Here is a 144,179-nt window from a genome sequence, read left to right as displayed (position 1 = left end):
AAACGAATATAGGGGGGGGGGGGGGGGGGGGGGGGGGGGCACACGACGCTGGGGTGGCCTACACTGGGCTCAGTGGAGGGTCATCATTGGCACTTGTGGCCTCAGACTGGGCGCCCCCGTAGTGGTGCGGAGCACCAGGGGCGACCCTGAACGAAAACGCCCAAAGGGGAAGTGGGGGAGGGGCAACATACACCACAAACACACACGAAACACCTTTATGCTCACCAGCTATATACTCGGCTTCCGCCAGACGACTGGCCCTTCTTCTTTGCTCCTGTAAGAGAACACACAACACAGCCCACGGGACGTGGCGCTGCTTACGCTTTATGACGGAGAGACACTTATACAAAGGTTATAGCACAACACCGTAATACTGTTTCAACCTTGTGGTACTCACCAACGCGTACTTCCGACAGCCTACCTTTCATGGGGGCCTGGCTGTGGGGAAAACTGAGAACTCATCACACATGCGGCGTAGCGCCAACTTGCGCGAACCTGCGGCGTAGCGCCGACTTCAGCAACCTGCGGCCTATCGCCGACTTCAGCAACCTGCGGCCTAGTGCCGACTTCAGCAACCTGCGGCCTTGCGCCGACTTCAGCAACCTGCGGCCTTGCGCCGACTTCAGCAACCTGCGGCCTAGCGCCGACTTCAGCAACCTGCGGCCTAGCGCCGACTTCAGCGGCCTAGCGCCGACTTCAGCAACCTGCGGCCTTGCGCCGACTTCAGCAAACTGCGGCCTAGTGCCGACTTCAGCAACCTGCGGCCTAGCGCCGACTTCAGCTAACTGCGGCCTAGTGCCGACTTCAGCTCAGGCCTAGTGCCTGTTTTTGCCCCACGGGCCTAGTGCCCGCCTACTGGTGCCACAGGCCGGTGGCCTGACTATCCCCTCGGGCCTAGTGCCCGCTCAACCGTGCCACGGGCCAGGAGGGCCCGTCCAGAAATGCCCACGGGCCGGGAGGGCCCGACTTTATGCCCACAGGCCGGAAGGGCCTGACTATGCCCACGGGCCTAATGCCCGATCCCTGGTGGTCTAGGGGAGGGGGGCACCTGCACTTACCCGTCCAAAGGGCCACGGCCGGACCAAGCCTGGTCCGGCCACGCCCACCGCGTTGTCTCCGCCGGAGGCGGGATGGCTCCCACCACCTCCGGGCTTCCTGGAGACTTCACCTGGGCAGCGGTGGCCGGTGCAAGCTCTTTTGCGTTGCACACCGCTGGCCCAGGGCTTCCGAGGACTTCACCCGGCGGGCGGCGGCGTGTAGCAGCTCTTTTGCACGTGCCGCCGCCCTCCAGGACTTCTGGCGCCGTCGTCTCGGTTCCGTCTTCGGGAGCTCTTCGCTGCTCCCTCCCAGCCGACGACTCCGAGCCCTCGCGCCCAGCGCTGGCTAATACAAGCCAGTGCCGGGGGGCGGGGCTATGACGCGGCGAGCCGGGATTGGCTCGCCGCCGCCACTCCCGATTGGCTGCCAGTTCACGAGCCGTGATTGGCTCGCGGCTGGCGCCAAATTCAAAATGCCGGGCGGCGATTGGCGGGGTCTGCGTCCCGGAGGATGCAGGCCCGCCGCCATCACCCGCGTGGAGCGGCGGTGGGTATGCACCGCTGCCCCCACGCCCGCTGCCGAACTCTGCACTCAGCGGGGCAGGTGGAGACCGGACCAGATCCGGTCCCCAGCACCGCCCGAAGCCCGCGCTACCCCCGGCCACATGGGACGGCGCCGGGCCGTCCCAGGTGAGGAGGGACGCGCACGCTAGTAGCAGGGCCAGTGACCGCACGAGTACACTGGCCCTTGCTACATTCCTCCAGGCTTTTTCCTTTGTGGTCCCCACAAAGCTGGCCATCACCCTGGTTCCGGCGTCGGGGCCTCCGTCACCTGTCTTGGCAGTTGGCCCCTGTTCAGGTGCCCCATCCGGTGTATCTGCGCTTGCATCTGTGGAGGGAAAACTCACCTTCCCCCTTTGGCCTGGGGGTGTTATCCCCTCGGGGACCACCGTGGGTGGTAGACCCTCCATGGTGATGGTGGTGGCCTCCTGGAGCTGGTTCCGGCGCTCTAGGACACTGGATTTTTCATCTGGTGACATATCCTCCCACCCGTCGTCGTCATCCGGGTCGTCTGCAGGTTGGTCAGCAACACCGGGTTCCTCATCGGATGACACGGTCTCCCACTCGTCGTTGTTGGATTCTTCAAGGATATCCATAAGCTGGTCGGGGACACTGGATTCTTCATCAGATGACACAGTCTCCCACCCATCGCCGTCGGGGTCTTCCAGGTCAGTCCAGCTGGGGGATAGGTCGTCCCTAGGCCAGGGGCACTCGGGCCGTTCGTGGTCGGGATCGCCGCAGCCCGTACATCTCTCTACCTCCCCTTCGCTCCGGTCGTCGTCCCAGGTGTAGCCCTTGTGGTCGCCGCTGTAGTCGTCACAGGCAGACCAGTTGACCTCCCGCATCCGACGCTCCTCCTGGTGCCTGTCCGACGCTCCCTTCCTCTCGGCTTGCCCTTGGCGCCAATTCCTAATCGCCCGGGCTGAGGCGTGTGGGCAATCCGGCGATTCATGGTCCACTTCTCCACAGAGCGCGCACCAGGGCTCGTCCAAGCTCTGCTGGGTCCAGTGTGGCCCCTCCGATTGGACGGCTTGGTCGCTGCCCTCTCGGGGCCAATCCCTATGTTCCACGGGGATCGTTGATCTTGGGGGCTCGGTTGTGCAGTAACGCCCGCCGCTATGGATCCCTGCGACCAACGGCTGCGTCTCGACATCCACCCTAGCAGCAGGTGGCCGGGGGTCCTCCTCCGTCTGCTGGCCCGTCTGGTAGGGGTCGGTGGTGGCTTGATGACGCTTCTTCTGGCGGCGCTCCTCTCGGTTACGCTTTACGGCTTGCTGCACTGCCCGTAGTAGGTCAGCGGACGTGAGGACGGGCCAGTTACTTCTATCCTCACATGCCAGGGGGTGGATCCGTTCTGGTGGCGTTCTCCACATCGTGTCTGTCGTCCGCGGATCCTGCCGACTACGCCAAATGTAAGAGGCACGGGGGTGGGGCCCTGGAGAACAAAATTCGGTTCGATCACTTACCAGGCCTACGTACCGCACGCCTCCCGTCCTCCACCTTCAGTCCGTCGAGGTAGCTCAGACGATACTGGCACACGTTCAAACACGGAGAAGAACTTCCTGGGTCACCTGAAACGAATATAGGGGGGGGGGGGGGCACACGACGCTGGGGTGGCCTACACTGGGCTCAGTGGAGGGTCATCATTGGCACTTGTGGCCTCAGACTGGGCGCCCCCGTAGTGGTGCGGAGCACCAGGGGCGACCCTGAACGAAAACGCCCAAAGGGGAAGTGGGGGAGGGGCAACATACACCACAAACACACACGAAACACCTTTATGCTCACCAGCTATATACTCGGCTTCCGCCAGACGACTGGCCCTTCTTCTTTGCTCCTGTAAGAGAACACACAACACAGCCCACGGGACGTGGCGCTGCTTACGCTTTATGACGGAGAGACACTTATACAAAGGTTATAGCACAACACCGTAATACTGTTTCAACCTTGTGGTACTCACCAACGCGTACTTCCGACAGCCTACCTTTCATGGGGGCCTGGCTGTGGGGAAAACTGAGAACTCATCACACATGCGGCGTAGCGCCAACTTGCGCGAACCTGCGGCGTAGCGCCGACTTCAGCAACCTGCGGCCTATCGCCGACTTCAGCAACCTGCGGCCTATCGCCGACTTCAGCAACCTGCGGCCTAGTGCCGACTTCAGCAACCTGCGGCCTTGCGCCGACTTCAGCAACCTGCGGCCTTGCGCCGACTTCAGCAACCTGCGGCCTAGCGCCGACTTCAGCAACCTGCGGCCTAGCGCCGACTTCAGCAACCTGCGGCCTAGCGCCGACTTCAGCAACCTGCGGCCTTGCGCCGACTTCAGCAACCTGCGGCCTTGCGCCGACTTCAGCAACCTGCGGCCTTGCGCCGACTTCAGCAAACTGCGGCCTAGTGCCGACTTCAGCAACCTGCGGCCTAGCGCCGACTTCAGCTAACTGCGGCCTAGTGCCGACTTCAGCTCAGGCCTAGTGCCTGTTTTTGCCCCACGGGCCTAGTGCCCGCCTACTGGTGCCACAGGCCGGTGGCCTGACTATCCCCTCGGGCCTAGTGCCCGCTTAACCGTGCCACGGGCCAGGAGGGCCCGTCCAGAAATGCCCACGGGCCGGGAGGGCCCGACTTTATGCCCACAGGCCGGAAGGGCCTGACTATGCCCACGGGCCTAATGCCCGATCCCTGGTGGTCTAGGGGAGGGGGGCACCTGCACTTACCCGTCCAAAGGGCCACGGCCGGACCAAGCCTGGTCCGGCCACGCCCACCGCGTTGTCTTCGCCGGAGGCGGGATGGCTCCCACCACCTCCGGGCTTCCTGGAGACTTCACCTGGGCAGCGGTGGCCGGTGCAAGCTCTTTTGCGTTGCACACCGCTGGCCCAGGGCTTCCGAGGACTTCACCCGGCGGGCGGCGGCGTGTAGCAGCTCTTTTGCACGTGCCGCCGCCCTCCAGGACTTCTGGCGCCGTCGTCTCGGTTCCGTCTTCGGGAGCTCTTCGCTGCTCCCTCCCAGCCGACGACTCCGAGCCCTCGCGCCCAGCGCTGGCTAATACAAGCCAGTGCCGGGGGGCGGGGCTATGACGCGGCGAGCCGGGATTGGCTCGCCGCCGCCACTCCCGATTGGCTGCCAGTTCACGAGCCGTGATTGGCTCGCGGCTGGCGCCAAATTCAAAATGCCGGGCGGCGATTGGCGGGGTCTGCGTCCCGGAGGATGCAGGCCCGCCGCCATCACCCGCGTGGAGCGGCGGTGGGTATGCACCGCCGCCCCCACGCCCGCTGCCGAACTCTGCACTCAGCGGGGCAGGTGGAGACCGGACCAGATCCGGTCCCCAGCACCGCCCGAAGCCCGCGCTACCCCCGGCCACATGGGACGGCGCCGGGCCGTCCCAGGTGAGGAGGGACGCGCACGCTAGTAGCAGGGCCAGTGACCGCACGAGTACACTGGCCCTTGCTACAAACACAGTCCGGGAAACAGAACTGAAAGATACCTTTATGGGAGTATCATCACACCGAGCACTGTGAGTTGGGGTACGCTTGAGTGGACCCATATTTCACTCCTTTCCATACTAAAGATACCTTGATGTGTTTAACACCCACCTTGCGAGTGTGAGTTCTTGGGTACGCTTCATTTATATATTTCTCTGACGTCCTAGTGGATGCTGGGAACTCCGTAAGGACCATGGGGAATAGACGGGCTCCACAGGAGACTGGGCACTCTAAAAGAAACATTAGGTACTATCTGGTGTGCACTGGCTCCTCCCTCTATGCCCCTCCTCCAGACCTCAGTTAGAATCTGTGCCCGGCCAGAGCTGGGTGCTCCTAGTGGGCTCTCCTAAGCTTGCTTGAAAGAAAGTATTTGTTAGGTTTTTTATTTTCAGTGAGATCTGCTGGCAACAGACTCACTGCTACGTGGGACTGAGGGGAGAGAAGCAAACCTACCTGCTTGCAGCTAGCTTGTGCTTCTTAGGCTACTGGATACCATTAGCTCCAGAGGGTTCGAACACAGGGCCTGACCTCGATCGTCCGTTCCCGGAGCCGCGCCGCCGTCCCCCTTGCAGAGCCAGAAGACAGAAGAGAAGCGATGAAATCGGCGGCAGAAGACTCCTGTCTTCATTAAATTAGCGCACAGCACCGCAGCTGTGCGCCATTGCTCCCACAGCACACCACACACTCCGGTCACTGTAGGGTGCAGGGCGCTGGGGGGGGGGGGGCGCCCTGGGCAGCAATAAAAATACCTTTGGCATAAAAATACACATAATACAGTCTGTGACTGTATATGTGTAAAACCCCCACCATTTTTAGTCAGAAACAGGACAGAAGCCCGCCGCTGAGGGGGCGGGGCCTTCTTCCTCAGCACACTAGCGCCATTTTCTCTTCACAGCTCCGCTGGAAGGAAGCTCCCCAGGCTCTCCCCTGCAGTATCCTGGTACACAAAGGGTGAAAAGAGAGGGGGGGGGGCACATAAATTTAGGCGCAAAAATTGTATATACAGCAGCTACTGGGTAAACACTGAGTTGTAGTGTAATCCCTGGGTTATATAGCGCCTGGGTGTGTGCTGGCATACTCTCTGTCTCTCCAAAGGGCCTTGTGGGGGAACTATCCTCAAATAGAGCATCCCCTGTGTGTGTGGTGTGTCGGTACACGTGTGTCGACATGTCTGAGGTAAAAGGCTCCTCTAAGGAGGTGATAGAGCGGATATGTGTGTGACAGGGTGTCTCCGTCGACAACGCCGACACCTGTTTGGATATGTGTAAGTGCTAAGGTGAATTTATTGCACAAATGGTTAGGGAACAGACAGGAAATCTACCCATGTCTGTCCCTATGTCACAGAGACCTTCAGAGTCTCACAATGTTCACTATCCAAAATAACAAACACTGATGTCGACACGGAGTTTAACTCCACTGTCGACTACGATAATGCAAAGTTACAGCCAAGATGGCTAGAAGGTATTCAATATATGATTATTGAAATAAAAGATGATTTGCATATCACTGATGACTCATCTGTCCCTGACACGAGAGTACACATGTTTAAGGGGAAGAATGCTGAGGTAAATTTCCCTCCTCTCTGAGGAAAAAGAGCGGGAATCTCCAGACAAGAGACGGCAGCTTCCCACAAGAGAATTCTCAGGCTGTATCCTTTCCCCACTAGGGCCAGGATATGTTGAGAATCTTCCCCTAGGGTGTCCTGTTAGCACAGACGGTAGCACTTGCTATTCTCAGGGATCCTGCAGATAGTGTGCACATTCTAGTATACTACCCAGACCGGCGATTGTGTCGGCATGGGTTTATAGCGTTGTGGCAGAGTGGACAGGTACCTTATCAGCAGAGATTGAGACCCTAGTAAATATATTAAAGATGCTGTCTTAAGTGATAGATATATAGTTATAAAGCATGCCCAAAGAGACATGAGTATACTGGGTCCTAGAGTCAAAGCTATGTCGATCTCTGCTTGACGTGTCCTGTAGAATATGCATTGGACAGATGATGCCGACTTAAGAGGCATATGGAAGGCTGAGGATTGTGTGGAGAAGGGTTCTCGGGCCTGGTCTCCACAGCTATAGCTGGTAATTCTGCTAGTTTGCCTTATATTCCTGCACAGCCTAAGAAAGCATGACATTATTAAATGCAGCCTTTCGAATAAAGAAACAAGAAAGTCTGAGGTGCGTCCTTTCTTGTCAGAGGCGGGGTCAGAGAAAAGAAGCTGCACAACACAGCTAGTTCCCAGGAACAGAAGTCCTCTCCGGCCTCTACAAAAATCCACCACTGGCGGAGCTAGGCCCGGTGGGGACACGCCTTCGTAAGTTCAGCCACAAGTGGGTTCACTCCCTGTTAGGTCCCTGGGCAATAGATATTGTGTCTCAGGGATAGAAGCTGGACTGTGAGAAGATGCCTCCTCACCGACGGCCCTGCGGGCTTCCCCCCAAGAGAGGGAACCAGTGTTAACTGCAATTCACAAATTGTATCTTTAACAGGTGGTGGTCAAGGGTCCCCTCCTTCAACAAGAGGGTGTTATTATTCGACCATGTTGTAATCCCGAAACCAGACGGTTCGGTCAGACCCATATTGAATTAAAAATCCCTGAACATATACCTGAGAAGGTTCAAGTTCAAGATGGAATCGCTAAGAGCGGTCAGGGCAAGCCTAAAAAGGGGGAGACTTTATCGTGAATCGGGACATAAGGGATGCATACCTTCATGTCCCCATTTATCCACCTCATTAGGCGTACCTCAGAATTGCGGTACGGGATTGTCATAACCAAGGTAATGGCGGATATGATTGTGCTCCTGCGGAAGCAAGGTGTCACTATTATCACATACTTGGACGATATGCTCATAAAAGCGAGATCAAGAGAGCAGTTGCTGAACAGCGTATCACTTTCTCTGGAAGTGTAACGGCAACACGGCTGGATTCTATATATTCCAAAGTCGCAGTTGGTTCCTACAGCTCATCTGCCTCTCCTAGGCACAATCCTAGACAGACCAGAAAAGGGTTTATCTCCCAATAGAGAGAGCTCAGGAGCTCATGACACTGGTCAGGAATCTATTAAAACCAAAACATGTGTCAGTGCATCACTGCACTCGAGTCCTGGGAAGGATAGTGGCATCATACGAGGCCATCCCCTTAGGCAGGTTCCATGCGAGGACCTTCCAATGGGACTTACTGGACAAGTGGTCCGGATCACCTCTTCAGAGGCATCGGTTAATCACCCTATCCCCCAGGGCCAGGGTGTCTCCTGTGGTGGCTGCAGAGTGCTCACCTTCTCGAGGGCCACAGATTCGGCATTCAGGACTGGATCCTGGTGACCACGGATGCAAGTCTCCGAGGGTGGGGGGCAGTTACACAGGGAAGAAATTTCCAAGGTCTGTGGTCAAGTCAACAGACTTGACTTCACATCAATATCCTGGAACTAAGGGCCATATACAACGCCCTAAGTCAAGCGGAGATCCTGCTTCGCGACCTACCGGTTCTGATCCAGTCAGACCGCAGGGGTTCATGTAAACCGCCAAGGCGGCACAAGGAGCAGGGTGGCGAGGGTAGAAGCCACCAGAATTCTTCGCTGGGCGTAGAATCAAGTAAGCGCACTGTCAGCAGTGTTCATTCCGGGAGTGGACAACTGGGAAGCAGACTTCCTCAGCAGGCACGACCTCCACCCGGGAAAGTGGGGACTTCATCAGGAAGTCTTCACGCAGTTTGCAAATTGATGGGAACTGCCTCAGGTGGACTAGATGGCGTCTCACCTCAATAAAAAGCTAAAAAAGGTTTTACGCCGGGTTAAGGGACCCTCAGGTGATAGCTGTGGTCCCACTAGTAACACCGTGGGTGTTTCCAGTCGGTCTATGTATTCCCTCCTCTTCCTCTCATACCCAAGGGCTGAGAATTGTAATAAAAGGAGGAGTGAGAACAATATTCTTTGCTCCGAATTGGCCAAGAAGGACTCGGTACCCGGAGCTGCAAGAAATGCTCTCAGAGGACTCATGGCTTCTGCCTCTCAGACAGGACATGTTGCAACAGGGGCCCTGTCTGTTCCAAGACTTACCGCGGCTGCATTTGACGGCATGGCGGTTGAACGCCGGATCCTAGCGGAAAAGGGTATTCCGGATACAGTTATTCCTACGCTGATAAAGGCTAGGAAAGACGTGACAGCAAGTCTTTTTTACTGTATATAGCGAAAATAGGTTGCTTGGTGTGAGGCCGGGAAGGCCCTACAGAGGAATTCCAGCGGGGTCGATTCCTGCACTTCCTACAGTCAGGAGTGACTATGGGCCTAAAATTAGGATCCATAAAGGTCAAGATTTCGTCCCTATCCATTTTCTCTCAAAAAGAACTGGCTTCACTGCCTGAAGTTCAGACGTGGTTCCGGGGGTGCTGCATATTCAGCCTCCTTTTGTGCCACCGGTGGCACCTTGGGATCTTAATGTTGTGTTGGATTTCCTGAAATCCCACTGGTTTGAGCCACTTAAGACCGTGGAGCTAAAATATCTCACGTGGAAAGTGGTCATGCTATTGGCCTTAGCTTCGGCTAGGCGTGTGTCAGAATTGGCGGTTTTGTCATGTAAAAGCCCTTATCTGATCTTCCATATGGACAGGGCAGAATTGAGGACTCGTCCCCAATTTCTCCCTAGGGTGGTATCATTGTTTCATTTGAACCAGCCTATTGTGGTGCCTGCGGCTACTAGGGACTTGGAGGATTCCAAGTTGCTGGACGTAGTCCGGGCTTTGAAAATTTATGTTTCCAGAACGGCGGGAGTCAGAAAGTCTGACTCGCTGTTTATTCTGTATGCAGCCAACAAGGTTGGCGCTCCTGCTTCAAAGCAGACTATTGCTCGCTGGATCTATAGCACGATTCAGCTGGTTCACTCTGCGGCTGGATTGCCGCATCCAAAATCGGTGAAAGCCCATTCCACAAGGAAGGTGGGCTCTTCTTGGGCGGCTGCCCGAGGGGTCTCGGCTTTACAGCTTTGCCGAGCTGCTACTTGGTCGGGGTCAAACACGTTTCCTAATTCTACAAGTTTGATACCCTGGCTGAGGAGGACCTTGAGTTTGCTCATGCGGTGCTGCAGAGTCATCCGCACTCTCCCGCCCATTTGGGAGCTTTGGTATAATCCCCATGGTCCTTACGGAGTTCCCAGCATCCACTAGGACGTCAGAGAAAATAAGAATTTACTCACCGGTAATTCTATTTCTCGTAGTCCGTAGTGGATGCTGGGCGCCCCTCCCAAGTGCGGACTCTCTGCAATACATGTATATAGTTATTGCTTAACTAAAGGGTTATAGTTATGAGCCATCCGTAAAATGAGGCTCAGTTGTTGTTCATACTGTTAACTGGGTATGGTTATCACAAGTTGTACAGTGTGATTGGTGTGGCTGGTATGAGTCTTACCCTGGATTCCAAATCCTTTCCTTGTTGTGTCAGCTCTTCCGGGCACAGTTTCCCTAACTGAGGTCTGGAGGAGGGGCATAGAGGGAGGAGCCAGTGCACACCAGATAGTACCTAATCTTTCTTTTAGAGTGCCCAGTCTCCTGCGGAGCCCGTCTATTCCCCATGGTCCTTACGGAGTTCCCAGCATCCACTACGGACTACGAGAAATAGAATTACCGGTGAGTAAATTCTTATTATTTCCATCCTAAAACATCACGCCGGGCGTAGTTCAAGTGGGCGAGGCCACGGCATTGGGCAAAGAAACCTTGATGGGCTTACAGCTTCTTAATCAAAGTGTGAGTGGGGTACACTCCTAAGCCACCTCTTTATCATATAAAAAATACACTAAGAACTGTGGATACATAAAAGGAATCTACTACACATTGGTCTTTATTTTTATTCCCTTACATGTTACTATACTCTGGAGAAATTCCATCAGAACATTCGCTTTGAGGACTCCATCACAGGAACCTTCATTAAGGGACGTTATTGTGATTTTTATTTGTCTATAATTTTGTGTTAAAGCGCTGTGGTTATAAACACAGATCTCTGATTTTGTGGTAGAGTTTATTATATACCTTATGTTGGTCCGCCATAATCAGAAAAGATGCCAAATAATTAATGATACTTTGGAAAGATTAATTTGCAGTAGAATGTGCATTATGGAGAGTATTCAATTACGATCGGAAGTTCTGACAAGGCGGAAAGACGACACTTTCTGCCGATAATTGGAACTTTCCAACACTTCAATATTCATTTGAAGGGCTGTTCTTCCGCCTTGTCGTAAATTTCGACAAGTCGAAAAACACATGGATGATCGAAATCCATGTGTTTTCGAACCCGCCGCAGTCGAAAATGGGCCATTTTCAAATGTGCCATAAGAGAGGGTGGAAATGAATGATCGGAATGGGAGGGGAAACGGGCGGAAACGGCCTGCTATTGAATAGTGAAGTGTCGTATCCTCTCTGTCGAAGAGTTTCTGACTTTAATTGAATATACCCCTATGTACAGTATATATGACACCCAATGTTGTCTTATTTGCTGACAATGGTTTACTTGTTTATTTATCTAAATTAGTGAAAATAAAGAAGCTAAAGTGACTTTTTGAAATGAGCCTAGAAATGTGCATCTCTACAAAAGTGCAACATACTGTATATACATCTAATTAGTAGTGGAGTGCAAATGGAGAAGCTCCCTCCTCATGGAAAGGAATGGCTCTTATAATGGAAAGGAATGACAAATATGGCATTTCCACTGCTTCCTCTCTGCAAAATCATATTGCTCTGTAAAATCAGGTGTGATATACAGTATCTGGTCATTGGTCAACATTCATCACATGGTCATAATGTCATGAGTGACCAAGTCAACATTCAGCTTATAAACAAGCAAACATAGAATTTGATGACAGATAAGTCACTACGCCCATCCAGTATTGAGTACCTGGAGGAAACCCATGCAATTACGGGGAGAATATACAAACTCCACACAGTTAGGGCCATGGAATCGTGCTGTGAGGTAGTAATGCTAACCATTACACCATCCGTACTGATGTTATTTTATGTTAACATGGTAGCTTTGTTCTAATTCTTTCCCTAACCCTAATGGCAACCTAACCCCAGCACTGACTCTAACCCTAAGCCTCCTGGAAATGTCACCATTACAGTATGACCATGTTGACATTTCCAATGTCGACATTCTGTTTGGTATGTGTCTACATTAATGAGGTCAACATCTTAACCATGTTGACTTCATTCATTTTGACCTTTTGCTGTCGACATTCTGACCACCAACATCGTGATGGCATACTGTGAAAGTATATTCAGGCATCTTGCTTGAGCAGCTCAGAGGAAATCTTGGAGAAGTGGCAGCATGGGCAGCATGCGGCTCCAAGCCGCTTTCCCACTGTGTATCAGCTCTTTCAAGCTTTGTTGATTACCTCCTATATCTTTTTTTGTGCCAGTGAGACACGGTTTTTCACTCACTACACTTATTCTAGGGCGTAACTTTTTAAATATTTATGTTTTACTTTTTTTAAGTAATTTGTAAATGAGTCTAATAGAAACATGTGAACATAAAAATTTTGAACCGTCTCTTTGAATTAAGTGATGATATGAAGAGTGAGAGTGACTCCCATTATTATATCACATCCCCGGGTGGTATTCATGTGACCGGCGGTCGGGAGACCGACAGTCACATGACCTCCTCCAGCATCCCGACCCCTCACTATCCCGATGGTCGGCATGCCGACCAACAGGGACTATTTCCACTCGTGGGTGTCCACGACACCCATGGAGTGGGAATTGAACCCGTGGCGACCGTAGGTCGCCACAGAGCCCGCAAGGGGCTTGCTGCACTCGCCCCTCCCCGCCGGGATCCCGGCGTCGGTATGCTGCCGGGATCCCGGCGTCGGTAAGCTGACCGGCAGTCTCCTGACCGCCGGTTAGCCATACTACACCCCACATCCCCCAGTCATTATATGTCCCCTTCAATCATGTGCCCTTTAGTTATTATACCCTTCCTCCATATCTTATTATTTGCAACTGTGCAAAGAGTCCCTTTTGTACTATTTGTATCATACTTACCTACTTTCCCAGAATGGCTAGGAGGCTCCTAAAAATCGGGTGGCACTCCTGGTCACCTGGAGTGCCACCCGGAGCCATCCTCTACCAACAGCACCCAATGCAGCCATTGGCACTCCCTGCAGCCATCCACAAAAGTGAGCATTCCAGAGAAGGCCGGTCATGCCTTTTACTCGTGGGCCCACTCTGCACACCCTACACCCATTTTTTCAATACTTACCCTCCAGAGTAGCAGCAGCACTGCAGAAATCACCAGGAAAATGTAGCTGTGGCCATTTTCCTGGCGTTTTGTGCATGCACACTACAGAAATCACTGGAAAAATGCTGCTGCATCATTTTCCCAGAGATCTGTGCATGCGCACTAGACTCTGGGACAGAGCTAGGGTCCTCTAGTGACCGTAGTGCCCAGAGTATACAGTACTGCCAGCAAGAGAGGAGGGGGCCCAGACTAAGTCTGCACACGGTCTCCTCCTCTCTAGATGCGCCTCTGCACTGAGGTTTTATTCATTTTTCCCATTTATTGGGATAACAAAAAAGCAAGACTTCTTTTTCCTGGAGATGACATAAAGCAAAAGTATTTCTGTGCTTGACCTTTCCAGGAAGTTATTTCATTTCAAACAAAACCAGACCCTTCCTTATAAGGGATTTAAAAGAGTTCATACCAGGTTCCTTCTGCCATGCATTTATTATTATACAATAATGCTTACTTGTGATGACCATGATTCTGTTAACTCTACTGCATATGCCAACTTAATGACACTAACTTAGTTAATGTAATAGCTGCCCTTTGTGCCAGATGGAAGAGGGACCAAATAAGGTTAGTGGTGCAGTATGATCACAAAAAAGGCTCCCTCATTTAGCATGATAGAAAGTCAATTAAAATATATTTTTTTCCACTTGTGACTCTGAATTTTCTAATTAACAAGTCAAAGTTATCGATGATAGGTAACACTTCATTGTCTGCATTACAATCTGCTGCCAGGATTCTTGGTGTGTTCATTGATCCTTCAATAAAGTAGCACTACAGAGGCAACATGTTCAATAGCAAAATAGATTTATTTTCTGTTTGCTAACCAATAGCACTGCTCTGTGTTGCATCAGCAGAGCCGTAACAAGGCAATTTAACCCTTTATGACCCATTGCCCATTAAAATTTACATTGTTAAAAATGTTTTATTAATAATCATCATATTATTTAATTTAATCATATTTATAATTTTATAATATTAATGCAATAGTTAAATAATACTTTAATAATTTAATAAAAATGCAAAAAAAATAAAATAAAAACAAAGAGAAAAAGAAAACAAACCATATTTTTTGGGGGGTGACTTAGGAGAACAGACAGGGCAATCTGCTACCAGGACCGTGATCGCCATACATTCTGTTGTCTCCCGGGTGCTCGGGTATGGCACATTGTGGACCAGGTAGAAAGATTGTTGGAAGGGGCCAGGAACGACCCGGCGGTCTTAGTGCACGTTGACACCAACGACAAAGTTAGTGGTAGGTGGGATGTCCTTCAGAAAGATTATAGGGACCTAGGCCAAAAATTAAAGGCAAGGACATCTAAGGTAATATTCTCTGAAATATCACCCGTGCCACGCACTATTCCAGGGAGGCAGAGGGAGATTATGGAGGTAAACGTGTGGCTCAGGGACTGGTGCAGTAAAGAGGGGTTTGTGTTCTTAGAACACTGGCCGGACTTCTCAGTGAGGCGCCATCTTTTTTGTCACAATGGATTGCACCTGAATGAGAAGTTGGAGGAGATTTTAAACTAAGTGCCTGGGGTGAGGGATTAGAAAGAATTAGTGGGACAACTAGAGAGTGAAGAATAAATAAGAATTTACTCACCGGTAATTCTATTTCTCGTAGTCTGTAGTGGATGCTGGAAACTCCGTAAGGACCATGGGGAATAGACGGGCTCCGCAGGAGACTGGGCACTCTAAAAGAAAGATTAGGTACTATCCGGTGTGCACTGGCTCCTCCCTCTATGCCCCTCCTCCAGACCTCAGTTAAGGAAACTGTGCCTGGAAGAGCTGACACAACAAGGAAAGGATTTGGAATCCAGGGTAAGACTCATACCAGCCACACCAATCACACTGTACAACTTGTGATAACCATACCCAGTTAACAGTATGAACAACAACTGAGCCTCAGTAACAGATGGCTCATAACAATAACCCTTTAGTTAAGCAATAACTATATACATGTATTGCAGAGAGTCCGCACTTGGGACGGGCGCCCAGCATCCACTACGGACTACGAGAAATAGAATTACCGGTGAGTAAATTCTTATTTTCTCTGACATCCTAGTGGATGCTGGGAACTCCGTAAGGACCATGGGGATTATACCAAAGCTCCCAAACGGGCGGGAGAGTGCGGACGACTCTGCAGCACCGAATGAGCAAAGGCAAGGTCCTCCTCAGCCAGGGTATCAAACTTGTAGAACTTAGCAAATGTGTTTGAACCCGACCAAGCAGCAGCTCGGCAAAGCTGTAAAGCCGAGACCCCTCGGGCAGCTGTCCAAGAAGAGCCCACCTTCCTTGTGGAATGGGCTTTTACTGATTTAGGATGCGGTAACCCTGCCGCAGAATGAGCTTGCTGAATCGTGTTACAGATCCAGCGCGCAATAGTTTGCTTTGAAGCCGGAGCACCCAGTTTGTTGGGTGCATGCAGGATAAACAGTGAGTCCGTTTTCCTGACTCCAGCCATCCTGGCTACATAGATTTTCAAAGCCCTGACTACGTCCAGCAACTTGGAAGTCTCCAAGTCCCGAGTAGCCGCAGGCACCACAATAGGTTGGTTCAAATGAAACGCTGATACCACCTTTGGGAGAAATTGGGGACGAGTCCTCAATTCTGCCCTGTCCATATGGAAGATCAGATACGGGCTTTTACATGACAAAGCCGCCAATTCTGACACACGCCTAGCTGAAGCCAAGGCCAACAGCATGACCACCTTCCACGTGAGATACTTTAGCTCCACGGTCTTAAGTGGCTCAAACCAGTGTGATTTCAGGAAATCCAACACAACGTTAAGATCCCAAGGTGCCACTGGAGGCACAAAAGGGGGCTGAATATGCAGCACTCCCTTAACAAACGTCTGAACTTCAGGCATTGAAGCCAGTTCTTTTTGAAAGAAAATAGATGGGGCCGAAATCTGGACCTTTATGGATCCTAATTTTAGGCCCATAGTCACTCCTGACTGTAGGAAGTGCAGGAATCGACCCAGCTGGAATTCCTCTGTAGGGGCCTTCCTGGCCTCACACCAAGCAACATATTTTCGCCATATACGGTGATAATGTTTTGCTGTCACGTCTTTCCTAGCCTTTATCAGCGTAGGAATAACTTCATCCGGAATGCCCTTTTCTGCTAGGATCCGGCGTTCAACCGCCATGCCGTCAAACGCAGCCGCGGTAAGTCTTGGAACAGACAGGGCCCCTGCTGTAACAGGTCCTGTCTGAGAGGCAGAGGCCATGGGTCCTCTGAGATCATTTCTTGTAGTTCTGGGTACCAAGTTCTTCTTGGCCAATCCGGAACGATGAGTATAGTTCTTACTCCTCTCTTTCTTACTATCCTCAGTACCTTGGGTATGAGAGGAAGAGGAGGGAACACATAAACCGACTGGTAAACCCACGGTGTCACTAGTGCGTCCACAGCTATCGCCTGAGGGTCCCATGACCTGGCGCAATATTTTTTTAGCTTTTTGTTGAGGCGGGACGCCATCATGTCCACCCGTGGCAGTTCCCAACGATTTACAATCTGTGTGAAGACTTCTTGATGAAGTCCCCACTCTCCCGGGTGGAGGTCGTGCCTGCTGAGGAAGTCTGCTTCCCAGTTGTCCACTCCTGGAATGAACACTGCTGACAGTGCTAGCACGTGATTCTCCGCCCATCGAAGAATCCTTGTGGCTTCTGCCATTGCCATCCTGCTTCTTGTGCCGCCCTGGCGGTTTACATGGGCGACCGCCGTGATGTTGTCTGACTGAATCAGTACAGATTGGTTTTGAAGCAGGGGCTCTGCTTGACTCAGGGCGTTGTAGATGGCCCTTAGTTCCAATATATTTATGTGTAGAGAAGTCTCCAGACTTGACCACTGTCCTTGGAAGTTTCTTCCCTGAGTGACTGCCCCCCATCCTCGGAGGCTCGCATCCGTGGTCACCAGGATCCAGTCCTGTATGCCGAACCTGCGTCCCTCGAGAAGATGAGCACTCTGCAGCCACCACAGCAGAGACACCCTGGCCCTTGGGGACAGGGTGATCAACCGATGCATCTGAAGATGCGATCCGGACCATTTGTCCAACAGATCCCACTGAAAGATCCTTGCATGGAACCTGCCGAAGGGAATTGCTTCGTAAGAAGCCACCATCTTTCCCAGGACTCGCGTGCAGTGATGCACCGACACCTGTTTTGGTTTCAGGAGGTCCCTGACCAGAGATGACAATTCCTGGGCCTTCTCCTCCGGGAGAAACACCTTCTTCTGTTCTGTGTCCAGAATCATTCCCAGGAAAAGCAGACGCGTTGTAGGAATCAGCTGCGACTTTGGGATATTCAGAATCCAGCCGTGCTGTTGCAACACTTCCTGAGAGAGTGCTACGCTGACCAACAACTGCTCTTTGGACCTCGCCTTTATGAGGAGATCGTCCAAGTACGGGATAATTAACTCCCTTTCTTCGAAGGAGTATCATCATTTCGGCCATTACCTTGGTAAATATTCGCGGAGCCGTGGAGAGACCAAACGGCAACGTCTGGAATTGGTAATGACAGTTCTGTACCACAAACCTGAGGTACTCCTGGTGAGGTGGGAAAATGGGGACATGCAAGTAAGCATCCTTGATGTCCAGCGACACCATAAAATCCCCCTCTTCCAGGCTTGCAATAACCGCCCTGAGCGATTCCATTTTGAACTTGAACTTCTTTATTAATAGTGTTCAAGGATTTTAAATTCAGGATGGGTCTCACCGAACCGTCTGGTTTCGGTACCACAAACATTGTGGAATAGTAACCCCTGCCCTGTTGAAGGAGGGGGACCTTGATTATCACCTGCTGGAGGTACAGCTTGTGAATTGCCGCCAGTACTACCTCCCTTTCCCTGGGAGCAGCTGGCAAGGCTGATTTGAGGTAACGGCGAGGGGGAGTCGCCTCGAACTTCAGCTTGTATCCCTGAGATACAATTTGTACAGCCCCTAGATCCACTTGTGAGCGAACCCACTGGTTGCTGAAGTTTCGGAGACGCGCCCCCACCGCACCTGGCTCCACCTGTGGAGCCCCAATGTCATGCGGTGGACTTAGTGGAAGCAGGGGAGGATTTTTGTTCCTGGGAACTGGCTGCCTGGTGCAGCTTCTTTCCTCTACCCTTGCCTCTGGCCAGAAAGGATGCTCCTCTGACCCGCTTGCCTTTCTGAGGCCGAAAGGACTGCATTTGATAATACGGTGCTTTCTTAGGCTGTGAGGGAACCTGAGGTAAAAAAGTCGACTTCCCAGCAGTTGCTGTGGATACGAGGTCCGAGAGACCGTCCCCAAATAATTCCTCACCCTTATAAGGCAAAACCTCCATGTGTTTTTTAGAATCAGCATCACCTGTCCACTGCCGAGTCCATAATATTCTCCTGGCAGAAATGGACATTGCATTAATTCTAGATGCCAGCAGGCAAATGTCCCTCTGTGCATCCCGCATATATAAGACGACGTCTTTTATATGTTCGATGGTTAGCAAAATAGTATCCCTGTCGAGGGAATCAATGTTGTCTGACAGGGTATCAGTCCATGCTGCTGCAGCACTACACATCCAGGCTGAAGCAATAGCAGGTCTCAGTAGAGTACCAGAGTGTGTATACACAGACTTCAGGATAGCTTCCTGCTTTCTATCCGCAGGATCCTTTAGGGCGGCCGTATCCTGAGACGGCAGTGCCACCCTTTTAGATAAGCGTGTTAAAGCCTTGTCCACCCTAGGGGATGTTTCCCAACGTAACCTATCCGTTGGCGGGAAAGGGTACGCCATCAGTAACCTCTTAGAAATCACTAGTTTCTTATCAGGGGAACTCCACGCTTCTTCACACAAATCATTTAATTCATCAGATGGGTGAAAAGTCACTGGCTGCTTTTTCTCCCCAAACATAATACCCCTTTTGGTGGTAACCGGGTTAATATCAGAAATGTGCAATACATCTTTCATTGCAGTAATCATGCATTGGATGGCTTTTGTAGACTGTACATTTGTCTCATCCCCATCTACACTGGAGTCAGACTCCGTGTCGACATCTGTGTCTACCATCAGAGCTAGCGGGCGTTTATGAGCCCTTGATGGCTTCTGAGTCACCTGGGCAGGCGCGGGCTGAGACCCCGGTTGTCCCAAGGCTGCTGCGTCATCGAACCTTTTATGTAAGGAGTTGACACTGTCGGTTAAGACCTTCCACATATCCATCCAATCAGGTGTCGGCCCCGTCGGGGGCGACACCACATGTATCTGCCCCTGCTCTTCCTCCACGTAACCCTCCTCATCAAACATGTCGACACAGCCGTACCGACACACCGCACACACACAGGGAATGCTCAGACTGAGGACAGGACCCCACAAAGTCCTTTGGGGAGACAGAGAGATAGTATGCCAGCACACACCACAGCGCTATATAACACAGGGATTTACACTGCTAATAAGTGATTTTCCCAATAGCTGCTTGTCTGTATCGATTTGCGCCTAAATTTATGTGCCCCCCCTCTCTTTTTAACCCGTCTTGTACCTGGATACTGCAGGGGAGAGCCTGGGGAGCGTGCTTCCAGCGGAGCTGTGAAGGGAAAATGGCGCTGGTGTGCTGAGGAAGAAGGCCCCGCCCCCTCAGCGGCGGGCTTCTGTCCCGCGTTTTCTGTAACTTAATGGCGGGGTTTTTTACACATATACAGTTAACTGACTATTATGTGTATTTTTTGCCAAAAGGTAATATAATTGCTGCCCAGGGCGCCCCACCTCCCCAGCGCCCTGCACCCTACAGTGACCGGAGTGTGTGGTGTGCTGTGGGAGCAATGGCGCACAGCTGCAGTGCTGTGCGCTACCTTAATGAAGACAGGAGTCTTCTGCCGCCGATTTCATCGTTCTTCTGTCTTCTGGCTCTGCAAGGGGGACGGCGGCGCGGCTCCAGGAATGGACGATCGAGGTCAGGCCCTGTGTTCGAACCCTCTGGAGCTAATGGTGTCCAGTAGCCTAAGAAGCACAAGCTAGCTGCAAGCAGGTAGGTTTGCTTCTCTCCCCTCAGTCCCACGTAGCAGTGAGTCTGTTGCCAGCAGATCTCACTGAAAATAAAAAACCTAACAAATACTTTCTTTCTAGCAAGCTCAGGAGAGCCCACTAGGAGCACCCAGCTCTGGCCGGGCACAGATTCTAACTGAGGTCTGGAGGAGGGGCATAGAGGGAGGAGCCAGTGCACACCAGATAGTACCTAATCTTTCTTTTAGAGTGCCCAGTCTCCTGCCGTGCCCGTCTATTCCCCATGGTCCTTATGGAGTTCCCAGCATCCACTAGGACGTCAGAGAAATGGGATGTATAAAGTATAATGAGGATGGAGAGGGGGGAAGGAGAAAAATAGTCAGCGATGGTAATTTAAGGGAAACTCAGGTTCCTAAGGAAACGATATCCACAACAAAACTTACGGATCAGGAAATTACCAAACTTAAGTATATGATTACAAATGCAAGAAGCCTAACAAGTAAAATGGGGGAACTAGAAACAATTGCACTTAATGACCAATGTGATATAATAGGCGTTACAGAGACATGGTGGGACGATTCTCACGACTGGGCGGCAAACATGGAGGGGTACACCCTCTTCAGGAGAGATAGGACTACTAAAAAGGGAGGGGGTGTTTGTCTATATGTTAAACCTTTCATAAAACCATATTTAAAAGAGGTTATTTACGAGTGGACTGGAGATAACGTGGAGTCTTTGTGGGGTGAGATTTCAAGTGGGGGTAAAGATATAAAAAAAAACTTTTAATAGGGACAAGCTATAAACCACCAGATATTAGTGTGTCTGATGAATTACTACTCTTGCAGCAAATCGAAAAAGCTGCAGGTATGGGGGACGTCATTATTGTTGGGGACTTTAATTACCCAGACATAAATTGGAATACCGAAACAGTAAATAAAACTAGAGGTAATAGGTACTTAAACATGATAAAATATCACTACTTGTCCCAGGTAATCGAGGAAACAACTAGGCATAGGGCTATACTGGACCTAGTACTAACTAATAATGAGGAAATAATATCAAATACTAAAGTAGGGGAGACCCTAGGACATAGCAATCACAATAGGATCACATTCGATATCGGCTTCCAAAAACAACAATATAAGGGTCTAACTAAGACTTTTAACTTTAAGAAAGCTAATTTCATATTGCTGAAACAAGCAATGAGGGACATCAATTGGGAAATTGTATTTCATGGTAAGAATACTGCTGAAATGTGGGTTGTTTTCACAACTACGCTCAATAAGTACACTCATTTGTATATTCCCAAAATCAACAAAAACAGGAGTAGTAAATTCAAACTGATGTGGCTTAATAAGAGGGTCAAGGAACAAATGGATAAAAAAAGGCAAGCTTTCAAAGCATTTAAGTCTGATGGAATGGTGGAATCATTCCAGTTCTACAAGGAAAGTAACAAAAAATGCAAAAAAGAAATCAGAGCAGCTAAAATAGAAAACGAAAAACAAATCGCAAAGGAGAGTATAACAAACTCCAAAAAGTTATTTAAGTATATAAACGGTAAAAGGTAAAAAAGGAAGAATATTGGGCCTTTAAAGGGCGAGTTGGATGTCTTGATTAATGATGATAGGGAAAAAGCGGATTTATTTAATAAATTATTTTTATCAGTATTCATGAATGAGAACAGGTTGACCAGAGTAGAGCATAACATAAGCTACGGTAACGATCCCATGCTAAGTACTTGGTTAAAGAAGGAAATAGTCCAGGAGAGACTAAGCAAAATTAAGATAAATAAATCTCCTGTGCTGGATTTGCTCACCCCCATGGTTCGTATGGAACTTAATGTAGAGCTATCGAGACCCCTATATTTGATATTTAGAGAGTCTATTAGATCAGGAATGATAACAAAGGACTGGTGTATAGCAGAGGTAGTCCCAATATTTAAAAACGGTTTTAAAACTCACCCTGGTAACAATAGACCGGTAAGTTTGACATCTATAGTAGGGAAATTACTAGAAGGTATATTAAGGGAAAGCATACCTGAGTACTTGGATACCTCCAAGGTTATAACTAGGAATCCGCATGGTTTTGTGAAGGACAGGTCCTGCCAAACTAACTTAATAAGCTTCTAAGAGAAAGTGAGTGAAAATATTGATCAGGGTCAAGCAGTGGATGTGATCTTTTTGGACATCGCTAAGGCCTTTACATAGTTCCACATAAGAGACTAATTCTCAAATTAAGGGAGCTTGGGGTAGGTACACTATTTGTACTTGGGTGAATAACTGGCTGTTCAATGGGGAACAGCGAGTGGGGATTAATGGGATGTACTCTGAATGGGCTTCAGTGCTCAGTGGAATACCACAGGGTTCAGTACTCGGACCATTGTTGTTTAACATATTCATTAATGACCTAGGAGAGGGACTGGAAAGCACAGTGTCAATTTTCGCAGATGATACTAAGCTATGTAGAGTAATTAATTCATACAAGGATGTTGAGTCTCTACACTTATCTAGACTTGAGGTCTGGGCGGATAAATGGAGAATGAGGTTCAATACAGGCAAATGTACAGTTATGCACTTTGGGACTAAGAACATTCAGGCAGCCTATAAACTAAATGGGGAAAATGTAGGGATAACAGTTGTTGAAAAAGATTTGGGAGTGCTCATCGACAATAAACTTAGTAGCAGTACGCAATGTCAAAATGCAGCAACAAAAGCAAATAAGGTGTTAGCATGCATAAAAAGGGGAATGGAGACAAGGGATGAGAGTGTAATCCTGCCACTGTATAAATCATTGGTGCGGCCACATCTGGGATATTGTGTACAGTTCTGGGCACCTCACTATAAAAAAGATATCTTGGAACGCGAAAAGGTTCAGAGGCGAGCCACTAAACTGGTTAAGGTGTTAGAGGAACTGGATTATGAGAAGAGACTTAAAATGTTAGATTTGTTTACACTGGAAAAGAGGCGACTGAGAGGAGACATTATTAATATTTTTAAATACATTAAGGGACAATACAAGGAGTTATCAAACGATTTGTTTATAAAAAAAAACACTATATAGATCGGACACGAGGACATCCCCTGAGGTTAGAAGAAAAATAATTTCATACACAATGGAGAAAAGGGTTCTTCACAGTAAGAACAGAAAGGATTTGGAATTCTCTGCCAGAGAAGGTAGTAATGGTGGATTCAATCAATAAGTTTAAAAATGGACTAGATAAATTCATAGCGGGAAAAAATATCCAAGGATCAGCATTTAATTAATATTAAAAAAAAATATATATATATATATATATATGTATGTATGTGTATATATATATATATATATATATATATATATAATGTTGAACTTGATGGATATTTGTCTTTTTTCAACCTCAACAACTATGTAACTATAGTGGATCATAAAGGGTTAATGCCCTGCGCATTGGTGCCCCCTCTTATACATTATGCCACACACAGCATTGCCCCTTACACATAAATATGCCACACAGCAGTAGTGAGGAGAGTGTGGCGGCTGTGTCTGTAACATCTTTCAAGCTGACAGGCAGCTGCTAAAGCTGGATAGGATATAGAAGAAGGAGAGCTCTTCCTACCTAACTCGACCTGGCTGTAGCAGGTGCCCATCAGCCTTTTTAAAGTGCTGTAGGTACAGGCGCAACACACCCCTCTCTCACTGGCACTCACTCCTCCCTCAGTGTTGTGTACAGCACAGTGGGCGCCCGTCAAATTAAAATTGCAAAGGGGCTCGTTCCTGCACCGCCCTAGTTTCGACCCTGTGTATCAGAATATCATTTTGGTAATACTTGCCAATGTTTCTCTTTGGGAGGTTCATATGGGCCCCGTCCCCAAGGTACAGTGCTGAGAATTTTGGCTTGCACCATTGTGGAGGAAGGGCGGCAGAAGGAACATGATAAAGCGATTAGCTGTGAATCGCATCATCATAAAGTTGCCAGTATTTGGGAGGCTGGTATACTTTCCCGGGATTCAGGAAAGCTCCTCAAAATTTTGGGAGAGTAGGCAAATATGGCTATGGTCAAATGACTAACTTATAAAGGCTGATCATTTGTAAATAAGAAACAGGACATCCATGTGGCCAGATAAATGCTCTGTTTATGAAGCCACTGATTCCTTTTAGGTAGCTTTAGGAAATTACTCCCATTAATTGCTTTCACCAGAGTGCATCACGAGTCTAGGAAAATTAGAAATAAATGTCATGTATTTCCAGAGAGAAAACAAACTTACAAAGTCTGTTAATATATTAAGTTAACATTTTCAAATCGAGAAGCAAAATAAAATCACATGAAATAATATTTGACCAGTTAACATGTACTAATTTTTTTAAAATTGTTTCAATTACATTTGAGTATCACCTTGTAGTTTTTGAAATTGGCCTTTACTGAAAACACCATTCTAGATGTAAGCAGTACAATGGGGGAGATGTATAATACTTTGGAGAGAGATAAAATGGAGAAATATAGAGGGGGAATCCAATTTGCAGGATTTCTTTTGCAAAACCCCAGGACCGCAGAGTTTTGGTATTCAATTAGAACTCAGAAATTTGGCCGCAGTGATTTCTACATCCTTTTTCTCCAAGGCATGTCCGATTTTTCCTAAAATTGTAAATTTTTTGAAAAATCAGTGGGACTTGCTCTGGGACCCTGGCTTCTTCAACTCCCCCCCCCCCCCCCTCCTCCCCGAGGACTAATTAAGCAATTTGAAGTTTTAAATTAGCTTAATTAGTAAGTAATTACTCACCTTCCGAAGCAGGGTCTACTTCATCCAGTGTTGGAAGCCGCTCCTCTGCAGCAGCGGTGAGTATGTGAGGTGTGTGTGTATGACTGTATGTGTGTGGGACTGTCCCCCAGTGTGTAGGACTCCCTTCCCTGCAGTGTAATCCTTCCTGAAGCAGACTCTTGGGAGAACTACACCTCCCAGCAGCCCTTGCACCTCTTGCAGCCCCAGAGCCTCCCAGCAACCCCTGGGAATCCCAGAAGCCCCCTCCTCAGTCGGAAGATGGAGGGGAGCGCACCGAAAGCCCTGGAGAGCACTGGACAGGAGAGTATGTGTTTTTTTTTTTTACTTTATATTTTTACGCGCCGCAGGGTTTACCACTTTCTTTTTAAATTGGATACTGCGGGTGTCGGGAACGCACATACCTGCAGTAATCCAAAATTGGGTGCGAGGTACGCAAGTTTTTTTTTACCTCATTAAACCTTGCACCCAATTGGATTCCCCCCATAAAGTACCAACCAATCAGCTCCTGTCATTTTTCAAACACAGCCTGTAAAATATCAGTTAGAAACTGATTGGTTGGTATTTTATCTCTCTCCACCTTAGTTCTCTCCAACTTTTGATAAATATCCCCCAAAGGCTGTACATTGTACATCCAGGCCTGAAACATTAAGCGGAATCTTACTTGTTTACATTATATTAGGGGAGGGGTCTTCGGGAACCCATTCCCATTATACTAAGGTCACTTGGGTGCAGTGGCGTAAGTTCGCCCCAGTCGCCCGGAGGCATGATAAGTGTTGGTGCCCCCCCCCTACATACTGTAGACACACACGCCCTTCATATATAGCTATCCGGCACTCATGTTGAACAGTAGTAGCGTGCTCAGGTGCCTTTCCCAATAGTAATATAGATACACATACAAAGTGGACGCACTCCAAGTCAGTCATCACAATAAAATAGACACCAGCATACCTTTATAGCAAATCTACAGTACTCCCTCACCCACTAGCGTGTCACAATGTAGATGCTTTGGCGCAGTGGTGTGCCGATATACAGTATGTATATATCAAAAACACACAAACGCCACTTTCAAGAACAATACAGCAGGGGATTAAGTCCGACTGCCCTGGCTCAGTTAATAACAATCCCCATAATTATAGGGATTGAAGAGGAGGGCTCCATGTGTAGGCTACACAACAGCTCTTCTTCCTATTTTAACACCATAAGTACCTGTGTAGCAGCCTATAAAGTGGGTGACCCCCGCATCAGCAGTGTGTGGATGGGCTCCGCAGCAGAATGACGGAAGACGCAGAAATAACTCTGATATCCCGCTCAGTATAGGGGACACAACGTCCAGTGACTGCTCTCTACACTCTCACTTACAGCAGGCAGGGTGTCATGCAGGGTGGCGGACATGGAGAATTAAGCAGATGTTCATCACAAGGCTTTCTCTCCTAGCGTTAGTCCTGATCACAGTTCAGGGACAAATCATAGGGAAGTGTGGAGGTGGCAGGTCACACTGGAGAAGGAGGAGGTGGATAGCAGCTCCCAGGACTCTAGTCTGCACTCCCTCTCCCCGGCCGGAGGCGAGAACCAGACAGCTGTACTATTGCGAGACCTGTCACATAGAATTTGATGGCAGATAAGAAATACTTGGCCTATTTAGTCTGCCCCTGTACACTCATGCACTAGGGTTAATTTTTGTTGGGAGCCAAATAACCTACCTATCCAGAGTACCTGGTGGAAATCCACGCCAGCAATGGGAGAATATACAAACTCTACACAGTTAGGGCCATGGCGGGAACAAAACCCATGACCTCAGTGCTGTGAGGCAGTAATGCTAACCATTACACCGTCCACACTAAAGGGAGTATGCAAGTCACTTTATTCCATGGACACTAACATACTGCGCACTGATACAGTAAATGATAATACTAATATATATATATATATTCATCTTGTGGTTCAGTACTCACTATTGTATATGCAGTTGCCTGGGTGCCCTTGCTGATAATGATGTATATAAGTGTGGCGTCCTTTCCTTAGATGCTCCCAACACCAGGTGAGAGATACTGCATGGCACTCCAGGACTTATTTAAATCAATAAACTTTTACCGCAATATATCAACGATTCTGGGTTATATATTGCAGTAAAATGTAATTGATTCAAAGACGTCCTGGAGTGCCATGCAGTATCTCTTACCTGGTGTTGGGAGCATCTAGGGATGTCACACTTTGCCTATTTATATATATATATCTATATATATATATATATCTATATATATATATATATATATATATATATTTTATTTTTTTATAGGACTGTGAGCCTGACACTCCTTTGAGGGTACAATGAATTCTTGCTGTGGTGCCCTCCTTAGGTCAAAGCAACGGTCTCATATAGATGTAGAATTCAGTGGCACTCCACAGACTTGTATACAGTTAATACTCCATACTTTATTTAATTCATGGATTAATTATTTATTATTAATATATTCAAGTCTGTGGAGTGCCACTGAATTCCACATCTCTCTCTCTCTCTCTATCTATATATATATATATATATATATACACACATTTACTTATTCTGGTGCCCCCACAAGAAGTTTTAATATATTGCTGGGAGGTTCTGCACTTAGGATCCCTTCAGTAATGACACACACAGCAGCACCTTTATATAATCAATATTTCAATCTGGTACTATAGATTGTCATCAGGTATGGTATCCTGGTGACAATCTATAGTACCAGATTGAAATATTGATTATATAATGGTGCTGCTGTGTGTGTCATTATTGAAGGGATCCTAAGTGCAGCACCTCCCAGCAATGTATACAATAAGCCCCCCCCCCTCCCGCACGCGCGCCCGCCCAATGACAGGCATTCGGCACGCACGATAATGTGACCGTCACAAGGATGGGTAAGTGAGGCTGCCCTGGACCTCCACTTACCCGCAGAGCCGGAGCACACAGCGGCTGGCCGGTGGGATTTTCCCTCAGAACGCTGAGGGTGCGCATGCTGCTACGAGCTCCTCCTCCTCCGGTGACAGGTTCCAGGCTGCGAGTAGCTCCTCCAGTCCTCCTGATCTGCGGGCTCCCCCTGACACTGACACGAAAGCTCCTCTTCAGGAGTCAGGCAGCGGGAGACAGTGTGGAGGAGATGCGCCCCCTTGAGGCCAGGAGCCCGGCGGCAGCCGACTCCACTGCCTCCCAGAGTTCCGCCCCTGCTTGGGTGGCAAAGTAGTCAATCAAGTGTCTAAATATTTCCCAATACCCACATTCTAGAGGTGCAGGAGGAACACCAATGCTTTTCAAAAGAGAGTTGCTCCCAATAGAGGCTTCAGCTGAGTGCTGATCAGGCTGGTGCTGGTTCTCAGTGTGACGGTGGGACCCCACACAAGCAAAATTCCTGCTATAGTATAACTGGTGGGTACAGCTAGGGCTGCCAGCAAGGGGGAGCTATGGGGACTACTGTCCCGGGTCCAACCACTCTGACAGAAAGTGGAGGCCCCGAGCCGCTCTGTCTCATTACGCTGCCACTATTGCCGCCATTGCCTCCCTACCCTGCAGTAAAGTAATGGCGATCCTGTTCTCCCGCTGACGCCATCTACCTCTCAACGCCCGCCGCCCGACTCTCAGTGTTGAGGCAGTGAAAAAGCTGCAGGAAAGAAAGCCCTGTCGTCTGTGCCACTGTACAATAAGGTTTATTGTGCAGAGCGGCATCCTGTGAAGACGAGAGGAACCATCGGCCCTAGGAGCAGCGTGGGAAAAAAGAAAAAGGTGCTGACACTTACAAGAAGTGGGGTAAGTAAGTTTGTAATAGCTGAGAGAGGCAGAAGTGGGCCCGGGGCTGGTTCCATGTGCAGGCTGTAACACCATTGCCTGCTGATTTCCTGTGTGCAGGGCTGTGACTCTCAAATATTGAGTGACTGCCTAAAAAAATAAGATTTACTTACCGGTAAATCTATTTCTCGTAGTCCGTAGTGGATGCTGGGGACTCCGTAAGGACCATGGGGAATAGACGGGCTCCGCAGGAGACATGGGCACTTTAAGAAAGAATTTAGATTCTGGTGTGCTCTGGCTCCTCCCTCTATGTCCCTGCTCCAGACCTCAGTTAGAGAAACTGTGCCCGGAAGAGCTGACAGTACAAGGAAAGGATTTTGGTAACTTGAGATAAACATACCCAGTCAACAGTATGAACAACAACAGAGCAACAGGTCAACCCTGATGCAACCATAACATAACCCTTATTTAAGCAATAACTATAAACAAGCATTGCAGAAGAAGTCCGCACTTGGGACGGGCGCCCAGCATCCACTACGGACTACGAGAAATAGATTTACCGGTAAGTAAAATCTTATTTTCTCTAACGTCCTAGTGGATGCTGGGGACTCCGTAAGGACCATGGGGATGATACCAAAGCTCCCAAATGGGCGGGAGAGTGCAGATGACTCTGCAGCACCGATTGAGCCAGGGTATCAAACTTGTAGAACTTTGCAAAAGTGTTTGAACCTGACCAAGTAGCCGCTCGGCAAAGTTGTAATGCCGAGACCCCTCGGGCAGCCGCCCAAGAAGAGCCCACCTTCCTAGTGGAATGGGCCTTAACTGATTTTGGCAGTGGCAATTCAGCCGCCGAATGAGCCTGCTGAATCGTGTTACAGATCCAGCGAGCAATAGTCTGCTTTGAAGCAGGAGCACCAAGCTGGTTGGAAGCATACAGGATAAACAAAGACTCTGTTTTCCTGACCCTAGCCGTTCTGGCTACATAAACCTTCAAAGCCCTGACTACCTCAAGCAACTCGGAATCCTCCAAGTCCGTAGTAGCCACAGGCACCACAATAGGTTGGTTTATATGAAAGGATGAAACCACTTTTGGCAGAAATTGTGGACGGGTCCGCAACTCTGCTCTATCCGCATGGAAAACCAGATAGGGGCTTTTATGTGACAAAGCCGCCAACTCTGACACACGCCTAGCCGAAGCCAAGGCTAATAGCATGACCACCTTCCACGTGAGATATTTCAACTCCACCGTTTTGAGTGGTTCAAACCAGTGGGATTTCAGGAAACTCAACACCACGTTAAGATCCCAAGGTGCCACTGGAGGCACAAAAGGGGGCTGAATATGCAGCACTCCCTTTACAAACGTCTGAATTTCAGGTAGAGAAGTCAACTCCTTTTGAAAGAAAATGGATAGGGCCGAAATCTGGACCTTAATGGACCCCAATTTTAGGCCCAAATTCACTCCTGACTGTAGGAAGTGAAGGAAACGGCCCAGCTGGAATTCCTCCGTAGGGGCATTCCTGGCCACACACCAAGCAACATATTTTCGCCATATACGGTGATAATGTTGAGCTGTCACGTCCTTCCTAGCCTTTATCAGCGTAGGAATAACCTCTTCCGGAATGCCTTTCTCCGCTAGGATCCGGCGTTCAACCGCCATGCTGTCAAACGCAGCCGCGGTAAGTCTTGGAACAGACAGGGCCCCTGTTGCAACAAGTCCTGTCTTAGAGGAAGAGGCCACGGGTCCTCTGTGAGCATTTCTTGCAGATCTGGATACCAAGTCCTTCGTGGCCAATCTGGAACAATGAGTATCGTTCTCACTCCTCTTTTTCTTATTATTCTCAGCACCTTGGGTATGAGAGGAAGAGGAGGAAATACATAGACTGACTGGAACACCCACGGTGTCACCAGGGCGTCTACAACTATCGCCTGAGGGTCTCTTGACCTGGCGCAATACCTCTGTAGTTTTTTATTGAGGCGGGATGCCATCATGTCCACATGTGGCAGTTCCCACCGACTTGCAGTCTGTGCGAAGACTTCCTGATGAAGTCCCTACTCTCCCGGGTGGAGGTCGTGTCTGCTGAGGAAGTCTGCTTCCCAGTTGTCCACTCCCGGGATGAACACTGCTGATAGTGCGCTTACATGATTTTCCGCCCAGCGAAGAATTCTGGTGGCTTCCGCCATCGCTACCCTGCTCCTTGTGCCGCCTTGTTGGTTTACATGAGCCACTGCGGAGATGGTGTCTGACTGAATCAGAACCGGTTGGTCGCGAAGCAGGGTCTCCGCTTGGCGTTGTATACGGCCCTTAGTTCCAGGATGTTGATGTGAAGGCAAGTCTCCTGACTTGACCACAGACCTTGGAAATTTCTTCCCTGTGTGACTGCTCCCCACCCTCGGAGGCTTGCATCCATGGTCACCAGGACCCAGTCCTGAATGCCGAATCTGCGGCCCTCGAGAAGGTGAGCACTCTGCAGCCACCACAGGAGAGACACCCTTGCTCTGGGGGATAGGGTGATTAACCGATGCATCTGAAGATGTGATCCGGACCACTTGTCCAGTAAGTCCCATTGAAAGGTTCTCGCATGGAACCTGCCGAAGGGAATGGCCTCGTATGATGCCACCATCCTTCCCAGGACTCGAGTGCAGTGATGCACTGACACCTGTTTTGGTTTTAATAGGTTCCTGACCAGTGTCATGAGCTCCTGAGCTCTCTATCGGGAGATAAACCCTTTTCTGGTCTGTGTCTAGAATTATGCCTAGGAAAGGCAGACGAGCCGTAGGAACCAACTGCGACTTTGGAATATTTAGAATCCAGCCGTGCTGCCGTTACACTTCCAGAGAAAGTGCTACGCTGATCAGCAACTGCTCTCTTGATCCCGCTTTTATGAGGAGATCGTCCAAGTATGGGATAATTGCGACCCCTTGCTTCCGCAGGAGTACCATCATTTCCGCCATTACCTTGGTAAATATTCTCGGTGCCGTGGAGAGACCAAACGGCAACGTCTGAAATTGGTAATGACAATCCTGTACCTCAAATCTGAGGTACGCCTGATGAGGTGGATAAATGGGAACATGAAGGTATGCATCCTTTATGTCCAGAGACACCATAAAATCCCCCCCGTCCAGGCTTGCGACGACTGCTCTCAGCGATTCCATCTTGAACTTGAATCTTTTCAGGTATATGTTCAGGGATTTTAAATTCAATATGGGTCTGACCGAACCGTCTGGTTTCGGGACTACAACATGGTCGAATAATAACCCCCTCCTTGTTGAAGGAGGGGAACCTTGACCACCACCTGTTGAAGATACAATTTGTGAATTGCAGTTAACACTATTTCCCTCTCGTGGGGGGAAGCCGGCAGGGCCGTCGGTGAGGGGTCATCTCCTCGAAGTCCAGCTTGTATCCCTGAGACACAATATCTATTGCCCAGGGATCCAACAGGGAGTGTACCCACTTGTGGCTGAAATTTCGAAGACGTGCCCCCACCGGGCCTAGCTCCGCCTGTGGAGCCCCAGCGACATGCGGTGGATTTTGTAGAGGCCGGGAAGGACTTCTGTTCCTGGGAACTAGCTGTGTTGTGCAGCTTCTTTCCTCTGCCCCTGCCTCTGGCAAGAAAGGACGCACCTCGGACTTTCTTGTTTCTTTGTGATCGAAAGGACTGCATTTGATAATGTTGTGCTTTCCTAGGCTGTGCGGGAATATAAGGCAAAAGATCACAATTACCAGCTATAGCTGTGGAGACCAGGTCCGAGATCACTTCTCCACACAATCCTCAGCCTTGTAAGGTAACCCTTCCATATGCCTCTTAAGTCGGCATCACCTGTCCATTGCATGTTCCACAGGACACGTCAAGCAGAAATCGACATAGCAAAAGGACAAGAAAAGAAAATGGAAGGTTTCCTTGCACTGGCGCTATAATCAGCTGCCCTAGGTATCTATCTCCCAAAGATGTCACCAAACACCTAAGAAATACAACATACAATACAAGTGGGGGATATACAACCCTGGGCGCTTTAAAAGTTCATATATATGAAAAATACGTTCCTTTTCTTTGTTACTTGATATCTTTGTGTTTCCCTCTTACTCCACTCTGCACTTGATTCCACTCAAAATGATGCGATATGCGGTCAGAGTTTTTAAATGAGAAGAAAAAGAAAAAGATATATAGTGTAATACAGTCTTATATGCAGACTTCTGTATATATGAAACAGAAGGGGTTTGTTAAACGTGATTTAATAGATGGAGCGTACCACACTCACTATAGACACATGGAGAGTCAAGCTTATAAAGGTATCTTTAACCAAAAGAAGGTAGGCGTACCCCACTCACACTGTCACTGGAGATTATGAAGCACATCAAGGTATCTTTCACGTTTGTCCCCTTGTACCTCCTCCAATTGTCGCAGTTTCAATATTGGACTCATTCATAGGGAAAAGATAAAGAATATCCAATGTGTAGTATCTTCAAACATCTATCATTTCATTGAATAGTGTTTTTTAAAGAAACTATGCGTACTTTAATCAGATTTTAATCCACCACTGTGTGACAGTAGTAGCAAACGTACCCGACTTACTATAAATCGGAAAAGAACAAGCACATCAAGGTATCTTTAAAATTCTTTAAATTATGATCACAATCTGCGTACCCCAACTCAGTGTTGTTTCTGTTATAAGCACATCAAGGTATCTTTTCCCTTAGTGACCTTCACCCGAAAGGTTCCTCCACGATTTTTTCTCCAAGAAAATTTTATATCCACCAATCAAGTGTAAAAATGGCAACATTTTTATTATGCAAAAAGTCCCAAAGTATGGGAGGATCCAACAATTTAAGACACAGGATACAGTCCAAATGACTCAAAAGGTAAAAAAATTACCATTAAAATACACCAAAATTAAAATAAAATTAAAATTAAATTAAAAATTTCCACACACACCCAAGCTGATCTCTGGGATAATTAGAAAGCAAAACTTATTGTCAAAAATTTACCTTCCTTCCAGAGTCAGCAATATATGTTGGGATGGTGTGGAAAAAAACTGGCTGTTCACACTCCTTCTGTCGTCAATGCATTTCGGTCACCAACTGACCTTTATCAAGACATGGGTGGAGTGTGAAACACCCAGTATTTAAACTATGAACAGCCAATCATAATACACAGGAAATGACCTCATATTGTTGCAATTATATAACATTATTTAAGTCTCTTTATTCTTATTCAATTTCAATGAAGCTAACTGAATTAATGTCCATACTAAGTAGTTTTTTATATTACAATCATTATGGAAACATTTTGCTGTAGTTATTGTTGTTAGCAACATTGTAATGGCCCGTTGCCATGGCTACATCCGGCATCAATGATAATTACAAAATCCATAGCGTAGTTCTTAAACTGTGCACATGTATATCCTGTGCCAGAAGTCCCAATGTCTCCCCGGTCCGTAAAAAGAGGGAGAACAACGTGTTCCTACCCCTCATTTCAAACTACCGGGTTGCTATGGTGATTTGAATCCGGAAGTGACGAATCGACCCAATCGGGTTGCTATGGTGACTCGCATCCGGAAGTAAGCTGAGGTAAATTTCCCTCCTCTCATGAGGAAAAAGAGCGGGAAGCTCGACGGAGACACCACTCACACACACATTTGCTCCATCTCCTCCTTAGGGGAGCCTTTTACCTCAGACATGTCGACACACACGTACCGACACACCACACACTCAGGGAATGCTCATCTGAAGACAATTCCCCCCACATGGCCCTTTGGAGAGACAGAGAGAGTATGCCAGCACACACCCCTGCGCTATAAACCCAGGAATAACACAGTAACTTAATGTTAACCCAGTAGCTGCTGTTTATATTGATTTTTGCGCCTAATTATGTGCCCCCCCTCTCTTTTTACCCTCTTCTACCGTGTATCTGCAGGGGAGAGCCTGGGGAGCTTCCTCTCAGCGGAGCTGTGGAGAAAAAATGGCGCAGGTGAGTGCTGGGGAAGTAGCCCCGCCCCCTCGACGGCGGGCTTCTGTCCCGCTTAAATATACATTTTCTTGGCGGGGGCTCATACATATATACAGTGCCCAACTGTATATATGTGTACTTTTGCCAAAAGAGGTCCACATGCTGCCCAGGGCGCCCCCCCCTGCGCCCTGCACCCTTACTTGCCTACTTTTTAAAACTAGTTTGAGGGAGATTTTAGCTGGTAGTAGAATGTGCAGCGCCGATGAGAGGGCGTGTCATGCTCCTCCCAAAGGGCATATGTAGCTCCACCTATGGGCGTATCTAGTGCAACTAAGGGGTGTGTCCTGCAATGACAGGTGAAAACGAAATTACTAAGTGCAGCATGCTGCCTGAGGGGGTTTGTGTATGGGTGTCTTTCCAGACATAAGATTCCACATCAGACATCAGGCCTAATTCAGAGTTGATCGCAGCAGCAAATTTGTTAGCAGTTGGACAAAACCATGCTGCCCTGCAGGTGGGGCAGATGTAACATGTTCAGAGAGAGTTAGATTTGGGTGGGGTGTGTTCAACTTCAAACTGAAATCTAAATTGCAGTGTAAAAGTAAAGCAGCCAGTATTTACCCTGCACAGAAACCATATAACCCGCCCAAATCTATCTCTCTCTGCACATGTTACATCTGCCCCACCTGCAGGGCAGCATGGTTTTGCCCAACTGCTAACAAATTTGCTGCTGCGTTCAACTCTGATTTAAACCCATCAGACAAATTGATGTTTATGAGTTCAGTAACACTCTGGGCCTGATTAAGAGGTGGGCGCTGCTGTGTCGCTCTAGCAGCTGTTGCTTGAACCACAGGAGTGATACATCAGTTATTCATATATATATAATATTTTACACACTGCCTGACATTATTTAATAAATCAAAATAGATAAAACTCAAATGATGTCTGAGAATTCAAACCGGGCACCTATGGTATCACTCCTGCATTGCACATACTGTAGTATATGTTTTACTGTTATGATGGCCACCTCTAAGTCCATGTTCATACGGAGGCACTGCACCTGCTATAGGGCTCACACAGGAGGCTGTATTCAGACAAAGACACTGCACCTGCCATAGGGCTCACACAGGAGTCTGTACTCAGACAAAGGGGTATATGCAATTGCGGGCGAATCGCGGCAAATTATCGCCGTTTTTTTAATTCGACACAATTCGACAGGTGAATTCCGGCAGGTGGCTGCCGGAATTCACCATATTCAATGAAAAACGGATTTGACATTCCCACGGGTGAAAAACGGACGATTTGCCGGATTTTGCCGCGAATTAAAATACGGGAAAAACCCGGAAAAAAATGGCGTGGGGTCCCCCCTCCAAAGCATAACCAGCCTCGGGCTCTTCGAACTGGTCCTGGTTCTAAAAATGCGGGGGAAAAATTGACAGGGGATCCCCCGTATTTTTAAAACCAGCACCGGGCTCTGCACCTGGTGCAAAAAATACGGGGGACAAAAAGAGTAGGGGTCCCCCGTATTTTTTACACCAGCATCGGGCTCCACTAGCTGGACAGATAATGCCACAGCCGGGGGTCACTTTTATACAGTGCCCTGCGGCCGTGGCATTAAATATCCAACTAGTCACCCCTGGCCGGGGTACCCTGGGGGAGTGGGGACCCCTTCAATCAAGGGGCCCCCCCCCCAGCCACCCAAGGGCCAGGGGTGAAGCCCGAGGCTGTCCCCCCCCATCCAAGGGCTGCGGATGGGAGGCTGATAGCCTTGAGAAAAATGTCAGAATATTGTTTTTCCCAGTAGTACTACAAGTCCCAGCAAGCCTCCCCCGCAAGCTGGTACTTGGAGAACCACAAGTACCAGCATGCGGGAGAAAAACGGGCACGCTGGTACCTGTAGTACTACTGGGAAAAAAATACCCACATAAAAACAGGACACACACACCGTGACAAGTACAACTTTATTACATACTGCCGACACACACATACTTACCTATGTTGATACGCCAACTGCCACAGTTTTCGACGATCCGAGGGTACCTGTGAAAAAATTATACTCACCTTCCAACGTCCAGAGATAAATCCACGTCCAGAGTATAATCCAGGTACTTGGCAAAATAACAAAACGCAAAAACCCGTGCCAGCGGACTGAAAGACATGAGACCCCTTTCCCCGAATGCAGAGACCTCTCCGTGACAGCTGTCACTGAAAGGTCTCTTCAGCCAATCAGCGAGTGCAACGTCCTTGCACTCTGCTGATTGGCTCTGCGCGTCTGAGCTCAGACAGCGCATCGCAAAGCCTCTCCATTATATTCAATGGTGGGAACCTTGCGTTTAGCGGTGGGGTCACCCGCCGGTCAGCGGCTGACCGCGGGTAACCCCCCCGCTGACGGCAAAGTTCCCACCATTGGGACCCTCGGATCGTCGGAGACTGTGGCAGTCGGCGTGTCAACATAGGTAAGTATGTGTGTGTCGGCAGTATGTAATAAAGTTGTACTTGTCACGGTGTGTGTGTCCTGTTTTTATTTGGGTATTTTTCCCCCAGTAGTACTACAGGTACCAGCGGGCCCGTTTTTCTCTCACATGCTGGTACTTGTGGTTCTCCAAGTACCAGCTTGCGGGGGAGGCTTGCTGGGACTTGTAGTACTACTGGAAAAAACAATATTTTGACATTTTTCTCAAGGCTATCAGCCTCCCATCCTCAGCCCTTGGATGGGGGGGGACAGCCTCGGGCTTCACCCCTGGCCCTTGGGTGGCTGGGGGGGAGACCCCTTGATTGAAGGGGTCCCCACTCCCCCAGGGTACCCCGGCCAGGGGTGACTAGTTGGATATTTAATGCCACGGCCGCAGGGCACTGTATAAAAGTGACCCCCGGCTGTGGCATTATCTGTCCAGCTAGTGGAGCCCGATGCTGGTGTAAAAAATACGGGGGACCCCTACTCTTTTTGTCCCCCGTATTTTTTGCGCCAGCACCAGGCGCAGAGCCCGGTGCTGGTTTTAAAAATACGGGGGATCCCCTGTCAAATTTTCCCCCGCATTTTTAGAACCAGGACCAGCTCGAAGAGCCCGAGGCTGGTTATGCTTTGGAGGGGGGACCCCACGCCATTTTTTTCCTTGATTTTACCGTTCCAGCTATAAAAAAAAAAAAAAAATTAAAAATATATAAATAATACTTGTGCCTCCAAAAAAGACAAACCAAGTACCTAATCCCTTCTAATATAAATAGATATGCTATTACCAACAAAAAAAAACACCAAAAAAAACATGTTTTAATTTTTTTTTATTGGTTTCACCCTCCAAAGTGTGGCGGATTGAAAATGACGAATTTACTGTCTAAAAGCACTGTTGTCGAATTTCCAAACTTGAATTGAATACACTTTGGTCGAATTGCAGCACTTGTATCATTGCAGAAAAGTCGAATTTGACAAAAGTCGAATTTCAAAAAGTCGAATTTTGAAAGTCAGTTTTTTTGACGGAAAGCACTGAATTGCATTGACGATTTTTTTTTTTTTGGCGAAAAATTCCCGAAATTCGACAATTTCGGGAATTCGACCGCAATTGCATATACCCCAAAGACACTGTACCTGCCATAGGGCCATACTTGCCTACTTTTGAAAAAGCATTTCAGGGAGATTGAGAAAGTAACACCTATCAGCGCGGACGTGTACTGCTACATCTGAGAGGCGCGTCATGAACGTGACTTACATCCAAATGTAAATGAGCCCCAAAGTTAGTAAGATTTACTTGTTGAAGAAAAGACTCTTATATTTTGCAGGATTTGTTTGTGTATTGTGGTTTACAAGAGGTTTCATATACTGTAAGTGGCCACAAGAAACCTTTAAAATGCATGTAGTGATAGAGATCATTGTGCCTTATAACCAATATATGGAAATGGCACAGATGATACCATTTAAATGTATATATCTATGATTTCTTTTTATTACAGGGAGATTGAGGGACTATTCAGGGAGTGAGGGAGATTGCTGCTATTTCAGGGAGTCTCCTGTAGAATGAGGGAGGGTAGGCAACTATGCATAGGGCTCACACAGGAGTCTGTACTCGGACAGACACTGTACCTGCCATAGGGCTCACACAGGAGGCCGTACTCAGACGGAGACTCTGCACCTGCAATAGAGCTCACACAGGAGGCCGTACTCAGACGGAGACTCTGCACCTGTAATAGAGCTCACACAGGAGGCCGTACTCAGACGGAGACTCTGCACCTACAATAGGGCTCACAGAGGAGGCCGTACTCAGACGGAGACTCTGCACCTGCAATAGAGCTCACACAGGAGGCCGTACTCAGATGGAGACTCTGCACCTGCAATAGAGCTCACACAAGAGGCCGTACTCAGACGCAGGCTCACACAGGAGGCCGTACTCAGATGGAGACTCTGCACCTGCGATAGAGCTCACACAGGAGGCCGTACTCAGACAGAGACTCTGCACCTGCAATAGAGCTCACACAGGAGGCTATACTCAGACGGAGACTCTGCACCTGCAATAGAGCTCACACAGGAGGCCATACTCAGATGGAGACTCTGCACCTGCAATAGAGCTCACACAAGAGGCCGTACTCAGACGGAGGCTCACACAGGAGGCCGTACTCAGACGGAGACTTTGCACCTGCAATAGAGCTCACACAGGAGGCCGTACTCAGACGGAGACTCTGCACCTACAATAGGGCTCACAGAGGAGTCCGTACTCAGACGGAGACTCTGCACCTACAATAGGGCTCACAGAGGAGGCCGTACTCAGACGGAGACTCTGCACCTACAATAGGGCTCACACAGGAGGCCGTACTCAGACGGAGACTCTGCACCTACAATAGGGCTCACACAGGAGTCCGTACTCAGACGGAGACTCTGCACCTACAATAGGGCTCACACAGGAGGCCATACTCAGATGGAGACTCTGCACCAGCAATAGAGCTCACACAAGAGGCCGTACTCAGACGGAGGCTCACACAGGAGGCCGTACTCAGATGGAGACTCTGCACCTGCAATAGAGCTCACACAGGAGGCCATACTCAGATGGAGACTCTGCACCTGCAATAGAGCTCAAACAAGAGGCCGTACTCAAACGGAGGCTCACACAGAAGGCCGTACTCAGACGGAGACTCTGCACCTGCAATAGAGCTGACACAGGAGGCCGTACTCAGACGGAGACTCTGCACCTACAATAGGGCTCACAGAGGAGGCCGCACTCAGACGGAGACTCTGCACCTACAATAGGGCTCACAGAGGAGGCCGTACTCAGACGGAGACTCTGCACCTACAATAGGGCTCACACAGGAGTCCGTACTCAGACGGAGACTCTGCACCTACAATAGGGCTCACACAGGAGGCCGTACTCAGATGGAGACTCTGCACCTGCAATAGAGCTCACACAGGAGGCCATACTCAGATGGAGACTCTGCACCTGCAATAGAGCTCACACAAGAGGCCGTACTCAGACGGAGGCTCACACAGGAGGCCGTACTCAGATGGAGACTCTGCACCTGCAATAGAGCTCACACAGGAGGCCATACTCAGATGGAGACTCTGCACCTGCAATAGAGCTCACACAAGAGGCCGTACTCAGACGGAGGCTCACACAGGAGGCCGTACTCAGACGGAGACTCTGCAACTGCAATAGAGCTCACACAGGAGGCCGTACTCAGACGGAGACTCTGCACCTGCAATAGGGCTGGTGCAAGTTTCAATGTTTCAACTGAATGTGGCGTGGCGTCTAAGGAAGCATTAATCAGTATTTCAGCACCTATGGACGATGCAAAGGGCGTCTCAGTCCTTGCAGATTCACATACAGGGATGTGCACCAGGGAAAGGCTATGCAGCAGCATTTACATCATAGATGTGTGACCGGCAAAGAGACGCAGATATGGACCGGTTGTATCTGACTCATAATCAGTCACACACTGTCCAACGCAGGACAAAAAACACACACAATGCCCCCACAGGAGAATAATAACACACATTGGGGTAGATATAAGAACCGGCTAGTAAGGGGAGCCAATAGTGAGAGAGCGTTTATCACCAGACAGATGATTTAACGCTCTCCCACAACGGCAACAGTTGCAATAATACATTCGGGCGGTATTTGGATCCACTTCACCACGATCCAGAGGTGAAGTGGATCCTTGCAAATAACGTCCGCATCCTGCATGTTCATAAATCTACCCCTCTGCACCCAGGGAAATAGGGAAATAATAACACAGATTGCCCCCACATTAGAATGATAACACACACTCATTGCCCCCCCCCCCCCCCCCCAAAAAAAAAGCAACAATAAAAAAACCCCAAAAAACTTACCTGATATGTGGGGGAAGTCAAAGTTCTGTAGCAGCATAACTTGCAGTCAGCACTGAAATCAGAGCTTCTGCACCTTCTCCCTCCCGCTGCTGGTTTATCTCCGCTTAGATGTGTGCGCTGCGGCGCCGGTGGCCGCCCGATCTGGGCAGCAACTTTATCACTGGCAGCCGTCTGAGCCTCCGTAGTTCCGGCTCTCCCTTCCACTTGCAGCCGCAGTTTCAGCTCAGCTGAATGAGCTACGCTGCCGGCTGCCTCTCTCTCCCCCTCCTCCCCCCGCCGATCTCTGCTGCGCTGCTGGTTACCATCTTCGGGAAAGGCCACCGCTACCCATAACTCCGCGGTAGCCGGACCCATGTTCCCTGACATCAGGAAAATGGGGACTGCACATGCGCAATGCTGGGGGCGGACCTATATGGGTGACATCATGGTGGGGGCGTCATGTTATTTAAATGAGGGCAGCGTGATAGGTATGATATCGGCGGCCTGTACTATCCACTTCATGATATTGTCGTGCAGGCCCCGCCCCCTGACAATCCGGATTCACGCATGCGCACATGGCATTTTCAGCGAGTAATTTGAAAAACCGGGAGGACCCGGAGCTTTTGCGGGGCAGTGGGGGGCTTATGTAAAAAACGGGAGCCTCCCGCTAAATGCGGGAGGGTAGGCAACCCTGCCTGCACCCTTACAGTGACCGGAGTATGTGAGGTGTGTGGGAGCAATGACGCACAGCTGCAGTGCTGTGCGTTACCTCAGTGAAGAACGGAGTCTTCTGCCGCCGATTTCGAAGTCTTCTTGCTTCTCATACTCACCCGGATTCTGCCTTCCGGCTCTGCGAGGGGGACGGCGGCGCGGCTCTGGGATCGGACGACGAGGGTGAGATCCTGTGTACGATCCCTCTGGAGCTAATGGTGTCCAGTAGCCTAAGAAGCAGGACCTAGCTTCAGAGAGTAGGGCTGCTTCTCTCCCCTCAGTCCCACGATGCAGGGAGTCTGTTGCCAGCAGAGCTCCCTGAAAATAAAAAACCTAACAAAATACTTTCTCACAGCAAGCTCAGGAGAGCTCACTGAACAGTACCCAGCTCGTCCGGGCACAGTCTCAAACTGAGGTCTGGAGGAGGGACATAGAGGGAGGAGCCAGAGCACACCAGAATCTAAATTCTTTCTTAAAGTGCCCATGTCTCCTGCGGAGCCCGTCTATTCCCCATGGTCCTTACGGAGTCCCCAGCATCCACTAGGACGTTAGAGAAATAAAAAAAAAACACCCCATTGCTGACAGTGTTTCACCCTCACAAAATGAAAAACTGTCATCAGAGGTAATTGGTTAGAGACCAGGATGTCTCATATAAAATTGTTTTGTTTTTGTACAGATAAGGGCCGTTGGGGGCGCGGTTGTGAGCGGGGTGTTCGTTTGGGGTCGGCAGCCCTGCCCATTTTGTCAGTACTGGGCCCCACAATTTCTGATAGTAGCCCTGGGTAAAGCTATCTAGCAAGGTGATTTATTCCACTTACATTAAGCATACTGTTTGTCTCCCTGTTTCTCTAACGTCCTAGTGGATGCTGGGGACTCCGTAAGGACCATGGGGAATAGACGGGCTCCGCAGGAGACTGGGCACTCTAAGAAAGATTTAGTACTACTGGTGTGCACTGGCTCCTCCCTCTATGCCCCTCCTCCAGACCTCAGTTAGAATCTGTGCCCGGCCAGAGCTGGGTGCTTTTAGTGGGCTCTTCTGAGCTTGCTAATAAGAAAGTATTTTAGTTAGGTTTTTTATTTTCAGAGAGCTTCTGCAGGCAACAGACTCTCTGCTACGAGGGACTGAGGGGAGAGAAGCAAACCTACTAACTGCGGCTAGGTTGCGCTTCTTAGGCTACTGGACACCATTAGCTCCAGAGGGTTAGAACACAGGATCTTAACTTTGGTCGTCCGTTCCCGGAGCCGCGCCGCCGTCCCCCTCGCAGAGCCAGAAGACATCGAAATCGGCGGCAGAAGACTCCTGTCTTCACATGAGGTAGCGCACAGCACTGCAGCTGTGCGCCATTGCTCCCGCATTACACCCACACACTCCGGTCACTGTAGGGTGCAGGGCGCAGGGGGGAGCGCCCTGGGCAGCAATTAAGTACCTCCTGGCAAAAGCAGCATATATACAGTTGGACACTGTTATATGCATGAGCCCCCGCCATTAATTTTACACAAAATCGCGGGAGAAGCCCGCCGCTGAGGGGGCGGGGCCTTCTTCCTCAGCACTCACCAGCGCCATTTTCTCACCACAGATCCGCTGAGAGGAAGCTCCCCAGGCTCTCCCCTGCACGATAGAGAGGGTGAAAAAGAGAGGGGGCGCACATAAATTTGGCGTAAAAACAATATATACAGCAGCTACTGGGTTAACACTAAGTTACTGTGTGATTCCTGGGTCATATAGCGCTGGGGTGTGTGCTGGCATACTCTCTCTCTGTCTCTCCAAAGGGCCTTGTGGGGGAACTGTCTTCAAATAGAGCATCCCCTGTGTGTGTGGTGTGTCGGTACGTGTGTGTCGACATGTCTGAGGTAAAAGGCTCCCCTAAGGAGGAGATAGAGCAAATATGTGTGTGAGAGAGTGTCTCCGTCGACAACGCCGACACCTGTTTGGATATGTGTAAGAGCTGAGGTGAATTTATTGCACAAAAGATTAGAGAACAGACAGGAAATCTACCCTTGTCTGTCCCTATGTCACAGAGACCTTCAAAGTCTCACAATGCTCACTATCCAAAATAATAAACACTGATATCGACACAGCGTTTGACTCCAGTGTCGACTACGATAATGCAAAGTTACAGCCAAGATGGCTGAAAGGTATTCAATTTATGATTATTGTAATAAAAGATGATTTGCATATCACTGATGACTCATTTGTCCCTGACACAAGGGTACACATGTTAAGGGGAAGAAAGCTGAGGTAAATTTCCCTCCTCTCATGAGGAAAAAGAGCGGAAAGCTCCAGACAAGAGACTGCAGCTTCCCACAAAAAATTCTCAAGCAGTATCCTTTCCCCACTAGGGCCAGGATGTGATGGGAATCTTCCCCTAGGGTGTCCCGTTTGCACAGAAGGTAGCACTAGCTATTCTCAGGGATCCTGCAGATAGCGTGCACATTCTAGTATACTACTCAGACCGGCGATTGTGTCGGCATGGGTTTATAGCGCTGTGGCAGCGTGGACAGGTACCTTATCAGCAGAGATTGAGACCCTAGTATGCATATATATATATATATATATATATATATATGTGTGTATATATAGAGATATATATATATATTAAAGATGCTGTCTTAAGTGATAGGTGTGTATATGTATATATATATATATATATATATATATATATATATATATATATAAAACATGCCCAAAGAGACATGAGTATACTGGGTCCTAGAGTCATAGCTATGTCGATTTCTGCTTGACGTGTCCTGTAGACTATGGAATGGACAGATGATGCCGACTTGACTTAAGAGACATGTGGAAGGCTAAGGATTGTGTGGAGAAGGGTTCTCGGACCTGGTCTCCACAGCTATAGCTGGTAATTCTGATATTTTGCCATATATTCCTGCACAGCCTAGGAAAGCACGACATTATCAAATGCAGCCTTTCGAATAAAGAAACAAGAAAGTCCGAGGTGCGTCCTTTCTTGCCAGAGGCGGGGGCAGAGGAATGAAGCTGCACAACACAGCTAGTTCCCAGGAACAGAAGTCCTCCCCGACCTCTACAAAAATCCACCGCATGTCGCTGGGGCTCCACAGGCGGAGCTAGGCCCGGTGGGGGCACGCCTTCGTAAGTTCAGCCACAAGTGGGTTCACTCCCTGTTAGTTCCCTGGGCAAAGGATATTGTGTCTCAGGGATACAAGCTGGACTTTGAGAAGATGCCCCCTCACCGACGGCCCTGCCGGCTTCCCCCCACGAGAGGGAAACAGTGTTAACTGCAATTCATAAATTGTATCTTCAACAGGTGGTGGTCAAGGTTCCCCTCCTTCAACAAGGAGGGGGTTATTATTCGACCATGTTGTAGTCCCGAAACCAGACGGTTCGGTCGGACCCATATTGAATTTAAAATCACTGAACATATACCTGAAAGGGTTCAAGTTCAAGATGGAATCGCTAAGAGCGGTTATTGCAAGCCTGAAAGGGGGAGATTTTATGGTGACTCGGGACATAAAGGATGCATACCTTCATGTCCCCATTTATCCACCTCATCAGGCGTACCTCAGAATTGCGGTACGGGATGGTCATTACCAATTTCAGACGTTGCCATTTGGTCTCTCCATGGCCTTGAGAATATTCACCAAGGAAATGGCGGAAATGATGGTGCTCCTGCGGAAGCAAGGTGTCACTATTATCACGTACTTGGACGATCTCCTCATAAAAGCGAGATCAAGAGAGCAGTTGCTGAACAGCGTATCACTTTCTCTGGAAGTGAAACAGCAACACGGCTGGATTCTATATATTCCAAAGTCGTAGTTGGTTCTTACAGCTCATCTGCCTCTCCTAGGCATGATCCTAGACAACACAGACAAGAAAGAGGTTTATCTCCCGATAGAGAGAGCCCAGGAGCTCGTGACACTGGTCAGGAATCTATTAAAACTAAAACAGGTGTCAGTGCATCACTGCACTCGAGTCCTGGGAAGGAGGGTGGCATCATACCAGGCCATTCCCTTTGGCAGGTTCCATACGAGGACCTTCCAATGGGACTTACTGGACAAGTGGTCCGGATCACATCTTCGGATGCATCGGTTAATCACCCTATCCCCCAGAGCAAGGGTGTCTCTCCTGTGGTGACTGCAGAGTGCTCACCTTCTCGAAGGTCGCAGATTCGGCATTCAGGACTGGGTCCTGGTGACCACGGATGCAAGCCTCCGAGGGTGGGGAGCAGTCACACAGGGAAGAAATTTCCAAGGTCTGTGGTCAAGTCAGGAGACTTGCCTTCACATCAACATCCTGGAACTAAGGGCCGTATACAACGCCAAGCGGAGACCCTGCTTCGCGACCAACCAGTTCTGATCCAGTCAGACAATATCACCGCAGTGGCTCATGTAAACCGCCAAGGCGGCACAAGGAGCAGGGTGGCGATGGTAGAAGCAACCTGAATTCTTCGCTGGGCGGAGAATCACGTAAACACACTGTCAGCAGTGTTCATTCCGGGAGTGGACAACTGGGAAGCAGACTTCCTCAGCAGGCATGACCTCCACCCGGGAGAGGGGGGACTTCACCAAGAAGTCTTCACGCAGATTGCAAATCGACGGGAACTGCCACAGGTGGACATGATGGCGTCCCGCCTCAACAAAAAGCTAAAAGGGCATTGCGCCAGGTCAAGGGACCCTCAGGCGATAGCTGTGGACGCACTAGTAACACTGTGGGTGTTCCAGTCGGTCTATGTGTTTCCTCCTCTTTCTCTCATACCAAAGGTGCTGAGAATTGTAAGAAAAAGAGGAGTGAGAACAATACTCATTGTTCCGGATTGGCCAAGAAGGACTTGGTACCCGGAACTGCAAGAAATGCTCACAAAAGACCCATGGCCTCTGCCTCTCAGACAGGACCTGTTGCAACAAGGGCCCTGTCTGTTCCAAGACTTACCGCGGCTGCGTTTGACGGCATGGCGGTTGAACGCCGGATCCTAGCGGAAAAAGGCATTCCGGTTGAAGTTATTCCTACGCTGATAAAGGCTAGGAAGGACGTGACAGCAAAGTATTATCACCGTATATGGCGAAAATATGTTGCTTGGTGTGAGGCCAGGAAGGCCCCTACAGAAGAATTCCAGCTGGGTCGATTCCTGCACTTCCTACAGTCAGGAGTGACTATGGGCCTAAAATTAGGGTCCATAAAGGTCCAGATTTCGGCCCTATCCATTTTCTTTCAAAAAGAACTGGCTTCACTGCCTGAGTTTCAGACGTTTGTTAAGGGAGTGCTGCATATTCAGCCCCCTTTTGTGCCACCAGTGGCACCTTGGGATCTTAACGTGGTGTTGGGTTTCCTGAAATCCCACTGGTTTGAGCCACTTAAGACTGTGGAGCTAAAGTATCTCACGTGGAAAGTGGTCATGCTGTTGGCCTTAGCTTCAGCTAGGCGTGTGTCAGAATTGGCGGCTTTGTCATGTAAAAGCCCCTATCTGGTTTTCCATATGGACAGGGCAGAATTGCGGACTCGTCCGCAATTTCTGCAAAAGGTGGTGTCATCTTTTCATTTGAACCAACCTATTGTGGTCCCTGCGGGTACTTGTGACTTGGAGGATTCCAAGTTGCTTGACGTAGTCCAGGCTTTGAAGATTTATGTAACCAGAACGGCTGGACTCAGGAAGACTGACTCGCTGTTTATCCTGTATGCATCCAACAAGCTGGGTGCTCCTGCTTCAAAGCAAACTATTGCTCGCTGGATCTGCAACACGATTCAGCAGGCTCATTCTGCGGCTGGATAGCCGCATCCAAAATCAGTGAAAGCCCATTCCACAAGGAAGGTGGGCTCTTCTTGGGCGGCTGCCCGAGGGGTCTCTGCATTACAGCTTTGCCGAGCTGCTACTTGGTCGGGTTCGAACACATTTGCAAAATTCTACAAGTTTGATACCCTGGCTGAGGAGGACCTTGTGTTTGCTCATTCGGTGCTGCAGAGTCATCCGCACTCTCCCGCCCGTTTGGGAGCTTTGGTATAATCCCCATGGTCCTTACGGAGTCCCCAGCATCCACTAGGACGTTAGAGAAAATAAGATTTTACTCACCGGTAAATCTATTTCTCGTAGTCCGTAGTGGATGCTGGGCGCCCGTCCCAAGTGTGGACTTCTGCAATACGTGTATATAGCTATTGCTTAATAAAGGGTTATGTTATGTTGGCATCCATTGGTTGATGCTCTGTTGTTTGTTCATACTGTCAACTGGGTAAGTTTATCACAAGTTATACGGTGTGATTGGTGTGGCTGGTATGAGTCTTACCCTGGATTCCAAAATCCTTTCCTTGTAATGTCAGCTTTTCCGGGCACAGTTTCCTTAACTGAGGTCTGGAGGAGGGGCATAGAGGGAGGAGCCAGTGCACACCAGTAGTACTAAATCTTTCTTAGAGTGCCCAGTCTCCTGCGGAGCCCGTCTATTCCCCATGGTCCTTACGGAGTCCCCAGCATCCACTACGGACTACGAGAAATAGATTTACCGGTGAGTAAAATCTTATTTTTACTGTAAGAGTGTTTTTATTTTATTTTTTGCAGTGGCGATTTTTATTTATTTATTTAAATAACTATGTATTATTATTATTAATTAGTACTAAGGGGTCTATTTACTAAGCCTTGAATGGAGATAAAGTGGACGGAGATAAAGTACCAGCCAATCAGCTCCTAACTACCATGTCACAGGCTGGGTTTGAAAAATGACAGTTAGGAGTTGATTGGCTGTTACTTTATCTCCGTCCACTTTATCTCCATTCAAGGCTTAGTAAATAGACCCCTTAGTATTTAAATAGCAAATATAGGGCAATCATCATTATCAACATTTCTTGCCATTCAATCAGTTTGGACACTTCAAATATGATTATGCCTGATGTATCTTTGCTTCGGAGGCAGGTCAAGGGCAGAGTAATGAATGGAAATACAGGAAGAGAGTGTGTTTTCAGTGCACACTCAAAGCTAGCAAGACTTGAAGATACAGTGAGTTGCAGAGGAGGCGGATAAAGCAAGGAAAGCCTTGGAGGTGGGCATGAGAGGAGGTAAACAGGGTGGTGGTGAAGCAGTGATCAGTGGTAGAGTAGAGGGAGTGGGGAAAGTGTGGACAGAAATAAGGTTAGAGATGTAAATGGGGAAACAGTGATTTAAGACTTTACATGCAAGTACAGTGGCAAACGCAGGATTTTCATGGGGGGGGGGGTTTCCGTGCGCGCGCATGTGTGTGTGTGCTCGTAATTGAGTAGCCAGCACACTGCACAAGCTGTGTGTATGTATGTATGTATGTATGTATGTATGTATGTATATACACATATACATACATACGTACATACACACATACACACATACACACACACACACACACACACACACACACACACACAACATCTGTACATAGACATACACACATACTGTACACAGCATACATGTGTACTGTACACACACAGTTTACATGCACACATCATACACACACACACACACACACACACACACACACACACACACACACACACTATACATACTAACAGTATACATGCAAACATACAAACATAGTATACATGCACACAGCCACACACGCACAGTATACATGCACACAACACACACACAGTACACATGCATACAGCATATATACAACATACACACACAGCATACTGTACATACACACAGTATACATGCACACACAGTACACATGCATACAGCATATATACATACACACACTATATATGCACACAGCAAACATACATAGTAACACACACACACTATACATGTACTTAGCATACATACATTAATACACACACACTATACATTTTACATAGCAATACACAGTTACACACATCCATTAACATTGAACAGAACCCCCTCCTCACCTTACACTACAGTGGGAGCCGAAAACAGCAGCCACTGCCTCACGTAGCTCTGTCTCATGGCCCCTTGAACTGCCTGAGAGGAGCTGCGCGCTTCAGCCAGCAGCGGCAGCAGCCAGGTTCACACTGTCACTCGGACAGTGTAAAGAGGAGGGAGCTGCTGCATAAACTTCTCCTCATTTAGAAAAAAAAAATCGGACGGGAGCGCCGATGGATCGGAGACCAGGGGGGGGTTTCTAGGTACTCGGAAACCCCCCCTGCATGCGCGTATGAAGTATGAGTTTAGACGGAACTTTGAGATGGCTAGAAAGCAAGTGAAGCATATAGCAGTTGGGGGAAAGCTGATGCTAAGTAATGAGACAGCAAAATGAGATGACCAATAAAATTCAGAATAGATTGAAGATGGGAAAGGGCAGAACAGGGGAGGTCCGAGAGGCGGAGGTTACAGTAGTGGGGATGGGAGATTATGATTGTATGGGTGAGGATAATTGTGGCAATAGGGGTGATTAAAGTCCTCATCAAAGAGCCATTGCTGCAGTGTAAATGACAGGATTGAAAGATTATTTTTAATGTGAGGTTGAAGGAGGACAGGTCAATGTTTATACTTAAGTAGCAGACCTACATGACAACAGGAAGGTAGCTGAACAATTAACAGAAGAGAACATAAGAAGTAGAGTCCTCGGAAAAGGAGAAAAGAAATGAGTTTGGGTTTGGACATGTGAAGTTGTAGAATGAGCTGGAAAATCCACAATTATTTCAGGCAAAAAGATAAGTCAGGGGAGGAGAGCTATATTTGAGTGTCATCAGCATAGAGGTGGAATTGGAAACTGTGGGGCAGATGTATTAAGCCTGGGGAAGTGATAAAGCAGTGATAATTGCAAGGTGATAACGCACCAACCAATCAGCTCCTGTCATTTTTTTTTTTAACTCGTAATGATTGGCTGGTGCGTTATCACTTTCCATTTATCACTGCTTTATCACTTCTCTGAGCTTAATACATCTGCCCCTGAAAGAGCTGATTATACCTCCTCCCTTGGAAACCTAAAGGAAGAAGAGGAGGTAGACTCAGAGGTACAGAAAGGAAAGGTCAGTGAGGTAAGATGTGAACCAAAGAGATAACAGAATCATGGAAATTGATGGAATAAAGGATTTAAAGGAGTAGGTGTTGATTTATGTAAAAGAATGAGAAGAAACCACTGACTTTAGTGATGAGGACCTTCATGAACTTGGTGAGGGATGAGGGTTGTTTCTGTGAAGTGGAAGGAATGGAAACCAGATTAGAAATGGTCAAGAAGGGAATGATAAGGCAGGAATGTGGTGAGTCAGAGACAGACAAGCCTCTCTAGGAAATTCACACCAAAATGCAGAGAATACCGCACCGATCTCTTTTTTTTTAATGTAAACTGTTTTTATTAATTAAGGCAGCAGACAGATCATTACAACAATACATTTCCAAAGGAAGGGACAATATCATCGCATATCAGAACAATACGTTTGAAGTACCCAAAGTATGGAAATAAGCTGTCTGCATAACTTACAACATCAGAACATATAATGGGGGAACATTTTAATAAAACAGCATTAGGAAAATAGGAAAGGAGAGAAAGAGAGGGAAGAGAGGGAAAAAAAAAAAAGGGGGGGGGAGAAGGGGAAAGTTAAGATAGTTAGAGTCAGGTGAGAGTGTCTGCGCAGAAAGGACGAGTTCTTTGGAAGATAAGGGGGGGAACTTTATCAATTAGGGATCTGAGACATCTTAGAAAGACACCGTACACGGAATATGAGGGGGGTTATGTAGCCATGTAGGACCGATACACAGGAGAGTCTTTAAAGTCGTACCAAGGAAACCAGGTAGCTGTGAAGTTAACGGTTTTCCCAGATGAGAAGGAGATAAGGTCTTCCATGTCTAAAAAGTAATCGATCTTTGTAAACCATAATTTAATCGAGGGTGATGAGGTGGATCTCCAAAGAGTTGGAATAACCGCTTTTGCTGCGTTGCTAAGATGTCTCAATAGGGAGTGTTTATAGGAGTGCGCCCCAGCGGAGGTGTGATTGAGGAGCCAAAAACCCGGGTCTTTCGGGATCACATCCCCCACTATCAGTTCGGAACACTTGAATACCTCTGCCCAAAATGGAATTATAAGAGGGCAGTCCCACCAAATATGCACAAAGCTCCCTGGGGCATTTCTACATCTCCAGCACATATTCGAGAGGGAGGGAAACATTTTATTAAGAACAAGAGGTGTCCTATACCACCTATATATGAGTTTATAGAGGGTCTCTAATGTCGATAAGCATAAAGAGCTCGCTTGGGCGTTACGAAATACGGAATCCCATTTGATCTGTGTAGGTAGCCCTGGCAGTTCCTTCTCCCAGGAAGCCATGAAGGTAGGAAGTTGCGGAAAAAAGTCTTCCATGAGAAGCGCATAAATTTGTGAGATAGTATGTTTGGGAGAGCTAGGGGAAACGCATAGTTTTTCGAACCCGGTGAGATCCCTAGTTATATCAGAAAGGTTCTTGGAAGATGTTATGAAATGATGAACCTGCAGGAACTTCCAAAACTCAGCACTATGTAAGTTCCAATGAGACTGAACATCTGAAAATGAGCGCACCCTACCCGAACTCACCAGCTGACCGACCCTGAAAATCCCAGCTTCTGCCCATGGAGCAAAAGCTGTCCCGTGGAGACCCGGAACAAATTCGGAGTTATAGAGAAAGGAGGTTAAAGGGGACCATTTGGAGGATATATGGCTCTGAGATCTCAGCATGGCCCATAATTTAAGCGTGGGGGAGACCGTGGGGTGGGTAACCTTTGGAAGGATAGGAAGCCAAGGTGCGATTTCAATATAATGTGGAAGGCATCCCTCCTCCAGAAGAACCCATTGTTTGCGATCTTTGGCACGCGACCATTCCAGAATCCCATTCAAATGTACTGCATGATAGTAGTTAGAAATATGTGGGAGTTGTTGCCCCCCTTGATGCTTTCTCCTAAATAAGATGTCGTGTTTAAACCTGGGTGTTTTGCATCCCCAAACAAATGCACGAATAAGATTCTGGACGTCTCGCAACCAAAGTAGGGGGATGTGTATTGGAAGGGTCTGTAGAAAGAATAATATCCTAGGGAGGGCGTTCATTTTGACAACGTTGATCCTGCCGAACCATGATAATCTTAATTTCTTCCATTTCTGGAAGTCTAGGCGAAGCTTTGCCAACAAGGGGCTAAAATTCAGGGAGAATAATTTGGATAAATCGTTGGACAGTAGCACCCCCAAATATTTTAATTTGTGATCGTGCCAAGTAAAAGGGAATGCATGTTTCAGACCCTCTACTACATCAGGAGGGGTAGTTAAGTTCATGGCAATAGATTTGGAATAATTTATTTTGAAGTTAGAGAGGGCTCCAAACTTCTCAAATTCTACCATCAGGTTTGGCAAAGAGGTGACCGGTTTTGAAATTATAGCGAGTAAATCGTCGGCATATAAAGCTAATTTGTATTCAGTCCCCTTTACCAGCAAACCCGAGATATTCGGATTGGCCCTAATGCTTCGAGCTAATGTTTCCATGCAAAGGACAAAAAGCAATGGGGATAGTGGGCAGCCTTGTCGTGTGCCATTAGAAATGGAAAAGGAATCAGAAAGGGAGCCATTAATCCTAATTTTGGCGGACGGGGAAGTATAAAGAGATAGGATTCTATGAAGACCGGTATTACCGAGCCCTAGATGCTTCAGTATGCCAGACAAAAAGTCCCAATCTACCCTATCAAACGCTTTTTCAGCATCGGTCGACAGTATGATTGATGGGGACGAAAGCTGGCCAGCATAGTGAATCATGTTGAGCACTTTAGAGGTGTTATCTCTGGCCTCTCGGCCTAAAACAAATCCAGCCTGATCTCCATGTATCAAAGCAGGTAATAATAGTTTAAGGCGATTTGCAATCAGCTTGGCAAAAAGTTTTATGTCTATATTCAATAGTGAAATTGGCCGATAACTGGAGCAAAGACTGGGGTCTTTACCCTCCTTAGGTAAAACAGCAATATGGGCTTCGAGAGATTGCGGGGAGAAGGGCGAGTGTTCTGATATAGTATTAAAGGCTCTCGTGAGTAGAGGAACCAATTTCTCCTTGAAATTTTTATAATAAGCAATGGTATACCCATCAGGACCAGGACTCTTGCCGTTGGGAGAAGATTCAATGACTTTCCTAACCTCCTCAGTAGAGAAAGGGGCATCTAGATCTTCTACTTCTTTCGTGGATAGCGTGGGGAAGTCTAAGGCCCGTAAGTAGTCAGCTATGGCTGTTTGATGGGACAACTTATCTGCTCTACCTGTCGGACCGGAAAGGTTATACAGAGTGGAGTAATATGTCCTAAAGGCCCTAGCGATGTGAGGTGTCTCATGTTGGGGCTGACCGTGACTATTTTTAATTGTATGAATAAAAGTAAGAGCACGTTGCTCTCTAAGGGCTTTAGCCAGTAATTTCCCGGGTTTGTTACCCCATTGATAGTATCTGCTACGGCATTTCCGATAAGAAAATTTAACTCTGTCAGAGAGTAGCTTATTCAGACCGGCCCTAGCAGCTTCAAGATCAGCATAATGTTGTGGGGTTTGGAATTTTTTGTGTAAAAGCTCGAGAGATTGTATCTTAGACAATAATTCACCCCGGAGTTTCTCCCTCTGCCTTTTGCGGAAAGATCCTATCTGGACACAAACCCCTCTAATGACACATTTATGTGCTTCCCAGACCGAGACTTTAGAAATGTCGTCTAGGTCATTGGTACAGATATAGGAATCTAAGGCGTTGTCGATTCGAGACCGACAGTCCGCGTCCTGTAAAAAAGTGTCATTAAAACGCCAGGACCATTGGCGATGTGTACTGGGAGGAAGGCGTAATGTGAGGTTAACTGGGGCATGATCTGACCACACAATTTGTCCTATAGAAGCATCAGAAAGGAGATGTAGGTGTCGGTGACTCAGAAACAGGTAATCAATTCTAGAATATGTCTGATGTGGATGTGAGAAAAAGGAATAATCTGTCTCGGCAGGATGTGTCAGTCTCCATGTGTCAATAAGCTGGTGGTCGAGCAGGGCGCGTCTCACCCCCCTATGCTCCCTCTCCGGCCTGCAAGAATTATTTTTCTCTATCGTCCTAGTGGATGCTGGGGTTCCTGAAAGGACCATGGGGAATAGCGGCTCCGCAGGAGACAGGGCACAAAAAGTAAAGCTTTTCCAGATCAGGTGGTGTGCACTGGCTCCTCCCCCTATGACCCTCCTCCAGACTCCAGTTAGATTTTTGTGCCCGGCCGAGAAGGGTGCAATCTAGGTGGCTCTCCTAAAGAGCTGTTTAGAAAAAGTTTAGCTTAGGTTTTTTATTTTACAGTGAGTCCTGCTGGCAACAGGATCACTGCAACGAGGGACTGAGGGGAGAAGAAGTGAACTCACCTGCGTGCAGGATGGATTGGCTTCTTGGCTACTGGACATCAGCTCCAGAGGGACGATCACAGGTACAGCCTGGATGGTCACCGGAGCCGCGCCGCCGGCCCCCTTGCAGATGCTGAAGTCAGAAGAGGTCCAGAATCGGCGGCTGAAGACTCCTGCAGTCTTCTAAAGGTAGCGCACAGCACTGCAGCTGTGCGCCATTTTCCTCTCAGCACACTTCACACGCAGTCACTGAGGGTGCAGGGCGCTGGGGGGGGGCGCCCTGGGAGGCAAATGTAACCTATATAAAGGCTAAAAATACCTCACATATAGCCCCCAGAGGCTATATGGAGATATTTAACCCCTGCCTGGATTCACTAAATAGCGGGAGACGAGCCCGCCGGAAAAGGGGCGGGGCCTATCTCCTCAGCACACGGCGCCATTTCCTCTCACAGCTCCGCTGGTCAGGACGGCTCCCAGGTCTCTCCCCTGCACTGCACTACAGAAACAGGGTAAAACAGAGAGGGGGGGCAAATTTATGGCGATATTTTGATATATATAAAGCAGCTATAAGGGAGCACTTATTATAAGGCTATCCCTGTTATATATAGCGCTTTTGGTGTGTGCTGGCAAACTCTCCCTCTGTCTCCCCAAAGGGCTAGTGGGTCCTGTCTTCGTTAGGAGCATTCCCTGTGTGTCTGCTGTGTGTCGGTACGTGTGTGTCGACATGTATGAGGACGATATTGGTGTGGAGGCGGAGCAATTGCCAAATATGAGGATGTCACCCCCTAGGGAGTCGACACCAGAATGGATGCCTTTATTTATGGAACTACGGGATAGTGTCAACACGCTAAAGCAGTCGTTTGACGACATGAGACGGCCGGACAATCAATTAGTGCCTGTCCAGGCGACTCAAACACCGTCAGGGGCTGTGAAACGCCCTTTGCCTCAGTCGGTCGACACAGACCCAGACACAGGCACTGACTCCAGTGGTGACGGTGACGAATCAACCGTATTTTCCAGTAGGGCCACACGTTATATGATTTTGGCAATGAAGGAGGCGTTACATTTAGCTGATACTACAGGTACCACTAAACAGGGTATTATGTGGGGTGTGAAAAAACTACCTATAGTTTTTCCTGAATCAGAAGAATTAAATGACGTGTGTAATGAAGCGTGGGTTGCCCCTGATAAAAAGCTGATAATTTCAAAGAAATTATTGGCATTATACCCTTTCCCGCCAGAGGTTAGGGAGCGCTGGGAAACACCTCCTAGGGTGGACAAGGCGCTAACACGCTTATCTAAACAAGTGGCGTTACCCTCTCCTGAGACGGCCGAACTTAAAGATCCATCAGATAGGAGGATGGAAAATATCCAAAAAAGTATATACACACATGCAGGTGTTATACTACGACCAGCTATAGCGACTGCCTGGATGTGCAGTGCTGGGGTAGTTTGGTCAGAGTCCCTGATTGAAAATATTGATACCCTGGACAGGGACAATATTTTACTGTCGTTAGAACAAATAAAGGATGCATTTCTTTATATGCGTGATGCACAGAGGGATATCTGCACACTGGCATCACGGGTAAGTGCTATGTCCATTTCGGCCAGAAGAGCTTTATGGACGCGACAGTGGACAGGCGATGCGGATTCAAAACGACATATGGAAGTTTTGCCGTATAAAGGGGAGGAGTTATTTGGAGTCGGTCTATCAGATTTGGTGGCCACGGCTACAGCCGGGAAATCCACCTTTCTACCTCAAGTCACTCCCCAACAGAAAAAGGCACCGACTTTTCAACCGCAGCCCTTTCGTTCCTTTAAAAATAAGAGAGCAAAGGGCTATTCATATCTGCCACGAGGCAGAGGTCGAGGGAAGAGACAGCAACAGGCAGCTCCTTCCCAGGAACAGAAGCCTTCCCCGGCTTCTACAAAAGCCTCAGCATGACGCTGGGGCTTCTCAAGCGGACTCGGGGACGGTGGGTGGTCGTCTCAAAAATTACAGCGCGCAGTGGGCTCACTCGCAGGTAGATCCCTGGATCCTGCAGATAATATCTCAGGGGTACAGGTTGGAATTAGAGACAGATCCACCTCGCCGTTTCCTGAAGTCTGCTTTACCAACGTCCCCCTCCGAAAGGGAGACGGTTTTGGAAGCCATTCACAAGCTGTACTCTCAGCAGGTGATAGTCAAGGTACCTCTTCTACAACAAGGGAAGGGGTATTATTCCACTCTTTTTGTGGTACCGGAGCCGGATGGCTCGGTAAGGCCTATTCTAAATCTGAAGTCCTTGAACCTGTACATAAAGAAGTTCAAGTTCAAGATGGAGTCACTCAGAGCAGTGATAGCGAACCTGGAAGAGGGGGACTTTATGGTATCCTTGGACATCAAGGATGCGTATCTCCACGTTCCAATTTACCCCTCACACCAGGGGTACCTCAGGTTCGTTGTACAAAACTGTCACTATCAGTTTCAGACGCTGCCGTTCGGATTGTCCACGGCACCTCGGGTCTTTACAAAGGTAATGGCCGAGATGATGATTCTTCTTCGAAGAAAAGGCATATTAATTATCCCATACTTGGACGATCTCCTAATAAGGGCAAGGTCCAGAGAACAGCTAGAGATGGGATTAGCACTGTCGCAAGAAGTGCTAAAACAGCACGGGTGGATTCTGAATATTCCAAAATCCCAGTTAATGCCGACAACTCGTCTGCTGTTCCTAGGGATGATTCTGGACACGGTTCAGAAAAAGGTTTTTCTCCCGGAGGAAAAAGCCAAGGAGTTATCCGAGCTTGTCAGGAACCTCCTAAAACCAGGAAAGGTGTCTGTACATCAATGCACAAGAGTCCTGGGAAAAATGGTGGCTTCTTACGAAGCAATTCCATTCGGCAGATTCCACGCAAGAATTTTCCAAAGGGATCTGTTGGACAAATGGTCAGGGTCGCATCTTCAGATGCACCTGCGGATAACCCTGTCTCCAAGGACAAGGGTGTCTCTTCTGTGGTGGTTGCAGAGTGCTCATCTATTGGAGGGCCGCAGATTCGGCATACAGGATTGGATCCTGGTGACCACGGACGCCAGCCTGAGAGGCTGGGGAGCAGTCACACAAGGAAGAAACTTCCAGGGAGTATGGACGAGCCTGGAAACGTCTCTTCACATAAACATTCTGGAACTAAGAGCAATATACAATGCTCTAAGCCAGGCAGAACCTCTGCTTCAGGGAAAACCGGTGTTGATCCAGTCGGACAACATCACGGCAGTCGCCCATGTGAACAGACAGGGCGGCACAAGAAGCAGGAGTGCAATGGCAGAAGCTGCAAGGATTCTTCGCTGGGCAGAGAATCATGTGATAGCACTGTCAGCAGTGTTCATCCCGGGAGTGGACAACTGGGAAGCAGACTTCCTCAGCAGACACGATCTTCACCCGGGAGAGTGGGGACTTCATCCAGAAGTCTTCCACTTGCTGGTAACCCGTTGGGAAAGACCAATGGTGGACATGATGGCGTCTCGCCTCAACAAAAAACTGGACAGGTATTGCGCCAGGTCAAGAGATCCGCAGGCAATAGCTGTGGACGCGCTGGTAACGCCTTGGGTGTACCAGTCGGTGTATGTGTTTCCTCCTCTGCCTCTCATACCAAAAGTATTGAGAATTATACGGCAAAGAGGCGTAAGGACGATACTAGTGGTTCCGGATTGGCCAAGAAGGACTTGGTACCCGGAACTTCAAGAGATGATCACGGAAGATCCGTGGCCTCTACCTCTAAGGAGGGACTTGCTTCAGCAGGGTCCCTGTCTGTTTCAAGACTTACCGCGGCTGCGTTTGACGGCATGGCGGTTGAACGCCGGATCCTAAAGGAAAAAGGCATGCCGGAAGAAGTCATTCCTACTTTGATTAAAGCAAGGAAGGATGTAACCGTGCAACATTATCACCGAATTTGGCGAAAATATGTTGCGTGGTGCGAAGATCGGAGTGCTCCGACGGAGGAATTTCAACTGGGTCGATTCCTACATTTCCTGCAATCAGGATTGTCTATGGGTCTCAAATTGGGATCTATTAAGGTTCAAATTTCGGCCCTGTCGATTTTCTTTCAAAAAGAATTGGCTTCAGTCCCTGAAGTCCAGACCTTTGTTAAGGGAGTGCTACATATACAGCCTCCTGTGGTGCCTCCAGTGGCACCGTGGGATCTCAATGTGGTTTTGGACTTTCTAAAATCTCATTGGTTTGAACCACTAAAGAAGGTGGATTTGAAATATCTCTCATGGAAAGTGACCATGCTTCTAGCCCTGGCTTCGGCCAGGAGAGTGTCAGAACTGGCAGCTTTATCTTACAAAAGCCCATATCTGATTTTCCATTCGGACAGGGCAGAACTGCGGACTCGTCCGCATTTTCTCCCTAAGGTGGTGTCAGCATTTCATCTGAACCAGCCTATTGTAGTGCCTGCGGCTACAAGTGACTTGGAGGACTCCAAGTTACTGGACGTTGTCAGAGCATTAAAAATATATATTGCAAGGACAGCTGGAGTCAGAAAATCTGACTCGTTGTTTATATTGTATGCACCCAACAAGATGGGTGCTCCTGCGTCTAAGCAGACGATTGCTCGTTGGATCTGTAGCACAATCCAACTTGCACATTCTGTGGCAGGCCTGCCACAGCCTAAATCTGTAAAGGCCCACTCCACAAGGAAGGTGGGCTCATCTTGGGCGGCTGCCCGAGGGGTCTCGGCATTACAACTTTGCCGAGCAGCTACGTGGTCAGGGAAGAACACGTTTGTAAAATTTTACAAATTTGATACTCTGGCTAAGGAGGACCTGGAGTTCTCTCATTCGGTGCTGCAGAGTCATCCGCACTCTCCCGCCCGTTTGGGAGCTTTGGTATAATCCCCATGGTCCTTTCAGGAACCCCAGCATCCACTAGGACGATAGAGAAAATAAGATTTTACTTACCGATAAATCTATTTCTCGGAGTCCGTAGTGGATGCTGGGCGCCCATCCCAAGTGCGGATTATCTGCAATAATTGTACATAGTTATTGTTAACTAATTCGGGTTATTGTTGAAGGAAGCCATCTTTCAGAGGCTCCGCTGTTATCATACTGTTAACTGGGTTTAGATCACAAGTTGTACGGTGTGATTGGTGTGGCTGGTATGAGTCTTACCCGGGATTCAAAATCCTCCCTTATTGTGTACGCTCGTCCGGGCACAGTACCTAACTGGAGTCTGGAGGAGGGTCATAGGGGGAGGAGCCAGTGCACACCACCTGATCTGGAAAAGCTTTACTTTTTGTGCCCTGTCTCCTGCGGAGCCGCTATTCCCCATGGTCCTTTCAGGAACCCCAGCATCCACTACGGACTCCGAGAAATAGATTTATCGGTAAGTAAAATCTTATTTTAGAATTGTCCTGGAGGGGATCTAAGGTCCAATTTAAGTCGCCTCCCATCACCACCACCCCCTCCAAAAGAGGCTCAGCAGTATCCAAAACCGAGGACAAAAAGGAAGGTTGTTTAGCATTGGGAGCATATATGTTCAAAAAGGAAAAGCGTTGGCCGTATATGTCGCATTTCATTAGCAACCCCCTACCTTCAGCTATTCTATGGGAGGTAACATTAAGGATAGGCAGGTGGCGAGCCAATAATACAGCCACTCCTAATGTCTTACCGGCTGAATTATTAGACAGGAAAACATGAGGATAGTAGTGACATTTTAGGGATGGCACATGTCCCATCTTAAAATGCGTTTCCTGAATAAAAGCAACGTCAACTCTCTCATCTCTAAGCCATTTGAGGGGGTGGTAGTCATGTGACCGCCGGTCGGCTGACCGACAGTCACATGACCTCCTCCGTGAGCCCGACGGCTCACTATCCCGATGGTCGGCATGCCGACCAACAGGGACTATTTCCACTCGTGGGTGTCCACGACACCCATAGAGTGGGAATAGAACCCGTGGCGACCGCAGGTCGCCACCGAGCCCGCAGCGTGGCGAGCGCAGCGAGCCCACAAGGGGCTTGCTGCACTCGCCCCTCCCCGCCGGGATCCCGGCGTCGGTATGCTACCGGGATCCCGGCGTCGGTAAGGTGACCGGCGGTCAAGAGACCGCCGGTCACCCGTACTACACCCATTTGAGGAGTTTAGACCTTTTCTCAGGAACATTCAGCCCTTTAACATTAAGGGTAGTGACATGTAGATCATTCACCCCCATCATTACGGCAGACCTAAGAGCTTCACAATAGTCATCCCCACGACAGACACTGGAGAGGGGAAAGGAAGAGCAGCAAGGGAAGGAAATAGAAAGAGAGGGAAAGCAGAGAAAGGAGGAAAAGAAGATGCAGCGTGGAAAACCACGTCGCGAAGTATCATAATATTAAACAGAGATGACAATACTAGAAAAAGGACAGCTGCAAAAAGGACAGGAGCGGAATCCTGCCGACTCCCTGTCCAAAGAAACAGGGGATGCAGCATAATAGGGTCCTACGGGGGGCCTAGGACAGCGACCATCCACAAAATAGAAGCTAAACAAATATAAAGTATTACCGAGGAGTGCACACAGGCACAGGTGTAACATATAGAGAAAAATAAAATATATATATATATAAACAAGAAATATGTAAACATATATGTATATATACGTATAATCATTAAAATATCTAACCAGGCTTCATTAAAGCTGAGCAATTATGTATGAGTATCGTCGCAGTTATAATGAATGTAGCTTGAACAAAAACAAAATAACATATCGACGATACCCCATCACCCATCTATGAAACCATTACAATTTTACAACGTTACAAAAACCGATCTCATGTGTGGGCAACACATAGCACTATTTAAGAAAAAGAACCTAGTGTATGACATGAGTAACAGGAGAATTCACGTCCACATGGGACGAAACCTCCCTTTCAGGGAGGCTCAGAAGAACGTGAACTAGAAGTAGCTCCCCTCGTCCGTGGGGAACGCACTTGATGCCACGCGTCGTCTGGAGAGAGCACAACAGGTAGGTCCGGTAGGTGGTGAAAAGCTTCCCAGTCCGGCAGCGGTACCGGAGGTATTCCTAAGGTCGTGAAGAAGGTCTGTAAGTCCGAAGGTCTAGAGAGACTTGCGACCTTGCCACCATGAGAGACCTGAAGGGAAAAAGGGAAGCCCCATCTATATTTCAGACCAAGTTTCCTGAGAGAATCAGTAAGAGGCTTCAATGCTCGACGCTGTTGCAGGGTCGACCAGGCGAGATCAGGAAATATCTGAATCTTGTCTCCTTGAAAGTCAATACTGTCCAGCTGACGGGCCGACCTCATTATTTCCTCTTTTTGGACATAATAGTGGAGCCTGCAAATCACATCGCGTGGCCTGTCAGATGGCAAGCCGCGAGGACGGAGGGCTCGGTGAGCTCTATCAAATATAATGTCCTTGTTCGGGTCCAGGTCAATAAGTTCTCCAAATATTGTATTTAAAGCAGTTGTCAGGTCAGCCTGTTGAACGCTCTCAGGTAGGCCGCGATTATCCATATCCTCAATACGAGATTTTAGAAAAGAGATATCGTCCCTTTGATGAGATAACACCTCCCGAAATTTAGTCAGAGAATCCAAGCTAGACGACTCATGGCGTTCCAGAACATCAACACGTTCCGCAATTTGAGACATGTCTTGTCGAAGCGCTGTTACTTCCTGAGTGATGGTGGAAAGCAAGCGAGTCTCCAAGGCCGAAAAATCTTGCTTCGTGGGAAGTGATTTTACATGAGATAAGATCTCGCTTATCTCCGCAGACAGAGAGGGGGCCTGTGGAGGCTGCGGAGTCCCAGGGGACGTCATGACGTCTACCAGACCGTGCAGATTCGGGGAGGCCGGGACAGTAGAAGAAGCAGCGGAGATTGAGGTTGGAGTAGTCAAGAACTGACGTAGATCCGACGAATGTCGGTTCGCAGGGGATGAGATCGCGTCTGGCTTGGTCTTGGCCTTTTTTTTCTTTATCCCTCTCACCATGAGATCGGTCTTCAAATAAAGCAATGTAGTATTACACTTTCACATATCCTCGGCAGTATAAAAGCATGTGGACCGTCGCCGTGCAAAAGCCCCCACGTGGCCTTAGGGCAACATCAGGCAGGCAGATACATAGCTAGGGAGCCATACGGCAACTCACAGTGACAGGACATCTGACTTGATCCAATTGAGGTGTAATGACAGGACACTATGCGTCAGAAAATATGCAGCCGTGACGTCGCTCCACGGGCTACGTGGCCTTCCCCGGCCAGAAAGGTTATGTTATATACGAATGGCGGAAGTGGGTGATAAGCTGTGTTGAAAGCAGGGAACCAGCTGATACAAACAAATGGGGGGCACTTTTGCGGGCGGCAGAGAGGTCGCCACCGCCAATGTAGTGCACAGCCTTACAGTAACCTCTCCCCCCTCCCCGCCGGGGCACCGTGGATCACAGACACGGGGACCGTTTCAATTTAGAAGACTGTAGTATCTGTGAGTAATGAGCGCGGTGGCTCACTTAGCAGCCAGGGCGAGAGCACATTGAGGATGGTGGTACCCAGTAACCCCTGCGGCCAGCAGTGTGTGAAGAAACGAAGTGTCACCTCCCTTCAGTGTAGCATCAAACAGAGTGGGCAAGCAGCCCTTAAACAAAATGGCGCCACTGGCCTCTAGTACAAGGCCTCCGTGGCTGGGATACCTGGAGCCCACCGAGAGCGGGTTGAAGCGTTGGTGGAAGTGGTGTGGGTCCTCCAAACAAGGCTCAGCTCGCGCTTATGAGCGGCGTCCCGATCACAGGCGCGCCGCAGTCACTTCCGCGCCGTTCAGCGGGTCCCCGCTCCGGGCAGCGCGGGTGAAGGGGAGCTCTCCGGCCGTGCTCGTCAGGTGAGGAGAGAGATGTAGAAGCGGAGGAGGGAGGGAGATTGTCCAGCGTCCGCGGAGTACGAGCGCTCCACTTCCGGTCCGGGTCCCAGGTGAAATTGAGTCTCCTGCTTCAGTCGGGCAGGCAGGCCACAACCCGCACGGCTGCAGGAGGCATCCGCCGGCTCCGCAGCCCACTCTACCCGATACAGGCAAGGTATAGGGGACCAAATGTAAACGTCCCGTGAAGGTAGTAGTGGCAAACGAGCGTTTTATAAGTGTCTCAGGCAGGAGCTCCAGCACTGCACAACTGCCTGTGTCTGCCACCAAGCCACGCCCCCGCACCGATCTCTTAATGCAATACAGAATTATACATGGGAAACAAAATGTAACAATAAAAGGGGAATCCCCCTGATGTTTTTAATATTGGAGGTGCACCCAGAGTGTTAGACTATGCAAAATAAGGAGAAAAGGATACTCGTGTTTGGGTTCACTCTTGAGATTACTCAGAAAAAGATTAGTGATAGATTCAAATATTTTTATTAGGTTTTAATTAAAATAATACGTTAGGTGTATCCGACAAAAAAACAACAACAACACATATTGATTAAAATCTAAACATTTCTGGTCCATCTGTATATCTAAATATACGTGATTACTACATCAATTAGTCCATAATACTGAGACCAGATGTGAAAGTGTTAATAATCAATACCAAATCTGGGTCAATTGTAACAAGACTCATTGGTATATTGAATGATAGGTATTTGCCAAGCCTGTAAATATCACAAATAATTTGGAATTGGTGAAGAGACTTCAAATAGCCCCTTCACCAATTCCAAATTATTTGCCACTAGAGAAAAGTGTACTTGGATGGATATATATATATATATATATATATATATATATATATATATGTTTATACAACCTCTAACTCATTGTCTAATACACTTTTTTTTAAGTAACCAAAGATAGCATAAGGAAAATTAGCATACATTATGTGCAAGAGGAAAATGCTTATATTACAAATAAAAAACACAGACATCTGTTTGAGAGTGTCCTTGGAATTTCACAACACATATAAGTGTGTAACTGCATTCATCCATAGGAATGTAATCCCTGTGTGGTGTGCTGCAGTCTTTAATGGCAGATGAGAGTACACGAAAATAAGTATGTCACTTGCGGCGGTGAACGAAGCAGTAGAATATTGCAGTGCAGCTATTTGAATGCAATAGTTTGACTTCTAGCCTGTCTGGGGTATGGATTCCCAAAGTAGTGGTTTCCCACAATGAGCATAAGATAGGAAGCAGTCGGGTTCACTACGGCTGGCCGGCGGTCGGGCTCCCGGCGACCAGCATCCCGGCGCCGGGAGCCCGACCGCCGGCTTACCGACAGCTTGGCGAGCGCAAGTGAGCCCCTTGCGGGCTCGCTGCGCTCGCCACGCTACGGGCACGGTGGCGCGCTACGCGCGCCACACTATTTTATTCTCCCTCTATGGGGGTCGTGGACCCCCACGAGGGAAAATAATTGTCGGTATGCCGGCTGTCGGGCTCCCGGCGCCGGTATACTGAGCGCCGGGAGCCCGACCGCCGGCAAACAGAAGACCACCCAAGCAGTCAGTAGGGACAGTTAAGCCCCCTACACACTAGATGAGCCCCCGCCGATGCTGGCGGCGGCGGGGACCCGGCGGGGTGCCGGCATCAGCAAGTGCATAGACACTTGCCGATGTCAGTGGGGAAGGGAGCGACGGCGGGGGGAACGACCCCATGCTGCATCTGCAGCATGGCTGTCATTAACGAGGATCTCCCTCGTCTGTATATGTTTACATGAGGGAGGGGGTCAGTAACGATACGCGGGAGTGCACATTGTTAACGACATTGAGTGTACATACTGGACGAGATTGTAAAAGATCTCGCTCAAATTGGCCTTTCTGAGCGAGATCTTTTACTTTCTCGTCTAGTGTGTATGGGACTTTACCTTTGGGGAATTCTGCAATGAGAGTTCCTTTGACTGTAGCAAGTGAGACGGGTGAAATGTGCAGTTTGGTTCTCCAGGAATCCGAATCCACCTGAATTTTGTGGATCCGAAATGAAGAAAATCCGATCCGGATCTCCCATGTCCCGGTTTAGACCTTGCTGCAGTTTGGAATTCGGATTTTAAATCCAAGTTTTGTGTTTTGGATTACAAAATTACATGGTTTTAGTTTATTTTGTCAATTTTTATCAATGATTATCTTTTTCGATCGATTTTTAACCGAACCAAAAACCGAATCCGAACCAGTAGACTTGACGGTGTCCATGCACATCTTTAATCAAAACAGTGGTTACTCGCTGTGCCCATAAGTCCCCTGTAAGTACATAATGTCTCTCCTGCAGGAACTTTGCCCTGCCTTCTCATAACTTCTAGTTTATGAATATTCTTAGACCTTAATGTTTTCCAGTTTTCTATGGAGCGTTCCTTTCTGTTGTCACTTTAATGTTATTATTTTCTGAAAAGGCTTGTGCCAGGATGAAGAACAGTAAAGGTAGACTATTAGTTTCCGATATGATTTTTCAAAAAAAGACGTTAAGATTCATCACTGTGATTTTTCTTTAAGTCAGCCTACTGTATATATATTTTTGTGCATCAATTCAATTATAAATGTAAGTTCTGTATGTATAGGGATCAATAACATGTGCTGCTCTTGTTCTGCTCTCCATTTGGGTAAAGGCATATGCAAAGGCACCGTACACCCCTATATTAGGTATACAGACAGGTGTGGTATGAGTTGCCGGCGGCCGGGTCCCCGGCGGGCAGCATACCGGCACCGGGATCCCGACACCAGCTTGCCAACAGTGGGGTGAGCGCAAATGAGCCCCTTGCGGGCTCGTCACGCTGTGGGCACGGTGGCACGCTACACGCGTCACGCTATCTATTCTTCCTCCAAGGGGGTTGTGGACCCCCAAGAGGGAGAAAAGGTGTCGGTATGCCGGTTGTCGGGATTCCGGCACCGGTATACTGTGCGCTGGGATCCCAACAAACGGTATACTGAATACCACGCGTACAGACCATAGGTGCTTGTACTCTGTGCTGATTGTGTTGAAAGGTGTGACGCTAAAGTATATGGTGTAAGAATTAGGAACCTCAGCTAACTGGGGGAGTGGGACTTAAATCTAATTTGGTATGCCTCCATCTACTGCATGGAACCTAAGCACTTTCGTCTAGTGGGACTGTTAGTTAATGTTTTCTAGCACATGTACACACATACACACTAGGATTCATTTTTTGTGAGAAGCCAACATCGTGAGCGGCCATGTAGGGACTCCTTTGGCGCATGCACCTGTAAAAAAGGGGATGTGGCCATGGTAAAGGGGGATTTGCAGGAATGACGTGATCGTGAGCCACGTCTCCTATTGTCCGGCACTCTGTCAGCTGCTGGTCATGCCCCCAGCCCCACTGTCTCCCTCTATCTCCCACTGCTCTGCAGCAGAGTAGCGAGTGACAGGGAGCCTCCCAACTTCTCTACCCTTCCCCAGATTTGTGCCTTGAGACAATCCTGTCTCGGAGGTCTACAGACAATTTCTTTGACTTCAAGCTTGGTTTGTGCTCAGACATGCACTGTCAAGTGTGGGACCTTATATAGACAGGTGTGTGCCTTTCCACATCATGTCCAATCAACTGAATTTACCACAGGTGGACTCCAATTAAGCTGTAGGAACATCAGTGCAAAAATCACAAAAAAACTGTTTTCACGTTGTCATTATGCGGTATTGTGTGTCGAATTTTTAGGGAAAAAATGAATTTATTCCATTTTGGAATAAGGCTGTAACATAACAAAATGTGGAAAAAGTGAAGCACTGTGAATACTTTCCAGATGCACTGTATATTGAGAAATTCGGACACATTCAGGCTTGCATGCGTCTCTCAATCAGGCCCTATACATTTTGGGCAAAATCAAGAACACCGTCTGAACTTTTACATTTGCCTTTTCTGGCCTCATTATGATTTTCCACCAATGGGATTTTGTCATTTTGTTTTATTGTGCAATATGTGTTGTAATTAATGCAAGTTACTGGAACAGCCTTAAATGATCATGTTGTTAAGAGTCCTTTGATTTTCTATTCACTTCCTGGCCTATTCAAGTCTACTTAAATTAGAGATGAGCGGGTTCGGTTCGTTGAGATCCGAACCCCCCCGAACTTCACCTATTTTACACGGGTCCAAGGCAGCCTCGGATCTTCCCGCCTTGCTCGGTTAACCCAAACGAGGCCGAACGTCATCATCCCGCTGTCGGATTCTCGTGAGATTCGTATTCCATATAAAGAGCCGCACGTCGCCGCCATTTTCACTCGTGCATTGGAGATTGAACGGAGAGGACGTGGCTACGTTCTCTCCCTGAAAAGCTACATATCTGTGCTCAGTGTGCTGCAAATATCTGTGCTCAGTGTGCTGCAAATATCTACGTTCTCTGCCTGAAAACGCTCCATATCTGTGCTCAGTGTGCTGCAAATATCTACGTTCTCTGCCTGAAAAGCTCCATATCTGTGCTCAGTGTGCTACAAATATCTGATCAGTGTGCTGCATTGTGGGGGCCACCAGTATTATAGCACAGTACAGTAGGCCATTGCTGTATCTTGCAGCTCCGTGTCAGACTCAGTTCTAGACAGTATCCTGATCATCAGTGCTCAATATCTGCTGCATTGTTGTGTGACCAGTATATATATATATTATATATAGTAGTACAGTGCAGCATTTTGGTGACCACCAGTATAGTAGTACAGTACAGTAGTCCATTGCTGTATCTTGCAGCTACGTGTCACTGCAAGTATCCATCCATATCTGTGCTGCATTGTTGTGAGCAATATATATAGTAGTACAGTGCAGCATTTTGGTGACCAACAGTATATAGTTGTACAGTAGTCCATTGTTGTATCTTGCAGCTCCGTGTTACTGCAAGTATCCATCCATATCTGTGCTGCATTGTTGTTAGCAGTATATATATAGTAGTACAGTGCAGCATTGTGGTGACCAGTATACTACAGTACAATAGTCTAGTGCTGTTCTCACTGCTCAGTGTCAGTTCTCCATAGTATCATCAGTGCTCAGTATAATTAGTGATTGATCAGTATAATCGGTTCTCAGTATAATCAGTGCGCTGTTAGACGTGCGCCCGTTTTCCGCCATTAGTGCATTGGGATTTAGACAATTTATGAAGTTATTGTGTCCCCGGTACAAAATCCCATCTAGATTCCTCTTCACTAGGCTGGCGATAGCGAGATTTTACCAATTAATATCAGTGATTTATAATTTAATTATTAATTACAGTGATCTTGCCAAATGATTCCTGTGATTTTGTCATTTTCTTCCAGTGATTTGGAACAATAATACCATTGATTAGAACAAATAATTCCTGTGATATTGAGGTGTTTGTGTCGCTTAGCTTAGCCGTCCAGCGACCACAGTGCACCTCTTTTTCTCTTTTCTTTGCATCATGTGCTGTTTGGGGACTATTTTTTTAAGTGCCATCCTGTTTGACACTTCCGTATATGTCCAGTGGTACTGCTATTTGCTATGATTCCCAACATTACTGCCATTTAATTCCAGTGATTTTGTCATTTTCTTCCAGTGATTTGGACCAATAATACCATTGATTAGAACGAATAATTCCTGTGATTTTTGTCATTTTCTTCCAGTGATTTGGACTAATAATACCATTGATTAGAACAAATAATTCCTGTGATATTGAGGTGTTTGTGTCGCTTAGCTTAGTTGTCCAGCGACCACAGTGCACCTCTTTTTCTAATTTCTTTGCATCATGTGCTGTTTGGGGATTATTTTTTTAAGTGCCATCATGTCTGACACTGCAGTGCCACTCCCAGATGGGCCAGGTGTTTGTGCCGCCCTCTTGGGTCGCTTAGCTTAGTCATCCAGCGACCTCTGTGCAAATTTTTGGACTAAAAATAATATTGTGAGGTGTTGAGAAAAGACTGGAAATGAGTGGAAATTATAGTTATTGAGGTTAATAATACTATAGGATCAAAATTACCCCCAAATTCTATGATTTAAGCTGTTTTTGAGGGGTGTTTGAAAAAAAACACCCAAATCCAAAACACACCTGAATCAGACAAAAAAATTTCAGGGAGGTTTTGCCAAAACGCGTCCGAATCCAAAACACAACTGCGGAACCGAATCCAAAACCAAAACACAAAACCTGAAACATTTCCGGTGCACATATCTAACTTAAATAGGTTGTTATACAGTAGGTAGTCAGTACTGCATGTCTACCTTGTATTGCCCCTTCAAACACATTCATGTGAATACATCATACTGTGTTCTCTGTCTATGCAGCTTTGTATGAAACCCCATGAGATAACAGCTGTCAGGACATATGGGTCACTTGTGCACACAGAAAAATGACTCTGATAACTGTAATGGATGAAGACACGGACTCCCTGTGATACCCTATTTAAAATGACCATGTATAGACTTTCCCAACACAAAGCTTGTTGCATTTGATATGTCAGGCAATTACAGGTAGTGTACAAAAGGCACAGCTATGAAGCATTCTGCTGCATACTCTAATGATATAAGTCTCTGCCCCTCGCACCAGCCAAGAGTGCTGGAACACAAGCTGATTAAAGCATTATTTCATGCACATGTTTTGAAGTCAGTGATTTACTCTTAGGAGCCAGTTAATAGCTTCCATGGAAACCAGTGTGAATCTAGGGATTTGGGCATTAATTTGACTGGTCTGGGATCTGTGGCCAAAACGCTGGTAAATCTGTATGATCACAGGTGGCTTTAAGTGTATTAAGTATTGCAAATATCTAGTTTACCAGCAGAATTGATTCAACCACCTTTAACTCTTACAGAATCTCCAACTGTATATTCCAATACGAAGTCTTCAATCTCGTGTGTTCTAAAGGTTCATATCCCCTTCTGTAGTCACTTCGATATAATCTAGCAAAATGTAGCAGTTCCTTTTTTCCAGCCTGTAACTGGTCCCTGGGGATCAAATAAAATATTTATTTTTTATAGATTTCATTACACCATTTACTAGCTGTACCAGTTCACAGGTGACTAAAAACTTCAACGAATGAAATATTTCCTATATGTGTTCACTGCTGGAAATAGGAATATGGGATGTTTCTGTTAAATTGAAATACCCCTGCTGTCGGAACTGGTGACTCTGCTCTCAGTCTCTGTCCAGCGTTCTGCACTTTCTCACGTTCTCTATAAACAAAGAGCAATGAATGTAGCTGTAAAATGTTCTTCACAGTTTTAGTATTTTCTTCAACAGCCTCTATGTCTTAAAACACTAAATTGCAGTTCTCAGATGTAGTCATTATTATTCCTAATAATATTCAGCGTATCTTGTAGCGTTTCCTATAGAGATGAGCGGGTTCGGTTCTCAGAGAACCGAACCCTACCGAACTTCACTACCTAAGCCCGGACCGAGTCCGGCTCGCGTTTTCCCGCCTGACTCGGAAACCAGAACGAGGCAAAACGTCATCATCCTGCTGTCGGATTCTCGCGGGGTTTGTATACTATATAAGGGGCCGCGCGTCGCCGTCATTTTCACTCCAGTCCTGGAGAGTGTAGTGAGAGGATGTGTCTCTGTCCTCAGTGTCTGTGCGGGCGGGAAAGTGGGGTGGCGATTATAGTGCTGTCTTGTGCTGCTCAGTCCAGTATAGTGTCTTAGCTGCATCAGTCAGTCCAGTGACCAGTCACAGTGGTGGTGTCCTCTGCTGTCATATGTCCAGTGCTGCTGTATAATAAGTCCCTTACAGTGTCGCTGTGTTGTCCTGCATCAGACCAGTAGTAGTGTCCTGTGCGGTATATTATTTACTCCAAATAAAGGGGTTATTAACATTTAATCCAAATATAATTTTTACAGGGTTTGCCCTGTGTGGTGTTGGGGTACGCTCGCCTGTGCTTCATATTATTATAAAAGGGTTATTATTATCCAAATAAACTTTACAGGCTTTGCCGTGTGTGTGTGTGTGTGGTTTAGAGGTACGCTCTCCTGTGCCACCAATATTATGCGTGTATTACATCTGGGGAAATTCCAGCATGTCCCATGTTGTTTGTGCCGCACACTTGTGTCGCATAGCTTAGTCATACAGCTACCTCAGTGCACCTCTTTTACTTCTTTGCATAATGTGCTGTTTGGGGCCTAGCTTTTTTAAATGCCATCCTGTATGCCACTGCAGTGCCACTCCTAGATGGTCCAGGTGTTTGTGCCGCACACTTGTGTCGCTTAGCTTAGTCATACAGCCACCTCAGTGCAATCTTGTGAGGTGTGAGGTGTTTAGAATAGACTAGAAATGAGTGGAAATGAATGTTATTGAGGTTAATAATACCGAAGGATCAAAATTACCGCCAAATTCTGTGATTTTAGCTGTTTTTATGTCTTTTTTCAAAAATCATCCAGATCCAAAACCAAAACCAAAACACGAAAGGGTGGTTTTGGCAAAACCAATACAGACTCAAAACATGAGGATGGAACCATAACCAAAACACAAAACACGAAAAGTGCCCGCCGCACATCTCTATAATAGAGATGAGCAGGTTCGGTTCTCAGAGAAACGAACCCTACCGGACTTTGCCTTTGCCGGGCTCGGATTTTCCCTCCTGACTCGGAAACCCGAACTCGACAAAACGTCATCATCCCGCTGTCGGATTCTCGTGGGATTTGGATTCCATATAAGGAGCAGCGCGTCCCCGCCACTTTCACTCCAGTCTCGGAGATTGTATAGAGAGGATGTGTCCTCAGTGTTCAGTGTCTGTGTGTTGGGGCAGGAAAGTGGGGTGGCAAGTGTTGTGCTGCTCAGTCCAGTCCAGTGTAGTCACTCAGTGTATTGTGCTACATCAGTCCAGGCAGTCACAGTGTTGGTGTTCTCTGCTGCCATATAGCCAGTGTAACTGTAAAGTGGTGCTGTGTTGTGCAGACCAGTGGTAGTGTCCTGTGTCATCAGTAATTCCAGTGACGATATACGCTGCTGCTATATATCCACTGCTGCAGTATAACAATTATAACAACCTGTTGGGATGCATCAGACCAGTGGCAGTGGTAGTGTCCTGTGTCATCAGTAATTCCAGTGACGATATACGCTGCTGCTATATATCCACTGCTGCAGTATAACAATTATAACAACCTGTTGGGCTGCATCAGACCAGTGGTAGTGTCCTGTGTCATCAGTAACTCCAGTGACGATATACGCTGCTGCTATATATCCACTGCTGCAGTATAACAATTATAACAACCTGTTGGGCTGCATCAGACCAGTGGTAGTGTCCTGTATCATCAGTAATTCCAGTGACGATATACGCTGCTGCTATATATCCACTGCTGCAGTAAAACAATTATAACAACCTGTTGGGCTGCATCAGACCAGTGGTAGTGTCCTGTGTCATCAGTAACTCCAGTGACGATATACGCTGCTGCTATATATCCACTGCTGCAGTAAAACAATTATAACAACCTGTTGGGCTGCATCAGACCATTGGTTGTGTCCTGTGTCATCAGTAATTTGTCTCATATAACTCCCAAAAAATAATGGAGAACAAAAATTTTGAGGAGAAAATAGGGAAAGATCAAGAAGAACCACTTCCTCCTAGTGCTGAAGCTGCTGCCACTAGCCATGACTTAGACAATAAAATGCCATCAACGTCGTCTGCCGAGGCCGATGCCCAATGTGATAGTAGAGGGTGTGTAAAATCCAAAAAGCCAAAGTTCAGTAAAAAGAACCAAAAAAAGAAATTTAAATCGTCTGAGGAGAAATGTAAACTTGCCAATATGCCATTAACGACACGGAGTGGCAAGGAACGGCTGAGGCCCTGGCCTATGTTCATGGCTAGTGGTTCAGCTTCACATGACGATGGAAGCCTTCATCCTCCTGCTAGAAAATTAAAAGAGTTAAGCTGGAAAGAGCACAGAAAAGAACTGTGCGCTCTGAGATGGTATTACAAATCCCCGAGAGTCCAAGTGTGTCGGCGGCTGCGATGCCTGACCTTCCCAATACTGGACGAGAAGAGGTGGCTCCTTCCACCATTTGCACACCCCCAGCAAGTGCTGGAAGGAGCACCCACAGTCCAGTTCCTGATATTCAAATTGAAGATGTCACTGTTGAAGTACACCAGGATGAGGATATGGGTGTTGCTAGCGCTGAGGAGGAAGTTGACGATGAGGATTCTGATGGTGATGTGGTTTGTTTAAGTCAGGCACCGGGGGAGACACCTGTTGTCCGTGGGACGAAGCAGCCCATTGTGATGCCTGGGCAATCTACCAAAAAAGCCACCTCTTCGGTGTGGAATTATTTCTCCACAAATCTGGACAACAGGTGTCAAGTCGTGTGTTGCCTCTGTCAATCTGTAATAAGTAGGGGTAAGGATGTTAACCACCTAGGAACATCCTCCCTTATATGTCACCTGCTGCGCATTCATCAGAAGTCAGTGTCAAGTTCAGAAAATTGGGTACGAGTGTAAGCAGTCCACTGACACCTAAATCCCTTCTTCCTCCTGTACCCAAGCTCCTGCAAGCCACACCACCAACTCCCTCAACGTCAACTTCCTCCTCAGTCAGGAACGTCCGTAGTCCTGCAGGCCATGTCACTATCAAGACTGAGGAGTCCTCTCCTAACCGGGATTCCTCCGTAGGATTGTTGAGTGTTACGCCTGCTGTTGCTGCCGCTGCTTTTGTTGCTGCTGGGAGTCGATCGTCATCCCAGAGGGGAAGTCGGAAGACCACTTGTACTACTTCCAGTAAGCAATTGACTGTCCAACAGTCATTTGTGAGGAAGATGAAATATGACAGCAGTCATCCTTTTGCAAAGCGGATAACTGAGGCCTTGACAGCTATGTTGGTGTTAGAGGTGCATCCGGTATCCACCATTAGTTTAGAGTCACTTAAAGATTTGATGGAGATAGTGTGTCCCTGGTATCAAATCCCATCTAGGTTCCACTTCTCTAGGCAGGCGATACCGAGAATGTACACAGACGTCAGAAAAAGAGTCACCAGTGTCCTACAAAATGCAGTTGTATCCAGTGTCCACTTAACCACGGACATGTGGACAAGTGGAACAGGGCAGACTAAGGACTATATGACTGTAACAGCCCACTGGGTAGATGTATGGTCTCCCGCAGCGGCACCCACCAGCAGCAGCATCTTGCAAATGCCAACTCGTTCCTAGGCAGGCTGCGCTATGTATCACCGCTTTCTATTAGAGGCACACAGCTGACAACCTCTTACGGAAACTGAGGAACATCATCGCAGAATGGCTTACCCCAATTGGACTCTCCTGGGGATTTGTGATATCGGACAACGCCACCAATATTGTGCATGCATTACATCTGGGCAAATTCCAGCATGTCCCATGTTTTACACATATAATTAATTTGGTGGTGCAGAATTGTTTGAAAAATGAGAAGGGTGTGCAGGAGATGCTGTCGGTGGCCCGAAAAATTTCGGGCCATTTTCGGCATTCTGCCACTGCGTGCCGAAGACTGGAGCACCAGCAAACACTCCTGAACCTGCCCCGCCATCAACTGAAGCAAGAGGTGGTAACAAGGTGGAATTCAACACTCTATATGCTTCAGAGGATGGAGGAGCAGCAAAAGGCCATACAAGCCTATACATCCACCTATGATATAGGCAAAGGAGGGGTAATGCACCTGACTCAAGCGCAGTGGAAAATGATTTCCGTCTTGTGCAAGGTTCTCCAACCCTTCGAACTTGCCACACGTGAAGTCAGTTCAGACACTGCCAGCTTGAGTCAGGTCATTCCCCTCATCAGGCTTTTGCAGAAGCAGCTGCATAAATTGAAGGAGGAGCTAAGACAGAGCGATTCCGCAAAGTATGTGGGACTTGTGGATGGAGCCCTTCATTCGCTTTGCCAGGATTCAAGGGTGGTCAATCTGTTGAAATCAGAGCACTACATTTTGGCCACCGTGCTCGATCCTAGGTTTAAAGCCTACGTTGTATCTCTCTTTCCAGCAGACACAAGTGTGCAAAGACCTGCTGGTTAGTAAATTGTCAACTCAAGCGGAACGTGACCCGTCAACAGCTCCTCCTTCAATTTCTCCCGCCACTGGGGCTGCAAGGAAAAGGATAACATTTCCTAGCCCACCCGCTGGCGGTGATGCAGGGCAGTCAGGAGCGAAAGCTGACATCTGGTCCGGACTGAAGGACCTGCCAACAATTACTGACATGTCTACTGTCACTGCATATGATTCTGTCACCATTGAAAGAATGGTGGAGGGTTATATGTGTGACAGCATCCAAGTAGGCATGTCAGACAGTCTGTACGTATACTGGCAGGAAAAAGAGGCAATTTGGAGGCCCTTGCACAAACTGGCTTTATTTTACCTAAGTTGCCCCCCCTCCAGTGTGTACTCCGATAGAGTGTTTAGTGCAGCCGGTAACCTTGTCTGCGATCGGCGTAGGAGGTTACTTCCACTAAATGTGGAGAAGATGATGTTCATCAAAATTAATTATAAAGTCCTCCGTGGAGACATTAACCAGCAATTGCCTCCAGAAAGTACACAGGGACCTGTGATGGTGGATTCCAGTGGGGACGAATTAATACTCAGTGAGGAGGATGTACACGGTTAAAGGGGTGAGGAATCGGAGGATGATGATGAGGTGGACATCTTGCCTCTGTAGAGCCAGTTTGTGCAAGGAGAGACTGATTGCTTCTTTTTTGGTGGGGGCCCAAACAAACCGGTCATTTCAGCCACAGTCGTGTGGCAGACCCTGTCGCTGAAATGATGGGTTTGTTAAAGTGTGCATGTCCTGTTTATACAACATAGGGGTGGGTGGGAGGGCCCATGGACAATTCCATCTTGCACCTCTTTTTCTTCTTTGCATCATGTGCTGTTTGGGGACTAGTTTTTTTAAGTGCCATCCTGTCTGTAACTGCAGTGCCACTCCTAGATGGGCCAGGTGTTTGTGCCGCCCACTTGTGTCGCTTAGCTTGGCCATCCAGCTACCTCATTGCACCTCTTTTTCTTCTTTGCATCATGTGCTGTTTGGGGTCTATTTTTTAAATCTGCCATCCTGTCTGTAACTGCAGTTCCATGCCTAGATGGGCCAGGTGTTTGTGCCGCACACTTGTGTCGCTTAGCTTGGCCATCCAGCTACCTAAGTGCACCTCTTTTTCTTCTTTGCATTATGTGCTGTTTGGGGACTAGTTTTTGAATAGTGCCATCCATCTTGTCTGCAACTGCAGTGCCACTCCTAGATGGGCCAGGTGTTTGTGCCGCACACTTGTGTCGCTTAGCTTAGTCATACAGCCACCTCGATGCAACTTTTAGGGCTAAAAACAATATTGTGAGGTGTTCAGAATAGACTGGAAATGATTGTTATTGAGATTAATAATACCGTAGGAGCAAAATTACCCCCAAATTCTATGATTTTAGCTGTTTTTATGGTTTTCCCCCCAAAAAATCACCCAGATCCAAAACCAAAACCCAAAACCAAAACACAAAAATGGAATTAGAACCAAAACCAAAACACAAAACACGAATATGTATAAATATATATATGGAAAGTGGGGTAGACCTAACAATAGCACTAAATGAAGAGCTCAACCTCAAGACGTACTCCCTGTTAGATGGAGTACAAAAGTACAAATGCAGAGAAAGTGGTGGTGTCTAAGGGAGCTAAGCCCAATGATATCTTCCAGAATTTGACCACAAATCACTTTAAAATAATTTTTTTATATATTTATATTAAAGTATTCAACAATCACAGTGAATAACAAATGGCTGACATAATTAAAATGCAGACATCAGATATGGACACCATATATTGCGGATAATTGGTAAGTCCAATGTGGTTTTCTTAATTAGTACATATCCGATGTTCTTATATCCGAACCAGAAACCCGACGCGTTTCGTCCAACTGGACTTCATCAGGGGCTCAATATCAAAAACAAGTCGGAAGAACATAAAGGAATAGATGACCAATTAATGATCGTATCAATCCCACATCAGTAAAACAGGCTTTGCAACACCTGTTTTACTGATGTGGGTTTAATACGATCATTAATTGGTCATCTATTCCTTTATGTTCTTCCGACTTGTTTTTGATATTGAGCCCCTGTGAAGTCCAGTTGGACGAAACCCATCGGGTTTCTGGTTCGGATATAAGAACATCGGATATGTACTAATTAAGAAAACCACATTGGACTTACCAATTATCCGCAATATATGGTGTCCATATCTGATGTCTGCATTTTGATTATGTCAGCCATTTGTTATTCACTGTTATTGTTGAATACTTTTATATAAATATATAAAAAAAATATTTTAAAGTGATTTGTGGTCAAATTCTGGAAGACATCATTGGGTTTAGCTCCCTTAGACACGAGAGAGAGAGAGAGAGAGAGAGACTATACATCTCAGTGTATTTTATCTGTGTATTTCAGTCACCGATTTATTTCTCTGTTTCTCTGTTTGTGTCCTGCTTTTATTGGCACATAAATCAGGGGATTATGGTATTCATATTGTTTGGCTACATTGTACTGTGTGCCCCAAGGCTACATTGCTCATAATGTCTGCCACACAGGGCAGGAATTCCGCAGACGTTCCTGCCTCAGGCAGTGCTGATCCCACGGATTTATCAGGGGGGGAACCTGCTACTGGGGATGTGGGTGCTGGGTCCCTTACCTCTCCCACTCCACCTGTAGCACCCGTGGCCAATCAAGAGCCACCCTGAGCTATTTTCTCTTGTATGTTACATACTTTGGTATCACGTCTTACGCCCCCTGTGGGACTTCCTGTGCCATTTCAGCCACAAATTGTCCCTGTAGCAAATCCGCCTTGGGTGGACACACTATCCAACCAGATACAAGTTTTAAATAAATCTTTGGTCAAACAGAAGTCTACACCTCAACCCTCTGGGGCTAAGGGCCCCTCTAAGCGTGTGGTTTCCCCCTCTCAATCCACTCATGTTTCAGATACTTCATCTGATGAGAATGGGGCCTATACTGATCCGACTGATTCTAACTCTGATGGGGAGCATGTCACTCAGGTTGATGTCCCTGACTTAAGGGGGGTACTCACGGAGCGATCGTTGCTTAAAATCTAAGCAATCTGACTAGATTGCTTAGATTTTAAGCAGCGATCACTCCGTGTGTACCCCTCACAGCGATAGCGATGCGCAGCCCCGCGCATCGCTATCGCTGGTGCAGGCCAATCTAGCAGGTCGCTCACTTCAACCGCTGGGTGAAATGAGCGCCCACCCCCGTCTCCCCCCGCACAGCGCGATGTGTGTTGAGCGGGGGGAGAGATGTGTGCTGAGCGAAGCGCTCAGCACACATCTCTCCCCAAATCGGCCCGTGAATACGGACCTTTAGTGTAAGCTATCAAAATGGTTCTCCAGATTGATGATGAAGCTGATCCCACTATTGCATCAAAAAAGCCTGATAAATTCATGCGTCAGAAAGTGGCTAAAGTAGTTTTTCCTCACTCTGACTTTTTAATTGACATACGTCAAGAGGCTTGGGTCTCCCCAGGAAAGAAGTTTGCCCTATCCAAGAAGATATTGGCTCGTTTTCCTATCCCTGTGGAGTTGAGTAACAAGTGGGAAACTCCACCGCCGGTCGACTCTCATGTCGCCCGGATTGTGGTATCCTCTTCTCTGCCTGTCACCACTGTCACCTCCCTGAAGGAACCGACAGATAAGCGTGTGGAGGGATGCCTGAAGTATTTTTATTCCCTAAGTGGGGCAATTCACAGGCTCACTATTTTGGCCTCCTGGGCTACAAAAGCGATTGATGCGTGGGTTCAGGTTTTGGAGGAAAAGCTACCTCAGGATATTTCTGACATTGCCAAACAGTGTCTGTCTCATATTACCACCGCCTCCCATTATATTGAAGAGGCGTCCTCTGAGGCAGGTATTCTGGCGTCCAAAGCATCCTCTAGGTCTACTTTGACTAGCCGGATTCTATGGTTGCGGTCCTGGAAGGTGGACCTAGATTCCAAGAAGACTCTGGAGGTACTCCCTTTTCTATTACGTCCTTGAGGATGTTGGGGACAACAAAAGAACCATGGGATATAGACGGATCCGCAGGAGACATGGGCACTTTAAGACTTTCAAAGGGGGCGTGACCTGGCTCCTCCCTCTATATCCCTCCCCAGACTCAGTTTAGAAAATGTGCCCTGCGAGATGGAGGCACTCGGGGGAGCTCTTAGAGTTTCTCTAAAAAGACTTAATGTTAGGTTTTTTATTTTGGGGAGATCTGCTGGCTACAGACTCCCTGCTTCGTGGGAAAGAGGGGAGAGCAGTCTAGACCCACTTCTAATGAGTTTCAGGGCTCTGCTGCTGCTGACAGGATGCCTTCAGCTCCTGAGGGGAGATGAACGCCGGGCTTTCCTGGATGCTCGCTCCCACAGCTTGCTGTCCCCCCTCTTCAAGCCAGAAGTCAGAAGACAGGTGAGTATGTGAGGAAAAGACATCTTCTCTTCAACAAAGACGGCATATAGAGGTACCGCACAGCGTGATTTGCTCAGTGCGCGCCAGGCTCCCGGACTGTACACACCACTGGGTGCAGGGCGCTGGGGGGGGGGCGCCCTCGGGAGCTAAAAATACCTCATAAATAAGGCTGGCATATCTGTACAGTGCCCTGTATAAACATGTAAAAATAAGCGGGAAGAAGCGCGCCATGTTGGGGGTGGGGCTTCTTCCTCCAGGTTCACTCGGCGCCATTTCCTCCTCCAAGCAGCAGCGCTGGTCCTTCCTCACAGCAGCAAGTACCAGGGGCTATAAAACGAGGGGGGCAGATTATTTACATACATATTATAGCGCTGCAGCTCTGTGACACTTGAGGGTGTTTTTCAGACCTTCACTTTGGCGCTGGGGTGTGAGCTGGCTCCTTTCCTTTTGTTCCCTCACAGGCTTTCTTTTGGGTGCTGTTAGGGAGACAACATGTCTGAGGCAGAATTTTCCTCTCAGGGGGATAATTTATTGGGGACACCAAATGTTTTGGGGGTCCTGTCGGCACCGCCGACTGCTGATTGGTTAACTGCTTTAAATGCTTTAAATGCTAATGTTACTCTATTAAATCAAAAGTTTACTGAATCTGACTCTCAACTGCAGATTTGGAAGAGATCAGTAGATGACGCTTTACTACAAGGGTCACTAAAACGTGGTGTTGACCAATTAGATGACACAGATACCGACACGGACTCTGATACCGGTGCTGATTATGCTGATTCTAGATTAGATCCTAAATTGGCTAAGAGTATTCAATATATGATTGTGGCTGTCAAAGACATATTACGTATTGACGAGGACCCCTTTACACCAGAAACGAGGGTTCTTATTTACAAAGAAAAGAGACGCTCGGTTTCTTTTCCTCCTTGTTTTGAACTAAATTACCTTTTTGATGGCATTTGGAATACACCTGATAAGAAATTTCTCATTCCTAATAGGATCAAGGTGACATACCCCTTTCCCGCAGCGGATAGGGATAAGTGGGAAATACCACCCACAGTAGACAAAGCCCTAGCACGCTTGTCTAAACAGGTAGCGCTCCCTGCGGCTCAGTCGACAACTCTTAAGGAGCCGGCTGATCGTAAGCAGGAGGCTACTTTAAAAGCTATTTTTACTACCACGGGGACGCAGCTTAGACCGCATATTGCGTCAGCGTGGGTTAGTAGCGCCATTGAAAAATGGGCTGAAAGTTTATCTGCGGATTTAGATACTCTGGATAGGGATAGCATCCTAGTGACGCTTGGTTACATCAGGGACGCGGCTGCGTACCTGAAAGAGGCTGCAAGAGATGCTGGCCTTCTGGGGGCTAAGGCTAATGCTATGTCAATTGCGGCTAGGCGTGCGCTATGGACTCATCAATGGAATGCTGATGCTGATTCCAAGAAAAATATGGAGTCCCTTCCCTTTAAGGGTGGGGAACTGTTTGGTGACGGCCTTACTGATTTAGTACCAGCGGCCACAGCGGGTAAATCTACTTATTTACCTAGTGCTCCTGCGCAACAGAAGAAACCGCACTATCAAATGCAGTCCTTTAGGCCCAATAAATATAGAAAAGGCCGAGGTAACTTCTTCCTCGCTACCAGAGGTAGAGGAAGGGGCAAGAGAACTCCCGCCTCCTCGAGTTCACAAGAGCAGAAGTCCTCCCCGGCTTCCGCCAAATCCACCGCATGACGCCGGGTCTCCCTTACAGGAGACCGCACCGGTGGGGGCACGTCTAAGACTTTTCAGTCAGGTTTGGGTTCGCTCGGACCTGGACCCTTGGGTGTTACAAATTGTGACCCAAGGGTACAAACTGGAATTCCAAGACGTTCCCCCTCGCCGTTTTTTCAAATCACCCTTACCAGTTTCGCTTCCAGACAGAGTTCTAGTCTGAGGAGCAATACAAAAATTATGTCAAAATCAGGTTGTGATCCCGGTCCCCTGGGCGCAACAAGGGGAAGGGTTTTATTCAAGCCTATTTGTAGTGCCGAAGCCGGATGGCTCGGTACGACCAATCCTCAACCTAAAATCTCTAAAAAAAATTCCTGAAGAAATTCAAATTCAAGATGGAGTCTCTCCGAACGGTGATCTCCAGCCTGGAAGAGGGGGAGTTCATGGTGTCTTTGGACATAAAGGATGCCTACCTTCATGTTCCCATTTATCCCCCTCATCGGAGTTATCTCCGGTTTGAAATCCAGGATACTCATTACCAATTTCAGACGTTGCCGTTTGGCCTGGCCACGGCTCCGAGGATTTTCACAAAAGTCATGGTAGAAATGATGGTTCTCCTCAGAAAAAGAGGAGTTACAATTATCCCGTACTTGGACGATCTCCTGATAAAGGCGTGGTCCAAGGAAATACTGGTACAGGACATTGCACTGTCTCTATCGCTTCTACAACAGCACGGCTGGCTCTTGAACCTGCCGAAATCACACTTAATTCCAACAACCCGGTTGGCATTTTTGGGTATGATTCTGGACACGGTCCAGCTGAGAGTGTCCCTCCCTCCGGAGAAAGCACTGGAAATTCAGAGTTTGGTAAAACTCATTCTGAAACCACCAACTGTCTCCATTCATCAATGCATTCGATTGCTGGGGAAGATGGTGGCGGCATACGAGGCCCTCCAATTCGGGAGGTTCCATGCCAGAGTGTTTCAGTGGGACCTGTTGGACAAATGGTCCGGATCCCACCTTCATATGCACCGGAGGATAGTTCTATCCCCCAACACCAGAATCTCACTCCTGTGGTGGCTACACAGCTCTCACCTCTTAGAAGGACGCAGATTCGGGATCCAAGACTGGATCCTAGTGACCACGGATGCAAGTCTCCGGGGTTGGGGAGCAGTCACACAAGGGGTGACCTTCCAAGGAAGATGGTCAAGTCAGGAAACTCTTCTTCACATAAACGTGCTGGAGTTGAGGGCCATTTACAACGGCCTTGTAGAAGCAGAGCATCTTCTTCTAAACCGGCCTGTCCTTATCCAATCGGACAATGTGACAGCAGTAGCGTACATAAACCGCCAAGGCGGCACAAAGAGCAGAACAGCAATGGCAGAAGCCACAAGGATTCTTCGCTGGGCAGAGACTCGGGTAAGCGCTCTGTCGGCAATTTTCCTTCCGGGAGTGGACAACTGGGAAGCAGACTTCCTCAGCAGACACAATCTACATCCAGGAGAGTGGAGCCTCCATCAGGAGGTCTTCTCCCTACTAACAAATCTATGGGGGGTTCCCCACATAGACATGATGGCGTCCCGCCTCAACAAAAAACTACTAAAGTATTGTTCCCGGTCCAGGGACCCTCAGGCGGCGGCAGTGGATGCACTGACGTCACCTTGGGTGTATCCGTCGGTGTACGTTTTCCTTCCGCTTCCTCTCATTCCAAAGGTTCTGAGAATCCTAAGAAAATCACAGATTCCAGCGCTCCTTGTAGTTCCAGACTGGCCAAGGAGAATTTGGTACCCGGATCTTCAGGAGTTGTTAGTCGAAGATCCGTGGCCTCTTCCTCTTCGCGAGGATCTGCTACAGCAGGGGCCGTTCGTCTGTCAAGACTTACAGCGGCTATGTTTGACGGCATGGCGGTTGAACGCCAGATTTTAGCCCGTAAGGGTATTCCCGATGAAGTCATCCCCACTCTTATCCTTGCTAGGAAGGGTGTGACGTCGAAACACTATCACCGTATTTGGAGGAAATATATTTCCTGGTGCGAGTCCAAAAAAAACTCCAGTGGAGAAGTTTGACCTTGGACGTTTTCTCCATTTTCTACAAAATGGAGTGGATGAGGGCCTTAAATTAGGCTCCATAAAAGTGCAGTTTTCTGCTTTGTCAATTTTCTTTCAGAAACAATTGGCCTCACTTCCTGAGGTGCAGACCTTTGTAAAAGGGGTCCTGCACATCCAGCCTCCTTTTGTGTCACCTGCGGCACCTTGGGATCTTAATGTGGTTTTGACATTCCTAAAATCACATTGGTTTGAACCTTTAAGTGAAGTGGAGTTGAAATTCCTCACTTGGAAGGTTGTAATTTTGTTAGCATTGGCATCCGCAAGGCGGGTGTCTGAATTGGCCGCCTTGTCTCACAAGAGCCCTTATTTGATCTTCCATGAAGATAGGGCAGAATTGAGAACTCAGCAACAATTTCTGCCAAAGGTGGTTTCCTCTTTTCATATTAACCAACCTATTGTGGTGCCAGTGGCTACTGGCACTTTGGCTGAGGAAAAGTCTCTGGATGTTGTCAGAGCTTTGAAAATTTACGTTGCCAGAACGGCTCCAGTTAGAAAAACAGAGTCTCTGTTTGTGCTATATGCTCCCAATAAACTTGGGGATCCTGCTTCCAAGCAGATCATTGCCCGCTGGATATGTCACACGATTCAGCAGGCTCATTCCACGGCAAGTTTGCCATTACCTAAATTGGTAAAAGCCCAGTCCTCTAGGAAGGTGGGCTCGTCCTGGGCGGCTGCCCGGGGTGTCTCGGCATTACAACTTTGCCGAGCTGCTACTTGGTCGGGGTCAAACACGTTTGCTAAGTTTTACAAGTTTGATATCTTGGCCGATGAAGACCTAAAGTTTGGTCAATCGGTGCTGCAGAGTCATCCGCACTCTCCCGCCCGTTATAGAGCTTTGGTATAATCCCATGGTTCTTTTGGTGTCCCCAACATCCTCAAGGACGTAATAGAAAACAGGATTTTAATACCTACTGGTAAATCCTTTTCTATAAGTCCGTAGAGGATGTTGGGCGCCCATCCCAGTGCGTACTGTATCTGCAGTTTAGTTCTGGTTACACACAGGCTGTGTTATGGTTTCTTCAGCTTGTTACTGAAATTTGTTCATGTCCGTTGGCATGTGTTCAGTTGAATGCCATGTTATTCGGCATGTTTATGGTGTGAGCTGGTATGATGCTCACCTTGGCCCTCATTCCGAGTTGATCGCTCGGTATTTTTCATCGCATCGCAGTGAAATTCCGCTTAGTACGCATGCGCAATATTCGCACTGCGACTGCGCCAAGTAATTTTACAATGGAGATAGTATTTTTACTCACGGCTTTTTCATCGCTCCGGCGATCGTAATGTGATTGACAGGAAATGGGTGTTACTGGGCGGAAACAGGCCGTTTTATGGGTGTGCGGGAAAAAACGCTACCGTTTCCGGAAAAAACGCAGGAGTGGCCGGGGAAACGGGGGAGTGTCTGGGCGAACGCTGGGTGTGTTTGTGACGTCAAAACAGGAACGACAAGCACTGAACTGATCGCACAGGCAGAGTAAGTCTGAAGCTACTCTGAAACTGCTAAGTAGTTAGTAATCGCAATATTGCGAATACATCGGTCGCAATTTTAAGAAGCTAAGATTCACTCCCAGTAGGCGGCGGCTTAGCGTGTGTAACTCTGCTAAAATCGCCTTGCGAGCGATCAACTCGGAATGAGGGCCCTTGTTGTTAATTCCTTTCCTCAAAATGTCCATCTCTCCGGGCACAGTTCCAAACTGAGTCTGGGGAGGGATATAGAGGGAGGAGCCAGGTCACGCCCCCTTTGAAAGTCTTAAAGTACCCATGTCTCCTGCGGATCCGTCTATACCCCATGGTTCTTTTGGTGTCCCCAACATCCTCTATGGACTTATAGAAAAGGATTTACTGGTAGGTATTAAAATCCTGTTTTAAGGGAGACATCCTATTTGGAGAAGATCTTAATAAGATCGTGACTGACTTAGCCTCTGCTAAGACTGCATGCCTTCCTAATACTACTCCTTCTGCTCTGAAAGCTAAAAGTACTACTTTTCGTTTTTCCTGGACTTCAATTAAATCAATGGGTCAGGTGTTCTCGAGCAAGCCTTGTACTTCCAAAACCGGTAAGCCCAAATCTAAAAAATCCTGGGCTACCTGTTAGCCTGCTTCCAAACAGGACAAGCCTGCAGCATAACGGGACAGGCCTCACCCTGGGGGACCCCAGGGTGGGAGGCCGACTCCGGCAGTTCACCCAGGTCTGGTTATGGACCACTTCAGATGTGTGGGTGCAGGAAGTTGTCTCTCACGGGTACGTGGTCTCTTTCAAGAGACGTCCCCCTCGCCAGTTCTGCGCAATGGTCATCCCATCGGACCCGTTGAAGGTGCAACCTCTACATTTGGTTGTCCAATCCCTCCTGGAGACTGGAGTGGTGGTGCCGGTGCCTATCTATCAAAAAGGGAGGGGCAACTACTAGACCCTGTTTCTAGTACCAAACCCCAATGGGTCTTTCCGGCCTATTCTCAACCTCAAGTCACTGAACAAGTTTGTGAAAATTTCCAAGTTCCGTATGGAAATACTGCGCTCCATTGTACTTGCCATGAAACCTGGGGACTACATGGTATCCCTGGATATACAGGATGCTTACCTGCATATACCTATTGCCCTTTCACATCAGCAATATCTGCAGTTTGCTGTTGGCAACCTCCATTATCAATTCAGGGCTCTGCCGTTTTAACTTACCACGGCCCCTCAGATTTTCACCAAGGTCATGGCCGTGATGACAGCTCATCTCCCTCAACAGGGAATCAGGATCCTGCCATATCTGGACGACCTGCTGATCCTGGCACACTCCCAAGATGTCCTCCTGAGTCATCTCCAGCTGACGGTGCAATTCCTCATAGCCCATGGGTGGCTGATCAATTGGAAAAAGTCCTTCCTGCTCCATGCGCAGGGCATGGTGCACCTGGGGGCTCTACTGAATACGCACAGCCAGAGGTTGTTTCTGTCTCCAGAGAAGGTCCTGAGGCTTCATAACAGGATCAGATACTTCCTCTCTCGCCCAAGAGTGTCCGTTCACTCGGCAATGCAAGTACTAGGCCTGATGGTGTCGACTTTCGACATGGTGGAGTATGCTCAATTCCATTCTCGCCCTCTCCAACGGTTAATCCTATCCAAGTGGGACGGTCTGCCTCAGTGGATCAGGTCTCAAATGATAGTCCTGACCCCTGAGGTCTGCTTGTCCCTGTCCTGGTGGCTCCAGGATCAACAGTTAAGCAGGGGCCGACCCTTCTGGATTCCCAACTGGGTCCTCCTGACAATGGACGCCAGTCTGAGGGGCTGGGGCGCAGTGTTCGAGCAACACTCTCATAAGGGTCGCTGGACCAAGGAGGAGTCTCTCCTCCCCATCAACATTCTGGAACTGCGGGCAGTGTTCAACGCATTGACACTAGCCCTGCCTCTGTTAAGGAACAGGCCTGTTCAAGTACAGACAGACAACACCACCGCGGTGGCATACATAAATCGTCAAGGCGGCACTCGAAGCCGAAAAGCAACGATGGAAGTGTCCAGAATTCTTCAATGAGCGGGACGCCATCTGCCAGCAACATCGGCAGTGTTCATTCTGGGTGTCCTCAACTGGGAAGCGGATTTCCTCAGTCGTCAGGACGTACATGCCGGAGAGTGGAGCCTTCATCCAGAGCTGTTTCAACTCCTAGTGGACAAGTGGGGCCTACCAGACGTAGACCTGATGGCGTCTCGACACAATCACAAAGTCCCGGTCTTCGGATCACGGACAAGGAATCCTCAGGAACCGTTCGTGGATGCACTGGCAATTCCAGGGAAATTTCGACTGCCATACCTGTTCCCTCCGGTGTCACTCCTGCCCAGGGTTCTGCGGAAGTTCAAGCAAGAAGGAGGAATACTACTTCTAGTCACTCCAGCGTGGCCCAGACGGCATTGGTGATCAGACCTGCATGGTCTCAGCGCCCAGACCTCCTCGTTCAGGGCCCTTGTGTCTACCCAGACCTGGCCAGACTGGCTTTGATGGCGTGGCTCTTGAAGCGTCACTCCTAAGGACCAAGGGATTCTCTGAGGCGGTCATCCAAACTATGCTGACAGCCTGTAAACCGGCTTCGGCTCGGATTTACTACAGGGTCTGGAACTCTTACTTCACCTGGTGTGCTGCTAAGAACTACGATGTATATGAGTTCAGAACCTCATGGCTTCTGGCCTTTCTGCAACAAGGCCTTCATCTGGCCTCCCTCAAAATTCATATTTCTGATTGTCGGTGTGGTTTCAGAGGAAAATTGCATCTATTGATGACGTTCATACGTTCACTCAGGGTGTTTTGCGGATACAACCTCCCTATGTACCTCCTGTGGCTCCATAGGATCTGTTTGTTGTCCTTAATGCCCTGCAAGGGTCTCCGTTTGAGTCTCTTGATTCTGTGAACCTGAAATGTCTTACTATTAAGGTCCTGTTCCTGTTGGCTATTTCCTCTGCTAGAAGTGTCGGACTTAGGCGCTTTGTCCTGTCGTCCACCCTTCCTGATATTCATTGTGACCGGGCAGTTCTCCGTACTCGCCCAGGTTACCTGCCTAAGGTGGTGTCATCTTTCCACCTTAACCAAAAGATTGTGGTTCCGGCCTTTATCTTTCCTGGTTTGTCTTCCAAAGAAAGATCTTTGGCTGTCGTACAGGCTCCCCGTATATATGTGGAGCGGACTGCCTCCATTCAGAGGTCTGATTCCCTCTTCGTACTGTTTGTTTTTCACAAACGTGGCTGGCCTGCAAACAAGCAAACTTTGGCCAGATGGATTAGAATGGTGATTGCACAAGGTTATGCACAGGCTGGTCTCCCAACTCCTGCTGCCATCAAGGCCCATTCTAATCGGTCTGTTGGACCTTTTTGGCCGGCCCGCCGTGGCGCGTCCGCAGAACAATTGTGCAAGTCGGCTATGTGGTCCTCAGTGAACACGTTCATCAGTTTCTATGCCTTTCATACTTCCACCTCCCAGGATGCCTCCTTTGGACGCCGGGTTCTTGTGCCCGCTAAAGTGTGTCCCCTCCCATGAGGAACTACTTTAGGACATCCCCGATGTTATTCCCTGTGGAATACCAGTCTACCCCGCTGTAGAAAAATAGGATTTTGGTTACCTACCGGTAAATCTTTTTCTCGTAGTCCATAGAGGATGCTGGGGTCCACATTAGTACCATAGAGTATAGACGGGTCCACCAGGAGCCATTGGCACTTTAAGAGTTTGAGAGTGTGGGCTGGCTCCTCCCTCTATGCCCCTCCTACCAGACTCAGTCTAGAAACTGTGCCCGAGGAGACGGACATCTTCGAGAGAAGGATTTAACACAGATAGTGGCGAGATTCATACCAGCTCATACAAGGCACATCAAGCTAACCAGCTTGAAAACTCAGCAACTGCTGAAACATTACTTACCAAGTAACAATGCAGTACATAACCAAATAAAGTTTTACTGAACCAGATAACGGTTGCAGGAAAACGAAGCGCTGGGCGGGCGCCCAGCATTCTCTACGGACTACGGGAAAAGGATTTACCGGTAGGTAACCAAAATCCTATTTTCTCTTATGTCCTAGAGCAGTGATTTTCAACCTTTTTTCACTTGCGGCACATCAAACAATATTTTAAAATTGCCAAGGCACACCATCTGTTCTCCACAGAAAAAAACTAAAAAACACACATTGGCCTTCACAGTAATAAAAAATCCACACATACATCGGCCTACATAGAAAAAACAATCACATTGCTCCCCACATAAATCATGTTGCTCACACATAAATCAATCACATTTCTCCCCACATAAATACTATTGCTCCCCACATGAATTATTCACACTGTTCCCCCCCATAAATCCTATTGCTCCCCACAGGAGAAATAACATAAAAAATATTAGCCCCTACCGGGCAGCTGTCCTCCTCCCTGTCCCTCAGTGGCGGGGGTTGTTCATAGTGGATTTCTGCGAATACTGAGCAGCGGGCGGTCAGGCAGGTGTGGATGTGGGTGGGCAAGGAAAGCTGTGGATGCACGCGGGAACTGAAAGAAGTGTGTGCAGGCAGGCAGGTGGGCTGGCTGGGTGGTGAGATGCGGCGGCCGTGACCTATGATTTCACACCGCCGCGTCAACACGGCACAGGTCACAGCCAGAGGATAAATGATCCTCTAAGAAGAGCCCGGGCCAACAGTTCACTCTGAAGGTGCAGGAAGCTGCTCTGGCTCCGCGGCACACCTTGCAACTGGTCGCGGCACACTAGTGTGCCACGGCACACTGGTTGAAAAAGCCTGTCCTAGAGGATGCTGGGGTCCACATTAGTACCATGGGGATGTACCAACGCTCCCAGAACAGGAGGGAGAGCGCGGAGGCTCCTGCAGAACTGATTGTCTGAATTTCAGATCATCAGAGGCCAAAGTATCGAACTTGTAAAACTGTGCAAATGTGATCGACCCAGACCAAGTTGCAGCTCGGCAAAGTTGCACTGCCGAGACACCCTGGGCAGCCGCCCAGGAAGACCCCACCTTACGAGTAGAGTGGGCCTTAACAGATCTTGGACACGGCAGTCCTGCCGTAGAATAAGCATGCTGGATAATGAACCGAATCCAGCGAGAAATAGTCTGCTTAGAAGCAGGACAACCAATTTTCTTGGGATCATATAGGGCAAACAGAGAGTCCGACTTTCTGTGACGAGAAGTTCTCTTCACATATACACATATATCTTCAGAGCCCTTACAACATCCAAGGACTTTGATGTGATTGAGGAGTCAGTAGCCACTGGCACCGCAATAGGTTGGTTGATATGAAATGCCGACACAACCTTTGGAAGACGTGTCCGGAGCTCAGCTCTATCTTCGTGGAAGATCAAGTAAGGGCTTTAACAGGATAAAGCCCCCAATTGGGACACGCGTCTAGCAGAAGCTAAGGCCAACAACGTGACCGCCATCTATGTAAGAAATTTGACCTCAACCTCCTGTAGAGGCTCAAACCAATCTGACTGGAGGAAGCAGCACCACGTTAAGGTCCCAAGGCGCCGTAGGTGGTACAAAGGGAGGTTGGATGTGCAGAACTCCCTTCAAAAAAGTCTGAACCTCAGGGAGGGCAGCCAATTCTTTCTGGAAGAAAATAGATAGGGCCAAAATCTGTACCTTCACAGATCCCAACCTCAGGCCCATATCTAATTGTAAAGTGCAACGGAATATGCTGCGCTATATAAGAAACTGCTATTAAATAAATAAATATCCACACCAGCCTGCAGGAAGAGGAGAAAATGTCCGAGTTGAAACTCTACCGTAGGAAACTTCTTGGATTCACACCAAGAGACATATTTCTTCCAAATACGATGGTAATGTTTAGACGTTACCCATTTCCTAGCCTGGATCAGGGTAGTAATGACCTTCTTCGGAATGCCTTTCCTTCCGAGCAAGAATCAGGCACTCAACTTCCATGCCGTCAAACGTAGCCGCGGTAAGTCTTGATAGGCGAACGGCCCCTGCTGCAGCAGGTCCTCCCAAAGAGGAAGAGGCCTCAGTTCTTCTTGCACTAGATCCAGAAGGTCCGCGTACCAAGCCCTTCTCGGCCAGTCTGGAGCAATGAGGATCGCTCGAACCCTTGTTCTCCTTATGAGCTTTAGGATTCTTGGGATGAGTGGGAGTGGTGGAAACACGTACACTGGCTGGAACACCCATGGAGACACCAGGGCGTCCACTGCCACTGCTTGTGGGTCCCTCAACCTGGAACAATAACACCAAAGCTTCTTGTTGAGACGAGAGGCCATCATGTCTATTTGGGGTAATCCCCAAAGGTCTGTTATTTCCTTGAATACCTCCAGATGTAGACCCCACTCCCCTGGATGGAGATCGTGTCTGCTGAGGAAGTCTGCTTCCCAGTTGCCTACTCCCGGAATGAAGATGGCTGACAGCGCCAATGCGTGTTTTTCTGTCCAGAGGAGTATTCTTGTCACCTCTGACATTGCTGCTCTGCTCTTCATTCCGCCCTGTCGGTTTATGTAAGCCACTGTTGTTACGTTATCCGACTACACTTGAATGGCCTGATTTCTTAGAAGAGGGGCCGCCTGAAGAAGACCGTTGAAGACGGCTCTTAGTTCCAGGATGCTGATGGGCAGGCCGGCTTCCAGGCTTGACCACCGTCCTTGGAAAGTTACTCCTGGAGTGACTGCTCCCCAGCCCCGAATGTTCGCATCCGTGGTTAGAAGGACCCAATCCTGAATTCCGAACCTGCGGCCCTCCAGAAGGTGAGGTAATTGTAACCACCAGATGAGCGAAATCCTGGCATTTGGCGACAGACAAATTCTCTGGTGCATGTGGAGATGAGATCCTGACCACTTGTCCAGAAGATCCAGTTGGAAGGTCCGAGTGTGGAACCTCCCGTACTGGAGAGCTTCGGAAGAGGCCACCATCTTTCCCAATAGGAGAATGCATTGATGAACCGACACCCGGGCTGGCTTCAGGACATCCCAGACCATAGTCTGTATTACCAATGCCTTTTCCTGTGGAAGAAACACCTTCTGCAGTTCCGTGTCCAGAATCATTCCCAGAAAGGACAACCTCTGGGTTGGTTTCAAATGTGACTTTGGAAGGTTCAGAATCCAACCATGACTCTTGAGGAGGCGTGTTGTGAGAACAATGGAACGCAGCAGCTTCTCCTTGGACGATGCCTTTTATCAGCAGATCGTCCAGATATGGAATGATGTTCACCCCTTGTTTGCGGAGGAGAACCATCATCTCTGCCATCACCTTGGTAAACCCCCTCGGTGCTGTGGAGAGGCCGAATGGCAGGGCCTGGAACTGGAAATTAGTGATGAGCACTGGAAATTTTTCGGGTTTTGTGTTTTGGTTTTGGGTTCGGTTCCGCGGCCGTGTTTTGGGTTCGAACGCGTTTTGGCAAAACCTCACCGAATTTTTTTTGTCGGATTCGGGTGTGTTTTGGATTCGGGTGTTTTTTTTCAAAAAACCCTAAAAAACAGCTTAAATCATAGAATTTGGGGGTCATTTTGATCCCAAAGTATTATTAACCTCAATAACCATAATTTCCACTCATTTTCAGTCTATTCTGAACACCTCACACCTCACAATATTATTTTTAGTCCTAAAATTTGCACCGAGGTCGCTGGATGGCTAAGCTAAGCGACCCAAGTGGCCGACACAAACACCTGGCCCATCTAGGAGTGGCACTGCAGTGTCACGCAGGATGGCCCTTCCAAAAAACACTCCCCAAACAGCACATGACGCAAAGAAAAAAAGAGGCGCAATGAGGTAGCTGTGTGAGTAAGCTAAGCGACCCTAGTGGCCGACACAAACACCTGGCCCATCTAGGAGTGGCACTGCAGTGTCACGCAGGATGGCCCTTCCAAAAAACACTCCCCAAACAGCACATGACGCAAAGAAAAAAAGAGGCGCAATGAGGTAGCTGTGTGAGTAAGCTAAGCGACCCTAGTGGCCGACACAAACACCTGGCCCATCTAGGAGTGTCACGCAGGATGGCCCTTCCAAAAAACACCCCCCAAACAGCACATGACGCAAAGAAAAATGAAAGAAAAAAGAGGTGCAAGATGGAATTGTCCTTGGGCCCTCCCACCCACCCTTATGTTGTATAAACAGGACATGCACACTTTAACCAACCCATCATTTCAGTGACAGGGTCTGCCACACGACTGTGACTGAAATGACGGGTTGGTTTGGACCCCCACCAAAAAAGAAGCAATTAATCTCTCCTTGCACAAACTGGCTCTACAGAGGCAAGATGTCCACCTCATCATCATCCTCCGATATATCACCGTGTACATCCTCCTCCTCACAGATTATCAATTCGTCCCCACTGGAATCCACCATCTCAGCTCCCTGTGTACTACTTTGTGGAGGCAATTGCTGCTGGTCAATGTCTCCACGGAGGAATTGATTATAATTCATTTTAATGAACATCATCTTCTCCACATTTTCTGGATGTAACCTCGTACGCCGATTGCTGACAAGGTGAGCGGCGGCACTAAACACTCTTTCGGAGTACACACTTGTGGGAGGGCAACTTAGGTAGAATAAAGCCAGTTTGTGCAAGGGCCTCCAAATTGCCTCTTTTTCCTGCCAGTATAAGTACGGACTGTCTGACGTGCCTACTTGGATGCGGTCACTCATATAATCCTCCACCATTCTTTAAATGGGGAGAGAATCATATGCAGTGACAGTAGACGACATGTCCGTAATCGTTGTCAGGTCCTTCAGTCCGGACCAGATGTCAGCATCAGCAGTCGCTCCAGACTGCCCTGCATCACGCCAGCGGGTGGGCTCGGAATTCTGAGCCTTTTCCTCGCACCCCCAGTTGCGGGAGAATGTGAAGGAGGAGATGTTGACAGGTCGCGTTCCGCTTGACTTGACAATTTTCTCACCAGCAGTTCTTTGAACCCCAGCAGACTTGTGTCTGCAGGAAAGAGAGATCCAAGGTAGGTTTTAAATCTAGGATCGAGCACGGTGGCCAAAATGTAGTGCTCTGATTTCAACAGATTGACCACCCGTGAATCCTTGTTACGCGAATTAAGGGCTCCATCCACAAGTCCCACATGCCTGGCGGAATCGCTCTGTGTTAGCTCCTCCTTCAATGTCTCCAGCTTCTTCTGCAAAAGCCTGATGAGGGGAATGACCTGACTCAGGCTGGCAGTGTCTGAACTGACTTCACGTGTGGCAAGTTCAAAAGGTTGCAGAACCTTGCACAACGTTGAAATCATTCTCCACTGCGCTTGAGACAGGTGCATTCCACCTCCTATATCGTGCTCAGTTGTATAGGCTTGAATGGCCTTTTGCTGCTCCTCCAACCTCTGAAGCATATATAGAGGGTTGAATTCCACCTCGTTACCACTTCTTGCTTCAGATGATGGCAGGGCAGGTTCAGGCGTTTTTGGTGGTGCTCCAGTCTTCTGTACGTGGTGCCTGTACGCCGAAAGTGTCCCGCAATTCTTCTGGCCACCGACAGCATCTCTTGCACGCCCCTCTCGTTTTTTAAATAATTCTGCACCACCAAATTCAAGGTATGTGCAAAACATGGGACGTGCTGGAATTTGCCCATATTTAATGCACACACAATATTGCTGGCGTTGTCCGATGCCACAAATCCACAGGAGAGTCCAATTGGGGTAAGCCATTCTGCGATGATCTTCCTCAGTTGCCGTAAGAGGTTTTTAGCTGTGTGCGTATTCTGGAAAGCGGTGATACAAAGCGTAGCCTGCCTAGGAAAGAGTTGGCGTTTGCGAGATGCTGCTACTGGTGCCGCCGCTGCTGTTCTTGCGGCGGGAGTCCATACATCTACCCAGTGGGCTGTCACAGTCATATAGTCCTGAGCCTTCCCTGCTCCACTTGTCCACATGTCCGTGGTTAAGTGGACATTGGGTACAACTGCATTTTTTAGGACACTGGTGAGTCTTTTTCTGAGGTCTGTGTACATTCTCGGTATCGCCTGCCTAGAGAAATGGAACCTAGATGGTATTTGGTACCGGGGACACAGTACCTCCAACAAGTCTCTAGTTGCCTCTGCAGTAATGATGGATACCGGAACCATGTTTCTCACCGCCCAGGATGCCAAGGCCTCAGTTATCTGCTTTGCAGCAGGATGACTGCTGTGATATTTCATCTTCCTCGCAAAGGACTGTTGGACAGTCAATTGCTTGGTGGAAGTAGTAAAAGTGGTCTTACGACTTCCCCTCTGGGATGACCATCGACTCCCAGCAGCAACAACAGCAGCGCCAGCAGCAGTAGGCGTTACACGCAAGGATGCATCGGAGGAATCCCAGGCAGGAGAGGACTCGTCATAATTGCCAGTGACATGGCCTGCAGGACTATTGGCATTCCTGGGGAAGGAGGAAATTGACACTGAGGGAGTTGGTGGGGTGGTTTGCGTGAGCTTGGTTACAAGAGGAAGGGATTTACTGGTCAGTGGACTGCTTCCGCTGTCGCCCAAAGTTTTTGAACTTGTCACTGACTTATGATGAATGCGCTGCAGGTGACGTATAAGGGAGGATGTTCCGAGGTGGTTAACGTCCTTACCCCTACTTATTACAGCTTGACAAATGTTGTCCGCATTTCTGTTGAAATACTTCCACACCGAAGAGCTGATTTTTTTGGTATTTTCACCAGGCATGTCAATGGCCCTATTCCTCCCACGGACAACAGGTGTCTCCCCGGGTGCCTGACTTAAACAAACCACCTCACCATCAGAATCCTCCTGGTCAATTTCCTCCCCAGCGCCAGCAACACCCATATCCTCCTCATCCTGGTGTACTTCAACACTGACATCTTCAATCTGACTATCAGGAACTGGACTGCGGGTGCTCCTTCCAGCACTTGCAGGGGGCATGCAAATGGTGGAAGGCGCATGCTCTTCACGTCCAGTGTTGGGAAGGTCAGGCATCGCAAACGACACAATTGGACTCTCCTTGTGGATTTGTGATTTCGAAGAACGCACAGTTCTTTGCTGTGCTTTTGCCAGCTTGAGTCTTTTCATTTTTCTAGCGAGAGGCTGAGTGCTTCCATCCTCATGTGAAGCCGAACCACTAGCCATGAACATAGGCCAGGGCCTCAGCCGTTCCTTGCCACTCCGTGTGGTAAATGGCATATTGGCAAGTTTACACTTCTCCGACGACAATTTTATTTTAGATTTTTGAGTCCTTTTTTTACTGATATTTGGTGTTTTGGATTTTACATGCTCTGTACTATGACATTGGGCATCGGCCTTGGCAGACGATGTTGCTGGCATTTCATCGTCTCGGCCATGACTAGTGGCAGCAGCTTCAGCACGAGGTGGAAGTCGATCTTGATCTTTCCCTATTTTTGGAACCTCAACATTTTTGTTCTCCATATTTTAATAGGCACAACTAAAAGGCACCTCAGGTAAACAATGGAGATGGATGGATACTAGTATACTTATGGATTGACGAGCGACTGCCGACACAGAGGTAGCTACAGCTGTGGACTACCGTACTGCGTCTGCTGCTAATATAGACTGGATGATAATGATATAAAATATATATATATATCACTACTGCAGCCGGACAGGTATATATTATATAATGACGGACCTGCTGGACACTGTCAGCTCAGCACTGCAGACTCCTAAAGTAAGCTACTAGTAGTATCAAGAAGATAGAAAAAAAAAACACACCACAGGTAGGTGGTATACAATTATGGATGGACGGGCGACTGCCGACACAGAGGTAGCTACAGCCGTGGACTACCGTACTGCGTCTGCTGCTAATATAGACTGGATGATAATGATATAAAAAATATATATATATATCACTACTGCAGCCGGACAGGTATATATTATATAATGACGGACCTGCTGGACACTGTCAGCTCAGCACTGCAGACTCCTAAAGTAAGCTACTAGTATCAAGAAGATAGAAACAAAAAAAAAACACCACAGGTAGGTGGTATACAATTATGGATGGACGAGCGACTGCCGACACAGAGGTACTTACAGCCGTGGACTACCGTACTGCGTCTGCTGCTAATATAGACTGGATGATAATGATATAAAAATATATATATATATCACTACTGCAGCAGGACAGGTATATATTATATAATGACGGACCTGCTGGACACTGTCAGCTCAGCACTGCAGACTCCTAAAGTAAGCTACTAGTAGTATCAAGAAGATAGAAAAAAAAAAAACACCACAGGTAGGTGGTATACAATTATGGATGGACTAGCGACTGCCGACACAGAGGTAGCTACAGCCGTGGACTACCGTACTGCGTTTGCTGCTAATATAGACTGGATGATAATGATATAAAAAAAATATATATATATCACTACTGCAGCCGGACAGGTATATATTATATAATGACGGACCTGCTGGACACTGTCAGCTCAGCACTGCAGACTCCTAAAGTAAGCTACTAGTATCAAGAAGATAGAAACAAAAAAAAAACACCACAGGTAGGTGGTATACAATTATGGATGGACGAGCGACTGCCGACACAGAGGTACTTACAGCCGTGGACTACCGTACTGCGTCTGCTGCTAATATAGACTGGATGATAATGATATAAAAATATATATATATATCACTACTGCAGCAGGACAGGTATATATTATATAATGACGGACCTGCTGGACACTGTCAGCTCAGCACTGCAGACTCCTAAAGTAAGCTACTAGTAGTATCAAGAAGATAGAAAGAAAAAAAACACCACAGGTAGGTGGTATACAATTATGGATGGACTAGCGACTGCCGACACAGAGGTAGCTACAGCCGTGGACTACCGTACTGCGTTTGCTGCTAATATAGACTGGATGATAATGATATAAAAAATATATATATATATCACTACTGCAGCCGGACAGGTATATATTATATAATGACGGACCTGCTGGACACTGTCAGCTCAGCACTGCAGACTCCTAAAGTAAGCTACTAGTATCAAGAAGATAGAAAAAAAAAAACACCACGGGTAGGTGGTATACAATTATGGATGGACGAGCGACTGCCGACACAGAGGTAGCTACAGCCGTGGACTACCGTACTGCGTCTGCTGCTAATATAGACTGGATGATAATGATATAAAAAATATATATATATCACTACTGCAGCCGGACAGGTATATATTATATAATGACGGACCTGCTGGACACTGTCAGCAGAATGCGTTTATAGAATAAAAACACCACACGACGAGTGTTTAACATTTTCAGGCAGACAATCACAATATACTGGTGGTCAGTGGTCACTGGTCAGTCACACTGGCACTGGCAGTGGCACTCTGGCAGCAAAAGTGTGCACTGTTAAAATATGTACTCCTGCTATAACTGCTCCCCAGTCTCCCTCACAATTAAGCTGTGTGAGCAGTGAGCACTCAGCACAGTCAGATATACAGTATTACATAGATGATGCAGCACACTGAGGGCACACTGAGGCTGAGCACAGATATGGTATGTGACTGTGTCACACTGTGTATCGTTTTTTTTCAGGCAGAGAACGGATTAATTAAACTGGTGGTCACTGGTCACACTATCAGCAAGTAGTAGTGGTCACTGGTCAGTCAAACTGGCACTGGCAGTGGCACTCTGGCAGCAAAAGTGTGCACTGTTAAAATATGTACTCCTGCTATAACTGCTCCCCAGTCTCCCCCACAATTAAGCTGTGTGAGCAGTGAGCACTCAGCACAGTCAGATATACAGTATTACATAGATGATGCAGCACACTGAGGGCACACTGAGGCTGAGCACAGATATGGTATGTGACTGTGTCACACTGTGTATCGTTTTTTTTCAGGCAGAGAACGGATTAATTAAACTGGTGGTCACTGGTCACACTATCAGCAAGTAGTACTCCGTCCTAATATGCTCCCCAAAATTAGTAAATCAAGTGTCTCTAGACTCTCTACTCTCTACTCTACTCTAAACGGAGAGGACGCCAGCCACGTCCTCTCCCTATCAATCTCAATGCACGTGTGAAAATGGCGGCGACGCGCGGCTCCTTATATAGAATCCGAGTCTCGCGATAGAATACGAGCCTCGCGAGAATCCGACAGCGGGATGATGACGTTCGGGCGCGCTCGGGTTAGCCGAGCAAGGCGGGAAGATCCGAGTCTGCCTCGGACCCGTGTAAAAAGGCTGAAGTTCGGGGGGGTTCGGTTTCCGAGAAACCGAACCCGCTCATCTCTACTGGAAATGACAGTCCAGCAATGCGAAACGGAGATAAGCCTGATGCGGCAGCCAGATCAGAATGTGGAGGTACGCATCCTTGATATCCAGGGATACCAGGAATTCCCCTTCCTCCAGACCTGATATCACTGCCCTGAGAGACTCCATCTTGAACTTGAACTCCTTTAGAAAGGGATTCAATGATTTTAGGTTCAGAATGGGCCTGACCGAACCATCCGGTTTCGGTGGTTCGAATAGTAACCTGTGGCCTGCGCAGGAGGAGGGACTGGCACAATGACATGTGCCTCCACCAGCTTTTGGACAGCTTCTTGTAATACAGTGCTGTCTGCCAACAGAGCTGGCAATCCTGATTTGAAAAAACGATGAAGAGGGAGACTTTGAAATTCCAGCCTGTATCCCTGGGACACAATATCTTTCACCCAGGGATCCAGGCCGGACGATACCCATATGTGACTGAATTGTCTGAGTCTCGCTCCCACTGGCCCCACCTCCAGGCCGTGCAGTCCACCGTACATGCGGAGGACTTTGGCGTACCTGAAGCAGGCATTTGTTCCTGGGAACCTGCAGCGGCAGGTTTCTTGGACTTAACTCGACCTCCCCTAAAGAAGGTATTGGACGGTCTGGCCTTTCTAGGCTTGTTAGGCCGAAAGGACTGTGTTGCAGATGAAGAGAAGGATTTCTTCAGAGCAGGAGCTGCTGAGGGAAGAAACGGAGACTTACCCGCTGTAGCCGTGGATATCCACGCGTATAGAGCTTCCCCAAAGAGAGCCTGACCTGTATAGGGTAGGGACTCCACACTTTTTTTTCTGGATTCCGCATTGGCCAACCACTGGCGCAGCCACAGTCCCCGACGAGCTGAAACAGACATGGAAGATATTCCCGCAGCCATGGAACCCAGGTCTTCCATGGATTCTACCATAAAACATGCTGAATCATGTATGTTGTGTAAAAATACTATACTTTACTATAGCCTTTGCAATCCATGCACTAGCAACAGTGGGACGTAATATGGCGCCTCAAGCAGTGTACATTGATTTAAGTGTGTTATCAATTTTCGATCAGCCGGCTCCTTTAGGCGGTAGATCCTGGAACAGGTAAAACCACCTTCTTTGAGAGTCTGGACACAGATACGTCAACAATCGGCGGGTTTTCCCATTTTTTTCTATCCTCCTCAGGGAAAGGAAATGCCACCTGGACCCTTTTAAGGATCTGGAATTTTTTTTCAGGGTTATCCCATGGTTTTTCAAATATACCATTCAATTCCTTTGACGCAGGGAAGGTTAGCGAGGCTTTTTCATTGTCAGTGAAAAAGGCCTCCTCAACCTTGTCAGGTGTGGTATCATTAATATTCAACACATCCCTGATAGCCTCTATCATCAATTGCACCCCTTTTGTAAGCGATGCGGACCCCCACGACACATCCCCATCACCGTCTGTGGTGTCAGAATCGGTATCCGTGTCGTCTTGTGTGACATGCACAAGCGCACGCTTATGGGGGTACTATATATAGCGATATACAGCGGAGCGTCCTGAGGTACCAGAAACCGTCCATACTGCCACAGAATTCTGTAATACCTGGGTTGCAGATTCATTACTTGCAACCCTGTCAGAAATCTGAGAAATCCATGATTTGATAGAGGAAAACCACTCAGGCTCCCTTGCTGGTATCTGTGCTAAACCAGTGCTATCCTGATTACATGAAATGGGATCATCCTGGGAGGATAAATCCTCTGCAGCATATGACACAGTGTCCCTGGACATAGCTAAAGGAGACCACCAAACACTCCACACACACACAGGTGAGGGCAGACAGAGTTCCCCCCCAAAAATGGCAAGAGAGACACAGAGATTGGAGCCAACCCACACACAGCGCTTTTACCAAAGGGAGACCTCTTATCAGCGCTGACTGTGCACCTTAATAGGACACATAGTCGTAGTACAGCCTCCCCCTCCTTCTACAACCCCCTGGTACCGTTTACAGATAGCTGGAGTTGCTGTGGAGGGACCTGATTCTCCTTTTCAGCGCTGTGCAGGCAGGAAAATGGTGCTGAAACGCTGCTGGGTCTGCTCTGAGGAGAACCTCCGCCCCCTTAATGGCGCTGTCTTCCCGCTCTTCATGGATTATACTGGCCTGAGGAATTAGTGCTGGCTGAGATCCGAGGAACCCGACAGGCTTCTGGACCAGTGTAGGGGGTAAGCGCTTGCCCAGGGCGCCCCTCACAGCGCAGCACCCTGTACCGCTGAGCCTTCCCAGGAGCGCAGTTAATACAGCGCTTCCTCCCCACTGCCGCCATCTTCACACTGGCACCCCACTTGCTAGGGGGGTTGGTGTCTCACTCACCACTTCTTCAGCTCTGTAAGGGGGTGGCGGCATGCTGCTGGGGCGAGCGATCCCCTATGGCGGGGAGCAATCCGACCCCTCTGGTGCTCAGTGTCCAGTCAGTGGAGACAGTGGCTCAGACCCCACAGCGCGGACACTGCTTTCCCCCTTAGCCCCTCGCTGCAAAATAAAAACTCTGACAAACTTTTTACTAGGAAAACTCTGGAGAGCTCCCCTAGCTGTGACCGGCTCCCCGGTCTGGTAGGAGGGACATAGAGGGAGGAGCCAACCCACACTCTCAAACTCTTAAAGTGCCAATGGCTCCTGGTGGACCTGTGTATACCCCATGGTACTAATGTGGACCCCAGCATCCTCTAGGACGTAAGAGAAAGGAGATTTATGGTAGACTTACCATTGTTAAATTTCTTTCTGCAAGGTACACTGGATTTCACAGGGCGCCCACTCTGACGCACTTAGCTTCTTTGTGTTTGTATGGCATTAGCCGCTGGTCCCTTTTCCTGTCGTGAGAACGTGGTTCTATGTGGCTAACATCTACCGTCTCTTTACCTGCTACTGCATTGGGCTGGTTAACAAAACTGAGCTCCTGTGCACGGAGGAGGGGTTATATAGAGGAGGCGGTGCAGTGCATCCTGAGAACAGTAAAAGCTTTTAGACTGTTGGTGTCTCGGGTAAAGATCCAACTCTACACCCCAATGTTATTCCCTGTGGAATCCAGTGTACCTCGCAGAAAGAGATTTAACAATGGTAAGTCTACCATAAATCTCCTTTTTCCAAACATTTCCTGACACCTGTCAATCTCCTTGCGTTCGCCCGTGCGAATGCATTCTTCGCACAAACCCATCGCTGAACGGCGATCCGCTTTGTACTCGTACGACGCACCTTCACATTGCAGTGCATACGCATGTGCAGTTTAGACCTGATCGCCCGCTGAGCGAAAACGCAGCCTAGCGATCAGGTCTGAATTATCCCCATAAATTGGGTGAATGACTTGGACTAATTGCATAGTGCCACATCAGATAGCGTCAGAGACAATGCTCCTAGGGGAGATAGAGCCCTTGCTCCTCACCTCACCAGTTGTAATTATGGAGAGACTGCGTCTAGTTAGTGGATATTGTGGCAGAGTAATTGTAAGCTTTTACCTCAGGAAACTGTCAACTTTTACCTCAACATAGGGAACCATGAGTTAGAGACAGCTGCACATCAGGGAAGCTGGGGTAATTTACATCTGGCTTGCTAAAGTGTAAAAAGAAACTTCCAAGTACTCCTGTCAGGAACTTTATTACCATCTGCTGGTTTATAATGTTCAAGAGTGAGAAAGTACTCTGCTTCTGCTTTTATGTGCTGAGGAATAGAGCTGCATGGTTACTGACACTACCTGTTACCAGACAGATCTCCCTCCTTTGTCTTAATATTGTATCCTTGGTTCCAGCTACGCAACATTGCTCGCATCAGGCCATTTCTCTCCCAGAGTGCAACTAAACTTATCATCCACTCACTGGAAATCTCACGACTCGACTACTGCAATGTTCTCCTCACTGGCCTCACTTGCTCCCATCTTGCTCCCCTCCAATCTGTCCTCAACTCCGCAGCTAGGCTTATCTACCTCTCCCGCCGCTCCACATTTGCCACTCCCCTTCAACAAAATCTACACTGGCTCCCATTCCCCTACAGAGTCCTCTTCTAACTCCTCACCCTCACATACAAGGCTATCTCTAATTCCACTGCTCCCTACATCTCCAACCTCCTCTCCCTTCATACTACATCCGCCCCCTACAGTCGGCCAATGACCGTCACCTTTCCTCTGCCCTGGTCACTGCTTCCCATGCTCGAGTTTAAGATTTTGCCCGTGCTGCAACCCTTCAGTGAAACGCGCTCCCCCGCTCCATTAGGCTCTCCCCAACCTTGCAAAGCTTTAAACGGGCACTAAAAACCCACCTATTCATCAAAGCATACCCTTCCGATGAATAACCTAGTCCTGTGGCTGCTCCTCCATCCCCCTGCCTCATGCCTTGAACATCTCTGCTTTGCTTACATACTACCATCAGGCTACCTCCCGCTTGCTTGCATCTCATGTTATCTGTCTGTCGCCCCTTCCCACTAGATTGTTAGCTCTTCAAAGCAGGGCCCTCTTTCCTCTTGTTGTCAAAGCCCTCTTCTCGACACATTTCACTCACAGCTCTCTCCTACTCAGCGACCATCTTTACCCACTTTTTCTCCTGCTGGTAAAGGCTGATCTCTATCTATGGCTGCCAGCACCTAGTAGTACGATGATTACTCCCTCGCTACTTACATCTTAGCTGTATCATGTTTTGAGAATTGTGGTGCTCTTTGTTACCTGTACTCTATTTTTGTTATTTGTTTACTGTAATGCTAAGTTTTGTCTCCCTGTACTGTCCTTTGTACGGCGCTGCAAAACACTTGTGGCGCCTTATAAATAAAATGTAATAATAATAATAATTTCACGCTTGTTAATCCCCATTGCTACTCCCCGGCTCCAAGCTGTCTGCACCTTACCTGCATGAATGTCATTGCAGCCCTTGTTACAGCTCTCTGCTGCCCTTCCATTGCAGACATTGATTACTAAGAAAATAGACTTTCAATACCTGGCAACATTTGCTTCAATTCTAGGGGTGGAGTCATAGAGCCGGATTCAAATGTGCGCTCTCCCGTCCCCACCGGCGGTATTCTAATGTTACGGGCGACGGGCGCGACAAGATCATTTCAGCTCACTACCCCTGGAGGTAGCAAGCTGAAACGCTGAAACGCTGGGCCCCCAAACGGGTCTTTTTATGATCGTGCCCATTAGATTAGTAGGGTTTAGGTGCTTTGCGCGCCTAAACCCGACTGTACTGGGCGCGATAGGGGCAAAAACTGGGGACATTTGAATATCGCCCCTCTATCTCCCGTCACTTTAGATGGGAGATAGGGGGCGTGTTAACATTTGAATCCAGCCCATAGAGGTTTTAGACTGCCACATGGTGGACATACAAAGCTATTACTAGGGTTTAACAACCCAGTTTCGCAGTGATCTATATACTGTTATTTTATGTGAATGTATACTCTTGTAATCCACTAATCTCCCTCAGCTCTAGTTTTAACATAAATTGAATTTCTAGCGGTGACCCATCATCTTCCTGATTAATAAACCTGAGTCACTGTCCTAATGTGTGATGGCTTTGTTTCGGGGGTTCTTTGGGGTTTCTCCGTCTTTCTGCCTAGGGTTGCAATCAGTGGGATCTGGACGAGACAGTCGGGTCCAGCTGAAGAATTCAGGTACAGCCACACACACATCACCGACACTCTACCTACCTACTTACTGTCATGGACCAGGTACTCACCTCCGGTGATGGTCTCCAGGGGCTCTCTGTCAGATGGCTAGCGCTGCGGCGGCGGAGGTCTGTGAAGGCCGCTGGTGTGCTGCAGCTGAGAGGGAGCTGGTGACTGTGCGGCCTGCTATCACTGTAGCACTGTGCAGGGAGGCTGCCTGAGCAAGATCCTCTACTCTGGCGTGCCTGCAGTACTGGGGGCTGCCATGTTGGAGACCAATTCATAGTATGTCAGTGGGATTTGGTCTATGGTCTCTTCCAGCCAATCACAGGCTGAGCTCTCTGGTAAAAGGGGGCAATCCGGTTTCAAACCTTGCCAGTGCTTTATGTTTTTGTCCTAGTACAGATGTCTTAACTCTGCGCTCCCACAGGTCCACCTGTGTGCCTTTCAGAGACCCTTGGATTTTCAGCTCTATGGAATCACCTCAGCTGTCGTTTGTTGCACAAGTGTCAGTGGTTACCCCGGCCCAGCGGGTCACAGCCTGCCACTTAGTACAGTGTCTCCTAGAGGTCTATCCATAGAAAATTTCCTAGCAGTTCTGCAGTGCTCTTGTCTAATAATCAGCCATTCTACAAAACTCCTTCAGTGTTCTTCAGTCACGTCTAACAATCATCCATTCTGCAAAACTCCTTCAGTGTTCTTCAGCCACGTCTAATAATCATCCATTCTGCAAAACTCCTTCAGTGTTCTTCAGCCACGTCTAATAAAACTCCTTCAGTGTTCTTGAGTCACGTCTAACAATCATCCATTCTGCAAAACTCCTTCAGTGTTCTTCAGCCACGTCTAATAATCATCCATTCTGCAAAACCCTTCAGTGTTCTTCAGCCACGTCTAACAATCATCCATTCTGCAAAACCCCTTCAGTGTTCTTCAGCCATGTCTAATAATCATCCATTCTGCAAAACTCCTTCAGTGTTCTTCAGTCACGACAATTAACTATCCAACGTACAAACTCTTCAGTATCCACTAGCCATAGCAAGCAATCATTGATTATACGGACTATTTCAATAACTCTGCCCGTAAATACTCTGCATCCTAATCTTTTGGAATTCTTCATCTTTGTTCTTTAAATATTTGCTCTTATATGTATTTTCATTAATAAAAGCATATGAGAAGAAACTACATTCGTCCTCCTCGTTTTCTCCTGGCAGAGGCATGCACTTCTACCGCTAGCTCACATCCAACGGATTCACAAATTCTACCGGTTGTGACACCTACCACTTATTACATTACTCATTTCCCCTGCTTGGGACTCTTCAATCTGGAAACAACAACCTGGAAACCTCAAATCACGCTGCTTAATATCACTGAATATTGTGGGCATATTCTCCAATTTCCGACCGGTTGCACGCTGCTGGTTGTCGCAGCAGTGCGAACGGGTCGGGACTTCGCACGCGCGTCATTGCCCAGTGACAGCCGTCGCCAGGCAATAACCAGAAGAAAGAAGAAAGTGATCGCTAGCGCGATCGCAAGAAGAATTGACAGTGGGGAGGCATTCCGGGGCGGATACTCACCATTTTCTGGGAGTGGTGAGTCCAACGCAGGCGTGTCCAGGCGTTTGGAGGGCGGATGTCTGACGTCAATCCCGGGACCTGCAACGCTGGATCGATCCACAGGGTAAGTAACTCTTGCCCTGGTCTTGTTTTACAGGAATCTTTTTTTTTGCGTAGCAGGGCTGCACAAGGGATCGTAGCCCTGCTATGCAGAAATACACTCCCCCATAGGCAGTGTCTAGTTGATTGCACGGGCAGCAAAAAGTTTCTACGTGCGATCAACTCAGAATGACCCCCTTAGTACTAGTGATGAGCGGGTTCGGTTCCTCGGAAACCGAACCCCCCCGAACTTCACCCATTTTACACGGTTCCAAGGCGGACTCGAATCTTCCCGCCTTGCTAGCGCCCGAACGTCATCATCCCGCTGTCGGATTCTCGCGAGATTCGTATTCTATATAAGGAGCCGCGCGTCGCCGCCATTTTCACTCGTGCATTGGAGATGATAGGGAGAGGACGTGTGCAGCGTTCTCTCAGTTGTGTTCAGTGTGCTGCAAATATCTGTGCTCAGTGTGCTGCAAATATCTGTGCTCAGTGTGCTTGCAAATATCTGTGCTCAGTGTGCTGAAAATATCTACGTTCTCTGTCTGAAAAATGCTCCATATCTGTGCTGCATTGTAGTATATAGTAGGAGGACAGTGCAGAATTTTGCTGACCAGTGACCACCAGTATTATATCAGTACGGTACTGTAGTCCACTGCTCTACCAACCTCTGTGTCGTCAAGTATACTATCCATCCATACCTGTGGTGCTTTTAAGTTTTGCGCAGTATATATAGTAGGAGGACAGTGCTTAATTTTGCTGACAACCAGTATATAATATATAGTAGTACGGTACAGTAGTCCACTGCTCTACCTACCTCTGTGTCATCAAGTTTACTATCCATCCATACCGGTGGTGCATTTTAGTTGTTGTGCGCAGTATATATAGTAGGAGGACAGTGCATAATTTTGCTGACCACCAGTATATACTATATAGCAGTACGGTACAGTATTCCACTGCTCTACCTACCTCTGTGTCGTCAAGTATACTATCCATCCATACCTGTGGTGAATTTTAGTTGTTGTGCGCAGTATATATAGTAGGAGGACAGTGCAGAATTTTGCTGACCACCAGTATATAATATATAGCAGTACGGTACAGTAGTCCACTGCTCTACCTACCTCTGGGTCGTCAAGTATACTATCCATCCATACCTGTGGTGCATTTAAGTTTTGCGCAGTATATATAGTAGGAGGACAGTGCAGAATTTTGCTGACCACCAGTATATAATATATAGCAGTACGGTACAGTAATCCACTGCTCTGCCTACCTCTGTGTTGTCAAGTATACTATCCATCCATACCTGTGGTGCATTTAAGTTTTGCGCAGTATATATAGTAGGAGGACAGTGCATAATTTTGCTGACCACCAGTATATAATATATAGCAGTGCGGTACAGTAGTCCAATGCTCTACCTACCTCTGTGTCGTCAAGTATACTATCCATCCATACCTGTGGTGCATTTTAGTTGTTGTGCGCAGTATATATAGTAGGACAGTGCATAATTTTGCTGACCACCAGTATATAATATATAGCAGTACGGTACAGTAGTCCACTGCTCTACCTACCTCTGTGTCGTCAAGTATACTATCCATCCATTCCTGTGGTGCATTTTAGTTGTTGTGCGCAGTATATATAGTAGGAGGACAGTGCATAATTTTGCTGACCACCAGTATATAATATATAGCAGTACGGTACAGTAGTCCACTGCTCTACCTACATCTGTGTCATCAAGTATACTATCCATCCATACCTGTGGTGCATTTTAGTTGTTGTGCGCAGAATATATAGTAGGAAGACAGTGCAGAATTTTGCTGACCACCAGTTTATAATATATAGCAGTACGGTACAGTAGTCCACTGCTCTACCTACCTCTGTGTCGTCAAGTATACTATCTATCCATACCTGTGGTGCATTTTAGTTGTTGTGCACAGTATATATAGCAGGAGGACAGTGCATAATTTTGCTGACCACCAGTATATAATATATAGCAGTACGGTACAGTAGTCCACTGCTCTACCTACCTCTGTGTCGTCAAGTATACTATTCATCCATACCTGTGGTGCATTTTAGTTGTTGTGCGCAGTATATATAGTAGGAGGACAGTGCATAATTTTGCTGACCACCAGTATATAATATATAGCAGTACGGTACAGTAGTCCACTGCTCTACCTACCTCTGTGTCATCAAGTATACTGTCCATCCATACCTGTGGTGCATTTAAGTTATGCGCAGTATATATAGTAGGAGGACAGTGCATAATTTTGCTGACCACCAGTATATAATATATAGCAGTACGGTACAGTAGTCCACTGCTCTACCTACCTCTGTGTCATCAAGTATACTATCCATCCATACCTGTGGTGCATTTAAGTTTTGCGCAGTATATATAGTAGAAGGACAGTGCATAATTTTGCTGACCACCAGTATATAATATATAGCAGTACGGTACAGTAATCCACTGCTCTACCTACCTCTGTGTCGTCAAGTATACTATCCATCCATACCTGTGGTGCATTTTAGTTGTTGTGCGCAGTATATATAGTAGGAGGACAGTGCATAATTTTGCTGACCACCAGTATATAATATATAGCAGTACGGTACAGTAGTCCACTGCTCTACCTACCTCTGTGTCGTCAAGTATACTATCCATCCATTCCTGTGGTGCATTTTAGTTGTTGTGCGCAGTATATATAGTAGGAGGACAGTGCATAATTTTGCTGACCACCAGTATATAATATATAGCAGTACGGTACAGTAGTCCACTGCTCTACCTACATCTGTGTCATCAAGTATACTATCCATCCATACCTGTGGTGCATTTTAGTTGTGCGCAGAATATATAGTAGGAAGACAGTGCAGAATTTTGCTGACCACCAGTTTATAATATATAGCAGTACGGTACAGTAGTCCACTGCTCTACCTACCTCTGTGTCGTCAAGTATACTATCTATCCATACCTGTGGTGCATTTTAGTTGTTGTGCGCAGTATATATAGCAGGAGGACAGTGCATAATTTTGCTGACCACCAGTATATAATATATAGCAGTACGGTACAGTAGTCCACTGCTCTACCTACCTCTGTGTCGTCAAGTATACTATTCATCCATACCTGTGGTGCATTTTAGTTGTTGTGCGCAGTATATATAGTAGGAGGACAGTGCATAATTTTGCTGACCACCAGTATATAATATATAGCAGTACGGTACAGTAGTCCACTGCTCTACCTACCTCTGTGTCATCAAGTATACTGTCCATCCATACCTGTGGTGCATTTAAGTTATGTGCAGTATATATAGTAGGAGGACAGTGCATAATTTTGCTGACCACCAGTATATACTATATAGCAGTACGGTACAGTAGTCCACTGCTCTACCTACCTCTGTGTCATCAAGTATACTATCCATCCATACCTGTGGTGCATTTTAGTTGTTGTGCACAGTATATATAGTAGGAGGACAGTGCATAATTTTGCTGACCACCAGTATATAATATATAGCAGTACGGTACAGTATTCCACTGCTCTACCTACCTCTGTGTCGTCAAGTATACTATCCATCCATATCTGTGGTGAATTTTAGTTGTTGTGCGCAGTATATATAGTAGGAGGACAGTGCAGAATTTTGCTGACCACCAGTATATAATATATAGCAGTACGGTACAGTAGTCCACTGCTCTACCTACCTCTGTGTCATCAAGTATACTATCCATCCATACCTGTGGTGCATTTAAGTTTTGCGCAGTATATATAGTAGGAGGACGGTGCAGAATTTTGCTGACCACCAGTATATAATATATAGCAGTACGGTACAGTAATCCACTGCTCTGCCTACCTCTGTGTTGTCAAGTATACTATCCATCCATACCTGTGGTGCATTTAAGTTTTGCGCAGTATATATAGTAGGAGGACAGTGCATAATTTTGCTGACCACCAGTATATAATATATAGTAGTACGGTACAGTAGTCCACTGCTCTACCTACCTCTGGGTCGTCAAGTATACTATCCATCCATACCTGTGGTGCATTTAAGTTTTGCGCAGTATATATAGTAGGAGGACAGTGCAGAATTTTGCTGACCACCAGTATATAATGTATAGCAGTACGGTACAGTAATCCACTGCTCTGCCTACCTCTGTGTTGTCAAGTATACTATCCATCCATACCTGTGGTGCATTTAAGTTTTGCGCAGTATAAATAGTAGGAGGACAGTGCATAATTTTGCTGACCACCAGTATATAATATATAGCAGTGCGGTACAGTAGTCCAATGCTCTACCTACCTCTGTGTCGTCAAGTATACTATCCATCCATACCTGTGGTGCATTTTAGTTGTTGTGCGCAGTATATATAGTAGGAGGACAGTGCATAATTTTGCTGACCACCAGTATATAATATATAGCAGTACGGTACAGTAGTCCACTGCTCTACCTACCTCTGTGTTGTCAAGTATACTATCCATCCATACCTGTGGTGCATTTTAGTTGTTGTGCGCAGTATATATAGTAGGAGGACAGTGCAGAATTTTGCTGACCATTAGTATATAATATATAGCAGTACGGTACAGTATTCCACTGTTCTACCTACCTCTGTGTCGTCAAGTATACTATCCATCCATACCTGTGGTGCATTTAAGTTTTGCACAGTATATATAGTAGGAGGACAGTGCATAATTTTGCTGACCACCAGTATATAATATATAGCAGTACTGTGCAGTAGGCCATTGCTATTGATATATTACTGGCATATAATTCCACACATTAAAAAATGGAGAACAAAAATGTGGAGGGTAAAATAGGGAAATATCAAGATCCACTTCCACCTCTTGTTGAAGCTGCTGCCACTAGTCATGGCCGAGACGATGAAATGCCATCAACGTCGTCTGCCAAGGCCGATGCCCAATGTCATAGTAGAGAGCATGTAAAATCCAAAAAACAAAAGTTCAGTAAAATGACCCAAAAATCTAAATTAAAATCGTCTGAGGAGAAGCGTAAACTTGCCAATATGCCATTTACGACACGGAGTGGCAAGGAACGGCTGAGACCCTGGCCTATGTTCATTGCTAGTGGTTCAGATTCATATGAGGATGGAAGCACTCATCCTCTCGCTAGAAAAATGAAAAGAGTTAAGCTGGCAAAAGCACAGCAAAGAACTGTGCATTCTTCTAAATCACAAATCCCCAAGGAGAGTCCAATTGTGTCGGTTGCGATGCCTGACCTTCCCAACACTGGACGGGAAGAGGTGGCGCCTTCCACCATTTGCACGCCCCCTGCAAGTGCTGGAAGGAGCACCCGCAGTCCAGTTTCTGATAGTCAAATTGAAGATGTCACTGTTGAAGTACACCAGGATGAGGATATGGGTTTTGCTGGAGCTGAGGAGGAAATTGACAAGGAGGATTCTGAAGGTGAGGTGGTTTGTTTAAGTCAGGCACCCGGGGAGACACCTGTTGTCCGTGGGATGAATATGGCCATTGACATGCCTGGTCAAATTACAAAAAAAAAATCACCTCTTCGGTGTGGAATTATTTCAACACAAATGCGGACAACAGGTGTCAAGCCGTGTGTTGCCTTTGTCAAGCTGTAATAAGTAGGGGTAAGGACGTTAACCAATTAGGAACATCCTCCCTTATACGTCACCTGGAGCGCATTCATCAGAAGTCATTGACAAGTTCAAAAACTTTGGGTGACAGCGGAAGCAGTCCACTGACAACTAAATCCCTTCCTCTTGTTACCAAGCTCCTGCAAACCACACCACCAACTCCCTCAGTGTCAATTTCCTCCTTAGACAGGAAAGCCAATAGTCCTGCAGGCCATGTCACTATCAAGTCTGACGAGTCCTCTCCTGCCTGGGATTCCTCCGATGCATCCTTGAGTGTAACGCCTACTGCTGCTGGCGCTGCTGTTGTTGCTGCTGGGAGTCGATCGTCATCCCAGAGGGGAAGTCGGAAGACCACTTGTACTACTTCCAGTAAGCAACTGACTGTCCAATAGTCCTTTGCAAGGAAGATGAAATATCACAGCAGTCTTCCTGCTGCAAAGCGGATAACTCAGGCCTTGGCAGCCTGGGCGGTGTTAAACATGTTTCCGGTATCCACCGTTAATTCACAGGAAACTAGAGATTTGCTTGAGGTACTGTGTCCCCGGTACCAAATACCATCTAGGTTCCATTTCTCTAAGCAGGCGATACCGAGAATGTACACAGACCTTAGAAAAAGAGTCACCAGTGTCCTAAAAAATGCAGTTGTACCCAATGTCCACTTAACCACGGACATGTGGACAAGTGGAGCAGGGCAGACTAAGGACTATATGACTGTGACAGCCCACTGGGTAGATGTATTGCCTCCCGCAGCAAGAACAGCAGTGGCGGCACCATTAGCAGCATCTCGCAAACGCCAACTCATTCCTAGGCAGGCTACGCTTTGTATCACCGCTTTCCATAAGAGGCACACAGCTGACAACCTCTTTCGGAAACTGAGAAACATCATCGCAGACTGGCTTACCCCAATTGGACTCTCCTGGGGATTTGTGACATCGGACAACGCCACCAATATTGTGCGTGCATTACAAGTGGGCAAATTCCAGCACGTCCCATGTTTTGCACATACATTGAATTTGGTGGTGAAGAATTATTTAAAAAATGACATGGGCGTGCAAGAGATGCTGTCGGTGGCCCGAAGAATTGCGGGCCACTTTCGGCATTCAGCCACCGCGTGCCGAAGACTGGAGCACCAGCAAACACTCCTGAACCTGCCCCGCCATCATCTGAAGCAAGAGGTGGTAACGAGGTAGAATTCAACCCTCTATATGCTTCAGAGGATGGAAGAGCAGCAAAAGGCCATTCAAGCCTATACAGCCACCTATGATATAGGCAAAGGAGGGGGTATGCACCTGACTCAAGCGCAGTGGAAAATGATTTCAACGTTGTGCAAGGTTCTGCAACCCTTTGAACTTGCCACACGTGAAGTCAATTCAGACACTGCCAGCCTGAGTTAGGTCATTCCCCTCATCAGGCTTTTGCAGAAGAAGCTGGAGAGATTGAAGGAGGAGCTAAAACAGAGCGATTCCGCTAGGCATGTGGGACTTGTGGATGGAGCCCTTAATTCGCTTAACCAGGATTCACGGGTGGTCAATCTGTTGAAATCAGAGCACTACATTTTGGCCACCGTGCTCGATCCTAGATTTAAAACCTACGTTGGATCTCTCTTTCCGGCAGACACAAGTCTGCAGAGGTTCAAAGACCTGCTGGTGAGAAAATTGTCAAGTCAAGCGGAACGTGACCCGTCAACAGCTCCTCCTTCACATTCTTCCGCAACTGGGGCGGCGAGGAAAAGGCTAAGAATTCCGAGCAGTCTGGAGCGAGTGCTGACATCTGGTCCGAACTGAAGGACCTGCCAACGATTACTGACATGTCGTCTACTGTCACTGCATATGATTCTGTCACCATTGAAAGAATGGTGGAGGATTATATGAGTGACCGCATCCAAGTAGGCACGTCAGACAGTCCGTACGTATACTGGCAGGAAAAAGAGGCAATTTGGAGGCCCTTGCACAAACTGGCTTTATTTTACCTAAGTTGCCCCCCCTCCAGTGTGTACTCCGAAAGAGTGTTTAGTGCAGCCGCTCACCTTGTCAGCAATTGGCGTACGAGGTTACTTCCAGAAAATGTGGAGAAGATGATGTTCATCAAAATGAATTATAATCAATTCCTCCGTGGAGACATTCACCAGCAATTGCCTCCAGAAAGTAAACAGGGACCTGAGATGGTGGATTCCAGTGGGGACGAATTAATAATCTGTGAGGAGGGGGATGTACACAGTGAAAGGGGTGAGGAATCAGAGGATGAGGAGGAGGTGGACATCTTGCCTCTGTAGAGCCAGTTTGTGCAAGGAGAGATTGATTGCTTCTTTTTTGGTGGGGGCCCAAACCAACCAACCAGTCATTTCAGTCACAGTCGTGTGGCAGACCCTGTCGCTGAAATGATGGGTTTGTTAAAGTGTGCATGTCCTGTTTATACAACATAAGGGTGGGTGGGAGGGCCCAAGGACAATTCCATCGTACACCTCCTTTTTCTTTCATTTTTCTTTGCATCATGTGCTGTTTGGGGACTATTTTTTGAAGTGCCATCCTGTCTGACACTGCAGTGCCACTCCTAGATGGGCCAGTTGTTTGTGTCGGCCACTTGGGTCGCTTAGCTTAACCATCCAGTGACCTTGGTGCACCTCTTTTTTTCTTAGCATCCTGTGCTGTTTGGGGACTATTTTTTAAATCTGCCATCCTGTCTGACACTGCAGTGCCACTCCTAGATGGGCCAGGTGTTTGTGTCGGCCACTTGGGTCGCTTAGCTTAGCCATCCAGCGACCTTGGTGCACCTCTTTTTTCCTTTGCATCATGTGCTGTTTGGGGACAATATTTTTAAGTGCCATCCTGTCTGACACTGCAGTGCCACTCCTAGATGGGCCAGGTGTTTGTGTCGGCCACTTGGGTCGCTTAGCTTAGTCATCCAGCGACCTCGGTCCAAATTTTAGGACTAAAAATAATATTGTGAGGTGTGAGGTGTTCAGAATAGACTGGAAATGAGTGGAAATTATGGTTATTGAGGTTAATAATACTATGGGATCAAAATGACCCCCAAATTCTATGATTTAAACTGTTTTTGAGGGTTTTTTGTAAAAAAACACCCGAATCCAAAACACACCCGAATCCGACAAAAAAATTTCCGGTGAGGTTTTGCTAAAATGCGTCCGAATCCAAAACACGGCTGCGGAACCGAATCCAAAACCAAAACACAAAACCCGAAAAATTTCCGGTGCACATCACTACTTAGTACATACATACCCACTGCAACTCCATGCCTCTCATCTTGTGACTTTCTCAAAGTACTGTATGCCAATATCAAACCCCAGTGCTATTTTATCAGTACTTCTTGCCAAAATCATGCGCATATATTAATGAAGATCGCGCTATAGCTGTCGTAAATTTCTCATGGAATCATGGGGACAATTTCTGATTGCACTTGATTATCATATGTGTATAGAAGAAAAATTATACATTTTATCTTCTACAAAACCATTCTCATCCAATTTGTCATGACAAAATGCACAGTTGAAGAATTAATATTAAAAATATGGGCAGTAATATATTATTACTTGGCAGCATATAGATTCTTTTAGTTCTCTTCCAGGAAACCGGAGTTAATGGAATAATGGAACACTAATTAATCTTAAAGACTTCACTATAGTTATAGGAAATCAAATTAATATCTGAGTGTCACAATCAACAGGAAAGCTCAAAGCAATGTCCGAGCACCACCGGAAACGTGTAACATGGCTAAGACTGACATCATTGTTTTCTTCTTTGGGGTCCATAGTCTCCAGAGGGAATGCTATGGGTATGGTGGTGGAGATCCGGACTATCACCGAACAGATTAAGCTTGTGAGCCTCCCAGAATGCACTGGGCTCCTCTCCCTTCATACCCCACCCCCATGCTCAGGCTCAGCAGGAGCTGGTCACCACTGAACAGGGGGCTACAGCAATGCAGCTCAAGCTTCATTTTTTTATTTCATTTTTCTTGTCCTTTCTTGAGTATTCAGCGCCTGGCAGTCCAAGGGACGCCAGCGCTGATGATGCTACACCCCCCTCCGGGCCGCAACACCACATATGGGTCGGTGATTTCAGCGGAACTCCTGGCTCAATTCTACTATCAAGGAGGCACAGAGGACACTCAAGGGGACTGCACCGGACACAAATGGGGGACAGGTAAGGCGGGTTTCCACTCACGGACCCGCATATTGTGCAGTCCTAATGCCGCTGGTCCTGGGAGATGGATCGGTGGCGCTGACATGCTCCCGGACAATGGCGTGCTCTGTGGACGACCTGAGCTGCTCCTCCCTCATCCTCCTTCACAGAGACGCTGGCCAGCCATAGTTGAAAGCATCTGCAGGTCTCCAGGAGTGTTGGGCCGAGTTTCACTTTATACCTTCCCTCACAGCAGGTTGTATATAGCGCTGCATCCTATCAGCTTAATACCCCTTTCAGACCGCAACAGGTCGTACCCGTGAGCCATACACTGGTGCTTCCGGGGCATGACCCGCCTCGGCTCCTTTCACAGTGCTGTCCCCAGCCTGGCATATTGCTGGGTTGGTGAGGTCAGCGGTAATTGCACGGGGGCGGCACTTGGAGATCAGATGATCTCCAAGTGCAATCCATCCATACAGTGTGAATGGGGAACAGGTGTCAAAAACTGGGCAACCCGTTCACACCGCACAGCGACCAGGGTTGAAACCGAATTCAATCCTGGTCGCTACCAGAGTTGAAATACTGTGTGGCTCGACCCGGGATATTTCCCCTGGGCCCTTTTGGACCCGGGTTATGTGCTTATGTGCAATAACCAAAGTTATAAGCTGGCGGTCTAAAAGGGGTATGACTGAATAGTTGATATCAGTGCCCATTGCAGTTAAAATTGTATTTCTCTTACGTCCTAGAGGATACTGGAAATCCATTTAGTACTATGGGGCATAGACGGGTCCACTAGGAGCCTTGGGCACTTTAAGAATTTGATAGTGTGCACTGGCTCCTCCCTCTATGCCCCTCCTACCAGACTCAGTTTAGAAAATGTGCCTGGCGGAGCCGGTCACTTCTCATGGAAGCTCCTGAAGAGTTTTCTGCATTTATTTTATCTGTTTGTTATTTTCAGGCCAGACTGGATGGCACCAGCCTGCCTGCTTTGTGGGATTTAGGCCGGGAAGGGGGGGGGGGAGACGGCCCAACCTCTTGAAGGGTTAATGGTGTACTCAGTGCAGTGTACCCTCCCAGGCTAGCGGGGCAGAGCCAGCTTGGCTGGATACCATTAGGGGAATGATTTCCAATATCTCTTCTAAATTGTCCTGCAATGAGAAAGAGACGCAATACTTAAGACAATCGATGAGTGAGTTTATGAACAGAGACTCAGGGGCAGATGTATTAAGCATGGAGAAGTGATAAACCAGTGATAAGTGCAAGGTGATAAAGCACCAACCAATCAGCTCCTAACTGTAAATTTACATATTGGAGCTGATTGGCTGGTGCGTTATCACCGTGCACTTATCACTGCTTTATCACTTCTCCAGGCTTAATACATCTGCCCTTCAGTACCCAAACCAGCGTCTCAGTCCCATGCCATTTGTCTGCAAAAACGTCCCTTGGCTCATATCCTGCAGTCTGACTCTGATGATGATTGGTCTGACATGGAGGAGGGGGAGGTGGACTCAGAGGTGGGGGAGGCTACTTTGTCACAGGGAATAGAGGCTCTCATAGAAGCTATCAGAGAAGTTCTGCATATTCCTGATAAGGTAACAGAGAAGACTGAGGAATCTTATTTTAATATAAAAAAGAAATCCTCAGCCACTTTTCCTGTGTCAAAGGAACTAAATACCCTGTTTGAAGAACCATGGGTTAATTCTGATAGGAAATTTCAAATCCCTAAAAGGTGGATATCATCTTTTCCTTTTCCTCCTGAGGATAGGAAAAAGTGGGAAAATCCACCGTTAGTGGATGCATCAGTATCCAGGCTCTCACGGAAAATTGTATTGCCTGTCCCGGGTGCAGCTTCCCTAAAAGACACGGCTGATCGCAGAATTGAGAATACACTCAAATCTTTATATACAGCTGCTGGGGTGGCCCAGAGACCCACTATAGCATGTGGGTGGATTATTAAGGCCATCGCCAAATGGTCGGGTAACCTAATCGAGGGAGATTAGTGGGAGACTATTTTACTCCTGCAACATATACAGGACTCTGCGAATTTTATGGTGAAAGCCATAAAAGAAATAGGATTGCTTAATGCACGCACCACTGCTATGGCAGTGTTCACACGTAGAGACTTATGGCTATGCCAGTGGACTGCTGATGCGGATTCCAGGAAAGGTGTGGCCTTATTTGGAGATGAACTAGACCAGTGGTCTCCAACCTTAATTGGGGAGTGAGCTACTTTCGGAAATTACAACCTCTGAAAGAGCTACCCCCTCCCCCCAATGCGCGTGCGTTCCTGTGAAAGTGGGCGTGGCCTCACAAAAGTGGGTGTGGCATCACAACTACAAGTAATGCCCCCCCGCGTAGTGTCAGATACACAAATAATGCCCCTTAGCAGTGCCAGATATACAAATAATGCCCCTCAGCAGTGCCAGATATATAAATAATGCCTCCCAGCAGTGCCAGATATACAAATAATGCCTCCCAGCAGTGCCAGATACACAAATAATGCCGCCCAGCAGTGCCAGGTACAATGCCCCCACCAGTGCCAGATACAATTCCCCCGGCAGTGCCATTTAAAATGCTCTCCGCAGCACCAGATAAAATGCCCTCCCCCCCCGTTCCCGCAGTGTCCGATACGGTGCCCCACACAGTGCTAACCCTTGTTGGATTCGTCTACTGTCGCTGGTGCTGTTCCTCCTGTATGAGGGACGGAAGGATAGGAGAACGTAGCGCGCACCTCTCCTGTGAAGTCCGGAGAGCAGCTGCGATGAGGCTGACAGAGTCTCCGGCGGCGGCGAGCATTTCAAATATGGTGCCGGTAAGTGAGCCAATCAAAACTCGCGGCCCAGCAGCCAATTAGGTGCCGCTATTGCCGTTCCACGAACTCTGATTGGCTGACGGCTGGCACCATATTAAAAATGAAGGGAGGAGTGTCAGTGACTGCCCAAGCCTGTGCGCTCTGTGAGCTACCAAAAATACTACGGCGAGCTACCGGTAGCTCGCGAGCTACGGGTTGGAGATCACTGAACTAGACAAATGGATCTCCAAAGCTACTGCGGGTAAGTCCACGTATCTTCCTTCTGCAGCTCCCCCAGCCAGGAAGGTCTACTCAGGACCTAATCTATATTCCTTTTGGACTGCCAAGTTTAAGGGCAAAACCAGAAGTTCTTCTACAGCCACCAGAAGCGCTAGAGGTAAATCACAAAAACCAGCAACTGCAGGTTCACAGGAACAGAGCTCAAGTTTTGCTTCCTCAAAGCTTTCAGCATGACAGTGGACCGCGATGCCTGGAAGACCGGCAGGTGGGAGCCCGACTAAAATTTTTCAGTCACATCTGGACAACAACATGCTAAGATCCCTGGGTCATGGATCTTATTTTCCAGGGCTACAGACTGGAGTGTTGGGAGCTCCCACCTCACAGATTCTTCAAATCAGGCTTACCAGTTTCACAGGAAGCAAGTATAACCTTACAGGACGCCATTTAAAAACTGGCACAGACTCAGGTCATTGTTCCAGTTCCACCTCATCTACAAAACAAGGGATATTATTCAAACTTGTTTGTAGTACCAAAGCCGGATGATTCGGTAAGGCCGATTTTGAACCTCAAGTCGTTGAACCCGTACTTAAGAGTGTTCAAATTCAAGATGGAGTCTCTGAGAGCGGTGATCTCCGGTCTGGAGGAGGGGGAATTCCTAGTGTCTCTGGATATCAAGGATGCATACTTTCACATTCCGATCTGGCCGCCTCATCAGGCTTATCTACAGTTTGCACTGCAGGACTGCCACTACCAGTTCCAGGCCCTGCCATTTGGTCTCTCCACAGCATCGAGAGTGTTCACCAAGGTGATGGCAGAGATGATGTTTCTCTCCGCAAACGGGGAGTGAACATAATTCCATACCTGGATGATCTTCTGATAAAAGCACCATCCAGGGAGCGGTTGATTGACAGTATTCGCCTCTCAACCAGACTACTCCTGGATCACGGGTGAATTCTGAACTTACCAAAATCTCACCTAGAACCGACGCAGAGGCTTTCCCTTCTGGGAATGATACTGGACACGGAATCTCATAGAGTGTTCCTTCCCGTGGAAAAGGCTATGGAAATCCAGTCAATGGTTTGGGCTGTCCTGAAACCAACCCGGATCTCGGTGCATCTGTGCATTCACCTTCTGGGGAAAATGGTGGCCTCTTACGAGGCGCTTCAGTACGGAAGGTTTCATGTGAGGCCCTTCCAACTAGATCTATTGGACAAATGGTCCGGATCGCATCTTCACATGCACCAGAGGATCCGTCTGTCGCCAAGAGCCAGGATCTCCCTTATGTTGTGGTTACAGACTTCTCACCTCGTCGAGGGTCGGAGGTTCGGGATTCAGAATTGGATTCTGCTAATTACCGATGCAAGCCTCAGCCGTTGGGGAGCAGTCACACAGGAGGTGCAGTTTCAAGTAAGATGGTCAAGTCAGGAAGTCATCCTTCCAATAAACATCCTGGAACTCAGGGCTATCTACAACGCCCTTCTGAAGGCCTCATTTCTACTTCAGAATCAGGCCATTCAAGTCCAGTCGGACAATGTAACGGCGGTAACGTACATAAAGGGCAAAATGAAAAGCAGAGCAGCAATGTCAGAGGTGTCAAGAATTCTCCGCTGTGGCATTGTTGTCGGTCTTCATTCTGGGAGTAGACAACTGGGAAGCAGACTTCCTCAGCAGACACGACCTGCACCTGGGGGAGTGGAGCCTTCACCCGGAAGTGTTCAGGTGCTTGACACGTCGGTTGGGATATCCACATATCGATATGATGGCCTCTCGTCTCAACAAGAAGCTCAAGCGGTATTGTTCCAGGTTGAGAGACCTACAGGCAGTGGCGGTAGATGCTCTGACAACTCCGTGCGTCTACCAGATGGTGTACGTGTTTCCTCCACTTCCTCTGATCCCAAGAATTCTAAAAAGAAAAAGAAGGGAAAAGGTTCAAGCAATACTCATTGCTCTGGTCTGGCTAAGAAGGGCCTGGTACGCGGATCTTCTCGAGATGCTCTTCGAAGATCCGTGGCCTCTGCCTCTTCGCTAGGATCTACTGCAACAGGGCTAGTTCATCTATCAAGACTTAGCGCGGCTACGTTTAACGGCATGGAGGTTGGACGGTTGATCCTAGCCAGGAGAGGGATTCCTGACAAGGAAAGGGGTAACGTCTAAACATTACCACTGTATATTGAAAAACGTCTCCTGCTTTTTCTGCAGTCGGGAGTGTATGTGGGCCTACGCCTAGGTTCCATTAAAGTCCAGATTTCGGCTTTATCTATTTTCTTTCAGAAACAAATGGCTTCTCTCCCTGAGGTCCAGACATTCTTGAAAGGTGTTCTGCACATCCAGCCTCTCTTTGTGCCTCCCACGGCACCTTGGGATCTCAATTTGGTGCTGCAGATCCTCCAATTGGACTGGTTTGAACCTTTATAAGAGGTTGACATAAAGTACCTTTCGTGGAAGACTGTCACACTGTTGGCCTTGGCCTCAGCAAGATGTGTGTCGGAACTAGAGGCATTGTCTCACAAGAGTCCCTACTTAATTTTCCATGAGGACAGAGCTGAACTCAGAACTTGTCAGCAATTTCTTCCTTAGGTGGTGTCTGCTTTTCACATCAACCAACCTATTGTGGTTCCGGCTGTGACAGACACCTCTGCTACTTCAAAGTCTTTGGATGTTGTGAGGGCTTTGAAGGTACAGTATATGTAAAGAGAACAGCTCGTCACAGGAAATTCGACTCACTGTTCGTTGTCTATGATCCCAATAAAATTGGGTGTCCTGCTTCAAAGCAGTCTATTGCACACTGGATCAAGCTCAAGAGCATGCTTATTCCACGGCTGGATTGTCGGTTCCAAAATCTGTACAGGTCCACTCTACTAGGTCGGTGAGTTCTTCCTGGGTGGCTGCCCGGGGTATCTCGGATTTACAGCTCTGCCGAGCAGCTACTTGGTCAACTTCGAACACATTTGCAAAGTTCTGCAAGTTCAATACTTTGGCCTCTGAGGACCTTCAGTTTGGTCAATCAGTTCTGCAGGAACCTCAGCACTCTCCCACCTGGTTTGGGAGCTTTGGTACTTCCCCATAGTACTAAATGAATTCCCAGTATCCTCTAGGACTTAAGAGAAAATAGGATTTTAATTACCTACCGGTAAATCCTTTTCTCATAGTCCGTAGTGGATACTGGGTGCCCGCCCGATGCTTTGTTCTTCCTGCACTGTTACTTGGTTAAGTATTCTGGTTTGTTCAGCTGTTGCTGTTCCTGATTCAAGTTTGGTTAGCATGGCTTTCCTCTTGTTCTGTGTGTGCTGGTGTGTAATCTCACTACTTTTCTTATCTATCCTTGTCTCAAAGTATGTCCGTCTCCTCGGGCACAGTTTCCTAGACTGAGTATGGTAGGAGGGGCATAGAGGGAGGAGCCAGTGCACACTATCAAATTCTTAAAGTGCCCATGGCTCCTAGTGGACCCATCTATACCCCATGGTACAAAATGGATTCCCAGTATCCGCTACGGCAGTGGTTCCCAAACTGTGTGCCTAGGCACCCTGGGGTTCCTCGGGACACATGCAGGGGTGCCTTGGATTGGTGGTCCAGGACCAATTAAAATTATTTATGGTCAATGTAATAGGCAAAACCAGTGCTGGTGGCTGCTAATCATAAAATATGTGGACAAACAGAAGCAAATCTTGTCCCTCACCACACAGTTAAACTTATGGATGACATATAAACACAATTTACTTTATTTAATATTTCTTTCTACATTTTTCAATAAGAAGCTTTTGTCCTGGAGGTGCCGTGAAAAAAATTCTGATGCTCTAGGATGCCATGATTCCAAAAAGTTTGGGAACCACTGCTCTATGGACTACGAGAAAAGGATTTACTGGTAGGTAATTAAAATCCTATTTTCTACATTGTATGTGACTTATGCTAGTGCTGCTGCATGGACTTTTCTCTGTTTTCTACACTGGACAGTATAATTGCTTTCCCTGTATTTTCTCTCTTAAGTGAAACCCTTGAATACTTGTGTGTTTTTGGTTTACTCTGCCACACATTACATTGTTTTTGTAAAGGCTTTGTCACATACTGTACTGCTCCAGTTACACTCTACACACATTACCATATTGAGTGTGTACACTCCTCACAGTCATGACTAGTAAAAGCAAAACTAAGCAGACTGGGGCTCCTACTCTGGTAGCGTATGGTAACTGTAACATGGAGGTTTTAACTCAAGATTTATCACAATATGGTCAGTACATAGCTTGTCTGGTGCCTCTGAGCACCTCAACTCCCTCAGTGCCAGCACAAGGGCTTATTTTTCTAATCTACTGGCAAAGATTGCTGACCATATTGCTTCCCCACCTGTGGCTCTCTCTATGGCTCTACCACAGCCACTACAGCCCACTATGGCTCCCCCTATGGGATTCCAGCAGCCGTTGCAGCTTGTTTATCAGACTATTGCAGCCCCACACATCCCTCCTCCATGGTTGGACTCATTCTCTAACTCAGTACAGAGTTTTGCTGCTTCCTCTGCAGCATTTCATCATTTTGTACAGGGCCAAGTAGCACTGCCTGCACCTGCTGCAACTACACATATTGTGCTTTCCTCACAGTCTACGCCATTATCTGATTCGCAAGAATGATCTTCTCCTGCAGATCAGGCGGAGATTTCTGATGCAGAATCCCCCTCAGGAGACAAGAAGGCAAACCTCAAATTCCATGTGGCTGCTTTAATTATGGAGGTTAAATTGTCACTGCAATTAGAAGATTCTGAACCAGCCCCTCTCTCTAAGGATCCTCTGCGCAAGCGGCAGAAGGTAGTGTTAGTGGAGTTTCCACACTCAGATCACTTCTCGGAAGCTAGGAATGAGGCTTGGAAAACTCCTACTAAGAAATTTACAGTCCCTAAAAGGTTCAGCTCCTTTTACCCATTACCCAAAACTGATTGTGCAAAATGGGAAACTCCACCAGTAGATGCTCATGTGAGTCTGTGACACATTTAAATAAACGTTCCATCCTCCCTATCCCTCTCTTAAGGAACTGCTGGATAGATATGTCTCAAATCTTTGTACTCCCTTACAGGAGCTACAGTCAGAATAATTACAGCTACAGCCTGGGTGGCTAAGGCCATAGAAATATGAACTGACAATCTTTATTGCGAATATCAGGGATGTGCCTATTACGTTGGTGAAGCGGCTTTGGATTCAGTTTTGTTATCATCCAAAGCTTCTGCTGTTTCCAATGCAGCATGCCGCATAGTGTGGCTGCGTTCATGGAAGGCGGATTCGGATGCTAAGAAGGCCCTAGAAGCTCTGCTATACACAGGCAATTTCCATTTCCTATTTGGACAGGAACTGGACAAAAATTTTCGAGAAAGTGGCAACCTCCAAGGAAGGCTTGCATACCTTCGGCTTCATCAGTGCGGCCTAAGACTTCATCATTTCGGTCCTTTCCAAGCCTATCTCAGACAGTCCAACTATCAATCCAGAGGATAAACCCTTAGCCTGATGGATGGACCTTCTCCTGGGGGACCCTAGGGTGGGAGGCTAACTTCTTCAGTTTGCCCATGCATTGCGTTAGATCACAACAGACGCCTAGGTCCAAGAAGTGGTCTCTCATGGTTACGCTCTTCTTTCCTGAAGCACCCCCCAAGACAGTTCTTTCCTACCACTCTACCAACAGACCCTGGCAAAGCTCAGGTACATAAGGGTGCAGTTTACTCCTTACAACAGTGGGGTGTCATTATCCTGGTCCCCCTGTCTCAACAGGGCCAGGGGTTCTATTCTACACTCTTTTTGGTTCAGAACCCAAATAGGTCCTGTCATCCCATTCTGAATTTAAAGTTGCTGCACAAACACCTCAAGGTATCCAATTTCCGCATGAAAACCCTCCGCTCCATTGTCCTAGCTATGCAACTTTGGGATTATGTGGTCTCCATGGATATCCAGGATGCATTCCTACATGTACCCATAGCACCCTGTCATTAGCAATATCTACAATTTTGATGTTCTGCATCAGCATTTCCAATTCCAGACCTTACCCTTCTGCCTGCCCACATCTCCCAGGGTGTTCACCAAGCTCATGGTGGTGATGTCAACCCATCTCTGGTGAAAGGGAATTCAAATACTCCCTTACCTAGATGACCTCCTCCTTCTGGCACAATCCCAGGAGGTCTTGTACCATCACTTACCGGTGACAATGTCATTCCTGCAGAATCAAGGATGGCTGATCAATTTGGCCAAATCCTCACTCATCCCATCTCAAAGGATACTCCACCTCGGTGCACTTCTGGATGCCCGCGTCCAATGCATCTTCCTTCCTCAGGACAAGGTGGCAGCAATACAGTTCCATATCCACAATCTCCTTCACCTTCAATAGGTCTTGATCCATTCGGCAATGCAAACCCTAGGTTCCATGGTGTCCAACTTTGACTTGGTGGAATATACCCAAATTCACTCCAGGCCTCTAAAGCACCTGATTCTCTCCAGATGGAATGGTCTACCACAACAGATCAAATTTCAAACTTTGATACTGCCACAGGATGTTCAGGCATCCCTCTCGTGGTGGCTTCACAAATCCAACCTGACAAAGGGACATCCATTCTGGATCCCTCTTAATGGATGCCTCTCCCTCTTCATGGATGCCAGTCTCCAAGGGTGGGGAGCTGTCACGGGCAGTCACTCCTTTCAGAGTCACTGTTCACTGGTGGAAAGGGATCTCCCGATCAATGTCCTGGAACTCTGGACAGTGTACAGTACCAAACCCTTCAAATGGCTCAGGACTTTCTACAGGGATCTCCGGTACAGATCCAGTCAGACAATGCCATGGCAGTGGCTTATATAAATAAACAGGAAGGCACTCACAGTGTGGCAGTGATGCAGGAATTAACTCGGATTCTCACCTGATTCCGGCCGTCTCTGCAAAATTCATTCTGGGTGTCCTCAACTGGGAAGCAAACTTTCTCAGTCGACAGGATGTACACAACAGAGAGTGGTCTCTAGATCCAGACGTCTTTCAACTTCTGGTACACAAATGGGGTCTTCCAGACGTGGATCTCATGGCCTCCACACGCAACCACAAGGTCCCAGTGTACGGGGCCAGGACTCGAGATCCGGAAGCCAGCTTCGTGGACGCACTCACTGTTCCATGGACCTTTCGTCTAGCTTGCCTCTTCCCTCCAGTATCTTGCCTTCCCAGAATACTTTGCAAATTCAAAGAGGACGGCGGCACGCTCATCATCGTGGCTTCGGCATGGCCAAGCCGCCACTGGTTCACGGATCTTCAATGTCTTTCCATATACAAGACCTTCCCTCTGCCTCTCAATCCAGATCTGCTTTCTCAGAGGCCCAGCCTACATCTGGACCTGCCTCGCCTGTCTTGGCACTTAGCTGACACTCCTACTTTCAGTGGTATGCTCATCGTAACTACAATCCTAAAGTTTTCAGGATCCCTCAGCTGTTAGCCTTCTTACATGTGGGTCTAGCCATGGGAGCAATAATATGCAAATTGTGGTTTCTTCTCCTTGTGTACTAGTGTGCACCTGATTGTGCTAATGCTGAGATGGTCACTATCTGCGTCTCTGCACGCTGTAACACTGCCAGGGATTCTGGACACTAAATTTCCAAAGCAGCCACAGCCCCCACAGGGTATTATGGAGGCTGTGAAGCTGTCCGATTTACTAGGCTAGCTTGGCCCTGGCAGCTAACACCATCTTCAGATAACATTAACCACTGTACTTGGGGCCTAATTCAGACCTGATCACTAGCGTGCGTAGAATATTGGACGTATGCCCATGCGTGTTTTAATTTAAATGTTGTATGTTGTTTGTTTTGTAATTCTCTGGATACACTGTCAATTTTATATATTTAGTATAAAGGTATCTTTTAAATCTTACTAATATTCATACGAGTGCACCCACAAAAGAGTCTTTCTTCTTCAAAATTTTTTTCACAGTAATTGTACTGTTTGACTTTGGGTGCACCACCAGAACTAAGGATTATGAGTTGTTCTCATTCGATAGGATATCTCTGGCTATTCAATTCTTCATTATAATTTTGCTAGTGCGGAATCACCCCTCTTTTGTTTTCTATTTATGCGTTTTTTACAACCCTGCGTTCAGGTACTCGCCGCCTACAGAGGGAGAGGGAATTCGGTGTGCAGGTGTGCGATCGCATGTGCAGTGAGTTGCACAAACAAAAGTTTGCGCAGTCTCTGCACAGCCCGGGACTTACTCAGCCGCTGCGATGATCGGGGCCGGGGCTGACGTCAGAAACCCTCCTTCCAAACGCTTGGATCCTCCTGCATTTTTCCCGACACTCCTCTCAAATGGTCAATTGCCACCCACAAACGCCCTCTTCCTGTCAGTTTAGTCACCTTCCAATTGCCCGTGCGATCGCTTTGTTCGCACCATCCCAACGCTGCCCGGCGCTCTCCGTCGTTGCAGACCAACACGCCTGCGCATTGCGGTGCATACGCATGCGCAGTTCAGACCCGATCGACCACTTTGAGAAAACGCACAGCAGCGATCGGGTCTGGATTACCCCCTTTATGGACTACGCTTCGACTAAATTTCCGGGAGAGGGTTCAGGAGACCATGTATGCGCAGTAGCGTGCAGGAGTCCTGAGAGAAGAGTGAAATCATTGCATTAGCGATCATTTCACTTCCTATAAATCGCAGGGATGATCCCCTTCTCCAGCAAGTATATATTAGTACATCTGGGCAAAGTGTAATTTCTTATTGCCACAAAGAGGGCAGATAAGAAGTTACAATTCAGGTCAGGTCTAAAGCCCGATAATTGATAATTATGCCCCTCAACCCCTTTATTATGACTAAACATTTTTGCACTATTACTTTCACACAACCTAATTCAACTTTACACTTTCATTTGCGCTAACATTTAGTACAGATTTGCCCTCATACATTGTAGCTTAGTCACTCCAAACAGCCTGTATGACCACACTGTGTCTTTCTTGCTCAAAATCTGTCTCTAAAGGTGGGTAGATAACTGACCGACACGTCGGCAGTGACGCCTTCGTGCTGACCGAGTGGCCAATCAAGGTAAGTGTACACACTTACCGATCAGCTGTTCAACATGTCAGTTAGGATCCCCAGCTGAGGATCATTGGAATTTGCCCACCCAACTGTGACTTCAGCCCCCTGCAGCAAGGATACGAACGGTCAGTGGACCGCCTGTACACAACCAGATGGCCCGATATATCAGCAGATATATCAGCCATTGGCTTTGCTGCATAGCCGACATGATATGTCTGTAAATTACATCGTTAACAAATATATCGGGGGGCACACACGCACCAATGGGCACGATATATCAGCTGGTTGCCAATATATTAGCCAGTGTGTACTGAGCATTATTCGTGTAAAAAAAATAACTGGAAGAGACAAAACTGCTCTGCTAGGTAGCACTGATCAATTTGCTGTGCGATATTTGTAGATATGTGTGAGTCTGAATCTTTGGGCCTCTTCATTACTGCATACACTGTCTGCAGCACCGGTAGTTCCGCCAATGAGCCTTACATTTCTAGTACACCGTGAGTGATCTTTCACTGTGTCTGTGATGCAAAATTAAAGAAAAAGAAACTGTGGAAGAACGGAGAAGATCTAGTACACTGTGAGAGGTGTTTCACTGCATCTGCAGTGCAAAATTGAAAGAAAAAGAAAGTATGGACGTACGGAGAAGATCAGTTGCGCTCATCTGTATAAAGGGTGGAACGGAGTTGTTTCTTTTACCAAGTCTGCTGTGTGTGTGGATCTCACTGCTCAATTAGTGCACGTGACCAGAAAGACCAGAGAGCAGCTGTCAGTAATAAGAGATAGGCGTCTTAATAGGGAGAATGTGTGCTTAGGTCGCTCAGGGGCAGATTTATTAAGCTCGGTGAAGTGATAAAGTGGAAGGTGATAAAGGACCAGCCAATCAGCTCCTAACTACCATGTCACAGGCTGGGTTTGAAAAATGGTAGTTAGGAGCTGACTGGCTGGTCCTTTATCACCTTCCACTTTATCACTTCACCAAGCTTAGTAAATCTGCCCCTCAGATCTGCATCCTGCTTGTTATTCTATGAATGTATATTTATTTTGCGATGTTAAACCTTTTCCTGACCACTTTGTTATGTATCGTTAATTTTTAGGGGTGTGCACCAGGCCAAATCTTGGGGTTTGTGCTTTGGTTTTGGATCTGTATCGCCTTCGTGTTTTGGATCTCTATTGGTTTTGCCAAAACCGCCCTTGCGGGTTTTGGTTTTGGATCTGTATTTTTTTTTAAATCATAAAAACAGCTAAAATAACAGAATTTGGGGGTGTTTTTGTTCCCACAGTACTATTAACCTTAATAACATTAATTTCCACTCATTTCCAGTCTATTCTGGACACTTCAGAGCTCACAATATTGTTTATATCCGGTTAAGGACAAAGGTTGCACTGAGGTAGGTGGACGGAGCAGCAGCAGCCCTTGGATGTACAGTATATGCTGGGATGACGGACACCGCACAAAATATTGAAAAAAATTATGTATTTTTAAAAAATGACACATTAGGCAAGACTCAAGATTTCAGTTTACAAAAAGATGATTAAGACAAAGAAGAATAAAAAAGACAATATTTTAGATGCTGTAATCATGATTTTTATTTATTATTTTAGATCAAATTGTTCATTTTCTCAAAGATATATTTGATATGCAGAAGGTTCGCTATACAAGTGTGGAGAAAACAGATGATTAAGTCAAAGAAGAATAAAAAAAAAGAATATATTAGATGCTGTAATCATGGTTTAACTGTATTATTTTGCATCAAATTCTTAGTTTCCTCAAAGATATATTTGCTATGCAGAAGATCGCTATACAAGTGTGGAGAGTTTATTGATATTAATTTAATTTTAATTTAGTTAATTTCTAATTATTATTAATATTATTATTAATTTGACTGAATCACAATGTGGTGATAGGAAGAATTATGAAAAATGGACAATAAGTTATAACAAAAGAATATGAGCTATGGGCACAGCACCCTGAAATGGACGGAGCATGCCTGGATGTATACTGGGAGGATACAGCACTAAATATATATAAAAAAGATTTATTTTATTTTGGGTGGACTGACAGAACACCCCTAGATGGATGGAGCAGCTGCAGTTCCTGGATGTATACTGAGCTGAAACAGCACAAAATATTAATTTCAATATATATATATATATATATATATATTATTTTTTATATCGCCCACTGCAGTTACAGTGTCACACAAATGAGTCAAAAATATGTATTATTTTTTATATCACACACCGGTGATTACAGTGTTACACAAATGAGTCAGAAATATATATAATAATTACACACTGCGGTTGACTACACTGACAGCGTCACACAAATGAGTCAGAAATATGTAGAAGTATTTTTTTTATATCACATACCAGTGGATACACTGTCGCATAAATGAGTCAGAAATAAATATATATATATATAATATTTACACACTGCGGTTGACTTCACCGACAGCGTCGCACAAATGAGTCAGAAATATGTAGAAGTATTTTTTATATCACATACCAGCGGTTACACTGTTGCACAAATGAGTCAGAAATATGTATAATAATTACACACCGCGGTTGACTTCACTGACAGCGTCGCACAATACGTATATGAGTAGGAAATAATGTACTGTAGTCTGACCGGCAGTGTCACATTACTTATGAAAATAAAATAAAAATTGTATTGTACACAGGTGTACAGCACAAACAAACAAAATATATATATATATATATATATATATATATATTTTTTATAATTATCATTTTAGTTTTTTTGTTTTTAGCTTTTATTATTTTAATTTTACACTTGGGCAGAGCCCCTGGATAGATGGACAGATCACCCCTTTCCGATATAGTAGGCAGAGAGAGCACCCCTTTTTCAGATACAGCAGACAGACAGAGGACCCCTTTCAGATAAAGCAGACAGAGAGCACCCCTTTTTCAGATACAGCAGACAGAGAGAGCACCCTTTTTTCAGATACAGCAGAGAGAGCACCCCTTTTTCAGATACAGCAGACAGAGAGAGCATCCCTTTCAGATACAGCAGACAGAGAGAGCATCACTTTTTCAGATATAGCAGACAGCGAGAGCACCCCTTTCAGATACAGCAGACAGAGAGAGCACCCCTTTCAGATACAGCAGACAGAGCACCCGCCCCATGCCACACCAGACAACACTGTACTTAAGACGAACATGTCCGTCCAGTACCCTCTCCACAGCCGGAGTGAAGATGGCGCAGATGCACGGGACTTATATAGAATCCAAAACACACAAGAATCCGACAGCGGGACGATGACATTTGGCCTTGCTTTGGGATCCGAGTAAGGTGGGAAGTCCTGAGCCAGACTCTGATTCTGCCTCGGATCATAATGTTCGGTTCCCGAGGAACCAAACCCAGTCATCCCTATTATTTTTAGACTCTATCAATCAGCCTTTTCTATAGACCAGTGTTTCCCAAATGTGGTCTTCATGGAACCCTAACAGCACATGTTTTGCAGGGATCTGGTATGACATCCCAGTGGTCGGGATGCCAGCGGTCACATGACCGGCAGCGCCATCCTGGCAATGAAGATCCTGACATCGGAGGTGGTAAGTATTTTTACCCTCCCATCCCCCCTCCTCTCCCTTAAGCCTCCAGGGGTGTCAGCTAAGGCTAATCCTCCTGAGGTGGTGGACAGGGATAACCCCCCCAGTGCCAAACTCTAACCCAGTACTGTTTCTTGCAACAGGTGAGCTGTGCGATCGCACGGGGTGCTCACAGCGGCACTTGAATGCAGCTAATACTGGGATCCGGGCTGAAGATCGACAGCGTCTAGGTCGACAATGTTTTGGTCGACCACTATAGATCAACAGTCACTAGGTCGACAGGGACAGAAGGTCGACACGTTCTAGGTCGACAGGTCAAAAGGTCGACATGAGTTTTTCAAAAATGTTGTACTTTTTCATACTTAACGATCCTCGTGGACTACGATTGGAACGGTAATCTGTGCCGAGCGCAGTGAGGCACCTTGCCCGAAGCATGACAAGCGAATAGAGCCATGTGAGGGGACACGGTGCACTAATTGGGGTTCCCAGTCACTCTACGAAGATAACGACACAAAAAACATAAAAAACTCAAGTCGACCTTTTGACCTGTCGACCTAGAACATGTTGACCTTCTGACCCTATCGACCTAGTGACTGTCGATCTATAGTGGTCGACCTAAATATTGTCGACCTAGACACTGTTAATCTAATTATCCACACCCGCTAATACTGGCTCCCCATCCTCCCAGCCAAAGTACTCCATTCACTGGGTTGAGATTCAAGAAATGACACAGTTGCATTTCGTGAAACTCCACCCAGCAAGCAGGGTACAATGGCTGTGAGCAGGGGAAGCCGGTAATAGCAGGAAGCCGCTGGAACTGTCCTTTGGTGCCAATGAGCATCACCCCTGGCAATGAGCATTACACACCCCTGCCAACGAGCATGACAGCCAGAGCCTGAAACCCCTGTCAATGAGCATTACACACCCCTGGTAATGAGCATGACAGCCAGAGCATAAAAACCCTGGCAAGGAGCATTACACAACCCTAGCAACAAGTATGACACCCAGAGCATGAAACCCCTTGCAACGAGCATGACAGCCAGAGCCTAAAACCCCTGGCAATGAGTACTACACACCCCTGGCAACAAGCATAACAGCCAGAGCATGAAACCCTTGGCAACAAGCATGACAGCCAGAGCATGAAACCCCTGAGAATGAGCATTGAACACAGAGCATGAAACCCTTGGTAACAAGCAGGTAATTTAAGAATACTGTAATTAGAAGACTAATTGTTGGGCATAATGTATCATAGGCATTGCGGTGTGTGGATAATATGGTGAAGAGGGCATAATATGGTGCAAGGGGCATTCCTGTGTGGGGCTTAATATGCTGCCATTTTTTTTCTCCTGTGGTGGCCGATGTCTGTTGGTGCAGGGTCAAAAACTGGGGTGTAAGGTAGTCTTTTCCTGTGAGGCCACGGCCATTTTAGTAAGACCACTCCCTATATCTACATATATCTACCGGGGGCGCTTTTTTTACTGTTCGCACTCGGAACCAATTTGGCTAAAAACAGCTCTGCCCTAAACCCCCACTTCTCTATAATTTGCTAAAGCTATGGATTCCTAACTTTAAATCTAAATAGTCTATAGCAGTCTTGCTAGTTTTAGAAGTGAAAACAGAGATTTCAATTTACTTTATTAAAATGTAGTTTTTGTGTTATTTAAAAAAAAACCTCTATTTAACTTCACTTTCTGTTCCCTCCCATACTAAAAGCAGGTTGACAATATCATATCTGAATTCTGAATATTGTATTATTGTATAAATATGTTCTTTTCCCAACTCTTTCCACATACACGGCATAAAAATGTTGGGATAACTAAGGTCCAATTTTGTTCTTATTGCAGTTCATTGTTTTCGCAAATTGAATTGATTATTAAAAAGAATATAATTATACATATGTGAGACTGAATTTTATCCTTTCTATGTTTATCTCTTTCCATTGTCATAGCTCTAAACCAGTGGTGGGATTCAAATAAATTAACAACAGGTTCTATGTCCTAATGACCATTTTAAGTATACCGAAAGGTAGTTTAATAATTCATGCATTTAATACTCAAATAACACCCATTATGCGTTATGCCACACACTGTAATGCCAATTACATATTATGATACACACAGTTATGGCCCTAACACCATTTTATGCCCACACACAATAATGCCACTTACATTGCTAGGGGTCTCCTGTGCGTTGCCAGGGTTTTCATGCGCATTGCTAGTGGTCTCCTGTGCGTTGCCAGGGGTTTCATATGTGTTGCTAGGGGGTCTCCTGTGCGTTGCCAGGGCTTTCCTGCGTATTGCCAGGTATCTCCTGGCCGCTGCATCAGTAAAGTAGGGAGGGTGGGTGCGGGCATCAGTGGTTACTGCTAGCCCCCGCAGTAGATTGAGACACGCTGGGGGCTGTGGAAGCGCTTCTGTACCATAGTAGTGTAAAAAAAACCACCCTCTTAAAATGCCCGCCGCCAAGGAGACAGGCGCTAGAGGTCAAATGTGACCTCTAACATCTGTCTCCTCCTTGGCGGCGGCCATTTCTGGGTTGTTTTTTTTTATCGCTATGGTACAGAAGCGCTTCTGCAGCCCCCAGCGCGTCTCAATCTACTGCGGGGGCAGCGGCGGCAAGCTCTACTGGGGTAACGGAATCTGCACCTATGCTGGCGGCACTCATTAACAAACGGTTCTCAGAACCATACCTAACATTAGGTATCGGTTCTGAAGAACCGGTGCGAACCGGCTGAATCCCACCACTGCTCTAAACCCTTATAGGGAATATTATTAATAGGTTAATATTGATTACATCTCCTTCATGGGGGCTTGATGTGTAATGTACTGTATGTGTTCTTCAATAATGGTCCCAATGAAATTCTTTTGCCACTGAAACTCATCGAAAGTTGTGGTAAAAAAATGGAAATGTGTTTTTTAAATACTAATGCAGTGGTTCTCAAACTGTGAGCCGTGGCTCCCTTGGGTGCTTCGGAGCGCTTGCAGGGGTGCCTTGGATAGGTGGTCCAGGACCAATTAAAATTATTTAGAATATCCAAAACAACTGCTGTTGGCTGCCAATCATAAAATATGTGGACAAATAGAGGCAAATCTTGTCTCTTACCACACAATTGTACCTGAGGACGACAGATAAACACAATTTGCTTGATTTAATATGTCTTTCTAAATTTCTCAATAAAAAAAACTATTGGTCTAGGGTGCCGCGAAAAAATATTCTGATGCTCTAGGATTTTTGATTAAAAAAGTTTGGGAACCACTGTTCTTGTTCTAATGTATATGTTTAAGGCAGGTTCAGTGAGTTGATAGCCAAAGTAATTGCCCTTGGAGGCAGGCTCGGACTGGCCCATAGGGGTACAGGAGAAACCACCAGTGGGCCCCACTGCCTAGGGACTGCACAGGACTATGGTGTATTTTCTACAGGGCATTGCTGTTATTAATCTGGTACATGATCAAGCATGCACTAGCAGCATTTACTATATAAATTATTTATCAAGGGGCCCAGACCAGGCACTAATGGTTACCCAAGCCTCTAAGAATGGGCCTCTACCACTGCATTTCCCCGGTGGCCCCAGTCCGACACTGCTTGGAGGTGATTCCAATGTTTTATGAAATTTTGGCACATGGTAAAAGACTGGTGTTACCGGATGTTGAAAAATAAATAATCTTAACCAAATGTTGATGTGCCTTCAATAATTGGAAACAGAGGGCCTGATTCATAGATGCAGAGAAACACTGACGCAAATGTGATTAGTGTGATTAAATATGCAAATATCACTGCCACCAAGATTTATATTAGACGTGTCTGAGATCTGCAGCTTTTGTACAAAGACGCAGACATCGGACGAACATCGGTTAATGGGAGTAGTTTAGAGTTGATCAAAGCAGCAAATTTGTTAGCAGTTGGGCAAAACCATGTGCACTGCAGGGGTGGCAGATATAACATGTGCAGAAAGAGTTAGATTTGGGTGGTTTATTTTATTTCTGTGCAGGGTAAATCCTGGCTGCTTTATTTTTACACTGCAAATTAGATTGCAGATTGAACACACCCCACCCAAATCTAACTCTCTCTGCGCATCCTGCTGCGATCAACTTGGAATTACCCCCCATGTGCACTGCAGGAGGGGCAGATATAACATGTGCAGAGAAAGTTAGATTTGGGTGTGGTTTGTTCAATATGCAGTCTAATTTGCAGTGTAAAAATAAAGCAGCCAGTATACCCTGCACAGAAATAAAATAACCCACCCAAATCTAACTCTCTCTGCACATGTTATATCTGCCTCCCCTGCAGTGCACATGGTTTTGCCCAACTGCTAAAAAATTTCCTGCTGCGATCAACTTGGAATTACCCTCATGGTTTTGCCCAACTGCTAACAAATTCGCTGCTGCGATCAACTCTGAATTACCCCCAATAACCGATCTTCTGAGTATTACTATGGTTGCGCAGCATGGCCTTCGGAAGTAAGACCCCAGAGCAGGGGCATTTTAAGAGAGGAGGGGACCCGCGTGCAGCCTCCGTCGCGGGCCCCCTCCTCTCCGGCAGCAGTAGACTCTGGCATAATGCCAGAGTCTACTGCGCATGCGCAGGTCTCTAGGAACATGACGCCCGCGCCTTGTTCCCGGGGACACCTCCAGAGCGCATGTGCAAATCACTTGGAAATGGCCGCAGTGGCCATTTTCCGAGTGATCTGTGCCCGCACAGCAGGGCCTCCATCACGGGACTCTGGAGGGGTAAGTATATTCTATGGGTGCAGTGTGGGCCCCCCTGGACCCAGGGGCCTATGTGTACCACACACACTGCACCCATTATAGAACCCCCTATGCGCCAGAGCCATTGCCACTGCGTACGGGATCGCAACTGCAAGCTGTGGCACCCCCGAAATGGTCACTACATGCATGAGGCAGCACTTCCCCATTACCTCCCACAATGACTCCATGCCTGTCACTCACTATGCAAATAAATCCTATATGTGACCGCCACCACAAGACCATTGCGGAAAATGTGCAGTGCGACTTAGAAATCATACGCAGTGGCAAAAAAAATTCTCCACAGCGTACAACACCCACATTGGGGCTATATAGTGATTTGGACTCTAAAAACAATAAAAGGATCTATCACCTAAGATCAGGGGTTAAAGTGGGGGGGGGGGGCAAGGTGGAACTGAGTTCCACCACCTGTAATGGTAGGAGGAACTAGTTCCACCACCTCCATTGCCCTGCACAGTAATTCCAACAGAAAACCTGCCCTATCACCTACATCAACAGATGATGCAGGCGGCGCTCGTGTTGCTGATGAGGTGCAGCCACCTTCCCCTTCCTTAGGTCCTGGTGGCTCCATGTTCCTCCTCCATTTATAGCCAATCCCTCCTGGTACTCACAAATGCTGTGTCTGTTGGACAGCATTCATCCCCTCCTCTGGTCCCAGTGGCTTCCTTTTCCGAAATTGTGTATGTTATGTCATGCTGTCACCGCTGCTGAAGTGAATAGGAGCTATGAAGAGGAGCAGGCTCTGTGCATCTTGAAGACAAGATGAGAGGGAGCTGGCGGGACAAGAGAGGCGGGAGAAGCTGCTGAAGGGATACAGGGCATGGAGCTACTGGAGGGACACAAGCAGTGAGCTGCTGGAGTGACAGAGGCAGAGATGTGTACAAGCAGCACTACTGTCGCCATTATGTGTAAAAGGCACTACTATTGAGGGCATTATGTGTAAGGAGCACTACTACTATTGGAATTGTGTATAAGGGGCACTACTGTGGGCATTATATATAAAGGCCACTACTGTGTGGCATAACGTGCATAAAGGGTACCATTGTGCAGTGCAATGTGAATAAAGGGCATTACTGAGTGACGTAACCTGAATAAGGGTCATAACTATGTGGTTTAATATAAATCATGGGCACTCCATGTGGTGTAATGTGAATAAGATTGTGCTACTGTGTGGTGTAATTTGAACTGGGGGTACTTTCATGTGATCACGCTGCTTGTCCCTTTTTTACCAGTATGGGAAGTAGGGCACAAATTAATAGTTTGCAGGGAGGTGCCGAAAACACTAGCACTAGCCCCGGCTCCACTTAATGTGAGGAACGGGGGGGGGGGGGGGGAGGGATCCACCCCCTCTCCAGGACCACTTTAAGCCCTGCCTAAGATAATTCCACTATTGAAGTGATTCTTAGCAAAATTAAAATGTAAACCAGTTCTACCAGGCAAAAATGAGTAAGACATAAATACATATTTGAGGACATTGTTTTCGCAAATACATTTTAGAAAAAAAAAATGATTACAAAATTTGCCATAAAATCTGACAGCATAATTCACTTACAGTTTAATCTACTCCCTAAATTGTATAGTATATTTGTATATACTATAGTAGTCACAAATTCATTATTCTGTACATATTAACTGTCAGTTATCTTTTGTCACTAGCGGTACCAATCATCAGTCATCCTTTATAATTGGAAGTTTATTATGTATACTGTATATTGACTATGGGCCTAAGGCCTAATTCAGATTTGATCGCAGCAGCACATTTGTTAGCTAATGGGCAAAACCATGGCCCTCATTCCGAGTTGTTCGCTCGTTCTTTTTCATCGCATCGCAGTGAAAATCCGCTTAGTACGCATGCGCAAAGTTCGCACTGCGACTGCGCCAAGTAACTTTACTATGAAGAAAGTATTTTTACTCACGGCTTTTTCTTCGCTCCGGCGATCGTAATGTGATTGACAGGAAATGGGTGTTACTGGGCGGAAACACAGCGTTTTAGGGGCGTGTGGCTGAAAACGCTACCGTTTCCGGAAAAAACGCAGGAGTGGCTGGAGAAACGGTGGGAGTGCCTGGGCGAACGCTGGGTGTGTTTGTGACGTCAACCAGGAACGACAAGCACTGAACTGATCGCACAGGCAGAGTAAGTCTGGAGCTACTCTGAAACTGCGAAGTAGTTTGTAATAGCAATATTGCGAATACATCGGTCGCAATTTTAAGAAGCTAAGATTCACTCCCAGTAGGCGGCGGCTTAGCGTGAGCAACTCTGCTAAATTCGCCTTGCGACCGACCAACTCGGAATGAGGGCCCATGTGTACTGCAGGGGGGCAGATAAAACTTGAGCAGGGAGAGTTATATTTGGGTTTAGTGTGTTCAAACTGAAATCTAAATTGCAGTGTAAAAATAAAGCTGCCAGTATTTACCCTGCACAGAAACATTATAACATGTTATATTATATCTGCCCCCCCCCCTTCCCTGCAGTGCACATGGTTTTGCCCATTAGCTAACAAATTTGCTGCTGCGATCAGATCTGATTTACCCCCCTAATTCTGATTTGGAAGGAAAGAAAAAAATAAATAAAAGGAAGTAACTTTGCACCTGGGCAAAACCATGTTGCACTGTAGGTGGGGCAGATGTAACGCGCAGAGAGAGTTAGATTTGGGTGGGGTGTGTTCAGGCTGAAATCTAAATTGCAGTGTAAAAATGAAGCTGTCTAACATTTGTTGGGCTACATGCAAAAGCAGCCTTGCACAGAAAAAAATAAGATTTTACTTACCGGTAAATCTATTTCTCGTAGTCCGTAGTGGATGCTAGGGACTCCGTAAGGACCATGGGGAATAGCGGGCTCCGCAGGAGACTGGGCACTCTAAAGAAAGATTTAGTACTATCTGGTGTGCTCTGGCTCCTCCCTCTATGCCCCTCCTCCAGACCTCAGTTAAGGAAACTGTGCCCGGAAGAGCAGACATTATAAGGAAAGGACTTTGGAATCTCGGGTAAGACTCATACCAGCCACACCAATCACACCATATAACTTGTGATACACTTATCCAGTCAACAGTATGAACAACAACAGGGCATCAACAATGGATGCCAACATAACATAACCCATTATTAAGCAATAACTATGTACACGTATTGCAGAAAGTCAGCACTTGGGACGGGCGCCCAGCATCCACTACGGACTACGAGAAATAGATTTACCGGTAAGTAAAATCTTATTTTCTCTGACGTCCTAGTGGGTGCTGGGGACTCCGTAAGGACCATGGGGATTATACCAAAGCTCCCAAACGAGCGGGAGAGTGCGGATGACTCTGCAGCACCGAATGGGCAAACTCAAGGTCCTCCTCAGCCAGGGTATCAAACTTGTAGAATTTTGCAAATGTGTTTGAACCCGACCAAGTAGCAGCTCGGCTAAGCTGTAATGCCGAGACCCCTCGGGCAGCCACCCAAGAAGAGCCCACCTTCCTTGTGGAATGGGCTTTCACTGATTTTGGATGCAGCAATCCAGCCGCAGAATGAGCCTGCTGAATCGTGTTACAGATCCAGCGGGCAACGGTTTGCTTTGAAGCAGGAGCACCCAACTTGTTGGGGGCATATAGGATAAACAGCGAGTCAGTTTTCCGGACTCCAGCCGTTCGGGCTACATAAATCTTCAAAGCCCTGACTACATCTAGTAACCTGGAATCCTCCAAGTCACGAGTAGCCGCAGGCACCACAATAGGTTGGTTCAAATGAAAAGATGACACCACCTTTGGCAGAAATTGGGGACGAGTCCGCAATTCTGCCCTGTCCATATGAAAAACCAGATAGGGGCTTTTACATGACAAAGCCGCCAATTCTGACACACGCCTAGCCGAAGCTAATGCCAATAGCATGACCACCTTCCACGTGATATACTTTAGCTCCATGGTCTTAAGTGGTTCAAACCAGTGGGATTTTAGGAAACCCAACACTACATTTAGATCCCAAGGTTCCACAGGTGGCACAAAAGGGGGCTGAATATGCAGCACTCCCTTAACAAACGTGTGAACTTCAGGAAGAGACGCCAGTTCCTTTTGAAAGAAAATGGATAGGGTCGAAATCTGGACCTTTATGGATCCCAACTTCAAACCCATAGTCACTCCAGACTGTAGAAAGTGCAGAAATCTGCCCAGTTGGAATTTTTCTGTAGGGGCCTTCCTGGCCTCACACCAAGCAACATATTTTCACCATATGCGGTGATAATGCTTTGCTGTCACGTCCTTCCTAGCCTTTATCAGCGTAGGAATAACTTCCTCCGGAATGCCTTTTTCCGCTAGGATCCGGCGTTCAACCGCCATGCCGTCAAACGCAGCCGCGGTAAGTCTTGGAACAGGCAGGGCCCCTGTTGTAACAGGTCCTGTCTGAGAGGCAGAGGCCATGGGTCCTCTGTGAGCATTTCTTGCAATTCCGGGTACCAAGGTCTTCTTGGCCAATCCGGAACAATGAGTATTGTTCTCACTCCTCTTCTTCTTACGATTCTCAGTACCTTGGGTATGAGAGGAAGAGGAGGGAACACATAGACCGACTGGAACACCCACGGTGTTACCAGGGCGTCCACAGCTATCGCCTGAGGGTCTCTTGACCTGGCGCAATACCGTTGCAGCTTTTTGTTGAGACGGGACGCCATCTTGTCTACCTGTGGCAGTTCCCATCGATCTGTAATCTGAATGAAGACTTCTTGATGAAGTCCCCACTCTCCCGGGTGGAGGTCGTGCCTTTTGAGGATGACTGCTTCCCAGTTGTCCACTCCCGGAATGAACACTGCTGACAGTGCTTGTACGTGATTCTCCGTCCACCGAAGAATCCTGGTGGCTTCCGCCATCGCGACTCTGCTTCTTGTGCCACCCTGGCGGTTTACATGAGCCACCGCGGTGATGTTGTCGGACTGAATCAGCACCGGTTGGTTGCGAAGCAGGGGCTCCGCTTGACTCAGGGCGTTGAATATGGCCCTTAGTTCCAGGATATTTATGTGCAGACAAGTTTCCTGACTTGACCACAACCCTTGGAAGTTTCTTCCCTTAGTGGCTGCCCCCCACCCTCGGAGGCTCGCATCCATTGTCACCAGGACCCAGTCCTGTATGCCGAATCTGCGGCCCTCGAGAAGGTGAGCACTCTGTAGCCACCACAGAAGAGACACCCTGGCCCTGGGGGACAGGGTGATCAGCCGATGCATCTGAAGATGCGATCCGGACCATTTGTCCAATAGATCCCATTGAAAGATCCTCGCATGGAACCTGCCGAAGGGAATGGCTTTGTACGATGCCACCATCTTTCCCAGGACTCGCGTGCAGTGATGCACCGACACCTGTTTCGGTTTTAAGAGGTCTCTGACTAGAGTCACAAGCTCTTGAGCCCTCTCCGTAGGGAGAAACACCTTCTTCTGGTCTGTGTCCAGAATCATGCCCAGAAAGGGCAGACGCGTCGTAGGAATCAGCTGCGACTTTGGGATATTCAGAATCCAGCCATGCTGTTGCAACACTTCCTGTGAGTGCGCTACGCTGATCTGCAACTGCTCCCTCGACCTCGCCTTTATGAGGAGATCGTCCAAGTATGGGATAACTGTGACTCCTTGCTTTCTCAGGATCACCATCATTTCTGCCATTACCTTGGTAAATATTCTCGGTGCCGTGGACAGACCAAACGGCAATGTCTGGAATTGGTAATGACAGTCCTGTACCACAAATGTGAGGTACTCCTGATGAGGCGGATAAATGGGGACATGCAAGTGAGCATCCTTGATGTCCAGAGACACCATAAAATCCCCCTCTTCCAGGCTTGCAATGATCGCTCTGTGCGATTCCATTTTGAACTTGAATCTTTTCAGATAAATGTTCAGGGACTTTAAATTTAATATATGTCTGACCGAACCGTCCGGTTTCGGTACCACAAACATTGTGGAATAGTATCCCTTCCCCTGTTGAGGAAGAGGAACCTTTACCACCACCTGCTGGAGAAATAGCTTGTGAATTGCCGCTACCACTACTTCCCTGGCAGGGCCGATTTTAGGTAACGTTGAGGGGGCATCACCTCGAATTCCAGCTTGTATCCCTGAGACACTGTTACGCACACCAGTGCTAACAGGAGTATACCGGTGTATGAACAGAGAGGGAAGCGAAGCAAACGAACTCACAGACAGTATAACATAACATACACAGGAGGTGATGGAATAACTAATAAACACAAAGTGAACGGAGAAGCCCAAAGGCTCAGGAATTGGGTGTCTCCCTAGTGTCAGGAATGCTCAGATGGAATACAGCGGACAATGAAGCGATGTGTAGTGATTTAACATGTGGAGCACCTGAAATGATGTTGCTAAGAGCAACAGAAAAAACCCCAAAGGGTTACCAAGGGTGTGGGAATAAACTCCTTGGTCAGAGATAGAAATATAGACACAAGGAGAGTATCCACAATCCTAACCCCCACGTGCAGGGCACAGGTTCAGCTTACTGCCACTAAAATGACACCTGGACGCCCTGCACAGTGAGGGAGGATTAAGCAAGCAGGTCTGAGAGTACAGCCGCAAACCTGCTGGGTTCACAGAATAGCAAAAGAACCCCAGCAGGTCAAACAACTGACTCCAGTCTTACTGCTAGGTCTGGATTGGCAGAATGAAGTACCGAATCCCAAGGCCTATTCGCAGTAAGCAACAAGTAAATACAAAGTCACACAGTACTAGCTAACTCTCTGGAACTGACTAACAAACAAAGATTAAGCAGCATTTGCCTAGCCTGAGAGGATGGTTTATATAGCAGGTGCTGTCCACGCCCCACTCAGACCTCACAGACTGTGAGCACAAAACCAGCGCCGGATTCCCTGCCGTGCACAGAGCCTGTAACCACTACACAGTAAAAACCCGGACCGGAGTATCAGCTGCGCTCAGGTTACTTCGCTAACACTTGCCTCCCGGTTGCCATGGCGACGTGGCAGCACAGAGCAGGAGATCCTAACAGTACCCCCCCTCTGACGAGGGGTCAAAGAACCCCTACCACCGGGTTTATCGGGGAACTGCGAGAAGAAAGAGCGTATCAGTCTGGGGGCATGAAGATCACAACTGCGCACCCACGACCGCTCCTCTGGGCCATACCCCTTCCAGTGCACCAAAAATGACAGCCGACCCCG

The sequence above is a fragment of the Pseudophryne corroboree genome, chromosome 5 (genome assembly GCF_028390025.1).
Source record: "Pseudophryne corroboree isolate aPseCor3 chromosome 5, aPseCor3.hap2, whole genome shotgun sequence".
NCBI lineage: Eukaryota > Metazoa > Chordata > Amphibia > Anura > Myobatrachidae > Pseudophryne > Pseudophryne corroboree.
This window is presented reverse-complemented; position numbering follows the sequence as displayed.